The sequence below is a fragment of the Arctopsyche grandis genome, chromosome 2, assembly GCF_051622035.1.
Source record: "Arctopsyche grandis isolate Sample6627 chromosome 2, ASM5162203v2, whole genome shotgun sequence".
NCBI lineage: Eukaryota > Metazoa > Arthropoda > Insecta > Trichoptera > Hydropsychidae > Arctopsyche > Arctopsyche grandis.
Genome location: NC_135356.1, coordinates 34549635 through 34691690, shown reverse-complemented (window position 1 = coordinate 34691690; position 142056 = coordinate 34549635). Strand labels below are relative to the sequence as shown.

At 33.1% G+C, this 142056-nt stretch overlaps 2 protein-coding genes across 3 annotated transcripts; one reads left to right on the top strand and one right to left on the bottom strand.

The window, feature by feature from the left end:
• The first annotated feature begins 37621 nt into the window (after positions 1 to 37621).
• Positions 37622 to 87262, top strand: LOC143922605 (glutamine synthetase 2 cytoplasmic-like). Its single transcript, XM_077445919.1, has 7 exons — positions 37622 to 37712; positions 76006 to 76053; positions 82224 to 82418; positions 82538 to 82699; positions 84032 to 84503; positions 85355 to 85494; positions 86946 to 87262. The coding sequence occupies exons 2-7, from the start codon at positions 76044 to 76046 to the stop codon at positions 87092 to 87094; spliced, it is 1128 nt and encodes a 375-aa protein (XP_077302045.1). The 5' UTR covers positions 37622 to 37712; positions 76006 to 76043; the 3' UTR covers positions 87095 to 87262.
• On the bottom strand, positions 85570 to 108974 carry PAN3 (Poly(A) specific ribonuclease subunit PAN3). 2 transcript variants are annotated; one of them, XR_013261596.1, is made up of 14 exons: positions 108824 to 108974; positions 100868 to 100959; positions 100718 to 100792; positions 98859 to 98999; positions 98627 to 98768; positions 96649 to 96747; positions 96313 to 96573; positions 96099 to 96235; positions 94424 to 94548; positions 94038 to 94307; positions 93745 to 93939; positions 93506 to 93668; positions 91342 to 91534; positions 85570 to 85902 (listed from the first exon to the last, which is right to left on the bottom strand). XR_013261596.1 is itself a non-coding variant. In XM_077445917.1 (13 exons), exons 2-13 carry the CDS (start codon positions 100937 to 100939, stop codon positions 91418 to 91420), a joined length of 1797 nt encoding a protein of 598 aa, XP_077302043.1. In that variant the 5' UTR covers positions 100940 to 100959; positions 108824 to 108974; the 3' UTR covers positions 88047 to 91417. The 2 variants fall into 2 exon arrangements, 1 of the variants encoding a protein (XP_077302043.1); XM_077445917.1 differs by lacking the exon at positions 85570 to 85902 and having other exon boundaries at positions 88047 to 91534.
• Between the last annotated feature and the right edge of the window lie 33082 nt (positions 108975 to 142056).

Here is a 142056-nt window from a genome sequence, read left to right as displayed (position 1 = left end):
TCTCAGTTTCTCAGGTACCCTAAGTTTAAGATTACACAGAACTTCAGGAAGATGACATTCACCCCTTAGAATTTTTAGAAAAAGCTTACCAAGATGATTGTTTCTACGTGAAGCTAAGGAGTCAAAACCCAAGGAGCCCATGACAAACTTACTGGGAAATAAGTATGTTATTTTTTCTCATATACATATGTATATATGTATGAGAAAAAATAAACAAAATATACAAGATTGCCAACAATAAATACTATGGATGTCGTAAGATTTGATTGACCACCTCATTATAACTAGCATTAAAGATACCTTAATTAAATAAAAGTGGAATAAGTATTTTCAATTATATTTTTAATATATAAATACATATAAAAGTAACTTCCATCATTTTCTATAGGTTATTCAATCCAAATTGACCTTTTTCATTTAAAATTGACCGTTTATCATTTAAAATTGACCCCTCTTCAATGAAAAAGGTTTATTTTGAAATGAAAAAAGGGCCAATTTAGAATGATAAACATGCAGGCAATTATAATGAAAATCCTTTTTCCACTTTCATAATAACTGACATTTAATATGTACATATAATGAGCTCTCTATGAGCATATCGTTTATCTTTTGACAGGAAAATATGAATGTTTCTACCCCCTCATTTGTCGAAACCTTCGATTAAATATTTATATGCTAAACTAGCATACTGTCTATTCAAATATTAAATTGCCTACTCGGTACAAACTTTTCGTTGAGTTTTCTGAATTTGATTGCTTCAAATATATAATTACTTTTGATTGTTGGTGATTATATATAATACATATGTACATAGCTAGATCAGCAATGGGCGTTGAATGCGTGCAAATGATGATGGTCAATTAATTTAATATAAGATATTTCACAGTACACCATATTATGTATGTACATACTTAATATATGAAGATATTATAAACAGCTCTAATGTATAAGAAAAATCCGATAGAACACAGATATGATAAAATAATTAATTTTCAAAGTGTACTTTTTATTCACACTTTATTTATTTTATTACATTTTATACCAGGAAGGCTTTACAGGTAAACCCCAACGCACTCTCCTGGTCAATTACAAACAATACAGCATTTTTATTATACAAGTCGTTGAATTACGAGACACTGAAAACTCGCAAATTAACGAGACATCTATGAATTTTTATTGTACATTAATCATACTCAAATAGTGGTGACATAGTAGGTAGAAAGGTTATTAGCTAGTTTTTAATCGGGAACCGTTTCAACAATGAAATCAGATAAAATTGGCAAACTCCGATAGGAAACGATCGATCTGGAGTCACAAATATCCAGGTCAGACCAGCAGAACTACAGATATACTCAGAAAAATTATTTTTCAATCGAGGTAAGCGGTGGCACGACAAATCAGCGCAAACCAACCTAGCGCCGACCTTTCGGTGCAGACAACTCAGCGGATGACAATTCAGCGCATGGACTATTCAGTGCAACGGCAATTCAGCGCAAAATCAATTTTTTCAGTAAGTTTTAAATGCGTTTTCGAAAATAATTACTCTATTGAAATTGTCGACCATATCTACATGATAATTTAATAAAGTGCGAATAAATTTATTTGATACTCTTTGCGTTTTTAGCCAGTTTTTAATCGGGAACCGTTTCAACAATGAAATCAGATAAAATTGGCAAACTCCGATAGAAAACGATCGACCTGGAGCCACAAATATCCAGGTCTGACCAGCAGCACTACAGATATATTATTTTTCAATCGAGGTCAGCTCATGGGATCGAGCCCGACGCCTTTCGGTGTTAGTCAGAAGCTTAACGACCGACCTATGCTGCTGGCTGCTTATTGAAACTTGAATAACAAGAAAAGACATATTAACTTAAAAATTTAAATTTAAATTTAATTTAGTTTAAATTTAAATTTGCGACCTTCATTTAAAATAATATTGAAGGATCAGCACAAATTCAAAAGTACACTTTCAAAATAAACATACCATTCTTATTTTATCATCACTGTGTTCCATAGTATTTTTTGTGTACATTATAGACCTGTTTTTAATATTTATATTACTTGTTTTTGTATTTATTTTATTGCTTATTGTGCGATTTTGTCCCGCCCGGTCTCGCCGCTCCAGGTAGCCTAGCATGTTTATTTTCACTGTTTTATTATGAAAAATCAATTACATAACCTGCTGTATTTTCAAATTAATTTCAGGCATTTTTATTGTAAATATTTTATTGTACATACATACTAAATAAAATTATGGCACAAAAAAATATTCTACAAAAATAAAAATTCAGGACTGAAGAGGTTAAATCAATTTGTATAATATATTAATAAATATTTGCTATCTACATACATATGAAATGAAATTAAAAATCGACGAACAAATAATCTTATATTGTAAGTAAAATGAAATAAGAAAAAGTCTGACTGAAATAATGTCAAAATAGCTGTCACTTCAGATTGTGGCAAACTTTTATGGTAATATATATTGTTTTATTGATTTTTTTCATATAAAATACAAAATTTTATATACATTTTCCTCAGCAAATATTCATTTTGTTTAGCGGTACGCATTTCTATAAAGTTAGATAAAAACTAAATAAAAACGGAGGTGATAGACGGGGTCATGGTTATAAATGAAAAAAATTAAGATATCAGATTTGATTAGGCAAAATAGGAAAATTCATCAAATGACCCATTTCATTGAAAAAAAAATTGTTTAAGTTTTGCGTTCTATATTTCTAAATATTTCTTGATAAATAAAAACCATTTATCATATATTCATATCAATGTATTTAACCTACATATATTGGAATGATCCTCAATTTCTCGAAAACTATGATGTTTTCTTTCAGGATGTATAAAAAATGTGTCTTAATCTCAAGTCGCAAGTTTTGAAGAAATCTCAGAGACTTGGCGCCGTCTATTAGCCTAGAGGAAACATTGGTAGCAAACAGTATATATAGAATTTTTTCTTTTGTTATTATATTCGTACGTTTTGTTGGTAGTGTTTTAGCTGTGACGTACATATGTTTCGAATCAAAACGAATATTATAGTACGGCGGGCGTTATCTTACACAGACACACATAATAGCGATATTATACATATATGACGAGATATAATACTTAACGTATTTACAGTTATTATCAGTCAGCGGCGCTAGGATGCGCCAGCTGGAAATAAATGGGTTTCTTTTGTCAATTTCTATTGTTTACCTTTTTTTTTTGCTCTCTAGAGACCAAAAAAAAAGATTAATAGTAGAAATTAACAATAGGAACCCATTTCAGCGCATTTTCGCGCCTATCTCTGGTTATTATTAAAGGGCGGATAGGGAGCGTGCTTTTTCCAAGAATCAGGGCGTTTTGGGTCTATTCACAAAGCCAGAGTGCAATAAAAAGGTTCGGTGAACCTTTAACAAAGCGCCGCAAACAATTAACAATGAGTGGCACGCTTCCGATCCGCTCACTAGTTATTATACATCCCTAAAATAATAAAAGTAAAATATAAGATTTTCTATTTAATATTTCCATTAATATTTTTTAATAACTTTTTTATTTAATAATTTTTTTATATAAAACAAACAATTGACATATTAAAAATTGATTTAATTTTTATTAATTACACAAAAATATCTTATACGATTATTAATAAAATATTAAGTATTAAATATTTTTGTCTTATTAATAAAAATTAAATCAATTCTTTATATATCAATTGTTTGTTTTATATAAAAAAATAATACAACTTACATATACGATTATTAAAAAATATTTTCGATCGATTGATTGATTTACACACATAAGAAATAGCTTGCACTTTACCGTGATTGTGACTTATCTTTATTAATATACATACATAAAACGTCAATAGGACTCAAACGAGGGATGATTTAATTCACCCTGAACTAACATACACATACACTTTTCATTTAATAAAAATAAACAATCTTTATCACGACTGACAACACTTCACTATTCTATAAGTTTTTATTTTTTGAGATAATCTCATTCAGGTGATCATACAGCACTTTCCTGAGCATAATTTGTATACATATGTATATGCAAATTACAGTTAACAATTCTCACTTATTTTTAACCAACTACTGTAATTCACACACGAGTATATTTATAATAATATACATATTTCCAAAAGTTTTAATATTGAATTAAAACAAATTTCATCAAACTTTCACTGTGAACAAACAGTTCTTCAGATAGATTTTTTTGGTACTTTTCGAGCGCATTTTTGCCAAATGTGTGATAATATAATAAATACGACGACGATTTTCCGAGCACTGACGGCCCATCATTGCGAATTTCGATTGTGATATTTACACAATAATCGGTCCGAAATCGGTTTTAGCCGGTTCGCTGAATTTTAGCGATATAGCATGTCCGGTATTTGCAAAGCTAATGTGTCCGATAATGGTGTTAGTAGTGTCCTTTTGAACCCCGAGACTAAATTTTGAGATCAAGTGAACCGCAAAATTGGGTTGCCATGTTGGCAGAAATCTTCGTCGAATGATTTATAATAATTGTAAATCATTCGACGTTATTTATAATAATAATTGTGTTTATAAAATAATTAAAAAAAAAATCGGACTCAACTCGATATGTATGAATAAATAGTTTGTAATCATTTATATACATATGTGGTACAGTTTGTAGGGGAAATTTTTTTTTTTTTTTAAGTAAAACTTCTTTTCGGGCGGTATGGTGCACTTATTTCATATAATTGTACCTCACAAACCTAATCTATTACTTAGTGTGTAGTATAACCAGCAGCGTGGACTAGTAGTTAGGTTTTTATTACCAGCTTCGTGGTTACTGGGCATAGATCTATAAGAAAATTCATATCTGAACCAAAACTTCTTTTCGGTCGGTATGGTGCACTTATTTCATATAATTGTACGCATCTGAAACATTGCACGAAACTTAAAATATTGCACGAAAATTACCTCACACCACAAGAGGAACAGGCTTTTCCTCTTGTTCCTGTTATATCCTGCTCGCGCAAATTAAGTGAGTATGTACCGTTTACCATGCGCCCTTTTTTTTTGATCTTTCGACTTAAGATCTTTCGATTTCCGATCTTTGCCTTCTGATATTTGCGTTTTCCGGCGTTTCACATTCGGGCTCGTCACGGAGACGAGGTGTTGACAATATTTGGTCGCGTACTGTTGTGAAGTTTCGGATCGTTAGTTGACGCATAGTGCGGTCAGACCTTTATTTTATTCTCTAAACGACGTAGAATAAATAATAATTCAATTTCAATTCTGAATATGTTTATTTTATTTTCTTGTTTAAACAAATGTTAAAAAATTAAACTAACAAACTGTATATATGAATGTACATACATATGTAGACTAGCCCAGCCCAGTTCATTAAGTCAATATATTCAAGATTGAAACAATTTATTCATCAGACTCTGAAGAAATTTTTCGCTCATGATTTAGTGTCAACCACATCCTGATTATGGCATTACATATACATACATATGTATGTAGATGAGGATTACATTACCAGTCTACGTTTAAACCATGTTTTACCGATACATATGTATGTGCACTTGAGACATTGAATGACACTTTCACTCAAGACAATGGCCAAAATTTGCGCAGGTGAAGATCAAGGTCAAACAAGGTCGCACGCAGACGGACACATGCAATGCAATAATGATGATAAATTCGTTAATAGTGATTGATGATAATATAAAAATCAGCGCTAGCGAAGAGGACACCCTCGCAAATCGCTCACTTATCTAATCAGCAAAACCGTCATCATGTCCCATTGTGTCATTCAATGATCCCCGATCGTCGTCGTGTCGTTTCCGGGACGGCGGGAAAACAATTTTCACGATGGTAGTTTTTTTAATAAAAAATCTAATGCAATTCTATGTTCTATGCTCACACATGCCGGCTATGAGATCATTTTCGATACAAATTGAGGGCAAATATAAGGAATCTTACATAAGACAAAAGTTCTACTTCCGGTTGTCGGATTTTGTTCAAATTTTTTTTAAAACTTGAAATCACAATAAATATTTTACACATTAAATATCAAGAAGATTGCAGTAATTGAAAAGGTCAAAATAAAATAATGAATTATTGTTTTAAAAAAAATTACTACTTCCGGTTTACGAATTATGACCAAAACCTTATCAAATCTAAGTTAGTATATAAAAAATACAAATATAAATTTTCAGATTGATACGTTCAAGGGCGTGGAAAAAATCGTGTAGTCACGATTTTTTTTGACTATTCGAAAAGGAAAAAATCCCACTTCCAGTTTATTCAAATTAATGATTTTTTTTTTTCATCACATTGATACAAGGATTCGAAAAATATAATGGAAGAAATATCGAACAAGAGTAAACTGCCACTTTCGGTTGACGGATGCTCACCAAATTTTATATTCATATAGCTTGATATTAAACTTAGACTTCTAGATATGAAATTTTCAGTTCAATAAACCAAAAGATTTTTGAGAAAAACTTAAAAAACATCGATTTTATAGAGTAAATGTACTACTTCTGGCTTAGGTAAAAATATTCAAAAAACATTAGCGTATAAAATTTATAACTTCTACATATGTACATGTATAAATTTTCAGTCTGATTCGGTTTGGCAAATAATTGAATTCAAAAACTCAAAAGAGGACACCTATAATTGGAAGTACCATTTCCGGTCAACTTAAAATTTTGAAAAAAATTAACGTCGTATCGATAAGAATTTCAGTAACGGATAGTCAGTTTCAGTTCGATAAGACTAACAGTGTTCAAAAAATCCCCAAAATGCACACAACAACACACATTTTTTCTAAATCATGAAAACGTGATCATCAGTTATCGATTCCGAGTTTGAACCAGTCAAACTCTCGATTGCAAATTTTTGTATAATCACAAATCTTCATCTATTGTTACTACGTACATAGATAAAGTATAAATCGTACTAGTATTTTGTCATGTTTACGTTTGTGGTATTGTTATGGCAAATTGTATGTATGTATGTATGTGGTGTCGTTATTATTTCCTCGAATGAATCATCAGTGCATATTGCATCAATGCAAATGCATCCATTATTCGAATGTGTTGCATTTGTTATTTTCACAATATCGTTGTGACAACAATTGTGCTAAGGTCGATTCATCTCGTTCACAGATATACGTATATGTAATTCGAGTATTTAACACATTCGCTTCCGACTTTGCTTTAATTAAAATCATCCGCATACATACATATATACATATGCACAAGTATGAATGCGGAAATACACAAAGCGTAGCTCACTGGCGATTTCAAAATATATATATGATTTTCCAATGTTTAAAAGCACGTCTTTCTTTGACGCCCATATCTGGATTGTTATAAAATCCAAATCGCCTGTCTTCTGTTAGACTTTGCCAATTTATCTAACTTAATTGCTATCACAGTTCCAACAAAATCAGCATTCCCTTCCCTTCTATCTCAAAAAATATATTGAGATAGAAAAAACCAATCATTATGAACGTGGTGAAATAAAAAACTGGCCAAATAAATGCAAAATAACACGGAGAAAAAATATATTTTTGACTTTTAAAATTCGTTAGACAATTAATTATAAGTATTTTAAAACAATAAAAAATCACAATCAATAGAAAAAACATCTGACTATTGAATCCAGTACTCACTTTGAGCACAGCAATACTAGATTTTGAGTTAAAGACCACAAAAGCCAAAAAACTGTAAAAATCGCGCATTTTTTTAAACGCTCATATCTCGTAAACGATCATTATCATATTCGAATTTAGTGGGTCAAAGTTAGTAAAGATTGGTTAGTCTCCGCTCTGGTAATTTTTGTTGCTCAGTATTATTATTATGATTATGTTATAATTATAATGATGGTATGTTATTGTTTTGATATATTTTTTATTATTATTGTGATGGAGTGGCGTAACTATGCAGCGGGTGTTTTTGGGCAAAAAACGTGATTTTTTGTTGCTCAGTGTAATTCGTCGGAAAAACGCAGGCAGTGAATGATCATGCCATCAGGCGGCAAAAGCCGTGTCATCATAAACCAACTGGCAACATGGTTACCAACGAACACATTTCCTCGACTACAGAAAGGCGCTTCAAACTTTCGCGTCGGTAAAATCTTAATTAAGAATATTATTATTAAGAGGTTTTTTCCAGTTTTTTTTTCACAGTAAGCTTCCCGGACATGCATACAACAAATCCTGAATGATATGTAAATCGCTCCGCTACAAATGATTGCAAACCACGCGGCCGCATGCTCATTTCATACTTTTGTTTCGGCTTTTGCCATTTAAAACTTGTCAGAAAGATCCTACTCAATTTTAAGAATTGCCAATCATCAATGTACATACATCGAAATGTCATCTGCGCAACCCCATGAATATCTCATCTCGTCTTTCGTACATGCTGAATTTCAAATCGAAATGAGCATGCAGCCGCGTGTTTTGCAACCATTTGTAGCAAACCCCAATAGAAGATTGTACGTACGAAATGCTATTGGTAGAGATAGGGTGAAAGGGACAGCATGTACATTTTACTATACTAGTCATGATCTTGTATAAACATAATTGTTTATCGATGTTTATAATTGGACAGGAAAGCGCATTGAGGTTTACCTCATAGACCTTCTTGGTATATATACATATGTATATATGTTTAAAAAATATAAAAAAAAGTCAATAAAATGCGTCAAATAAGTTCATAATTTGCCAGGCTAGCATCTTTAATTCCGGAAGTACATATAATGTAAATTTCAGTTCAAGGTCAGTTGAAATAAAGATGATTGCCCCCCAAAATCTTTCCATAGTTAAGAGGGCTGTACACCCGAAACCTTAATTTTGTTGCCATTCCTTTCTTCGATATATATATTGAGTGAATGCGACAATATATATCAATATATATATATATTGAGTGAATGCGACAGTTGCGCTTCGACCAGATAAAACGTATTTTAAATTGACAAAATCGAGGTTTCGTATTCTCCTATTTTCTCCTCTGAAACTGGACCAATTTTTAAAAAACTTTCATCATCGGTATGAGAAAGATATTTTCTGTGCAACTATGCGCGTATTTTTTTTTACATCGACCGTTAAATCAGCACGCTGGACTCTTTTCGTGGGTGTAAAAAAGAGGATGTTTCGCGGCTCCTAGCTCCTATAAAAAATACCTAATCAAAAAAATAAAACAATAGATGCAACCCAATGGTGGATATCCATAGCATATTAAAAAATAATTTCTCTAGTGCCATAATTGAGGAAGGGAGAAGTCTAATGCGTTTGTATGGACAAGGCGCTGGTGTCCAGCCCTCTTAAATGATGCAAATTGACATTCGATTTTTTTTCAAAATTTATTCGATTTGTATGTTGTAATTAGTATATGTATGTATGTATGTAGTATGTACATACATATATACAATGCTCACGTATTAAATATTTTTCTATAATATATATTTACATATGTGTAGGTATATTAGATAGTATATAAAGATATGATAATTAGATATACATGGCTAAATAATTGTAGCAAGGAACACTTAATTGCGGAACAAGAAGGTAGTATTAAAAATAAATTAATAATATCATTATATTTTGTTGCCAGTTTTATAACCAGTTTGTATATGCATTTTATCTGATCTTTAATTTTAATACGTGTTATTTGTACTTTAAAACAAATTGTTGCTTGATTAAAAATCGAAATGTCACAATATCATGCCAACAGCCACTCAAATTAGCAAATTGTTCTCGGTGCACGAGAAACAAGGCCAAACTATACATATATTATACAATTAAGTTTTGAAACCTGCTTCAACTTGTATTAAACATGTACAGGGTTTCTCTTGTCCCTTTTCATATTTGCACATTTATTTCTTAGCGTTCTAAGCTCGGTTTTATGTATGTATTTTTAAGAATACCATTTTTTAACCCTCCCTCACCGAAGTGAGGTATGTATGTAAGTGCCCCATTTTTCACGTTTTTCGTAATAACTATGTGGTTTTCAAAGATATACACACCATATTTATTTTGATTTATTTCAATAGATTTTGTATGATGTAGAAAAGGGTTGCATCGTAAAAAATACATTTATATATTTCTACGTTCCAAAGTATGATTTAAAGGCGGTAGCGATAAGTCGTGTTTTTGACTGTTCGCTTGCATATTCTTGTTTATCGATGAATCAATGCGAGAGAAAGAGACAGCTATATTTTCGTAAGCTATTGTTTTTGTCGCTTTTGGCGCGTTATTATTGAGTCGTGCAGTCGCCTGTTGGCCTTACCTACATATGTGCGTTTGCGTGTTGATGCTTGTCGTTATTTTTTAATACAAAAATAGTCAAAAATATGCTATAGGACTAAAACTTTTTTATGTTGATGTATAACATGATTAATAAGATATATATTGAACCCATTTTTATTGAGAAAAGCTGTATTTTGATTAAAAAATACTGGGGTCTTACTCGACCCCGATTCGGGACACTCGTTCAATCTCGACGCTAGGGTTCTTCAAAGGTTAAGGTGACCATTCATGTGGAAATATGTCTAAAGATAAATCTGTGGCAACTTGTTAATCGTAGAAGTTGTCAAGCCACTGGCAACTTTAAACGATTGTTTACCATAGAAAAACTTCTCCCATACAAGCACCCATTGCGAGCTCAGTTCCCCTTGTATGGAGACTTTGAATATGGACGAATCGGCGACTTTGAATTCCTGTTGATCAGTCAAAAAATAAAAAAAATTAAAATTATAAACCCAAGGAAGCTCTCAACTACTTTTATTTTCAAAATAATCACGGGAACATGAAAATAACGATTGCCCCATACAAACACCCATCGCAAACGCGGCACGCTTTATATAGGGCCTTGTTGATCAAAACTTATCATAATCGACCCAAAATAAACTTCAATTGATGAATATTAAGCTTATATATATTTTTTAAATAGTAAAAAAAAATCGAAACTGATCTCGAAAAAGAGATTAAACTTACTTTTGTCGAGATAGATCGATTGGTCGGAGGCGCAGAACATTGTTTAAAATCAATGATATTTTTTATTTAAGCTTCTGTAGCATTTATATATTTGTATTCAGATTAAAATTATATACCCAAGGAAGCTCTCAACGTCTTTGATCTTCAAAACAATCACGGGAACATGAAAAAAATGACAATATTATGAAAATAACGCTTCCCCCATACAAACACCCATCGCAAATGCGGCACGCTTCCTATAGGGCCTTGTTGATCAAAACTTATCATAATCGACCCAAAATAAACTTCAATTGATGAATATTAAGCTTATATATATTTTAAATAGTAAAAAAAAATCGAAACTGTTCTCGAAAAAGAGATTAAACCTACTTTTGCGAAAAAGATCGATTGGTCGAAGGCGCAGAACATTGTTTAAAATCAATGATATTTTTTATTGAAGCTTCTGTAGCATTTATATATTTATATTCACTTTAAAACTATGTATATATCCCCAAGGAAGCTCTCAATGAGTTTAATTTTCAAAATAATCACGGGAACATGAAAAAAATTACGATTTTAAAATAACGCTTTCCCCATACAAACACCCCTATTTAAAATCTTTTTTTTTTCACTTAACGTTCCCATGATACAATGAAAATTTTCCACTAGGTCATCGATGAAAATCCAAAATTCACATTTTTCGCTACATATGTACATATGTACATACTTAGGTACATATGTATGTTGTTAGCGTAGTTTGGTTATATTAGTAAGATTTTTGGTTGTGTAAAAAATTCCATAAAAATTTCTATTGGTGTTCAGCACGTGCGCGAATCGTGAAAACGACCATTTTGTATGATAACTGGACCATTAGTCACAACAAATTATCATCTCAAGTTGCGTAATGTCCGAAATTGTGTTCTCGTAACAACTACAAAAATCCGGTTCGAAACGCGATTTCACATGAGTGAGATAATAAATTTTCTGTTTAGGCTCATAACAAAACATAACAATTCTACAACTAGCCCATTATCGGAACACGGCAATACAATTGCACTGAGATGACTACGCGTTCATATTTTTAATAATTCACCTTCTTAACCTTCCAGCGGGCGCGCTGTCGTAAAATTTACGATAAATGCGCTTTATCCCATCTCCTACTTTTACCACTTAGTGATAAGCATCGAGCTTCGAGCTATTCGAAGGACAGTGTTTCCTGAAACTGCAGGAGAATCGGTTGTGCTTAGAAGTTTTTGTAAGTCATCGATATTTGGGAATTTCCGTTGAGCGTTCCGTTGAGTCCTTTACATGCAAAAAGCATTCTGCAGTTGAGGTGGTTTGTAATAATTGTAAGGATGAAAATATTAATTCTGACTAATAGGTAATATTGATTCTGATTAATAATTCTGACTAATGATCGAATAGGTCGATAAAATATTTTGTTTTGAAATATTAGCATATTTAGAGTATAAAATATATATTTTTAAAGTATTGTTGCGTAGGGGTGGGTGAAGGATCCAAGTAAAAGGCCAACAGTCGTATCACAGCATTTATTGATGATTCAGGAGATATACGCATTGCCAGTGCTAAGTCCAGAATGACCTGATATCGCTTACGTACCGCCTTATAAGGGGTAGATCTCTCAGGACGCCTAATCTGTTTACCTACTGTATAGTCACGTATTCGGATATGTATTCCCACGGTATGAGAAGTGCAATCATTGTTTCATGCACTTAGCTTGTCGCTAATCCTTAAAACCACTTACCCCGGTCACACGGTCTCTCAGGACGCTACCCGGTCTAATCCGATCGCAATTACTCGGCGGCTCTGTTTAGTATACGTTACAGTATTATTATCAATTATCATTCTTCATAACCTTACAACATTTCCTTAACATTTACATAAAGAAATCACCATTTACATGGAGAAAATTAGATGACGTAAAATTTACGACAAGCGCCCGCTCAAAGGAAATAACTCCCCGCGCCCGCTGGAACGTTAAATACACATATGTGGTCGTTCTACATGACGCTATTTTTCCAAAGCACGTGGAAAACCTCATAGATAAATTTTATAACATGTTTCATAATTTGAATGATACTGTAGCATATGCTAAAAGGAGCCGCCGTTATAATTGGTTTTCGAGTATTATCTCCAGGCTTCAGTGCTGTTGGCTAACAATGGAGACCCCCGAATTGACTAAGTGGTCGGTAACGGCATTCGGTCGCTTCCCGCTACAGTTCTCAGAACTGACAGTGCGAGACCGTGGGACTGCGTATCTGGTACGTGACTATAACAATAGGTAATCAAACGTGTCGAGGAAGATGCAGTGAGTGATCTGCTCTTTATAAGCAGATACTTAGGCCATATGAAGGCATTCTGGGTGGAGCCCTAGCAGTGCGTGGATCTCTTTAATCACCCAATAAATGCTGTGAAGCGACTTTGGCCTTTTATTTGGATCCTCCACCCACCCCTACGCAACAATACTATGTAATTCTGAAGAGAATGAAAAGCTTAACATGGCATGTTTGTGCAATGTCATCAGTTATTATTTATTTATTTAAAATCAGCAGGCCTCAGATGTAGAAATTCATAAAAACAAAGAATAAATATAACAAAATAACATCTGAGCTTAATTATAGATTTTTACAAAATACATAATATATCTAGTACATATAGACAGACAAATTAAAAAGAAAAGAATAAAAACTAAAATATGACTAAATAGGACAATGCATAATTAAACATAAAGTGATATAATATGATTGGATATAGAATATATAATAGAAATAAAAATAGAATTAGTTAAGACTCTCCTGATGGCAGTCCTGAATTGATGTAAGGAAATACCGAATAGAAAAAACGTCATTCAGCTCCCCGTTAAGCATACGATAAACACGCTGTAGATAGGAATATTTTAAGGAATTGGTTTTGAAAGGATTGAGTGAAAAGAGTGCATCGTGTCTAGAATACCTAACTGGGATCCTGAAACCAATTTTACTCAATAAATCGGAACAATCAAGGAAACCATTTAGGAGCTTAAAAAATAATGTAGCATCGGCGAGTCGTCGCCTGACAGAAAGATTGTTAAAGGATAGGATTTTTAAAATATCGGGAACAGTAGTATGGGCGTAAGTAGGAAAACGGTAGCGTAAGGATTTAATAAATTTTTATTGAACTTTTTCAATACAATTAATATGGGATAAATAAAAAGCATTTATTACTATTTGAAGTATTTGATTAGCGTGTTCCAGAAGATGAAAAATCACGCAATAGGACATGTTATGAAATAAGAAAAAAGCTCATAGACAAACATCTTGGGTTTAGTAACTAAACCCATACATAGTTAAATGGAATGGAGGTCTTTGAAATAATAGGAAAAATGCAGCACTAAATCATCTAAGTGGTCAATAAAAACATTTTTACTTGCTTCAATATTGGCTGTGGCCCAGAAATCTTTGGAAAGTGAAAACATATCCAACTCATTCTTTTGTAAATTTGATTTCCATAACTTCAACTTTTTAATGAAAGCTTTGAAAACTTTGTCTTTTTGAAAAAGTGGACGTATTTGTGATACCCCGCATTGATTTATTTAAACCGCTCAATTTTCCAAAAATTTTAACCAAATTTAACCACAAATGTTGGTTTTCTTCGAGAAAGGTTGCTAATTAAATGTGTATATAAAAATGAAATAAATATAAACATTCATGCATTGAATTTTTACGTTAAGCTACTTTAAATTATAATGTTATCATAACTGTGTTCTATTGTATTTTTCTTATACAATCCTGTTTTTAATATATATATTACTTGTTGTTTTTTATGTATTTTCTTGTTTATATTTTTATATATGTATATGCGTTCCGCTATTTTGGTTTGCCCGATTTTATCCCCACTGTCTTGTAACGACACCCACATTTATATATTTGTGTTCAAATTAAAATTATAAACCGAAGGAAGCTCTCAACGAAATTCATTTTCAAAATAGTCACGAGAACATGAAAAAAATGACGATTTTCTGAAAATAACGCTTCCCCCATACAAAAACCCATCGCGAGCGCTGCACGCTTTGTAAAGGGCCTTGTTGATCAAAACTTATCATAATCGACCCAAATAAACTTCAATAGATGTATGTATATTAAGCGTTTATTTTTTTTAAATAGCAAAAACAAGAGATATATGAAAAAAAACTTTCTACTACGAAATTTTTATCAGATGAATTGATTGATTGGAGGCACAGGACATTGTTTAAAATCAATGAATTTTATTATCGTTCCCTTAAGAGGGCTGGACAGCAGCGCCTTGTCCATACAAACGTACTATACTTCTCCGTTCCTCAATTATGGCACTAGAGAAATTATTTTTTAATATGCTATTGATATCCACCATTGGGGTGCATTTATCGTTTTATTTTTTTGATTAATTATTTTTTATAGGAGCTAGGAGCCCCCAAACTTCTATAAAATCTCTTCACCTCTTCTATCTTCTTCTATCACCTCTTTTTTACACCCACGAAACGAGTCCAGCGTGCTTATTTAACGGTCGACTTTAAAAAAAATACGCCGATAGATGCACAGAAAGTATCTTTCTCATACCGATGATGAAATTTTTTTTAAAATTGGTCCAGTTTTGGAGGAGAAAATAGGAGAATACGAAACCTCGATTTTGTCAATTTAAAGTACTTTTTATCTGGTCGAAGCGCAACTGTCACATTCACTCAATATATATATATATATATATATATATATATATATATATATATATATATATATATATATATATATATATATATATATATATATATATATATATATATATATATATATATATATATATATATATATATATATATATATATATATATATATATATATATATATATATATATATATATATATATATATATATATATATATATATATATATATATATATATATATGATATATATTGTCGCATTCACTCAATATATACATACACTCAATATATATATCGAAGAAAGGAACGGTAACAAAATTAAGATTTTGGGTGTACAGCCCTCTTAATACGTCAAAAGTTTTCCACTAGGTCCATCTATGAAAATCAAAATTCACGTTTTTCGCTCTTGCCAAATGTACGCTACACCAAATTCGTAAATTCACTCATTTCATGAACATGACAAAAAAAAAATACAAACCTGTTACACATCGTATCCATCAGTTTTCCATTAGCTAATTGTCGAAGTCACATGTTTTCAAATTGAATACACATTCACATGCAATTATGGAGAAGGTGTGGATGCACACATTCGTACCTCAATAATGCAGGTAATCTATAATCATTACCTGGAACGTTCCGACTAATTAGAATGCATTCTTAGTGACCTCGAATGCAACAGTTGACTCACGACTATTTCTGAAACGTGTGCATTTTCAATCCTTCCATTTGTGAATATTATAATGGCTGTTTTCAATGTTTATATATTTTATTAACTATGCGTAACGTATTTCTAAATTTGATTGAATAGAATTATCGCATATACCTATTATGTACATACAAACATAAGATTTTTTTTTGACATCCAAAATTTCATTACCCTTTTTGCATAGTATTCAAAACTTGTGCTTCTCAAGACTAATCAAAACATATAACATGGTTAATAATACATCGACTCTTTAATATTATGAAGAAAAATTCAGCAAATTAGTTTAAATTCCTGCTAAATTTTTCAATTGAATTACAGCTACACAATACTTATGTTTTCTACATTTTTTTTTTTTTGATTTGTAAATGCTTTTTATTATTACTAATTTATGTTCACAATACATCTTATATCTATTTTAATAGCTACTGATCTACTGATCATTTTCTATTTTATGTATAATTTTAATTTAATTTTGTTAGTATTCATAGTAATATTATTCTAATATAAATGTACAGCATAATAGGAAAAAGAGCTCAAAAACCTATTTACAATTCTTATAAATGCTCATAATTCATCTAATACATACTAATATTAATTAAAGACTCTCTAAATTCGACGATCTAAAGCAGATTGTGTTTAGGTAATCTATGTATTATACATATACATACTACATATTATACTAATGTTCAATAGTTATTGCATGCCTGATAGTATTTCATTAGATGATAAAATAGTGGAAGTAATAAACAATTATTTATATTTAGGTCAAATAATAGAAATGTTCGGTCGTAGAGAAGAAGAAATAAAGAGACGTTTTAAATTAGGATGGAGTGCATTTGGACGAATGAATGTTGTTTTAAAATCAAAAATATGCCTGAAGAAAAAGATCTTTGATCAATGCGTTTTGCCAATGATGACGTATGGATGTGAAACTTAGATAATGAAAGTCCAATGCACTTAAAGAAGTATGGAACGTTATATGCTAGGCAGAACGAGGAAAGACAGAAAACGGAATACGTGGGTGAGAAGTATGACAAGGGTTGGATATATTTGTGAGAAGTATGACAAGGGTTGGATATATTTGTGAGAAGTATGACAAGGGTTGGATAGAGGATAAAGTGAAGAGATTGAAATGGCAATAGGTGAGCCACGTAGCTAGAAGAATGGACGAAAGTTGGACAAAAAAACTGGTAGAATGGTACCCGAGAGAATGCAAAAAGGTAAAAGTAAGACCGCAAGGAAGATGGGTAAATGAAATAAGAAAATAGGTCTGATAAAAAGATACCATGAATGCATTATTAGAATTAAATTTTAAAAATGTAGATACATTATACGGCATATGATCATACATATATCTAATTACATATATAAATCAATGTTTTCTGGCAATTTTTTTTACAGAAACCATCGCGGGCATGCCACACAATGATTCATGTAAGTTTCATCGCAATCGGTTGAATGGTATAGGAACGCATACGTGACAGACAGACAAACAAACATTGATTTTTATATATGTATGTATATATAGATTATGGTAATTGGATTATTAGTCACAATACGATCGCCTAAAAGACAATTTTTGCCATGAAAATTGCGAATATGGAATATTTGGCACTCGAGTTCTCGTTAGTATGATAGTTATCGTTAGTATGATGGACTTTTCGGCTGCCGGATTTTCCGTTATAGAGATTTTAGTGACTTTTGAGCGAGCGCTTTGTGACCAATAATAACCGAATCATAGATTATTTACTTTATTCGAATTTTGTATATTAGGTGGGCTGAAAAGTTCGTAGGCTGACACATAGATAGCGCTACTAGTATTAAATCCATATGATTTTTAGTTAGCCCTAACCTTAAAAAGACACGTGTATAAATTTGACAGCTGTCGTACTATTAGTTTGTGAGTTATAGCATTTTGAGTGAAGCAACTTTTATTAGTTTGAAAAAATGGATAAAAAGGAATTTCGTGTGTTAATAAAGCATTGTTTTTCGGCGAAAAAAATACTATTGAAGCCAAGCTTTGGCTTGATAAACATTATTCGGACCTTGCACCAATAAAATCAACCGTTGAGAAGTGGTTTGCTAAGTTTAAACGAGGCGAAATGAGAACCGAGAACGATGCACGCAGCGGACGCCCCAAAGCGGCTGTTACCGACGAAAACATCAAAAAAGTCCACAAAATAATTTTGAATAACCGTAAAGTGAAATTGATTGAGATAGCTGAGACCCTAAAGATATCAAAGGAACGTGTTGGACATATCGTGAATGAATATTTGGGTATGCGAAAGCTCTGTTCAAAGTGGGTGCCGCGCGAGCTCACAATCGACCAAAAACAATAACGAATTGATGATTCTGAGCAGTGTTTGGAGCTGTTCAATTGTAATAAACCCGAATTTTTGCGTCGATATGTGAAAATGGATGAAACATGGCTCCATCATTTCACACCGGAGTCCAATCAACAGTCAGCCGAGTGGACTGCACGTGATGAAGTGACTCCAAAGCGTGGAAAGACGCAAAAGTCGGCTGGCAAGGTTATGGCATCAGTATTTTTGGATGCGCATGGTATAATATTCATCGACTATCTTAAAAAGGGAAAAACCATAAACAGCGACTATTACGTAGCGTTATTGGAGCGTTTGAAGGACGAAATCGCGGAAAAACGGCCCCATTTGAAGAAGAAGAAAGTGCTGTTTCATCAAGACAATGCACCGTGTCACAAATCAATGAAAACGATGGCAACATTGCATGAATTGGGCTTCGAATTGCTTCTGCATCCACCGTATTCTCCAGATCTGGCCCCCAGCGACTTTTTCCTGTTCTCAGACTTCAAGAGGATGCTCGCTGGACAGAAATTTTGTGCCGATGAAGAGGTAATCGCCGAAACTGAAGCCTATTTTGAGGCTAAAGACAAATCGTACTATAAAAATGGTATCGAAAAATTGTATGACCGCTATAATCGTTGTATCGCCCTCGAAGGCAACTATATTGAATAATAAAATCAAATTCTAACAAAAAAAAAGATTTTTTCTATGCTAGCCTATGAACTTTTCAGCCCAACTGTTATATCATATTTTGCGTATTTCCTTTATTTTTATAGGCTGTAATTTTAAATCAATAAATGAAAAATTCCCGTATTGTCAGATTCAACCTTGAGTAAATAATTTAACAGCACACCCCGACTACTATTATTGTCAAATTTTGTAAATTTTCTTTCATATCGTACAAAACCATAATAAAATTCGGTGTAGTCGGTTTTTATTATTTTACTTTAAAAGTCATAGGCGAAGAGTGCGAATCGAAATGATGATTGAACCAAATCCAATAAATGTTGAGGACTTTACAATCGAACGTTCGAATTCCTTTCGCTTTTAGCACACAGGTGAGCGACTCCTCATCAATATTGCATCACTCTCTATGTAATTCCACTATTTATAATAGTATTTTCTTTCGATCTTTGATCAGTAAATAAAGGATGTTTTTTTTAAGTATAGAACTTAAAAAAGAAATAATGTAATGTAATGGCCATGGTATTAGTTTTATTGGAAGATAATTGTATGTCATTAGTATTTAAATGAACTGAACTGAACCGCGATTTTCGCAATAGATTTCCAGAATTTGCAAGCATTGTACTGGCGTAAGTCTACATACATATTTACAGTAAAATGGCAAACCAAACTAAATACAAACCAGCTGTCAATTGTCAAATTAACTATCATTAAAAAAAAGTTCTGTTAAGTTAAAAAACAAACTGCTAAAAAAAACATCCTTTACTTTCATTAGATTCATCAAAATGTCCATTTTAAAAAATTATCTCTCGCCTATTTCGGCTTTGGAGTCATAAAAAAAACCGTGACATTCTTCCAAATCTGACTTCGACCCCACAGCTCCGATAATACCACAATAGAACTTAATATATTTTACATATATACAAATATACCAGGAAGGTTTAACAGGTAAACCCCAAAATGCGCCTTCCTGGTCCACATAATTATTACATAGATACATGTAAATCTATCAGAGACATCTATGGTGAGCAATATGGCGAAACCTAAGATATAACAATAACTAAAGGTTCGCAACAGAAAATTGGGAAGGAAACGCCAATTTCACAGGAATCGTTTCAATGAAAATCAGAAAAATTGGCAAATTCTGATAAGAAACGATCGACCTTGACAAATCAAGGTCTGGCCAATAGCGAGACTTAGCGGGAATCGAACTCGTAACATCAAGTACGAGATAATTCAACATTCACCACTAGACCACGCTACTGGTTTTAAATTACAATTCGACTCTTAACATAAATTAACAATTGAATTAAAGTTTTAGCGGTTAAATATTTTATAAAATGCTGACCAATCGATTTTAGCCCATCACTTTTGTGCTCACGGGATGTTTACTTTTGTCTCTCGATTTGCAGAAGCAGTTCATCAAACCTTTCGAGGATAAATGGATAACGGACGAAATGGTACGTGGAGATTGCATCATTCGGTCGAATGCAAAAGTTGTGGGTCGATTTGGTATAGAAGTGATTTGACCTCGCCAGTTCTGTTCATACCTATAAGATGCTTGCATATTATATGGACATATGTATGTAAATGCGCATTTCATCAGATGGATAAATGAAAATTGTGGCTTTCCCACGAGTGACCCGATGGAAAATCTCCATCGCGTCAAAATGCTAAATAGAAAAATTCGTCGTTATCCTCCCTCCCCCCTTCCCTCCTCCTTCCTCTTCTCCATTGCAATTCTGAAACATTTCACGAAACCAAAGTTGGTCGTTGGGAAGATGCCGACTATTCCTCTTTCCTCTTTTCCGTTTCAACGCTGAAACATTGCACGAAACTAGTCTGAGATACTTAGAAGGTACCAACCACCCCCCTATCCATTTTTCCATTGCACGAAACGAGTCGCTCAACCCTTTGAGTGCTGACGTCTTTTCTGTTGAAAGCCCGCCACGTTGAAAATTTCGCCAACATTTCCAACTAGAATTATTTAGAAATCCAATAAAAATCAGGTATGAAAATTGTAGCTAATCCAAACAAACCCTAGATAACTACTGCCGAGGATTTTGAGTTTTGTAAAGGTGTGTTTAGACTCTCTAATATATCTTGCAACAATAAAAGATAAACAAAAGAAGTCTATTAATGAATGTATTTTTCCAAAACTAGTTCCATCTTCTTCATTGTTGTTAAACTGTAATGCTCACAATCTAAAATACTCAGCAGTTAGGTATTTCCATCGAGAAATTCTACTACGGTTATAAATTCAGAAATTCCGGTGACAATCAGTCTTTATTGTAAATATTGACACTATACAACTCATGTTCAATGCATTTTTTTTCAATGCTACCTTAGCAGATAGTATTCTTGTTTACTTTGTACATGCTCAAAATACAACAATCGGCGTTTTGGACATGTTATGAAAAAGCCGTTCGGGGTTGGTCAGCATTCAAAGGGTTAAAAGATGTTTGCTACCCCCCCCCCCTCCCTCTTCTTCGTTGCATCGCTGAAACTAGCTAGAAACGGCTCTAAATTCGTCTATGGCTTTCTCCCACCCCCTCCTCATTAATTACCTAACTAAATTTAAGTCTATAGACTCATTATAGTGATCCATGAAAATTCAATGACTTTCATTTTTTTTAAATTTCGATTCATTTGAAGAGTCGATTAAATCGGAGTGGGATGGGGACGGGAGGGGGGGAAGGGAGGTAATTTTTAAATGCATACATGGTGCACTTTTTCCTATGGAAGTGACCGCGACGAACCGGTCAGTGATTAAATTGGTGAACAACCGGTTGAAAAAGTGGACATACATAGGTCGGGCATCTTTCATTGGCGTGGACAATTAACGACGCTAATCGTTTCCGGTTTGCGGTCACCCATAAGAGGGAGTGTGCGAATCGTGGAAAATTTGCAATATCAACAAGCCTAGCACGATAAATGTGCACTCGATAAATATGGGCGAAATTAAGTTTGTGTTGCGATTAGGAAGTGTTCGCCTAACTGGGGCAATAAAAGTACACACTCGATGAGTAATCGCCACTTACATACAATAAATATGTATGTATGCTGGATTATGTCGATATTTCAAATGCTTTGTTTGTTCTACGTGTGGTTTGTTTGTGTTGTGTTTATGTTCTGAGAAGGGTTTCTCGCTACTGCGAAATTAGCAATAATCTTGAATTTACATAGTAAAAATGCAATCGAGTGATTTGATCTACATACATTATTTATTTGTTTATTTTATTTTAACATATTAGCCACAGTGACATTACTGTGAGAGCTCCAAACGCGTCACTGTGTCACCAGTCATTCAATCATAACAACATAATAATAATATAACATAAAATCATAACATCATCATAATAAGCAAAAAATCATCAGGGCCCCTCCCCCCTCGAATTTTTTAATCTAAATACCAAATTTTTGGTTTCGCAGCGCAGTATTAATATCAATATAATTATTGTTAATATGTATGTAGGTACATAATATAATTTTCTTAATTTAACTCGCCTATTTTAAAATTTCTTCTTTCGAATCTTACTGTTTGCAAAAGTTGTTTGAGGTCCATTTTGGCTGATTCCTTGTGCTCAATTGTAAGCAAATATAGTTCATTAAACTTTGAGCGGGCGCTTGTCGTAAATTTTACGTCATCAAGTTTTCTCCATGTAAATGGTGTTTTATTTATGTAAATAGTGATTTCTTTATGTAAATGTTGTAAAGTTATGAAAAATGATAAATGATAATACTTCAAAAAATATATATTTTACTTTCTAAACAAAAAACCAAAACATTACTCTAATTTGCTAACATTTCAAAACAAAATATGTTATCGACCTATTTGATCATTAGTCAGAATTATTAAACATAATCAATATTACCTATTAGTCAGAATTAATATTTTCATCCTTACGATTATTACAAAACACCTCAACTGCAGAATGCTTCTTGCATGTAAAGGACTCAACGGAACGCTCAACGGAAGTTCCCAAATATCGATGACTCACAAAAACTTAAACTAAGCACAACCGATTCGCCTGCATATTCGGGAAACACTGACCTTCGAATAGCTCGATGCTTATCACTAAAGCCCGGACCCAGAGGGTGTCGCGTATTGTTTAAATGTTGTAAATGCATTGTTAAAGGTTTGCCGAACCTTTTTTACAATGGAACAATGAGCGGCACCTTGGCTATCCTACCTCTACTTATCACTAAGTGGCAAAAGTAGGAGATGCGATAAAGCGCATTTGTCGTAAATTTTACGACAGCGCGCCCGCTGGAAGGTTAAGTCTGGTTTGACCGATCAAATTTATTTTGTATCCTTTAATTATTTTTAATTTATTGAATTTTCTTTCTACACTAGCCACAGTTACCGGAAGAGTAAAAAATAACATGAATGCGGTATATACTTCTGAAAAATCACTTTCCAAACAACTGTAATTGGTAATAAGTAATTCTGAAAATTGCCTTATGATCATTGTTCCAAAAAGATCTTTCTTTATTAATAAAAGTACATGTGTAAATTGAGATTCGAATTGATCTTAAAACTAGATATTTTTTTCTGAGATTCAAACAATGGTCTGGAATATCTTTTTCCGGTATGTTAAAAATTTTTAAGGGTTCAAGAAAACCGAGATAGTTTTTCACTACCTACTAAGGATTCCAATCCCGGGATCCCGGTGTTTTCTGGTACCGTGAATCCCGGTGCTGAAACTAGTCTGAATACCGGGATTACGGTGCTGGCAGAAATTTCTTTAAAAATATTATTTTTACAAAAATAATATGGAAAAAACAACATTATATAATGAACAATTGTGGGATGAGCAATGACAGTCATAGTCCATTTGTTTGCTCTAACCCGTTTCGACGCCGGCTTGCCGTTTCCATGAAATGGTATGAACGCCCCGTATTGTGTCACAGATATTGTGCACAACCGCAATGAAATTTGATGCATATTTTGTCTGATTCGAACTCAGAATCGATCACTGATCACCTTTTCATGATTTAGAAAACTGTGTATTGTGTGTCAGTGTATCAAAATTCTTATCGATATGACGTAATTTTTTTCAAATTTTCAAGTTAAGTGGAAATGGTACCTCCCTTTATAGGTGTTCTCTTATTTTAAGTTTTCGAATTCAATTATCTGCCAAACCGCTAATCAAATAGGACAGATTTTTTTTACTTGTAATAGAAATTATTAATATTATACCCCAAAATATTTTTTCCTAAAACAAAAGTATTACTTTTACTCTAGAGATTCAAGCATTTTTATGTTTTTCTCAGAAATCAAAAGTAGAACTTTTGTTTTGTGCAAGTTTCCCTACATTTGTGTTCAATTTGTATCGAAAATGCTCATAGCTGGTATGTGTGAACGTGTATGTACATATGTACATATGTTTGATTATCGAATTTTGTTTTTTATCCTTCTTATATTCATCAAATACATAGATTAAAGTCGTGGGTTGGTCACATCCGATTTTTTTTCATAAAGTCAATGTATGTAATTGCAATTTTTATTTTAGGTGGATTGTTTCGATGAATAATTACTAGACGGTACAATCTATCACGGCGGATTCAAAGTGATGTTTTTTAATTTATTTATTGTGTTTTATTTAATCTTAGAAATCTATGGATTCGAACCGAAAATTTAAAGAATGTAGCCAAACTCTCAAAATAAGAACGCCAATATGGGAGTATTTTTTGCGTGAAACATCGGGAGAGTTTGCAAAATTAAATTGAACGTTTTTGAAATATGAAAACATGCAAATGACCTTTTTTTTCTTATTCATTTAATCCCGGTGCTAGCACCTATAATAATAACATAATAATAAAAAAATATCAAAACAATATAAAACAAACTAAGATTGACCCATTGAATTCGAATATGATAATGTTAATAATAATTTTTGTTGGTGGAGTCTCGTTTACGAGATATGAGCGAATAAAAAAATGCGCAATTTTTACAGTTTTTTGGCTTTTGCGGTCTTTAACTCAAAATCAACTCATTGCTTTAAAAAATTAATTATCTAGCGAATTTTAAAAGTCAAAAATATATTTTTTTTCATGCTATTATGCGTTTATTTGGCCAGTTTTTTATTTCTCCACGTTTATAAGGATTTGTTTTCTATCTCAATATTTTTTTTATCTAAGCATGTCAGCCCGAGTGTGTTAAAAACTTGGGTAGAGGAATAAACTAAGTGGTCTAATATTATTATTTTTGGCAACCCAACTTAATGTTAACAATGGCCTAGCATCTCTATAGAAATTTGTAGTAAATAAGGTTTATATGTTGTTGTTTTTATGAATGTTAGGCACGATTCCAGGTTCTCGTCTATAAGACGACTTCTTAGTTTACTTTCGATAAGGTTCATGCTTGAAAAGGATTGTTCACATGAATATGTAGAACCGAAAAGGAAAATAATAGAAAAGGCTAGTTTGTTCAACTGATCATATGAGTCAAGAATACTATTCCAGGTATTAAAAATCACCGAGTCTTCGTTCTCCAGGTCTTTTAAAGCAGACCACTTTTTACTCTAATATTTCCATATCAACACAAAGACGTTCAAATTTAGAGCGCCATAATTCTTTGTTTTTTAAATCCACCAATTGTATTTAAAAGTTGCCAATGTCAACATTAAAGGGAGAAAAAAAATTATTCTGTTATAGTTGCATTAAGAGGTTTTTTATTTAACAAATGCTAGCGTTGTTGAGAACCTGAAACCTGTTGAGAAAAGCTTCCCCCATATTTAAAATTATTGTTTTGAAATATCAAATGTCAATATCAGAATTATTTTCTTGGTGATGTTTCAGCAGTTGCTCTTTCAAAATCTTGAGCAAAAAGGAATAATTTGTTTTCAAAGGAAATAATTTTTTCTAACATCGAAAAAATTGTGTTTCCTATCACCTATAGTTTACGATTAAACTGATTTAGATGAGATTGAGATTTAGATGATTTAGATTGCGCGTCTACCATGAAATAAAAATTTTGGATCCACTGATTGTACGTTAGTTCTGGATAGTGTACAACCTTCTCAAGGAAAAACCTTTTCATCTGTGGAACCAACTTATAGTTGTATTGCTGTATTTTCATTTGTAATATATTTTGACCAGTTGGAATATTTATTTATTTATAAATTAATTAATTTGTTTATGTATGTACATATGTATGTATTTATTTGTTTATTTATTTATTCATTTATTTATTCATTTATTCATTCATTCATTCATTCATTAATTCATTCATTCATTCATTCATTTATTGATTCATTCTTTATTCATTTATTCATTTATTCATTTATTCATTTATTCATTTATTCATTTATTCATTTATTCATTTATTCATTTATTCATTTATTCATTTATTCATTTATTCATTTATTCATTTATTCATTTATTCATTTATTCATTTATTCATTTATTCATTTATTCATTTATTCATTTATTCATTTATTCATTTATTCATTTATTAATTTATTAATTTATTCATTTATTCATTTATTCATTTATTCATTTATTCATTTATTCATTTATTCATTTATTCATTTATTCATTTATTCATTTATTCATTTATTCATTTATTCATTTATTCATTTATTCATTTATTCATTTATTCATTTATTCATTTATTCATTTATTCATTTATTCATTTATTCATTTATTCATTTATTCATTTATTCATTTATTCATTTATTCATTTATTCATTTATTCATTTATTCATTTATTCATTTATTCATTTATTCATTTATTCATTTATTCATTTATTCATTTATTCATTTATTCATTTATTCATTTATTCATTTATTCATTTATTCATTTATTCATTTATTCATTTATTCATTTATTCATTTATTCATTTATTCATTTATTCATTTATTCATTTATTCATTTATTCATTTATTCATTTATTCATTTATTCATTTATTCATTTATTCATTTATTCATTTATTCATTTATTCATTTATTCATTTATTCATTTATTCATTTATTCATTTATTCATTTATTCATTTATTCATTTATTCATTTATTCATTTATTCATTTATTTATTCATTTATTCATTTATTTATTTGAAGTTTGGACCATCGTATAATAGCATTACAGGAATTCCTAATACTCCACAATGGTCAAAAATATAACAGAAAAGAAACAAAACATATATGTATGTACATATGTACACAAACAACACATTTAACACAATCATAAAAGTAATAAGCTATATAATAGCGGATAATAATAATAATTAAAAATCATAATATAATTAGCCATATGAATCAACTTATGTGGGTTAGACGGAATATATTACAACTAGTCAAAATACAAAAAATACAAAATAAATACACAACTGAAAATACACTCCAACTATAACGGTAGTTGGTACCAGTTTAGATGGAATATATTTCAACTAGCCAAAATATATTACAACTGGAGAAGATACACTTCAACTGTAACATATGTATTATACATACATACAATTTCATTGCACTGAAACTAAAATACGAACTGGTAGTTTGTTAATAATCAATAATATACGAAGTACCGAGAAGAGCCGAGTACTTGTCTTGTCGTCTACTGGATACACTTAACGAGATTAAATCAATATGTTAATATAATTTGCGCGTAAAACTAACACAGTACTAACTAATTCTGCACGTGACTTCCCAAATGCGTCAGTTTGCTTTTTACAGTAGGTGCTAAAATGCAATCTCCATTTTTCAATTGCATCCAAGTTCTGCGGTAAAATGTTTGTGATCATAATGAAACAAAAGATCGCTAAAAAAATTAGTTTAATATTAGCTTATTGACGTGAAAAAAGAGTTCGACATCACGCGGATTAAAATGATGAACAAATTGGGTATTGAAAATTGACATTCTCTGACGGACCTGACATGGTCAATAATACATACTGTCAATACTGTAAGCCATCAATATTAAAAGTATATATATATATATATATATATATATATATATATATATATATATATATATATATATATATATAAATATATATATATATATATATATATATATATATATATATATATATATATATATATATATATATATATATATATATATATATATATATATATATATATATATTTATATATATATATATATATATATATATATATATATATATATATATATATATATATATATATATATATATTTATATATATATATATATATATATATACTCAAAGAAGTATGGAACGCTATATGCTTGACGTATCGAGGAAATGTGATGCATATATTGTAGTAGATAAAGTGAAGAGATTGAAATGGCAATGGGCAGGCCACGTGGCTAGAAGAATGGATGAAAGGTGGACAAAAGAAGTACAAGAATGGTACCCGAGAGAATGCAAAAGGGTAAAAGGAAGACCACCGGGAAAATGGGTAGATGAAATTAGGAAAATGGGTGGTGTGAGATGGAGGAGAGTTGGGCAAAACAAAGAAAAAGTGGAAGTGTATTGGAGAGGCCTTCATCCAGCAGTAGATGGTGAATGACTGTAAATGATGATGATACATATGTACATTTATTATTTATTTGTGAATCAATACGTATATATCATTATTTTTACAATAATAGCAAAATGAAAACTTTCATTATCAGCAATTAAATAATCTTTCAAGGAGTATGTACATATGTTATGCTGAAAATTATAGATTAAATTTGAAGATTATTTAGAGATAATGAACCGTGTGTAAATATAATTAATGTATGAACCCGATATCTCATCTTAAATTTTACGAAGCTTAGTACTTCAGAAAATATTAAAATTACCTTGAAATTGGAAAAACTCACTTATTTACATATACATATATAATATATGTACATATATTCGATAAATACGAAAAATTAGGGTGTGTATTTGTTTTTGTTATCCACTTGCATACGTAACAGGTAAACAAAGTCGTATAAATGTTTACATGTATTAAATGTATTTATAATAATTAGCACTCGAACCTTGAACTTCTACTTGGGTGTTGTAGTTTACATTTAAAACGTAAACAAACCATTACAATATCATTGTCTTACATACATATGTATGTATGTATATTAATTTAAACAAGCCGAGATTATGACTGAATTGAATTACAATTTTACAATTACATAGATAAATCCGCCGTTTAAATGCAAATTTTCAATATAAAATCGTTAATATATTTAAAATTGATCATAATTTTAATATTATAATTATACATTAATAAGTAAACTGTGTTGTTTACATACGTATATATTCTGGTAAAATTATATATACACCAAAATATGTACATATGTATGCGCATCCTATTGTTAGATTATGTGGGAAGAATTTATTGTTCTTGTGTATTTATTTTGTTTCGGAAATTTACTAAATTGATAAACAAAAAAAAAATTATTAGAAGATAAACCATTTTAAACTTTTCGCATATATGTATGTACATACATGACAAATTTAAACATTAAAAATAAAAAAAATAACAATAATACATGACCAATGACAATGGCAAGATAATAATATTAATAATAATTAAAATGATTACCTAGATTATATAATAGTTATAACAACAATAAACTAATAATAATAATTAGATTCAAATTAAGCAAATAATTAGATTCAAATTACTTTTGGCATAGCAATACTAGATTGAGTTAAAGACTGAAAAAGCCAAAAAAACTGTAAAAATTGCACATTTTTTTAAACGCTCAAATCTCAGAAACAAATAGAAACCAACAAAAATCATTTTCATATTCGAATTCAGTAGTTTAAACTCAATTAATATTGACTAATCTCCGCTTCCGTAATTTGTATTTGTTGCTTAGTGTAATCAATACAAGTTTGATAAAATTTATAAATTGCATCTTTAAATATGTTTAACTATGTAAAGCCGATATTACACAATATAGGACAAAAGGGCAATGCTAGAATATAAATAAATCTAAAGGACAAAGCAGTGAAATAAAAGACTGTCCACCACATTTTCAAAATTTGCATTTTTTCGTCATCTTCACAACAATATGTAACATTATTGCATGGTTTCATTTAACTTGACACCAATCAATTACACCACCCCAACTTTTTCATTAACACAAATACTTTCAATGAAAAAAATAAACAGTAAGCTGAGTTGACCTCCCCCCCCCCTCCGCCACCTCGGAAAATTTAGATACAAAGTATTCAAATCGTCAATAAAAATTGCGTCGGATATTTATTTCATTTAATAGCTGAACCCGGCATGAGTTGCAATGCCACAAATATGCAATTCCCGTTCTCGTTCCCGTTGCCGTTCCCGTTCTCGTTCCCATTCCCATTTGTCGGAAAAACTCAGGCAGCAAACACCTTGGTCGCGACGCGAAAAATATAGGTAGAGTTTCTTATATACAACCATTTCAATTCATCTAACATTCTTACGTTTGCTTACATTCGAAATTGCACGCATCACCCATATATACTAACCTGAAAAAACTGCATGCCATATATAATATTCCGTTTGTTACAGACATTACTAACAAACTAACCAGTAGATTCTATGACAGAATCACTAATAACCATACTAACACACTTGTGAAGAGTCTCGGTGATTACAACAAAATGTCTATACCCTTCAGGTATAACACACAGATTACATAAACACAATCTGCTTTAGGTAATCGACTTTAGAGAGTCTTTAATTAATATTATGTATTAGATGTATTATGAACATTTATAAGGATTGTAAATAGGTTTTTGAGCTCTTTTTCCTATTATGCTTTAGATTAACATTAGAATAATATAATACTGTGATTACTAACCAAATTAAATTAAATTGTAAAATAGAAAATGATCAGTAGATCAGTAGCTATTAAAATAGATATAAGATGTATTGTGAACATAATTTCGTTATAATAAAAAGCATTTAAAAATCAAAATCAAATTGCACGCATTGCTATATTCTACACTTTCTGCAGTTTATCAATACACAATACACTAAATGAAATCTGAAATCGGAAAATAATATATGCGCATATTTCGATCATTTTATACGTACATACATACATGTTCAAATCAAAAACAAGGCAATTTGTAAATTGACTTCATATGGACTTGGGCATCCGATTGCAAATGCTTACTGGTTGTGTACATACATGCATACAAACATTGATAAGTTGATAAGTGCAATTTTATTTCGATCCGGTTCTAATCTAAGTAAATGGACTGGTACATAAAAACGGTTGCATTTATGTGCATTACATAAATGCAAAACTCGCGTGATGACCCGTCTGTTTCATCACGTAAGGGTTTTAGATAGTAATTGAATTTGAAACGGTTGTATACGTACATATGCATGTATGAGAGAAAATACCTGTTTTTGACTTTGACAGATCTGTCGCGTCAATTTGAATGCAAGCTGACGTTGACAGAGAGATCTATAGCTACGAAATATTCTGTTGTGAGACGTATGATAGATTTTGCGTGACGTATTTAGAGACAAATCTCTTATTTTATTTATTTTTATTTTTATTTTTACTTAGATATATACCAGGAAAGCTTGACAGGAAGACTACGATGCGCTTTCCTGGACAATTAATTACAAACAATGCAGCATTTTATTATTACATAAATCGCTGTATTTCCAGAAGGTGAAGAATATGAAATAACAATTAATTAATTAATTAATTACAGAATTAATCCATTGAGACATTTATGGATTTAGATTTTGTAAATAATTTTTACAAATTATACACACAATAAATACAGAAGATTTGTGACAACAGGAAAGATGATTTTTTTTGCCAATTTTGAGGAACCGTTTCAACAATGATCAGATAAAATTGACAAACTCTGATGAGAAACGATCGATTTGGAGTTGCAAATAGCCCCAAATCTAACCAGCAGTATGGCGGATCAAACCCACTGATCACTTGGTGCTAAACATACACGCTACCATTAAGCCATGCTGCTGGGTGATGAATGTATGTATATACAATATATACAGAAGATTTGTGACAACAGGAAAGATGATTTTTTGCCAATTTTGAGGAACCGTTTCAACAATGATCAGATAAAATTGACAAACTCTGATAAGAAACGATCGATTTGGAGTTGCAAATAGCCCCAAATCTAACCAGCAGTATTGGCGGATCGAACCCACTGATCACTTGGTGCTAAGCATACATGCTACCATTAAGCCATACTGCTGGCTAAATATTTTATTATAAAGTTCACAAATGGTGATGATATTGAAATAGATGTGTTTGCGTAGTTCTATGTTTAAAAGTATAAAGTTATGCATGAATCTTTGCCGTAGCGAATAACACTGGTAGACTTGTCGAGAAAAAAATCTTTCGATTTCGATTCTGAGAATCTTTTGTAGTACATTGCTTCTTAATAATATGTATTTTTTTTTTTTTTTTGGAATTAGGTATATATTATATTATACTAGTGGTTTTACCCGGCTTCGCTCGGTATTTGTAATATATGTAAACCACTTTAACAAACCACAAACATGTCTAGTCTAATAGTAAACATTTTTTTTTGTACTAAATTGAACGTCATGGGTGTAAAATAATAATTGTATTCTGTTGATATTATAAACATATATGTACATACAAAAAAACACATTATTTTTTTCTGAAACGTGTAAAATAACCAGCAGCGTAGACTAGTGGCTAGCATATATGCATTCGAATATAGTGGTCACGGGTTCGAATTCCACTGGTTGCTGCTGGCCAGAACTTGGTTTGTGACTCCAGGTCGATCGTTTTCTATCGGAGTTTGGCAACCTTTACCCATTTCTTGCAATTTTCGAGTTTTCAGCATCTCCAGTGTCGCTGATTCGTATTAAAATTCTGCGAATTTGTCCACAGATGTCTCGCAAATTTCAAAATTTTCAGCATTTCGAAATTTGAAGATTTATATAAAAATGCTCCGAAAATGTAAGTTTATCAAAAATGTATCCATAGATGTCTCTATGATGCTTCGTTACAATTATTCTGAAAAAAAAACAATATTGTATATCGATGTTTGTAATTGGCCAGGAAGGTACATTGCGGTTTACCTTTTAGGCCTTCCTGGTATATATTATACATACATATGTATGTAAAAGTAAATAAATAAGAATTGTATTCTGTTGAAAATATATGTATTTATATACTAGTGGTTTTACCCGGCTTCGCTCGGTATTTGTAATATAAACCTCTAAACCGCTTAGACGCCCAGCCGACGCACTGAGCGTATAATAGATACGGCTGTTTGCGCCTTAAGGCGCTTTGGGCAGCTAAGCGGTTAAACATGACTAATCTAATATTAAACATTTTATTAAATTTGTTTGAATGGTTTTATTTCATATAAATTTATTTGAATATTTGTTTTTTTTATTAAATTGATTGTCACGAACAAACAAACATATATACTAAGTCTCTTTCGAAATTATATGTACACCAGAATTCAGCGCCTTTGCCCCCCTCCCCCCGGCGCCTTCATCCCCGGGGACTTCGAATCGAAAATAAAATTAATCGAATGTGTTGTCTATGAACCAACCAATCAAGGTTACATACATATGTATATGCAAAGTCTCTTTCGAAATTACATATTAGATTAGGTACATATATACAAACATATTTATGTGCATACAGTTATTAGATAGTGTGGGAAGAATGTATTGTTCTTGTTTATATAAAGTTAACATTATCGTATTCCAAATAATTGCATTCACCAAATTCCACTCGAATGATGATGGTTTCATATCTTAATTAAGCAAAACACGTAAAAAACGGAACGCACGTATGGTCACCTTAGCTATTAGGCTCGTAAGCAAATGGTCGGTTAAATACCTGTCGTCATTATGTAGTAACCGACCAAAAAATTTAAGTGCCATTAATTTTTGAGTTGCTAAGGCAACATCTTTGTAAATTTTGTCGGGATTTCAGAATTTTTCTAGAGATAAACGGAAAAAGTAATATCCGCCCGCTTTTGATCTTTTTGATAAAACAAAAAAAACTCGATCACGGCCAATCTCGTCAGTGGATCGTATTATTACTTATCAGACTGATAAAAAAGGCTAGAACGTACATATGTACATTTATTAGATGCAATTGTTAATCTGAATCATATGTAAGTTTATTATTGCATAATGTTTTAAAGTGTGTACTTTAGAACTGACACAGAAATGATCTCTTACCGATTTTACATATAAGAGATTGTAATTCTCTTATGATTGTTGATAACGCTATCGGCTTAAATTATCACTCATTCCTTTATATCCGTCTCGACGGAAAATCGGTCGAGAAAAACATTTCTCATGAGTCATGATACTACATACATATGTATATGTATAATGAAAATATCATAGACGTGTAAATAAATATGAAATTTTAAATATTTCCTAACGTGAAAGTTGATGTATTCAATGCTCTGTATTTGTACATGGTAAAAGTTTTCCAATGTCTTTATTGTATTGTGTTGTGACATTTTGAGAATTCGCAGGGGCTCTGTTTTGTCCAACCACTGATTCTAAACTGAATATTGTGTAAAAATAAACTCACGAGGATGTTTATACGTATTATACACATTAATACTCTATTATATAACATGTACATGAAGTAGGAAAGCTGCATTTATGTAGAACAAATGTTTCATTGGATTTAATGCATAAGACATTTGACACTTAAAAGATATGACATTGCTTATGCATTAATCCGATGATATGCAGTGGTTCTCAAAATTTGTAATCTCCGCGAATTTGTTCGTATTTGGCTGCTAGATCAAAATTATTTCCGACCTCTGGTTTAATATTATTCACTTAGTTAAAATTAATTCACACTTTTTACAAATTCGTTGCATGAATATAAAATAATTTTTTTCCACTTGATAATATACACACTCAAAATATGTCATTATACATATAATATACAAAGGGTGGGGGAGAGAGGATTCCTGATTTCCCCTTACCCTCTTCTAAAACCAAAAATTAAAAAAAAAAAATAAAAAAAAAAAAATATATATATATATATATATATATATATATATATATATATATATATATATATATATATATATTATGTATTTAAAAAAATATATAAACAAATTTATTCAAATGCTTTATAAAATATGTCATGAGTCATGACTAAAAGCCGGACCCTGAGGGGGCCGTTTATTGTTCAAATAGTGTAAATGCATTGTAAAAGGTTTGCCGAACCTTTTTTACAAAGCATTTACAACAATTGAACAATAAACGGCATTTTTCCGGTCCTACCTCTAGTCATGACATATCATTCTATTGGACGTAACGACGTAAGATAATTTCTTAATATATTTTTTTAATTATTACATATTTAACTATATAATATTATTACAATATAATTCAATGAAAGTTTTTTAATAATATTACTGTAAGTTTTGCTGTCCATAATATGACGTGGACAATTACTTTTATCGTCCAAAAAATATAAATTTCCATTAATATAAAATATATACTTATTCCATAAATAATTTAAAAATATTAACAATTTAGGTATTTTATATTAAAATTTTATTAACGTAATAATTTCAAAATACGAAATACGAACTCAAACATACAAAAAATACAAGTTAAATTCTACCGACCACGAACAATGTTGTATTTCTTAGTCAAAAAGCAATGCGAAACTGAAACGAAATGTAATTGGTCGAGTGAGGGGTGAATGCGATAGCATGTACGTAAGTATCGAATATATGTAGATACAACTCAATCATTCTTAAATTTCAAAACGGTGTTCTTATACATTAAAAGGGCGTTTGAAAGTATCGATAGAGATTTTTTTTATTTAGTTAGGAATAAGTGATGTGTATAGTTCTAGATTGGTTAAAGCGGTAAAAATAAATAAGGAATTATCTTGCGAACTAAACATTCGTTTATTTGTTCCTCCTGTGGCTCGCACAAATATTTTGGCAACATCTCCTATATTTAGGGCGATTTATCTGCTCAACCGGTTTGCTCCTGAAATTGACCTCTTCAATATAAACTATGCTAATCTGGTTGAGTGGTTGTTGAGGAACGCCAGCAGTTGTTCTTACCAATTATCAATGTGATGATAGTTTATTATTATTATTATAATGATTAGAGGTAGGACCGAAAGCGTGACATTCATTGTTAATTGTTCGCCGTGCTTTGTTCATTTTTATGCTCTAGCTTTGTAAATAGACCCAAAACGCCCTGATTCCTGGAAAATGGACGCTTCCTTTGTACCCATTAATTATTATAATGATGTTATATTATTATTATTATGATGTTATGTTATGATATATTATTTTAATTTTTTTATTTTATTTATTGAAAAATCAACAGACAACAAGATGTAGACATGCATAAAAACAAAGAGTAAATATTAAATATATGTATATATAACACCCGAGTCCAATTACAGATTTTTACAAAGATAATTAAATGAAACAGATAAATACAAGATAAAAAAAATGAAAAAGAAAAAAAATAAAAGCTATAACATGACAAAATAGCACATTGTATAACTAAACTAAAGTTTTAAAATATTGGAAATAAGTTATAAAATAGAATAGAAGAAGAAATGGAAATTCACAAAGATAAACACATGAAAAAGGTAAATACAATATAAACAAATGAAAAGGAAAAGAATGAAAGCTATAACATGACTAAATAGCACATTGCATAACTAAACTAAAGTATTAAAATATTGGAAAAAGCTTATAAAATAGAATAGAAGAAGAAATGGATCAATCGGTCAAGATTCTCTTGATGTTAGTCCTGCATTGATGCAGGAAAATAACGAACAGATCAACCTCATTCAGCTCCCTGTTAATTATATATTATATTATATTATTATTATATTTTCATAATTGAATAACAGGCCACAGTGACTCGTTGGAGCTGTCTGTAATGTCACTGTGTCTAATATGTTAAAATAAAATAAAATACCACATGAAGTACCACAAGGAACTAAATTAGGACCTTTAAATTTATTTTATATGATAATAGTTTATTTTTATAAAAAAATAATTGAAACAATATGGATATGAATGCGCCAAATTTATTATGCTTCTAAAAAAACTAAGGGGGGCTCAATTTTCAAGCTGTGCACAGGGGCCCACACTGTTGATGATACGCAACTGAATGATGACGAGATCCTGCAGGAGAGGAAATCAGAGGTGCACAATAGACACAGGGACAATGCAATGTCGAGGAGAGAAGAGGTGATTGGGGGGGCTTTTGAGAAGGAGTGGTGCGTGCGCACCACCGTTTATATACCGCTGAGCGCCACTTGGGACCACCATAGTGTGTTCGACGTTCGTTCGGTTTTGACGTGTTCTCGCTCTCTGTTCGTTGTTCGTCCCTCGCTCTCTCACCTGTCACCGAATAACAGGTACACTAATTTGCTACATATGTATTTTATATTTTCACTCGGCAATACCTTCATTCAACCCGAACCAATTCATTATGTCGAATTTTTTTTTTAATTTCAAACATACACCGAACCATTGCGATTCGAATGCAAAGTGTAAAATTTAAACACTACACTCATCATTTCACATTTTCTTTAATGTAGTTTGAAAACGGCTATTTGTTCTCTATATAATAGTTTCCAATGTACTGTCTTCTGGTTCGGATTTTTTTCGATTGCAATTTACTTATAGTTTTATATTTATATTTCCTTATTCTTTTGTCTCTATGTGTGTAGTTTAAGATCCCAGAAACTAATATTCTTCCTGGATGAGACGGTTTTCAATGCATTATCTTCTGTGTGTGGTTATCTTTGCGAATATGATATATGTATTATAATATGCAAAATTGAAACTTTAAATGCATTTTCAATGAACTTTCTTTTTTGTTTGTTTATTTGAGATCTAAAAAAATAGTATTCGTCTCTTTGATTGGGAATTTTTTCGATTATGATATCCATTATATGCAGACATTAATGAAATATACGAAAGGCTAGTAAAAATCTTTTTTGTATTGGTTTGAGATAATCTATGTACTATTCGTCCTCGATAAGTTAGTTTTCAATGCATTATCTTATCCATATGTATGCTAAATCTTTGCGATTTTGATACAATATGCAAAATTTAAACATTAAATGCAATTTCATTGATATTTCCTATTTGTTTTTTGGTTCTTTTTGAAGCTTGAAACCTTTAAACATTACTATTCGTCCTCGAAAGGACGGCTTCAAATGCACTATCTAACTTCTGTGTGGGCAAATCTTTGTGATTATATAATATGCAAGATATAAAATTTAAACTTGATTTTATTGATATTTCCTAGACCTTACAGTTTTTCTTCCGTCTAATTTAATAAAACCAGCCACAAACTGGAAAATTAGAATAAAACTTCCAAATTTCACAACAGTTTCCGATATACTTTCTATGTAATTCTTTATGCTTCTAACATACATATATACATACATATACGCTTTATATCTAATTATTATCTTTTTATCTGTTCCTTTTGGTTGTAACTTTTATGAAGTTTGATAAAGTCGTCATAAACTTTAAATATATTAATTATTATATAAAAAAACTTTTATCTCTTAAAAGTTGATCTTTCTAATTAATACATATATACTTACATAATGCTAGTTTTTAACTGTAAATCTAAAGTTACATCAGTTTTCAAAATATTCCGTGCTACATATGAGAGTAAATATTAAACTGCATCTATAATTTTTTCCTATTGTTTTTCCTCTACTGATTTCAAAAGTGATCACACTTTTATCTGAACGTGTAAATACATACATACATATGTACACATGTATGATTTTAACGTACTTTGACGGTTTCACAATTTCCACACAAATAACAACAAGATGGAGTTGACAACATCTAAACAACAAATTTACATAAATGAATCTTAAATAACACAACAACACTATAAATGTGAACAATATAAAAAAATCAATTCGTCACAATACAAACACATATTATATTATATATGTATGTATATTTATCTATGTATGTAGTTTATTTTCAGTTTTTTATCGTCACAATTTTTTTTAAAGCGCGTAAATTTGCAACATGCGAATCCGTTACGATCACGCGATATTAAATTTTACGCACGTGCTAGAAAATTATTTTGTATGCATATTTATTATAGATATGTATGTATATATACACAATCTTTTGTGAAAATTGAATACTTTTCATTTAGTGGGGTGTATAATTCATTCATTGTATACGATAGTGGCTAAAAATGTCAACCGGTCTTAGCATACGTGCAATACGTATTTTAATGCACACACATATGTTTATTTATTATTATGTGTGTTTTAGTTTATTACATAATGTATATATATTTCAAAGTTTAATTTATTGTGATTATAGTTTGCAAAAGCGGCCGAATGAAGACTGTAATTATGATACGATAACAAAACATAATAGTTGACCTAATTAGTAGTACTTTAGGGCAGTCATGTACAAAGCTATTCTTATGTGTGTAAGCAAAATGATTATATAATATTGAAAACGAAATAAAATAGTCAATAAATAAAAAAATGGTATCCTAATTTGGTTCGTAGACTGTAAAATTTTCTGAAAATGTTCCATTTTTCTATTCAACTTTCACCCGGCCGAGCAGCGCCGGTCAATTCGACTGGTAATCGACATGTTTTGTCAATCACAGTGTTTCAATATGAAATACATCAACATGATAAGATACTTAAGCCAGTTTAATCAACCCGTCACTGTTTTTATTCCTTGTCGTGGGGTGGTTTTAAATGAAAAAAATAATCATTCGTCAATTTATAAATAAATAATCGCACATTTATAAATTAAACTATGCATATATTAAATGCACACATGGATAGTTGTATGTATGTGTGTCTGTTCGGTATGAAAATTTACAATTTTCGACTTAATATTAACGAAAAAAATTGTTTTATGATTTCAAGTTAGTAGGGCTCGGGATAGAAGGGCTCTCATGCAAAAACGCCCGGGTGACGCCGGGTCACCTTAAGTCGACAGTTTTCAATTGTATATAGAATTGCTAAATTTCGTATATTATACTGTGGTAACTTAACCAGCAGCGTGGACGAGTGGTTATCATATATGCTTTCGAACAAAGTAGTCACGGGTTTGAATCCCACTGTTTGCTGCTGGTTTGTGACTCCAGGTCGATCGTTTCCTATCAGATTTTGCCAAATTATCTGATTTTCATTGAAACGGTTCCAACAAATTGGCAACATTTATCCATTTCTCGCAATTTTCGAGTTTTCAGCATCTTAAATTTCGCTGATTCGTATAAAAATGCTGCAAATTTATCCGTAAATGTCTCGAAAATTTCTAAGCATCTCGAAATTTGACGATTTATATATGAATAAAAAATAAATGCAAGTTTATCAAAAATTTATCCATAGATGTTTCTATGATGCTTTGTTAGAAATATTCTCAAAATTGTACATCGATGTTTGTAATTGGCCAGGAAGTCGAATTGGGGTTTACCTGTTAGGCCTTCCTGGTATATATACATACGTATATAAAAGTAAAATAAAAAAATTACACCATATACCGGTTTTGGAAGGGCTCGATGTACGGGTATTGGAAGGGCTTGAAGTACGGGTTCGCAAGGTTAATAAAAAAAAACACCTGGGTGACGCCGGGCAAGTGTGTTTGTTCACAATTAACTTCCATATAGCTCAATATAAATATGTGGAACCGCCAATCTGTCATACTAATTAGATGTGTATTGAAAAGGGCTGTAGTTCTTTGAAGATTTTTTCAACTATCATACATCCGAGCAACGCCTAGTATATATTATATTAATAATTCGCCTTCGGGCCTATAATTTCCCTATCACTAATTATGTACAACATTACCGGAAGTCATTATAGTGCACTACCCATCGGCATTTACAAACAATGTGCAATAATTTCTAGTATTTTATCTTTCGCACATTTTGATATGTGATCAATTCTCGACAAACGTTTGACATTTCGATATTTTGCCACTTGACGTAATTTCCGCCACAATATCATTAGTTGATGCAATTTTCCTTGAAAGTGCACGCGGCGTACACGTGTTAAGGATTATCGTCATTTATAATGATTATACTATCACTATATGCATATGTCCATATAATAATATAAAGTTATGCATATAGTTTTCAGCTATTTTTACTATTGACGTACATACATATATGTATGTATGTGTGTATGTTCAAACACACACGTATATTTTATATGCGTATGTACTATCTATGTACATATGTATATGGTTTGTTACTAAGTCGGCTGCATTATGCAGTTGCATCGGGATTTTTTCACACTTGCCTAAACAAATATGTATGAATGCATAATCGTTGTATATATCAAACCAAACTGTGATCATTTTAAAAGCAATTAAATGAACTTGGTTTCGATTGCATTATTATTTACACGTTTTCCAAGTTCCGCATACAAATGTATGCATGTATGTATTGTGATCGAACAAGAATTGTATGCAAAAAAAACGCTTGCCAAAATGTGCGCCGCGCAAAAAACGGGAACGGTTAACCCTTTAACAAGTTTATATTACATACATATTGAGGTTTTTTTTATATACGTAATTTTTACTACCTATATAATAATAAAGTATTGAGTATATTCATGATTATGATTGCATTTACTGAGTATATTATGTTTAATTCAGTCAAGGATAACAATTCTGAACAATTTTTGTGAAAGAGATTTATTTTAGAATTTCAAAAATATTTCTAAAAAAAATTGCAATGTTCTCATATCTATGACCCATTGAATGTTTTTAGATTTAGAATGTTTTTTAAATATACAAAATTCTTTTAATAATTTTCTCCATAGTCAGAGTCCTTCAAAAAGCACGGGATTTGGAAATTTGTCCCCCCCTCCCTCAACCATAACCTTTTTCGATGTATAACATATCAATATTAAGCATACATACGTATGTATATACATACATACATATAATAGATACATAAAAAAGTTAAACTTTTAGTTTGTCTTGGTATTAAGAGTGAGTCAGTTTCTTTAGTATGCATATACAGCTGTGGAAAAATGTATTAGACCACTTGTAAAACTTTTGAACGATTTGCTAAGAGTTTTTTTTATTTTTATTCCCTTTTCTCTTCTCCAGCTAGCTCAGAAGGTCCGTTTTTGGGATTTTGAAAGTCACTGTCGTTAAGATCTTGACACAGTATTCTTTTCCTTATTCTAACCGTATTTGGTCGATTTTTTATAAGACCAATTTCACTGTATCCTTTTAATGTCGTTTGGACCGCACGTTGCGATAATTTCAGTTCCTTGGAAATTTTTATCTATTCCGAACCTTTAAAATGTATTAAAATAATATGAGCTGTGTGCCCTTTACTTGATATCTATATTTTTGAAATTTTTCAAACCACTATTCTCAAAACAGTGATTTGCGTAAAAAGGACAACTTCATATTTTTTTAAATAATAAGCAACCCAAGAAAGAGAAAATTCGGAATAATAGTACAGGAATTTATATTAAGATGCGATGCAGGTAGTGGCTGCTTCAAATACCCGAGGATTTTCGGTCAAACGCGTTTATTACAAGTGACCTAATACATTTGACCCACCGCTTTATATGGTATATTTATTTACTATCTATTGATTAAATTACGACGATTCAGAAATTGGATTGAACTTAAAAAATAAGATAAAATAAGAGCTTAAAAAATATATATGCAGAATATTATATGAGATAAAAAAAACAAAATTTTTCCTCATTGTACTTACATACATATATTCTGCATCGAATTTTTGTAGATAAATAGAGGAAATCAACCAAAGTAAGATTCAATTTCCTCGTCAATTTAAAACTCAAACACCAGCTGATTACCAATTACGCGTCCTGATTGATATTTGATATTCCCAAGGAAGTGTATACATACTTATCCAGTTGCCTTCTGGATTCTTCTATTTATCAGCACAGGCTCTACAGACTGGTTCACCACTTATGTAATATTTTGATTTTGATTTTTAAATGCTTTTTATTATTACGAAATTATGTTCACAATATATCTTACATCTATTTTAATAGCTACTGATCTACTGATCATTTTCTATTTTACAATTTTAATTTAATTTCGTTAGTAATCATAGTATTATATTATTCTAATGTTAATGTACAGCACAATAGGAAAACGAGCTCAAAAACCTATTTACAATTCTTATTATGTAATAATAATATACATAACAAGTGAGGTTTATAAAATGTTGACTGAAGATCCGTTCAACGATTCGACCTTATCAGGTTCGCAAATTGAATCAACATTTAAAAGTTGAGACGTTCGAATAATTTTATCGCAATTTGACATACATATTTTGTTGATTTAAAATACAAATATGTATGTGTGAGAGGTCTAATTTCACGGTCTTATCTCGTCCGTGTATTTTTGACCTGAAAATGGTCGCCGAGCTTTAGAGGGTTAACGTTTCCCAAGAAACGTCTTGCGAGAAGTCAAGTTGCCATATCGGTCAGACACCGGTTTGCTTTCCACAATTACCTCGGATCTCGGAATCGCCGTGTAAACTGCCGTTTAATGTGATCGATCGATTATTTTTTGTAATGTAATCACCGATGAATAATCGCTCGGACAGTCTCACTATAAACACAGCGTACATATTATATAATATCGATTGAAATTATGTATGCAATGCGTATTTCATTTATAATTTATGCTTAAGTTTGTTTGATTTGGGTTTGATTTTATCTAGCGTGAAAATTTGCGAAATTTCTTCGATTTTCTATTTTTGTGCCTGTTGCGAATTTATATATGTATGTATGCATGTCTTTTAAATAGCAAGTTGTGTTCGAGTCTGAAGCGTTTGCTCACGTCACAAATCATGTACATAGAACGGATGTAGTTAATGTAATCTTTGTAAATCGGATTCTGAATCCGACTACGATTGTGATCGATCGATAATCGGATGTCTGCAATTTTTTTCAGTTGTACTTTGAAATTACAATTATTTGGAATCGCAGTGGCTGCTAGGGCTTCCAACACCGGTTACGCCAGAACCGGTTAGCCGGTTTTTAATTGTTTTTTGACATCACCAAAAACCGGTGAAATTCGCTCAGTTAACCGGTTAGCTAATAATTATTTATTTATTTTTTACATATATATCAGGAAGACCTTACAGGTTACCCCAATGCGCCTTCCTGGCCAATTACAAACATTGCAGCATTTTTTTTTATTATACATTACGAGACACTGAAACACTCGCAAATTAACGACACATCTATGAATTGTACATACATTTTTTATCGTACATTAATCAATTTCAAATAGTGGTGACATAGTAGGTAGGAAGGGTATTTAGAAAATTTTACCGGGAGCCGTTTCAACAATGAAATCAGAGAAAATTGGCAAACTCTGATAGGAAACGATCGACCTGGAGTCACAAATTTCCAGGTCTGACCAACAGCACTACAGATATACTCAAAATTCTTTTCAATCGAGGTCAGCTCATGGGATCGAACCCGGCGCCTCTCGACGCTAAGCAGAAGTTTAACGACCGAGCTATGCTGCTGGCTTTTAAAAATGTATATGTGTATGTACATACACATATACATAAATTCTTATCTATTGCTATTGCGTGGTAATACGTCATGCCCGTTGTTGCTGGAACAGTTGGGACTTTATGTCCCTAATAATTATGTGCGTGGTAGACATCATCATTTGATGGTTGTTCCTGCTGCTCGCACAGTTCTTTTTCGAATGGCTCCTATTCCAAGAGCTATTCGACTTCTCAATGAAATCGTTGCTGCCGTCACTGAATGTGATATTTTCCACCTTGGGGAGCGTAGATTATCCGATGTTATTTTAACATATTTATCTGGTTACCTGCGCTCATCATTACTTTCTTAATTTGAATGTGATGAATGAGTGGAATCTTAATCTATTCTCTTCCATTTGGGCCTCGCTGTGATTTTATTTTTCATATTTTGTTGATTTATTTTACTTTTTCTTTCTCCTTTGTACATTTTATGTACTATTTTATTTGTATTATTATTTTCCTTTTGTTACTTTTTATTTTTTTATTCTGCTTTCTAATTTTTCTGTTTTTTTTTACTTGTATTATCTTTTTTAAATGTAGGCCATTGTGGCGTATTAGGTTCTTCGTGTAATGCCACAATGGTCCAAAACTATTAATAAATAAATAATAAATAAATAATGCTACCAATGTTTCCTCTTGGCAGAGAATTAACCGCCATCTATTATTATTTAATTAATCAATTTTTCTGTTGGCGTTTTATATTGTTTACATGTAGGTAAGTAGGTTGTTTTTTACCATTTTTTTCATATTAAACAATTAAATATAAATATTAAATTAAAAATCTATTTAAAAGGTATTCGACCGCGTGGAGATCGAACACATGATCGACGATACATTTTTTTTAATTTTTTTTCTATTTAATAACTTAATATGACAACACCCATGCGATGATATGTCATCGGGTACAAAACTAGCTATAATATACGTAAATATGCTAGCCATTATGCCACTTTCAAATATAACCGCAAATATAGTCATCATTTTCTTCAACTAAAAAAAAACGGACCAGTAGATGACAATCTGTGAAATCAATTGTATTTTTTTTTATAAGTTGTGCTTTATATGTATGTACATATATTATAAATAAAATGACATAATGTGACACGCATTAATATACGCATACGTAACGGAAAGAATGTTTAGTCGGTTAACACATTCACCGCCGACCTTGAAATTTTGGTTATCGCCCGGTGGCTAACCTGTTAGTCAATCGTGCCAATTAAAAGAGTACATATAATAAATATGCATATATGTATGTATATTATTACAACACACGCGTACTATAATAGTAGATATGAAATGACTACGACGGCGTTTAACGCTTTTATTGATAACAATAACGTGTCAACGTGATAAATGCCAATTGCCCTAGAAAGCGATCTACAACCTTTTATTATAACCATCACGCTAGTAATAATAATAAAAATAATGGCAACGGCAACAAATTTGCTAAAATCACTTCCGGTCGCGATTTTGAAATCGATGCCAAATTATGGGGTAGCCAAATCGCCAGACCAATTTAATTTTCACTAGAGAAAGTCGATATTGTAGTACAAACAGTGGTGTCCCGACAAAACCGCGCGGGACAAAATCACTCGGACGAAACCGCGCGGCTACAAAATCGCGCAATGCATATATAAACAAATATGAGCAAGAAGATAAATACAAAAAAAAGTAATATAGATATTGAAAACAGGTCTAATGTAGGTAAAAGTCGGGTTTCTATACGAGGTGGACCCGCTCCTTCCTGTTTTTGGCTGCTTTTTGCGAGTACTCAAGTATTGCCGTGCCGTGAATAAACTCGACTTTTACCTGATGAAATACTCCGACATATACTGCCTGATTCGCATATAATTTCGGACGGTTGGGCAGCGTACGGAAATATTCCACATATTTCGAATGAAATATACACGCATTCGTTTGTGGTTCAATACAAATTCATCTAAATATGAATCAAAACGGGCACGCGTTGTGCCAAATTGACACTTCGTCTTTCTTTACACACGCATCCACATATTTTCCACATTTTGCGTATGTATTTCACTATCATTTGGATTCATGGATCCAAATGATAGTGAAATTATCCTGGTGAATCACTTTTACCGGAATTTGGAACTACATACATTTATGCATATTGAATTACTAAAGAATGTACATATATTAAGATAAGAGTGATTCACCCACATGTTGCGATAACAGTGATTCATCAATATGCAGACATGAGAAGCAGCTTTTTCTCATCACTGACATTAGAGAAGAGGTACATATATATGTATATGAAACTAAGAGATTAACTGAAATTCTAATAAAAGTGATCGAAAATGCATTTTAACGTATATTCATACTGTATAGAAGCTCACGTAAACTACAGCTTCTATTCATGCTATACAGCAACGCACGTTTCGGTGCGTTCAGACAAATTTTCATCGAATGCAAGGCAAAATCAGCTTATATATACATTAAAGAGCGCGACGATATTGCTTGCGTCATATTAATATTGTGACGATATGAATTTTGGTCAAGAAATACAACATTGTTCGTGCGTATAGTTGGTAGAATTTGACTTTTAATTTTTGTTAGTTTTGAGTTCGTGTTTCGTATTTTGAAATATTTACGTTAATAAAATTTTAATTCAAAATACGTAAGTTGTTAATATTATTAATTTATTGTAATTTAATGGAAATTTATATTTTTTAGACGACAAAAGTAATTGTCAACGTCATGTTATGGACAGCAAAGCTTAAAGTAACATTATTCAACACCTTGCATTGAATTATATTGTAATTATATTATATAATTAAAACATAAATAATTAAAATAATAATAATAATAATTTTACGTCCTTACCAGTGCCGGCCTTACACCCGATGGCACCCCCGGGCATTTTTTTCTAAACACCGTTAGAAAAAACTTTCGCCTTTGGCGCTCTAATCTAAAATTTTTAACGGCTTTTGGCGCTCTTATTTTAAATTTTAAAGCGCCTTTGGTGCATCGTGCGGCGCCCTAACTTATTTGGCGCCCTCGGGCCCCGCCTGACCCAACCCCCCCCCCTAAAACCGGCACTGGTCCTTACAACGGTTACTCGGATCTATAATATATATATGTACATATATATATATATATATATATATATATATATATATATATATATATATATATATGTATCTAGGAGGATGGACGAAAGGTGGACAAAAGAAGTGCTTGAATGGTACCCGAGAGAATGCAATAGAGTAAAAGGAAGACCGCAAGGAAGATGGGTGAACGAAATTAGAAAAATGTGCGGAATGAAATGGATGAGTGTTGCGCAAAACAGAGACGAGTGGAAGCGTGTTGGAGAGGCCTTCATCCAGCAGTGGATGGCGAATGGCTGTAAATGATGATGATGATGATGATGATATATATAATAATTGTTTATAACCGTCACATATGTATGTATGTATATAAGCCTCCACAATGATTTTGATTTGTTCTGGACAACATTCTAATATGGGATTAAATATCTTTGCGCGGATTATCGAATTCACTGTAAGATGTCATCAAGATTTGAATATAAATCAAGTTCCTCTCTTACGTGCGGTTTACGGAAGCGTGCAAATTCAAATTGCACGATATGCTCTTTTTATTTTTACGTAAATAAACTTCTTATGCGTAGTATTTTAGATGGCAGAACGTTTTATAATTCGTAATATATGGCCGCGCCACCCCATTTTATGTATATTTTACAAATTGAACTTGAATCGATTCGTTGTGCATACCACTTAGTGATTTGTATAATTAAAATGGGGAAAAAATCGCTTATTTTCCATTTATCCGATCGTCATCACTATTTTCGAGACGAGCAAGGCAAGCCAGAGGCAAGACAACGGCAAGATAGAACAAAAAATATATATAAATGATCTGAAAATTGTCTCGATGTAATTACGTACATACGTCGGCGAATTCCCCGAGGGCAAAAAACGCACGGTGAAATTTCGGTTCCGTTCATTTAATATACCTACATACATATGTAATATTTTTTGCGCGTTTTTCAACATGGTATGAGATTTTAATAATTTGTATTTTAATCGAGGTATACGAAGGATATGAAAAAATATTAATTTCAATATTCGGTAACCTGCAAAGTACATTCTACCTACCTACAAAGAATATTCTAGATTTTTCGCAGTTGAATATTTTTATTTTATTATATTTTATACATGTGTATATACCAGGAAGGCCCAACAGGTAAACCCCAATGCGCCTTCCTTGTCAATTATAAAAAATGCAGCATTTTTACTACAAAAGTTGCCGAATTACGAGAACGCTGAAATCTCGTAATTAACGAAACATCTATGAATTTTATTGTGCAATAATCATATTCAAATAGTGGTGACACAGTAGGATACGAAGTTATTTAGCCAATTTAATCGAGGAACCATTTCAACAATGAAATCAGAAAAATTGACAAATTCTGATAGGAAACGATCGACCTGGAGCCACAAATAGCCAAGTCTGACCAGTAGCATTACAGATATAGTCACAATAAATTCTTTTCAATTGAGGTCAACTCACGGGATCGAACACGGTGCCTCTCGGTGTTAGGCAAAAGCCCAACTAACGAGCCAAGCTGCTGGTTATATTTTATTTTTATTTATTTCAATTTACCATGCAACAGATTGCTCCAAAGCGGCGTGTGTGCTAAACGGATTAAGACTCGAGAAATTATATATTACATATATTAAATACATAATTATTACATAATATGGTCAGACATTACAAACATCGTAAACAATACGATCAATAACATTTTTCATGTAATAATACGAATTTTTACATTCAATAATCATTCACTGGAAATCTGGCAAAACCTGATATATAACAATAACTCAAGGTTTTACAATAGAAAATTGGATAGGAAAAGCCAATTTTACAGGAACCGTTTTAATGAAAATCAGAAAAATTGGCGAATTCTGATAAGAAACGATCGACTTTGACAAACCAAGGTCTGGCCAACAACGATACTCTTAGTGGGAATCGAACCCGTGACATCAAGCATGAAATAATTCAACACTCACCACTAGACCACGCTGCTGGTTAAATACAAATAGTAATAAATAAATTTTCAACCCATGATTTTGCCTTCGACCAATGAGCGAGTACCATTTTACTATCTAATGACAGAGTGTATATATTAGTACTTTTCAAAAGGAATTTGTAATTTATTCATATGGACAAGGCTGATGGATATATATATATATATATATATATATATATATATATATATATATATATATATATATATATATACTATTTGCTACCAATGTTTCCTCTAGGATAATAGATGGCGCTAAGTCTCTGGGCATTTAGCGACATCTATAGAAAATTTATTTATTTTTTCTATAGTTTTTACCAATTTTTTCTCATATCAAACAATTACATATAAATATTAAATTAAATATGTATATTTAAAAGGTATTTGAAAAAAATACAACCGCGTGCGGATAGAAACACAGGACCGACACATTTCTTTTAATTTTTTTTTATTTAATATCTTAATATGCCAACATCTATGCGATGATATTTCATCGCTGTTAGTTTTCTAAAATAACATATTGATGGTGTCACTTGTTCTTGCGCGTTCGATGAAAATCGTAATAAAGGCTCGCGTCAACAGCAAACACTTGACGAATCAATCAATTTGACGTCACGTCAGACCCTTTGCGGCGTTTTTTTAAAAATAGATTAGAAAAATAAAAATCTGCGTTGAGTCACGCGATCGACTGAAAGTGAAATTAGCAACGTACGACACACCGAAAATAAAAATCATTAATACGAAAATTCAAACAAGTGCCCGAAGTGCGCAATCCCTGACCCGCTCGTCTCGTTTCCTACTAATCTGATGCAATTCATTTTTCATACGGTTCATGAACCTTCCATAGAGTGTTCCAAAACGAACGACATCTCAATTTCAATGTTTAATGTCTTTTTTCCGTTCGAAATTTCGATGATTTATGTATACCGCATTAATATTGGGACACGAATAACGACATATCCGAACTATTCACTTTTCACTTTTCATTCTACTATTTTTTTCGACTCTTTATATATGTACACCTTTCACGAAAAAAATACGGTATAATTATTGTATCATTTTGATGAAAATAAAAAAAATCATCAAATTTAATAAACCGGAAGTGGAATTTTTTCCTCATAGAAAAGTCAAAAGTGTAGTGAACACTCGATTTTTTTCACACCAGTAAACGTATCAAGCTGAAAATTTATATCTCCTAACTTAGTAGCGTGGTCTAGTGGTGAATGTTGAATTATCTCGTACTTGATGTTACGAGTTCGATTCCCACTAAGATTATCGCTATTGGCCAGACCTTGATTTGCCAAGGTCGATCGTTTCTTATCAGAATTTGCCAATTTTTCTGATTTTCATTGAAACGATTCCTGTAAAATTGGCGTTTCCTTCCCAATTTTCTGTTGCGAACCTTTAGTTATTGTTATATCTTAGGTTCCGCCATATTGCTCACCATAGATGTCTCTGTGGTTGTTTATCGAATATAAAATTCGTATTGTAACATGAAAGTTATTCATCGTTATTTATCGTATTAATACGATATTTGTAATATCTGACGATAGATGTCAGAAATATATGTATGTAAAAATAAATAATAATAAATAACTTAGAGTTGATGAGGATTTGGATAGAATTCTTAAGCCAGGAGTAGCATTTTTTAAATATATTTCATTATTTTATTTTGACCTTTAAAATTATTCTTATCTTCTTGTTATTTTAATATCAAGAAGATAAAAATAACATGTGACCCCCCCCCCCCCTCCCCCATTTCCCCGCGTCTTCTCGCCCACTTGACTCTAATTGGCTGTGTGTCCACGGTTCGGCACATACCCACATACATTGCGTCCGTTTTTATACATATTACTAGTTGTTTTACTCGGCTTCGCTCAGTATTTAAAATATGAACAGCTTAAACATGGCGAATCTAATAGTTCATTTGTTTGTTTTTTTTTTATTAAATTTATTTTAATCGAAAAAAATATAATATTCAACCAATTGAATTCCAATCGTCATAGAAACTAGGATTTGTTTTCAATGCTCCCACCCAAACTTTTAAACGTTACCAAATACAGAGTCTCTTCCGAAATTATATGTACTATATTAGATGATCTATTCAATAGTTTCGTTTCGGATTGATATATTATGGAAGGAATCGTATGCTATTCCGCAGAGGCGCATAACATTTGGCACGGTGGAGAGCCACGTGTATATTTATTTATGAGCCGTGTGGATCCTCCTTTGTCGTCAAAATTTAACCATGTCTGGGGATTCAAAAAGGTTAACGACGCCTGGAATATAACCCATGTACGCTCCGAATACGAATCGTAAAAATGCGGCATGTGAAAATAATCAATAATTTCTCAAATTGAATTGGACATATGTACATATACATATATGTATGTATACATATATAGATATATTTATTGCTTGATGTCTTCTTTATGTATTTATAGACGAAGATTACTTGCCTAGCAACACATATCATTTTAACGCATTTACGGAATTACTTTTAAAACCCTTACTTTTTTAACCGCTCTGTTTTCGAAATGATTACATCGTTTTCTTTGTGTGTAGTTTTGATTTTGGGAAATATGTTAGATGTTGCTGATTGTAAAATCAGTCTGTGATATTTCGGCCATAAACTCTAAACAGAAATTTGAATATATTACCGGAATGCTTTATAGTTCATCTAGATTAGAAATGGCCCTCACTTTGGTGATTTTTTTTAAATTAGTACAGTGTTTTTATCTCACCTTGAAAAAATATCTATCAATATACCGAATATGCTCGATTTTTTTTTAAATTATTCGTCACTAGTACAGTTTCGATGTACATACATACATACGTTTGTTTTCTATATATTTAAAATATGTTCAAGTATAATTTATCAAAAATGTATCCATATATGTGTCTATGATGCTCTTCAAAATTACTCGTAACTACAGGTAGGATAGTCACAGTGCTATCCATTGTTCGGCAAACTTTTAACAATGCATTTACAACCTTTGAACAATACACGGCTCCCTCAGGCTCCGGTGACTACTCATAACTAATGCCCGGACCCAGAAGGTGCCGCGTATTGTTCAAACGTTGTAAATGCATTGTTAAGGGTTTGCTGAACCTTTTTTACAAAGGATTTACACCAATAGAACAAAGAGCTGCCCCTTGGCTATCCTACCTCTACTCATAACATTGGGCTATACCTGTTAGGCCTTCCAAGTATATATACATACATTCATAACCCAGTAGTATGGCTTAATGGTAGCGTGTATGTTTAGCACCAAGTGATCAGTGGGTTCGATCCGCCATACTGCTAGTTAGATTTCGGGGGTTTTTGTGACTCCAAATCGATCGTTTCTTATCTGAGTTTGCCAATTTTACCTGATTACTGCTGAAACGGCTCCTCAAAATTGACAAAAAAATCATCCTTCCTGTTGTCACAAATCTTCTGTATTTATTGTGTGTATAATTAGTAAAAAATATGTACAAAATCTCAATCCATTGATGTCTCAATGGATTAATTATGTAATTAATTAATTAATCAATCGTTATTTCATGTTATCAACTTCTGGAAATATAGTGAATTAAGTGATAATAAAATACTGCATTGTTTGTAATTAATTGTCCATGAAGGCGCATTGGGGTCTTCCTGTCAAGCCTTCCTGGTATCTGTGTAAAATAAAATAAAATATACATTTCCAAAGCTTGTGAAAACTCCTTTATATATAATAGCAAATTTTTTGCCCACGTATAAAAATAATTTGAATGCCCGCTGCAATCGAAGCTCATACAATTATTCAACAAATGATTTAATGGCCCATTCTTTTTGACAGTATATAATAACAGATATAATGACAATACAGTTATTACTACCATATTATCTACAAGCGATGAAAAGATACGATCTTAAAAGGCCTCATTTAATATTTACAATTCGCTACAATAGTGCAATATAATAGCTCATATCTGAAAACGTCAAAGAAATACTTTATTGCTTTATGTATGCAAGTGCTAACAAGTCTTGTAAATTTTAAGATAGGATATAAATTTTAGTTGTATAATATAATATGAAAATATACGTTATATTAATTCACATTAATCTAGTATTTTACGAGGCTATCTCCACATATACGTTTACGAAACACAATCATACAATAGTAGCAATTAAAATCGAATTAACTGCTGCCATTTCAGACGTCATCGATGTTTAGTTGATACATACACACTAAGAATACGTATAGTGATTCTTAGCTTGAAACCTATAAATCTATTTCAACAACGAGTAGTATCAATTTTAATAAATTGGATAAATGGCAGACAAAATTTTTATTATATAGTTCATAAGTTTTTATGTAAAAATATTTTTAGGGGAGACTTTAGCCCCAAAGCAGCGTCCACAGGAGGAAAATATCACAAACTTTGGGAAACAGTGGCTTAGATCAGGCTTTCCCAAACCGTGTTCCGCGTTAAGTGTGCAAGTGTTAGGTTAAAATTAAATACAAAAGACAAAACTGCATATTTTGACGAAAAATCTCAATTTCCTCAGGGATATTCAATTTTTTTTTTCACGCAGCGTGAAACATTTTTTTACAATTAAGCATATTGAATGAGGATAATATTTCGACTCTGAATATAGAATATTTCTACTCTTATTTCATTTAATAAGTTTTAATCAATATTACCCCCCCCCCCCTCGCCCACCTCACTTTCTAAGGAGAAATCATTTGCCTGAAATGCCCAAAAGTTGCTTTTCCCAGTGATCCAAATAGGATAAACTATTTTTACTAGCTTCATTTCGCCAATCGGTCTGATGAAATTCCTACATTCTTCCGATCGCTTTGAAACGTTGCCATTTTGCGAGGTTTAACCACCGATAGAGATTTCAATTGCTTGCGCTAGTTTGATGGTGAAGTATAATCTCAATAAACACTTCTAAGAATCTAAATATTTTCCCACTAGCCTTATATGTATGTATGTTTGACTTTCAGCACCCCGCTCGTTTTGTCTGATTTTAATTGTTTAAACGCCTATAACTTTTTATTTTTCACTTTATATCTTAAAATTTGCATTATAGGCTCTCAATATCTCTCATATATATTTATATATATTTTTTTTTTACTTCACTAATAGTAATGATTAAAGGCACAGAACAAAATACATATATATTTTAGATAAGTTTGCATACGTGAAAAAAATGTTAGCACGCTTGATCTATGCCAAAAATCCCCCCCAGAATGTTTTTGCATATTTGAAGAAATATAGGAGAAATTTGTCGAAATAATAAGATCGTACAATATAACAATGACATGACAAAACGCCCTTCCCAACTGAAAACCATTCGCGTACCATTCAGTGAATGATTTTTGAAATAAATGTTTTTTGCTTAGATTTCTATATTGTACATAAATTAACCTATGTAGGTCGAAATTTCGAAATTCGCTAAGTGTGCCGTCCCAGAAAAAGTTTGAGAATGCCCGGTTTAGATAATTCAGTATTTCTGAAATAGATATACCCAAGACTAACGCTAAATTTCAAAATATTTTGATTTTTATGCTAATGTTTGTATAATATAATATATTAATATATCTATATATACATACATACATATATAAAAATGAATGTCTGTTTGTCTATCTGTCTCGTATAGGCTACTAAACTACTCAACCGATTACGATGTAACTTTCAGGATTTGTTGTATACATGTTCGGGAAACTCACTGTAAAAAAAATCAACGGGAATCGGGAAAAACGAGAATGAGTGGCATTGCAACTCAATAATTTCAAATGTTTTCGCGTCGCGACCTGCGTTGTTAGGGTAAAATAAACAAAAAATTGAAAAATTTTATATGTGTTCGCTGCCTCCATTTTTCCGATAAATTGGAACGAGAACGAGATATATATATATATATATATATATATATATATATATATATATATATATATATATATATATATATATATATATATATATATGTATATTAGTAATAGAGCCGCAATTAAATGATAGTATCTGAGAACATATGTACATACGTATGTACGTATAACACACCTATATAATATAAGCTTACGGGCGTACACCCACTACCGAAAGCGAACGATCAATACTCCGTTTTTCCCTCAACAGTTCATAACAGTTTTGTTGTGCTTTTGAGCGGCACTTAATCGGTTAACTTTTCGTTTGTGTACGTGGGTTTTGAATATCGAAAGATTTGTTTGCGATCGAATCGGTTCGGACATTCTAATCGTGCTTACATACAATATATTGTCGTAATCGATCGGCAGAACGGTCGGTGATCGCTGTTTAACCCCGACCTGTGTGTGTAGGGGCATGGCCCTAATATCGATTGTTTCGCTCCCCTTAAACTTCCTACCTAGCGGTGAAACATTACTTTTGACCTACTGAGGGAAAATTCTCAACTCTTTGATGATCCTTGTACTTTTAAAAATCAACTTCTTGCTGCGGTCACTGTCCACCTTCAATGTGTTTTCTTCACTCTCTTGTAGGACACAAAGAGCGAAAAAAGGTTGACAATAGTACATAATTAACAATTCGATACGGTACAATTCAAAGGTTGACAATAGTAATTAACAACCATCATAATCGGTTGAGTGGCTTAGGAGCCTATACGAGACATACAAACAGACAGACAGACATTCAGTTCTATATATGTATATATATATATATATATATATATATATATATATATATATATATATATATACATATATATTGGAAACTGAACGCGCCAAGATGCTACATAAAATCCAATGCACTCAAAGAAGTATGGAACGCTGTATGCTTGGCATAACGAGCAAAGACAGAAAGTGGAACACGTGGGTGAGAAGTATGACAAGAGTAGTGGACATAGTGGATAGAGTGAAGATATTGAAATGGCAATGGGCGGGTCACGTAGCTAAGGGGGATTGACGAAAGGTGGACAAAAGAAGTGCTTGAATGGTACCCGAGAGAATGCAAAAGGGTAAAAGGAAGACCGCAAGGAAGATGGGTGAACGAAATTAGAAAAATGTGCGGGGTGAGATGGATGAGTGTTGCGCAAAACAGAGACGAGTGGAAGCGTGTTGGAGAGGCCTTCATCCAGCAGTGGATGGCGATTGGCTGTAAATGTTGATGATGATGATATATATATATATATATATATATATATATATATATATATATATATATATATATATATATATATATTTTTTTTTTTTTTTTTTATTTCATACCAGGAAGGCATTACAGGTAAACCCCAATGCGCCTTCCTGGCCAAATTACAAACAATACAGCATTTTTTATTATATAAGTCGCTAAATTACGAGACACTGACTTAAACTCGACAATTAACGAGACATCTATGAATTGTACATACATTTTTATTGTAATATTTACATTAATCATACTCAAATAGTGGTGACATAGTGGGTAGGAAGGATTTTTAGCCAATTTTTAATCGGGAATCGTTTCAACAATTAAATCAGAGAAAATTGGCAAACTCTGATAGGAAACGATCAACCAGGAGTCACAAATCCTGGTCTGGCCAGCAGCATTACAGATATACTCAGAAAAATTCTTTTCAATCGAGGTCAGCTCAAGGGATCGAACTCGGCGCCTCTCAGTGTTAAGCAGAAGCTTAACGACCGAGCCACGCTGCTGGCTGTATATCCAGTGGCGGACTGGCCATACAAGCGAACATGCCCGATGGCATGGGGGCCCCACTATCTTTTAGAAAATATGGGCCCTCAGTAAAATTAAATAACTTTTTAACTACTTCACGTGTGTAAAAATTTATAGGATATTGCACTTTGGGACATAAAGTTTGGGTATTTCAACAAAACAAATGTCTTACGACATACACAAACAACTAATACCAGCTTTAACAGCGCAAGGATCGGTTAACTTTTTTTATTAGGCTCGAAATGTAAGTTTCAACATTTACGTGGGCCCTTTTGCCGGGCCCATTTCCAACCTCAAGATTATGTATATACCAATATCTATGTAACGACTACCTACTGAAATAAAAATGGGAATAAACGAATTTCTGTGAATAATATAAACTGAATTGCTTAAATCAATTTTGATAGGACAATTCATTATCAACCAGCGATTTAAATTTACTTCATACTTTCAAAATAACATTTGATTATACATACTTCGACGATATAGTAAGATTTAAATACACAATTTTAAATAGTGGAAGAAAAATCCGGTAAACTGCCAACAGGAGTAAAATGTCACTTTCAGTCAACGGGTGTTCACGAAATTTTATATATCAAGCATTAGGTTTATAATTATAGATATGAAATGTCAGTTCAATACGTCGAAAAGTTTCCGAGAAAAAAATAAAAATACCTCGATCTTATAGGGTAAAAGTACTACTTCCGGTTGAGATAAAAATAATTTTATATATACGAATACATATATAAAATAATAAAAAGATACAGAAACACACATTCAGACACACAGAGCCGCATTTTTCTATATTATGTAAACGTGATCAGTAGAGGTAGGATAGTCACAGTGCTATCCATTGTTCCATTGTTGTAAATCCTTTGTAAAAAAGGTTCGGCAAACCTTTAACCAAACTCGACCATGTCGTATAAGCGAGCCGCCACAGCATTTACAACCTTTGAACAATACGCCGCACCTTCTGGCTCCGGTGACTAGTGATCAGTGATCGATTCTGAGTTCGAATTTTCGCTTGTTGTTATTACGTACATATGTACATAGGTAAAGTGAAAAGACAATCGGTAGAAATTAAGTTAATTGATAGTTTTTTAGTGACTCAGTTTGATGGTCTATTTATTTTGTTGACCATGTGAAGATTTTTGTAACCCCGGGGGCCCCCTTTGACTCCTGGCATGCACTGATTTCAGTCCCAGTCCGCCACTGTGTATATCTATATATATATATATATATATATATATATATATATATATATATATATATATATATATATATATATATATATATATATATATATATATATATATATATATATATATATGTATATAGCTGTATTACCCGGCTTCGCTCGGTATTTGTAATATAATCCGCTCAAACATGACTAATCTAATAGTAAACATTTTATTAAATTTATTTGAATAGTTTTATTTTATATAAATTTATTTAAATACTCATTTGTTTTTTTTATTAAATTGATGCGAACAAACAATCATATACAGTAAGTCTCTTATAAAAAAATATATGTACGCCCCCGACGTGTCCACTCCCTAGGGTTTCGCCCTCGACGCCTACGCCCCCGGGAACTTCGAATCCTTTGAATCGGAAAAAAGCGAATTATTTGTTCGATGACGTCACGGATTTCTACGACCCAACGAACGAAGCATACATACATACATACATACAAAGTCTCTTTCAAAATTATATATTTGATAAAACTGAAAGTATTCACCACATTTACAAATTGCCTTTCAATTGTAAGTTCTGTTTGTTATTTGCTACTAGTACATACATTACCCTTTGATATTTCAACGAGTGGTTTTTGAAATGAATTGATTGAAGTTTAAGTTAAAACATATTACCTACATAAGTGCTCTGATACAATATGCAAACACGATCAACTCAATTTAGCCAAATCGTAGCGGTATCACCTTCCGTTCTAAATATGCAACATATCGGAAAATAATCAAGGTAATGTAGATCGAGTATTTTCCCTGGGTTCAGCTATTTCTCTGATATATAGTACATATTCTCTCTGGTATATACGTAGTATATATATAAAATAATACTAAATGTTGGCCGTTGACCCAGTGGCCTGTTGTTAGCTCATTGGATGCAACTCGATCTTCAGACGCTATTAACCCGTTCTTCACCTGTTATTTGAAAAAAATTGCCTTTAAAATGAACCTGTCCGACCTTGAAGAGTGCTAATTTTCGGCGAAAGTCTATATTTCACTTTGTGAAACTGGACTGAAATATACAATACATTTAGACATCACGTGTTGCAAGCTTAGCAATTATTTAGCTCTACCTTTAATTATTTATGATAACGAATTATTTTAAGGCGAACCCTTTTCTTTCTACCTATCTTACTGTGACAAAATATCCGATTTCTTAATCTTTTCGAAACGGTTTATATCACAATTGGGTTTAGTATAATAGATAAGTAGTAAAAGACTCGCCTTCAAACACATACACATATAGAAGTGACTCAGTGACAGCAAGTTCAAGTCGTAGCAGCAAATTTTCTGTCAACAGGATCTCATCCATCGGGTGATACTAGTTGTGTTCACGGTGGTCTTTCAAGGACTCAAATTATTATTAAATAACAAATTGGACTTTATAATCACGATATTTTTTATGTATGTATGCATTTTACAAAATAAATTCTTATTCGAAAAAAGATTGTTGAGAGATTCGTCTGTTGTCTTATCTGTCGTAGTGTTTCTACCTAAGGTAAATGCTATAAGAGAGATTTCCATCTTAATTTATCTGTCAAAGCATTTCTAGCTTGGATAAATGTCATAATCACAGACTCACTATTAACAACTATCTAAATAATCATCAACATTTAGTGAAAGTTTAGTATTCAATTATGTACTCATACTACTGTAAGTGTGAAATATCTCTAGCTACGGCAAATATCGTAGCTAGAGACTCAAATCTCAGAAAGAACAGGTCGTATTGTTTTCCATTCAAAATATACAGTTTTAAAATCTTTGGGATTCAATTCTGTACTCATACTACCCTCAGTGTGTATCATATCTAGATGTGTAGCTACAGCAAACATCATAGCTAGAGACTCATTTCAAAATGAAAAGTCACATTTATAAGCAATCGTATTGTTTTCTATTGGAAATATATAGTTTCAAAATATTTGGGATTCAATACTGTACTCATACTATTGTAAGTTTCTAGCGTCTCTAACTATGGTAAACATCGTAGCTAGAGACTCATTTCAAAATGAACAGTCACATTTATAAGCAATTGTATCGTTTTCTATTGAAAATATACAGTTCCAAAATCTTTGGTATTCTGTACTGATACTACCGCGTATGTGTAGCTTCTCTAGTTACGGTAAACATCGTAGCTAGAGACTCATTTAAAAACTAACAGTCACATTTATAAGCAATTTTATTGTTTTCTATTGAAAATATACAGTTTCAAAATCTTTGTGATGCTGTCCAAATACTACCGCGTGTGTGTAGCCTCTCTAGCTACGGCAAATATTGTAGCTAGAGAGTCATCTCAGAATGAACAGTCACATTTATAAGTAATCGTTTTGTTTTCTATACATAATATACAGTTTCAAAATCTTTAGGATTCAATTCCGCATCTATACTATCGTAAGTGTATCAAAATTTAACTTTACCTCGACAGTTCGTTGTAATGACTATGAAGGGTATTATATGTAACTTAGACGTGGGGTCTAATCATCGGTCTATATCATAGTCGGGATGTTCCTCAGTGTCCTCAATTTTGAATTCGGACCGTTTTTTGGCCAAAAGCATAGACCCGGAGCGTTTTTGAACTTGATGCATCGCCACAAAAACGGACGACCTCGCATCTAATGCTAAATTTATGCCAAAACGCGCAAATAACTCCGTGCGCATCTTTTGTCAACACGTTGTTGACGTGTCAATGTGTCGTTTTGGACCAGGCTCAAACCGAGTGATTTTCCAGCGTCATTCTGACGTCAGACGATGACTGCAGCCGTGAACAAAGCCGATCATGTCATAGGTTGAAACCCTTTGTTATTCAACACTCTCCATATTATGTATGTGATCCATTTCTAATTTGCACGGATTTATTTTTAAATACAAAACATATTTTATGAGTGGGCTTTGACAATCTGACAGTTTGATCTATGACAATTATACATACATATATCAAAAGATATATTGATCATATGGCTTTGTTTACAGACAAAATTTCGACCCAAAAGTGCATCTAAGGCAGCTCGAATGTTGTCTTTCAAGTGCCGAAGTGTTTTCTGATAATTGGCATTCACTTTAAATTTAAATTGAAGTTGATTTACTTTGTCATTTCTGGATATGATGCAATCATTGAACTTGTTTGACTCCGTTTCGTTGAAACTAGATTTATTTCAATTTCATGCAAAATAACAATGAAATTCAATTATTGTATTGATTGACTCTTAATTTTGTGTTTATATGAACGTATAATTGTAAACTGGTCCGTGGAATGTTTCACATCGAAAATCTCATTTCAGTATTTTCACTCTAAGAGGATATATGTACATATAAACTGATATATGTATATTTATATGACTAAGCCAACAAGTAAGCTAGAACGTAGTTCACTAGTTGATAGTTTGAGACCGGTTGAGAGGTCATTGGTTCAAACCAATGATTCAGTTGATTCATTCAATGATTAAAAGTAGGTCTATGGTCGATAGCAAAATATGGATGCTAATGTAAATAAATCCTAATCGACCATTGAGACGTTTCTATTCAAAAATTGCTCAGTTAATATCCTCCAAATAAGTAATAATCTTATGTAAATCTGTTTAGTAGATTAATAGGTACTGACGAGAAGAATTGAATGTCCAAAGTTTTATTTAGATTAATCAAAAGTACTGAAAACAATTCATATAAAATATTTAATCTTTTTATTTTTGTCTTAGCAACAATTACAGAACTGTGTATAAATCATTCAACTATACTTACATACATACGATACATGAAAATGACTAGAAGAGAATGCGATAAATCATTTACGATAAAATATATTGTATATGCTATACTATATAATCAAGGTTGAAGGTTAATAATAAAATAAATTGAAATCAGACAGAAATTTCAATGGAAAGTCAATTTTATCAGTCAATATTTAAATAATTCAAGGCAAATATTTCGCAATCATTATACAAAAGTGTCGCAATTAGATTACTTGTATGCTTATTGATTAGCCACCCAATACATACATATCATCAAATCATTCTGTGCACGAGCAGGACCACTGATATCACAACTGTCGTATCCAAGGCATTATTTTCATAGCAACCAAACATAAATTCGATGTTTACACTAAACGTGTATAATATTATAAAATAATTAAATTACATCATAGATATTAATACATTTCGAGCTAGTAGCTATCTCCTTCTTGTTTTTTTCTAAAAGCAGACATTTTGTTATTATTTTTGTTGTCAAAATTGAGATAGTTAAAACGCAGACGATGACACTCGTGTCGATTTATCAAGAGCGACCCAGTTTTCGGGTCGAGATAACGAATTTCAGAATGAAATCAAAATTATTTTTCAAATCGAACGCTCTCAACCTTTTGAGAAACATTATCACGATAAAAAAACGCGTCTCAAAATATTTAAAAAAATGTATATATTATATACATATATGAACAGATAAAAGTTTGTATGTAGATAGTCGGTTCGATATGAATAGTAGGTATCGCAATTGTACACAGTGTCGCGTTATAAAAGTGTACGATGTGACAATAATTCACAAACAAAAAAAGAGAAGACAAATGGATTAGAACACAAAGACTAGTGTCAATATTGGATAGAGGAATCGAGGTAATCGAGCTCGTTGTGTAATCGGTACTTGTGTCATACGTATGTAGACATCACATTGTACATATTTTACCATTGTTCGACAATCGACCTCGAAAATATTTCTTCGTATTTTTTTAATAGAAACTAATTTCTCGGACGGTAGAGTGTTAATCTGAACGAAATTTTTGTGTACTACGTACATATGTAAGACACTCACAAGTATTACGAATTGTTTTCTTAACAACTTTTAAACCGTTTACTCAAAACTAAAAATTTAAATTGTGAAATATAGTATAAACCTTTGATGTTCATTCAGCAATCACTCATGAACATATATTGTTCGCAAGTGACCTCCACGCAACTCTTTCTATGGTACGACGACGGGCGAAATTTAGCACATACGACCAGAATTGTCTTTTCAAATATGTATGTAGAATGATAAATATTGAAGATTTTTAATGTTTTATGACTATCTTTTGAAAATTCGTATAACTCTTTGTACCTATGTGTGTATGTATGTACATATATTCTATTAGACAAGTGCTTAATTGAAGGATCAATTGTATCAATATAGAAATATTAATACACCATTAGTACCAATTGCTACGAATAACTGCTACTACACTTATGTTACATTTTGAAATTAAATACAAAAAAAAGAATCGAAAAATGATCGAGATAATAAATTTTAATGATACTCGACTGTAAATATCGCAATCCAACAATATAAAACTGCTTATGCAATCTTAGAACGAGTGCTACGCTCTTTGTATATGTAAACGTCAGTATCTGGATGCATACACATAAATAATACTTTAAATTTGTAGATTGCGACTTTCATTTTACATTTTGACGGTGAGGTGGTTGAAGAAATTCCTGGCCCTACAGACCTTTACTTCGGTTTATAGACGCAGACAAATCTCTACGTAAACGGCCAACGTCTTTGCGCTTGTTTTCGGAATCTCGTAATAATACACAAAGAATTCAACTGGGGCCACAAATACGAACTCGAAATAAATGCAAGTGAGATGCACTAGGTGACATGCACTTTCGATGCACATGACGCATGTGCGCGGATCAAAGGACAGTGTGCTCTTTCGTAGTGGCATTGAACCGTTGCCAAAACAACGAATCTTTGAAAACGATGAATATATTCAGATTTTCATGCACGCGGAAGTGCATCGCACTATTGACAGACCGTCAATGCACTGACCCTGGCTCGCTGACCAAAATATCCATCGAATGCAACCGATTCGATAACACTTGTCCAAGGCGCGAAAATTTTTTGACATTTTTTTTCCAACGACTTCTAAAACATCGATCCGATGCTTCTGCTTTGAACCAACTTACTAAGTGTCAATTTATATTAAAGTGGTTCTCGCTGTGTCTTAAAAAAAGGCCTTAAGCCTGTGTATTTATAAGAGGAAGTACTACATCCAGTCAACTTAAAATTTTGAAAAAAAACGATAAAAATTTCAGTAACTGATGCTATAGTTGAACCAATCTAGCCTGAGACGGGACATGCTAAATAAAATAAAATGGCCAATAAGATGTCCAATTACATTTCGTTTCAGTTTCAGTTTATGTCTATTTTAATAGCTACTGATCTACTGATCATTTTCTATTTTACAATTTTAATTTAATTGTGTTAGTAATCATAGTATTATATTATTCTAATGTTAATGTACAGCATAATGGGAAAAAGAGCTCAAAAACCTATTTACAATTCTTATAAATGCTCATAATTCATCTAATACATAATATTAATTAAAGACTCTGTAAACTCGATGACCTAAAGCAAATTGTGTTTAGGTAATCTGTGTGTTATACCTGAAGGGTATAGACATTTTGTTGTAATCATTGAGACTCTTCACAAGTGTGTTAGTATGATTATTAGTGATTCTGTCATAGAATCTACTGGTTAGTTTGTTAGTAATGTCTATAACTAACGGAATGTTATTTATGGCATGCAGTTTTCTCAAGTTAATATATATGGGTGTGTTATAGATTATTTTTAGGGATTTATTTTGTATTATTTGGAGCTTGGAAAGGCTAGTATTCGAGGCGTTATTCCATACAGGTGAAGCATAGATATTACAAAAGAATGAACGGAAACGACAAAGCTTATGGCCAATTGTGCAATGAATCAAATGCCAGTATAAGAACAGTCGAGCTTTCATTTTCAAACCTAACCTAACTAATCGATGAAATGAAAATGGACGAGGAAAGCGTGAGTCTGCTTAGAAATATGTCAGGGAGAAAATGCAATAAATATATCGACTTTTATCTTGATCCGATCGAACGATGCGGAATCAAATTTGAAGTTTGCGACCTTGGAATTGGCGGCGTGGCGAACGACCTGACCTGTCCCAACGCAACAGCTGATCGGGCCAATAATGGCGTAAAATAATTAGCAATGGCAGCCAAAAGCGATCGAAGCTCCACCTTGCGGATCCAATTGTGAACCACGAACCCTTATATGTATGCACTTAATACAAATAACAATTTTTTTTTTCCAATGCACACTCAACTGAAGTGCATGCTGATTCATGCAGTTGAACACTCGTGAAGTTGTCTCGGAAAAGGTTTCTATATCCAGCGGTTTCTCGTTGCCTTCTGGAGATGAAAGAATTAAAAACTATGATTTCGGTAGTGTTTATTTAATCTATTTGCATATAAAATTTCTGTCACATTCAGATGAAGGTCGCTGATTGTTTTAGCAACTTTCACTTTTTATACTGCTCTCTTGCTTTTTCCGAGCCAATCGCGTCCTTCTTCTTCTTCGAGGTTCATCTTCCGCATATGCTTTCTTATTTTTGTTTTTTTTTTCAATTAAGATCATATGTATTATACATATATCCGATTTTTCATTCTTCAAATAATAATATTTAAATATATAATACTAGTGGTTTTATACGGCTTTGCTCGGTATTTGTAATATAAACCGCTTAAACATGACTAATCTAATAGTAAACATTTTATAAAATTTATTTGAATAGTTTTATTTTATATAAATTCATTTGAATACTCACTTGTTATTAAATTGAATGTCACGAACAAACAAACATATATATATATATATATATATATACTGTCTCTTTCGAAATTATATGTATACCAGAATCCGGCGCCTGCGCCCTCTAGAGCTTAGCCCCCTGCGCCTTCGCCCCCGGTGATTTCAATTTGGTTCGTTGGTTCGTAGACGAATTTGTCGTCTACGAACCAACGAACGAAGGCTATATACATACATACATATATACATATATACAAAGTCTCTTGCCAAATTATATATAAGATAAGCAGTTATATTCGATGTAGCGTGAGATTTACAAGAGCCGAGCATGCTGCCGCATTCGTGCAATGTGTTGTGACATTTTAAGGGCGTAAAATAATTTCTTTATTTTTTTTTAATTATTCCTTTTTGAACTTTATAATATTATTACAATACAATTCAATGTAAGGTCTTTAATAATATTACTGTAAGTTTTGTTGTTGACAATTACTTTCATCGTTTAAAAAATATAAATTTCCATTGATATAAAATATATACGTATTCCATAAATAAATGAATAATATCAACAACTTACGTATTTTATATTAAAATTTTATTAATATAAATATTTCTAAATACTAAAAACAAACTCAAAACTAACAAGTCAAATTCTACCGAGCAATTTTGTATTTCTTGACCAAACTGTAATGCGACACTGAAACGAAATGTAATTGGCCATGGGGGGGGGTGAATGCGATAATATGTACATACATTCTACGTAAGTCACGTAATACGTAATAGATCAGTAGTATCTTAAGAGTAAGTGAACATTTTAATTTAAAAGCTAAATAAAACCTAACTACATACGTACATAATATGAGTTGTTATATTTAAAAGTAGCATAAGTCCACTTTTCTTAATTTTCTTCAATATTTCGCAAAACATTAAATATAATGTTTTACATTTATCAATATTTAAAAATAAAGGTAGCCTGTAATATGTTTATTCTGCTTTTCCGAGATTCTGAACGTATTGAATTAAAAGAGGTTATAACAATTTGTGAATTAAAACAAACAGAAATAGTGTTTTTGGAACTGAAAATTTGACTTCTGCTACTTTCAAATATAACGGCTCATATAGCATTATGGCACAAATCTGGCATAGCTTAGACATCTCAGTCGTTGTCTATCACTTTCCTTAGCATAATTTCTGACATAATCTTGGCATCATGTTATTTGGTTGGCTATTAAATTAAAGCGAATTCATTTTCAAAATACTAATCGTCTAGTAATCTTTTGGCAACACAAAATTTTAAACGTCCTTTTATATTATGCTTGAAACGATCCATGCATAAAACCACTCAAATGGGTTAGTTTCAATTAATACTTGTTTTACGTGAATTTTAGCCAGTCGAAATATACTATTAGATTTTACATCTAAAAAATAAGAAACCTGTTATTACTGAGAATATTTTGTGTCCCGGTTGATGCTCTCGTATACTTCTAAATAATAGAAATACATATATTATTAGTGTGTTGTTTCAAAGAGGCCATCTACGTAGAGATTTGTCTGAAAGCAAATCGGCAGGCAAGCAATTTACCTGATGTAGTGATCTCAGAGACTAGAAACTTGTGTGCCAATAGATAGGTCTAATAAAATACCACAACCAGAAAGCCCATGAGATACTTGTCTGTCGGAATTTATTGGCTATATAATTTCCCACCTTTGATTCAAATGGCTAATAAGTAATAACTTCGCACGCCAACACCTGTAACTTTTCCTTTGATCAATTTTAAGATATATAATTTGACATTTTAGACATTGACCTTTACGAGACATTATACACTTTTGTAGAAACCATTACTCATTAGCTCAAACTTAGATCTGAAAGGAATGAGATCTTCTCTTCGGCTCGAATCGTGCAATAGGTGAAACTCGAAAAACCTGATTGCCATTCATCGTCCGACCAAAATTATAATTTAATGAATAAAACAAAAAAGAAGAACAAAAAAAAGGTCAATCTATACAGGTTATGTTGCTAGGTTATTTAATCGAAGATACGAATCTACTCCGGTCCCAGAAATCGTATGCGTAGTAAATATATAATACATATGTATGTACATACATCAAGTGGAATTTGTGTTAAACCAGGAAGAGGAAACCTGAAGTGAAGTCGAACGAAGGATATCAGAAGGTTACTCGTTCATTTCTAAACGAAAGTGGTACAACACGTGTTTTGGTTACCGGTTGTTGCACACAGAAACCAACTTGCGACTTCTTGTGAAATTATCGCAACTAAATCTATAATACGTGTGGTAAAAAATATACGGTGAATTTACATGCAAACGTATTTACATGCATGTGCATGTACTACATTTCAAAATCAATTATTCCTTAATAGAAAACGATACATTTTTAGCCAAATATATAGTATTTACATATTTTCCAACCCTTTCCACTCGTACATATTAACCGTCATATTTGAAAGCGGTTGAAGTCAAACAGAAGTTTGACTTAATTCACAAATTGTTATCACTTCTTTTAATTGGATACGTTTTTTCTATCCTTCAAATATATGTATGTATGCTCGTCGTGAGAAAATTGCAATATTATCCTTGTATATAAATAAATTAATATATTTTGTGGATGTAGAATGTTTTAAAAATTAAGCAATATATAAATAATCCTTAAGCATTGCAACACAAAAGTTTGATTTTATGCTTTTTCTATGAACTTGAGACTATCTACATACATATATCCATATAGGAGCCACTATATTTGAAAGTGGCGGAAGTCCAATTTTCAGTTCCAAAAAAACTATTTCTGTTTGACTTCATTCACAAATTGTTATCACTTATTTTAATTTGATACGTTTTTTCTATCCTTCAAATATGTATATGTATGCTCGTCGCGAGAAAATTGTAGTATTATCCTTGTATCAATATCTTGCAAATAGAATAATATCTTTTGGGGATGAAGAATATTTTTTAAATTAAGCAATATATAAATAATCCTTTCGAAGAATCCTTTAGAAGAATAGACGTATTTAAACACCCAAAAACTGATTTTATGCTTTTTCTATGAACTTATGATCTTATGATAGTCGTAAGTTATGACTATCTACATACATATGTATATCCATATATGTACATATGAGCCGTTATATTTAAAAGTGGCGGAAGTCCAATTTTCAGATCCAAAAACGTTATTTCTGCTTGAATTAATTCACAAATTATTATCACTTCTTTTAATTCGATGCGTTCAGAATCTTAGAAAAGCAGAATAAACGTATTACATGGCACCAGAATTTTTTAATACTGTTAAATGCAAAATGTTATATTTAATGTTCTTGAAAAATGGACTTATGCCATTTTGAGTTATAACGGATCATATATCGATATATGTATGTATGTATGTATGTATAAGTTCTTGTATATTTATATTTATAAAATATTGAAAAATTATCTCACATACATTTTTATAAGATAAATCTAGAAAAAAATGTTGTATTTTATATTTTAAAATAAACATAAGAATTTGAAATTTATTGAAAAAAATACGAGCTCAAAGGCATAGTATATTAAATATTTAGAAAAAAACGAGCATCTCTCGGTAAACGGCTTCAAAATTAATTTATTATTTCATCTCATCTTATTATATTCAATCTGCTTGTTCAGATCTTTTTTTTAATTTAATATTAATTCAATAGCAACCATTTGGCATATGTAAGACTTGATTCAATTTAATGATTTATTTCTAAAATGACTTTTTTCAAAATCTATGCCTATTTACATCACTTTTTCGTGTCAGTAGGTTCGTCTAATTTCTTCAAAATATTAACGCTTCTTTTCAAGATAAAATTAAATAAATGACAATAATTGCTCGTTTAAAACTATAAAATACTATTCTTTGTACGTGATATATTTCGTAATAGGCTGAATTTAAATGTAACCTATTCAAATTTTGATCTGCATGAATAAAATATCAAATACTCGAAATTTTCCATACCGAGTGTAAAAAAGCCAGGAATTTAGGTTAGGTTTTTTATAATATTGACCGTATGAATAAATTGATTTAAAAAAAATTGACTTGCTGATTTTTTAGAAACGCATGATGCTCTTTTTAGTTTGGTCGGTTACGTTGACATGTCAACCGATTTTTTTGCCATAAATGCCGTTGCTAAAAATAAAAGTTGATTGTCATGGTATCGAAAATGACACATGCATTATATTTTAAAGGGCATCATGACAAGCTTGATTCATGCTTACAATGATTCTAACAAAATTTAATCCAAACTTAACCTAACCTAATACGCCTAATCACAATCCTAACCTAACCTAATACGTTTCATATTTATTTATTTTTTTTACAATTTCGCCATAGTGACATTACAGATTAGCTCCAGGTCGCCACTATGGCTAATTTATTACAAGACATTGAAAACTCGTAATTAACGAGACATCTAAATACATAATTATTACATACATACTCATGTAAATCGAAACAATACCTGACATCTATGATCAGACATTACGAACATCGTATAAATACGATTAATAACATTTTTCATGTAACAATACGAATTTTTACATTCGATAAACAACCACAGAGACATCTATGGTGAGAAATCTGGTGAACGTTGAGATATAACAATAACTCTGATAAGAAACGATCGACCTCGACGAACCAAGGTCTGACCAACAACGAGACTCTTACTGGTAATCGAACCCGTGACGTCAAGCACGAAATAATTCAATACTCACCACTAGACTACGCTTCTGGTTAAATATAAATAGTAATACAGAAATTTTCAACCCATGATTTTGCCATCGACCAATGAGCGAGTACCATTTTACTATCTAATGACAAAGTGTATATATTAGTACTTTTCAAAAGGAATTCGTAATTTATTCATATGGACAAGGTTGATACAAATATGAATGTATGCTCGTTCATATCGCTGCACAAATCTACAGTTTTCGATTTAAAACCACCAAACTTAGTATATCATGGTACCTTAACATCCAAGGAATTCTTATGTGTATACAGTGCCGCTATGCAAATCTACAGTTTTCAATTCAGAGCCATCAAATTCATAATAATCCACTTTGACTAAGACAACGGACGGTTTTGCCATAGTGACTTTGGCATACACGAACAAAAAAAAAATTGAACGATTGAATCTTTGTCTTAAATAGGCCATGTTTGAAAAAAATGATGACTAAAGGAAATAATTCATGACTTCTTCGAGGTCTAGGTCGCTTACAGTAAGTTTCACAGCAGAGAGCACATCGATTTGTATTTGACGAGAGTTGCGGCAAGTCAAGCGCGTAATATCACTCGCCTGTCCTACTTTCACTTTCTTGTTTAATTTACCGACTAAATTACACGATCTGCTGGCCAATTTTCAAGAATGTGTGATAATAGGCTTCCACCATTCGATAACGGTCTTTATTGAAAATGCCACGACCAAAAAAAAAAAAAAAAGAATGTATAATAAGGAAATGACGTGAACGTCGTCGCGATACTAGCTAGTAAAAAATGGCAAATTTTTTATGAACACATTGCAACATGTATTATGCATTTATTAATAAGATAATATTTTACAGCGACATTGAATTTTTATGAAATAGCCATAAAAAATATTATATTTATGTAAGTATTCGGTGGTAAAACATGTACGCTTCGAAATTGGAATTGATTGGAAGTCATTGCAATATTTTCAAGGGGGGGAGCAAAATTTGGCTTTACGAAAGGTTTGATTTTAATAGATATAGTCGATCTGATTAGCGTGAGACTTTCGAGAATTAAGTTTATTTTTAATTATATCTTATTTAACTACATATATTATTACAGTATAATTCAATGCATGGTCTTAGTAACAATAATACTGTAAGCTTTGCTGTCCACAACATGACGTTGACAATTATTTTTATCATCTAAATAATACGAATTTCCATTAATATAAAATCTATACGTATTCCAATAATAAACGAATAATATCAACAACTTACGTATTTTATTGTTAAAATTTTATTAATGTAAATATTTAAAAATACTAAGCACGAATTCAAAACTAACAAAAAATAAAAGTCAAATTCTACCGACCGTTAATAAACGAATAATATTGTTGCGTCGGGGTGGGTGGAGGATCCATGTAAAAGGCCAAAAGTCGTTTCACAGCATTTATTGATGATTAAGGAGATACACGCACTGGCAGTGCTCAGTCCAGAATGATCTGATATCGCCTAAGTATCGCCTTAAAAGTGATAGATCTCTCAGGACATCTTCGACGTCTAATTTGTTTACCTATTGTTATGGTCACGTACGGGTATGTCTTCCCCCGACATTCGCTCCCACGGTACAGGTCAATTCTGCGAAAGGACCAATACCAGCCAACTCGGTCGCCATTGTTTAGCCTACATGCACTTAGCTTATCGCTAATCCTTAAAACCACTTACACCGGTCACACGGTCTCTCAGGACGCTACCCGGCCTAATCCGATCGCAATTACTCGGCGGCTCTTTTTAATATACGTAACAATATCAACAACTTACGTATTTTAAATTAAAATTTTATTAATGTAAATATTTCAAAATACGAAATACGAACTCAAAACTAACAAAAAATAAAAGTCAATAGTATAGACACACGAACAATTTTGTATTTCTTTACAAAAATGCAATGCGAAACTGAAACGAAATGTAATTGGCCAGGGGAGGTGAATGCGATAGCATGTACATTTTTCGTAAATCTCATGCTAGATTGGTTCGACTAGATATTATGTCAAATAATATCATGTTTATTTATTTATTTAATAAACAGAGAGAAACTTACAGCTAAAATCAAGATAAAAAAATAAATAGTTCAACATAAGCCAGTTAAAAGTTTCTTCAAATAGCATAAAAATTAAAAATGGAACTTGCTATGAAGGCCAATAAAAAAGAAAAAAAATAACAATACAAAAAGAAAATAGTGACAAATTTGTAAATAATAGTAGAAAGTAATAATAGATTATGGTGTATAATAGTAGAAAATTAATCAAAAAGGATTAAGGTAAAAAATAAATAACGGGTTAAAAAAAAATCTTGCAAATAAGTTCCTAATAGTAATTGAACTATCGTGAAATAGGTCAATATTCACATCTATTATCATAGATATTATGATATTATATATAGATATTATATCAAATGATGTCATATTTCTGACCTAACCAAATTTGGGGGGGGGGGGGCTAATTCTAGATTAGTTAAATGGTGCTTAACAAAATATTTTTGCAATCTATGGGGGTGAAAGAAATGCAATGACAGTGCAGTTTAATGTAACGGTCGGGAAGGAAGCAAAGTAGTAGCCTCCTAAGTAGGCCCCTATAGTACTTTCCCATAGTGATAGTGGATAAAGTCTAGATATGGATGTGAAAATAATGAATTGACAGTATTGTTGTAAACACGACTGTTTAATATGACGGGTGGGCAGGAAGTAAAGTAGTAGCTACCAATATGGTCGAATCGGTTCAATCTCAACCATGTACTAGGGCACCTATGTATAGGGCTCCCCCCTGGTGATAATTGATGAAGAAGGGAAAGGAATGAATAACGAACCAAACTCGACCATGCCCAACAAATCTTTTGTTCAAAAATGTTTAATTCGGCAGATATAACACGCTTTCATAAACTACGCATTTTTTGATAATTTCGTTAGTGAGCAATTTCACGAACTGTCTGCCTACAAATCGTTCCTTCGGTGGGATATACCTATACATACTACCATATTATCTCTACTACCATTTCTGATTTTAAAAGACAGTTAGGGCGAAATCACACAGGGAAGAACGGCACGTCATATGCTTGGCACGTCTTATCTTTTTCAAATACAAACACACTGTTCACATAAATCCTCATATTGATAATTATAATTAACAAATCGCACGGTTAGAAATTGACATTGCATCGAATCGAGGGGGCAAAGAGGTTAGATGACACATTTAACGTAACTCGTTTAATCCCCCTGCTTGATTAACCACTTACTATAAAAGAGCACAATTCATTTTCCTATGCAAATTCTTATGTATCGTTCTAATTTGACTTTTTCCAGAGGCTTTCAAGCAGCTACCGTGGATCGTTTGCCTTCCTCGGCGAAAACAGGAGGAACGGTAAAGCGCAGATTTGCACATTTCCCGCCATTTTGAGAGACGACGGCGACCATTTTGCACGCCATTTCCTCTACCCATTCCTTTTCGAATATTAAATGGCGAACCCTTTGTAATATTCAAGACGCGACGTCGTTTCGGCCCAAAACGACATTAAACTTGCAGCGCATAGCTCCAACCAGAGCTTGTCAAAAGCAAACTCAAAACGAGGGATTTTACATCCCTATGTAATATACCTGAAGCTCATTTCATACCAAAAAACCTCACTGACCAACACTCACTGCCACTTAATAACAGACCGTGTATAAATACATATTTCATATATACATAAATACTTTATCATACACTAGCAATCTCCACTAAAGAACATATGAACCATTAGATGATACCATTTAACATTTTACTATTAAAATGCGAATAAACTTATTTGCCTACATTTTCTATTTAAATTTTATGTCAAATATCAAACCTTAAGCTTTTAAACCTTCATTTCTAAACTTGCAATATTGTAATATCTAGTGTGTAGTGGGGGTAATTTCCATTTGAAGTTGCAAAAACAAAAATGTTTTCTACGACTCTACTTGCTGGTGCATTGCAGTTTATTTAGAAATAAATCTCGGAAGCTTAAACGTTGATATTTGAATCAATTTTAAATTAAAGTTAATAATATCATTCACAATTTTCACTAATAAGCAAATAAATTTATATATTTTTCAAATTATTTCACACATCAAATATTGGGTCGTGGGTCTTAACATACATATGTAACCTTAAAACCGAATATTTTACAAAAAAATAATTAAATCATGCTTGAGAATCATCTTCTCAGCTAAAATCGTAATAGAAAGACGTAGATTTTAATTCGGTTCGACATATACTTTGCAAGTTTAATACGCGTATTTGTTATCGTTGCATAAATCAAGTTCAAATGTTGATCGGCTGCGAAATTACGTTCAAAATAGCTAATTCTAACAAAGTTTGACAACCTGTGGGGACAGACTGATGCAATCTTAGCCGCAGAACAATTTCCTTCGAACGAAATTAAGCATGATTTGCAATCGTATATCTAAACGTCGCAAGACTTGTCTTAAGGTGGAGCACGGAACTACGTATATATATGTATATATCTAACCTGCACATACATACATACATACATAAACACATAATTATTCACATAGTAAATTATGCTGTTGTTTTGATGCGTACTAATTTAATGACTTCTTTAGTGTTATCATCGTGCAAGATAGCGTTGTGTTGTTAGCGAGATATTTTTGCGTTTATGCAATGTTTATTGTGTATTATTTATGTCATATTTTCGTCTATTCGCCTGTTTGTTGATGTGTTTGCTCACGTTTGTGCGATTGTTGATTTTTTCTGCGACGCTATTGTTTGGTATCGTATTTATGTTTGTCTATTTCGTTTGTTGCAGAAACTTGAGCCGAACGCTTCTTCAATCCACTGTTCGAAATGGGTGATGGTGAGTATCTCGAAAGTTATTCTCGTTTATATTTAAAATAAGTCAAGTATGATGACACCCTCTGATCTCATGCTAGAATCATTTAAATATTGGAATTGCTTTTTTGAAAAGATTCAATCATTCATAACTGGCACTATTTACCTTGTGAGAATTATTGTAATGAACTGAGGTTTCAATTGCGGAACATTTCATACATTTTTTGTTCAACTTTAGTTCAATACTGCAGGCTGACTGTAAGTCGCCAGGTTAACTTATAATTCTGGATACAAAAAGCATGCTTTCTCCATTCAGTATACCAAATGTTTTGATTCTAAATTGAAAAAAATCATGTTAATGACGCAAAAATACCGGCTATGAAAGCATTTTATATATATGTAAGTTTGAGCGCTAATGTAGGGAAACTTAAACAAGACAAAAGTTCTACTTCCGGTTGGCGGATTTTGTTCAAATTTTTTTTTTTATTTAACATTACTATTAATATTTTATACATAAAATATCAAGAAGATAGAAATAATTTTAGAGGTCAAAATAAAATAATGAAATATTGTTTTGAAAAAAATTACTACTTCCGGTTTACAAATTTGAGCCAAAACCTTATCAACTCTAAGTTAGTATCTAAAAAATACAAATATAACGTGATAAATTTAGTGGTGTGGAAAAAATGGTGTCGTCACAGCATTTTAGACTATTCTAAGAGGAAAAAATCTCACTTCCTGTTTATAAAATTTGATTTTCATCACATTGATTCAAAGATTATACTTGAATTTTCTCATGAAGAGCACACAGTCGAAAAAAATCGAACAAGAGTAAACTACCACTTCCGGTTGACGGGTCTTCACTTAACTTTATATATTGCTTGGAGTTAAGCTTTAACTTCTAGATATAAAATTTCAGCTCAATGCGCCGAAAGGTTTCTGAAAAATATATAAAAAGCCTCGATTCTCTAGAGTAAAATTACTACTTCCGGTTGATTTAAAAATGTTAGTGTATGAAATTTATCATTTTTATTACAAAAAATGTATATATGTACATGTGAATATCAGAACATCAAGCAAACATTCATAACATACTAGACGGAAATGCCCGGCGTTGCTAAGGCAAACGAAAATTGAAAAAAATCTTAAAATGACCTTTTATCATGATCTACCAAATTTGACACACACACACATATGTGTATGATAGAAATTTCTCTCGAAAACAATACTCAATACTTCAATACTTTATGTACATAAAAAAAATAAACAACTCCACAAGGCAAAGATCCCATATATTTAATTCAATTTTTAACAGCGACCTCTAATTTTCGGCCATCTTTAAAATGACCGACATTGACCGGACAAAATATTAGCATTTTTTCATTGCAAACCGAACCACGATTAGATATGCGCTATATGTTTTGGTCTCGCCTTTTGATACGAGATTATTCAAATAATAATATAAATAATAACAAAATGGTGAAGTTCGAGTGTGTGTGAATTAATGTTAATGTCATTTGTTTATTTGAATAAACAGTTTCGATTTTGTTGAGAGTTGCAATAACATGTAATTTCAATCCAGGAACATTTCGATCGCGGCAAAGGTTATCTCGTCACAGGAATTCTAACGATTCTTAAATTTGTTTATCGAAACGATATGTCGGCCAATGTCAAACGATGTCGGCTTATTAATAAACCGAATGTTTGTTTATACACTAAATTAAATATAAATACACCAAAATAAAAATGTAAGACACACATATGTATGTATAAAGACGGCGACAGAAGCAAGGACATGTTTGCTTTTTTTTGATTTTATTTTAAACTCAATAATATCATTTATATACGAAAGGTTTCATTTTACTAGATATGAATACTCGATCCGATGTAGCGTGAAACTACGTGAACCGATCATGCTGTCGCATTCGTGTAACGTGTTGTAAGACTTTCTTTATTTTTATTAACCCTTTGAGTGCTGACGTCTTTTCTGTTGAAAGTCCGCCACGCTGAAAATTTCGCCAACATTTCCAACTAGAATTATTTTGAAATCCAATAGAAAGCAGGTATAAAAGTGTAGCTAATCCAAAACAAACCCTACATAAGTACCACCGAGGATTTCGAGTTTTGTAAAGGTGTGTTTAGACTCTCTAATATATCTTGCAACAATATAAAATAAACAACATAAGTCTATAAATGAATGTATTTTTTCAAAACTAGTTCCATCTTCTTCATTGTTGTTAAAATGTAATGCTCACAATCTAAATGCCAAGCCATAATCTAAAATACTCAGCAGTTGGAGATTTCCATCGGGAAATTCTGCTATGGTTATAAATTCACAAATTCCGGTGTAAACCAGTCTTTATAAACATTGACACAGATTATCCATGTTCAATGCATTTTTTTCAATGGTAACTGGAAAGGCTTAACGGGTAGTATTCTTGTTTATTTTTTACATGCTCAAAATACAACGCCTATCGGCGTATTTCAGGCTCATGGAGTTATTGGCAAAACGCAGATCGGCATTGGTCAGCATTCAAAGGGTTAAGTTATTTATTATTTAACTATTTAATATTATTACAATATAATACAATGCAAGTTCTTAAATAATATTACTGTAAGTTTTGCTGTCCATAACATAACGTTGACAATTACTTTTATCGTCTAAAAAATATATATTTCCATTAATATAAAATATATACATACGTATTCCATGCATAAATTAATAATATCAACAACTTACGTATTTTATATTAAAATTTTACTAATGTAAATATTTCAAAATACAAAACACGAACTCAAATCTAATAAAAAAATTAAGTCAAATTCTACCGACCGCTATACGCACGAACAATGTTGTATTACATACTCGTACTTCACTAAAATTCAATGCGAAACTGAAACGAAATGTAACGGGTCGAGTGGGGGGTGAATGCGATAGCATATACATTTTACGTGTGTCTTCATACAGCGAATGGACTATAATCAGGATAATTTAAAGGTATATTCACACTTGCACGTAACCAGCAGTACGAAAAGTATTCTTTTGGTACGGTTAATATGAACACATTCATATTTAACGTAGCGTAGACGTAACAGCAAGTAACAGCAGTAGCCGACAAAATCTATTCATACTATACATGAGCACATGTCACCGTAACGTATCAAGCAAACCCGGTATTTTTAGCCATGCGCATATTAATATTTTCGAAAACGTCATATTGTGACAATATTAATATAACCAGGGGCGTCATAGGGGCAAAATATTTCACCAGTAAGGAATGACTTTCTAGGTGGGGGGGGGGGGTTATTATATTAAAAACTAAGTGTATATGAATTTTAACTATTTATTTTAATCATTTTTTTTATTTATATATTTTTAACACTAAAATTAATAGTAAAATTATTTTAAAAAATCTATTAGGAGATTTGGTTTGTTGGTATAGTATATAAATTAATGTTATTGGTAAATTTGGATACATGAAAAAAATCGTAATAGTGTTTTATATGCGCTTTCAAACTTTTAATTTTTCTTCTTTTTGTTTGAAAATTTTGTGTTTCATTTTTACTCAAAAACTTAATACAATAATCCAATAACTATGATAATAATCATAACAAATACATTCAAAAGTTATTCTTTGAACAGATTACATTTTACTTTAGAACTTGTCTACTTGTTTCCAATTGATTTGGCTTAATTCTGATTATATTGATGACAAATAATAATTAATCGATAACACTTCGGCTTCGTCACATTGAATAAAGCCATGACAAAACAACTCGTCAGTGACTTACGAATCACCATGTATGTACATATATATCCATATATATTGGACTGTATACAGCCCAATTCAACAGTCATATTATATTATATTAAACATGAATTGATATTTGTGTAACACGTTCATAGAATGATTGACAAGCCAATATAAAAGGACTTGGTATTAGATAAGTGTCATTGTCGCGTCATAGGTACATATTAGATATATGTACATATATGCATATGTTATGTATGTATTAAAAGGCCAGAAAATTCAATGCTTTCATCCAATCTACATACATAATGTAATGTACGTGTGTATTAATAAATTATTCCACATCGAGATTAAATCCTTCACATTCAAATGACGAATGGCGAAACTTCGCCGAGAAATGTCACATTGAAAATTCGATATGTAAATGTCAGAGCTTCATACGATCGCCAATAAAAAATCACAATAATCTAAGATTTTTTGTAATTATACAATATCATATGAACTCGAACAGAACTGGATACAAGGGGCGAAATCACACAGGGAAGAATGGCGCGTCGTGTGCTTGGCTGCCCGCTGTTGGGGATCTCCTACATGTCGTCAAATATGGGATACACCGTTATCGATAACTGTCGAGCAAGGATAAATACAAGGATAAAATTTTACCGAAAACAATCCAGGGGGTGATTTTTGGACTGTGTGTGCCGTGAATACGTACTATGAAGGCATGCCACATTTTATTCGATTGTTTAAAATTATCTAAAAAAACCATGTGAAGAGGATCCTTCAGTGTGATTTCGCCCTTATGCTCGTTTACTATAACGATTTATTATTTATCAACAAAAAATATACTATATATTTTTAGATTACTAAAAAAAATTTTTTTTTCCTTTTTGTATAATTTATTATAATATATTATATTAAAAAAATATATTATACAATTCCTACCAAATTGGCCACCTAGCCTCATTTGTCACCATTATTTGAATTTAAATTCAAATTTATAATAATATTGTACAAAGTTGACCATAGGTGTCACCTTGGTAAAAATAAATTTAAATTATAAAATATTTTAATAAATCTATTTAAATAATAAATTTAATAATTTATATTTAATATATTTTAATATACATATTTTTTATATAATATATGTATGTCAGTTTTTTAAAGTTGGTTCATAATTTAATATAGCGAAGTTCTATTGTGATATTACATACATACATATAATGAAAATTAGTAAGATAGTTTATTAGCATTCAAAAGTTCGCAATTAGCAAATACCTGATCCATTACCTGAATAATCACATCTTTAGAGAGTAATACACCACATTTTTGGCTAAATTGAGTTAATTACACTAAGCAACAAAAAAATTTTGTTCTGTTTTCATATTTCATATCAATTATTTATCAATTCCTTTCCAAAACTTGAAGTTGAAATGTCAACGGGCAAAATACTAATAGAAAATAAAAGCAAAAAGAACTGGCATTTAGCTGGAGTTTTATTTATATAATCAATCTATCTAATTTAAGATAATTATGTATACTTATGGAGCATAGACTATTAAGAGGGCTGTACACCCAAAACCTTAATTTTGTTACCGTTCCTTTCTTCGATATATATATTGAGTGTATGTATATATTGAGTGAATGCGACAATATATATCAATATATATATTGAGTGAATGCGACAGTTGCGCTTCGACCAGATAAAACGTATTTTAAATTGACAAAATCGAGGTTTCGTATTCAACTATTTTCTCCTCCAAAACTGGACCAATTTTTAAAAAAATTTCATCATCGGTATGAGAAAGATACTTTCTGTGCATCTATCGGCATATTTTTTTTAAAATCGACCGTTAAATAAGCACGCTGGACTCGTTTCGTGGGTGTAAAAAAGAGGCGATTTTATAGATGTTTGGCGGCTCCTAGTTCCTATAAAAAATAATTAATCAAAAAAATAAAACGATAGATGCACCCCAATGGTGGATATCCATAGCATATTAAAAAATACTTTCTCTAGTGCCATAATTGAGGAAGGGAGAAGTATAGTACGTTTGTATGGACAAGGCGCTGCTGTCCAGCCCTCTTAACAACAGTTGCAATAAATGTCCCTCGATTTATTGCAGAATTTTTCGATTTCTAGAGCAATTGATTGCTTGTAACGACGAAAAACCTCAATTCACAATAGATTATACTACGATTCTGAAAAATGGAATGATCATTTCAAACTAATGACGTTTGCTTGAAAGTTTAGTCAATTCATTCGACAAAAGACACTTTACCCAGCAATTTGTCGCTCGATAAATTCCTCGCAGCATCGCTTGCTATGAAAAATTTCGTAGTGAGCAACTGATTACGCAATAAATTGCTTCTGTATCTCATTTGATCACCGATAACGACACGTCACCAACTTCACAATCTAAATGAATCTCTTGTAAAATTCCAGATAGAAGACCAAGAGGAGGTCATTACCTCTCGGACTCGCCGAATGCAGTCCTCAACAAAACCATCGTGACCAAGTACATGGACTTGCCGATTCCGAACGACAAGCTCCAGGCCACTTACATCTGGATCGATGGAACGGGAGAACATTTGAGATGCAAGGATCGCACCATTGACTTCATTCCAAAGGAACCCAAAGGTAACATATCACAGACCACAACATCACCATGGCAAAAATGCTCGGCGACTCATTCTTACCTTTTCGCATTAGATGTGTTCATTGAATTGTTCGTGTATGTATGCTTTGTGACTTTTCAGACTTGCCCAAGTGGAACTACGATGGCAGCTCCACAGACCAGGCTACCGGTCAAAACTCTGACACTTTCCTATATCCTCAAGCCATTTACAGGGATCCATTCCGACGAGGCAACAGCATCCTTGTCATGTGCGACACTTACAAGTACAACTATGAACCGACTGGTAATTTTCCTATCTATTATATAATCACTAATTATACTATAAACTCATTTAAAACATAATCTGAAGAGTCCACTGTTCATATCCCGATATAATCGTGTTTCGCTTTACCCAAGAGATTCACCTCTGAAAAGTTGTCCATGACAGGTCAGCTAAGTTAGTAAGCCAGGTCAACTAAGCAATTAAGTTAGATCGGCGATCGACGGTCGATCTGGATTAAATAACAATCCAGATCTTGTCTGGCAAAGGTAGACGTATATTAATATATAATATTTTATATAGAAAATAAAATACAAAATAAAAATACGTCCGTTTTGAATCGAAGAATATGCCAAACTGAGGGATGCGGTGCATCCGCTCTAAAATCGCCAGACAAATTGAACGACAGATTAACGGACGGCTGCTTTAAATGCAATTCTCGTCTTCTCGAATGATAGATTGCACATCAGATGACGAGTAACCTTTCGATGTGCACAGATGCAATTATTAAAATAGTAATTATTAAAATTGAGTTGGATCTTTCAGGCGAGTTTAATAAGGCAAGATCCAACTCAATTTTAATAATTGCAAATGTGCATATCGAAAGGTTACTCGTCATCTGATGTGCAATCTATCATTCGAGAAAACGAGAATTACGTTTAAAACTGCCGTTCTGTTAATCTGTCATTTATTTGTCTGGCGATTTTAGAGCGGATGCACCAAACCCCAAACTGAAAAATGCAGAAATGTCGAGTATTCGGTTTCCTTTGGATATTTCTAGTTCTCGGCAATAAAATTTATGACTTTTTACATGGAAGGATATCGAGTGCAGCTGTGCAGTTCACATTCAATGGCTAACAGTTAATTTTACTAGTGCATAACGGAAAATAAGGGTCTTTCTTATACCTGCTATGTATTTGACTACGAATAAAACAATATTTTCCAAAGTGTTTGAACATTTGTATAATTTTTTACAAAAATGATATGAATTTTTCGATTTCAAACGACGGGTTTGCGGAAACTTTTGATTTTGAGCAGAATCTTTACTAGATTTTTTCCGGAAAGCAAGTTTTAGATATTTTTTTCTAAATTCCGCTAACAAAGGTTCCATAGAAAGAGGGATTAATTTATTTGACTAGCTAAATTAATACACATGTATAACTGTCAAAAAGTGGTTCATTTGGAATGATCCTATTTTATCCGGCTTCATTATTTAGATGATTCATACGACCACTGGTGAAATACAATTCTGCAAATATATTGTAAAAATATGTATTTATATGTTTCATGCTCATCCATAGTGTAATTTAAACCACAGTCATCTTTGATTTGATCTAATCCAAGTGTGCTTTACAGAGACCAACAAGAGGAAGGGTTGCGACGAAGCATTCCAAAAGTGCGCAAACGAGCAACCGTGGTTCGGTATCGAGCAAGAGTACACTCTCTTGGACTCGGATCTGAGACCATTCGGCTGGCCGCAAGGTGGTGTCCCACCACCGCAAGGACCCTACTATTGTGGAGTAGGAGCCAACAAGGTGTTTGCTCGCGATCTGGTCGAGGCTCACTACAGGTGCTGCTTGTACGCCGGGGTTGCCATTTGCGGCACCAATGCAGAGGTCATGCCCTCTCAATGGGAGTTCCAAGTGGGACCAGCTCTTGGCACCAAGGTGGCTGACGATCTCTGGATCGCTCGTTTCATCCTCCACAGACTGGCTGAGGAGTTCGGCATCATCGTCACGTTGGACCCGAAGCCTGTCGAGAACTGGAACGGATCTGGTGCCCACACCAACTTCTCCACTTTGAAAATGCGAGAAGACAATGGAATCATGTAATTAAACTTATTATTCATTGCTTCCCAAATCAAAACAGCCGTCCAAAACCTGCGGTTGTCGAATTATTTACTAGTTGAAAGGATGTGGGTTCCAATCGCAACTGAAATGTGTATGTATGTTAAGGTGACCGGTCATTCGTGCTGGTTTTACCAGTACAATACTGGTTTATTAGTTATCTGCCCTGGCAGAATCCTTGGAATGGGCATGTTTATAAATATAGAAACTATTCTTTTTTTTTCATAAATGTGCATCCAAGATTTTCTAATGTTCATGAATGTGTGGCAACTGCTTACCGGCAAAACACTGGCCAACCAATGGTTTTATGGTCAGTACCTCGGGGTTGCCACAACACTCGCAAAAATGTTTTTTATTTTGTAATAATTTTTGTATCGTTGATGCTAAGGGGGGAGTGATGTGGCAACCCCGAGGTACTGACTGTAAAACCATCGGTTAGCCAGTCTGGCTTCACCGATAAGCATTCACTGCCTCCCCGGCTGTTAAATAAACAGTTGTGCATTACCAACACAGTCGTCTCACTCGCCCTACCCCCCATAAATGTTTTTAATAATTCAAGTATTTACAAACATTCTTTTGATAACAAATGTCCTGGTTTAACAACTAATTGAATCTGTAGAATTAACTTAAGATGATTGATTCAATATTAATTTATGAAACGACAATTGTTAGATTGGATGAGTATGGTGGGTGCGGAAGTAATTTTTAAGGCAAAAAATTTTTGTATACAAAAACTATGTATATATGTACATATGTACGTACATATATTTAGCAAAAATTTCATAATCTAATAATCTTTTGACTTACACATTTATCTTTTGACTTATTCCAGTGAAATTGAGAAAGCCATCGACAAGTTGTCCAAGGTTCATATGAGACATATCAAGGTGTACGATCCTCGGGGTGGAAAGGACAATGAGAAGCGTTTGACTGGAAACTTTGAGACTTCAAGTATTAACGACTTTAGTGCAGGTGAGCCAAAAGATACATATAACTATAACCAGCTTCAAAATGTTGACTTTTTTCAAATAGTAAGACTCAAAGTGTTGATTTATTGTTATCATATATTTAATGTTGAATATAGATAGGGTTGTCATATTATGACCACATTGGGACACTTTTCTGAAGAAAGCGTCCGGTTATCTTATTATTATGGTTAACATTATAGCTCACCAAAATGTTAATGTAGACATCGCTGAAATAGCATTTTCTTTTTGGTAGAGCCATGATTCTTAATATTAATTCCAAACGGTTTATAATTTCGTATCAGGAGATTTTCTGGGTCGTCAAATCATCACTGCAAATAGCGATGACATTTTCCAACATATCGTAATCAATAGCAACTCTGTATATGCAACGTATCGAGAGGAATCCCGGACCCTGGAAAAATAATTCCTTACCTTATGACAAACCAAAAAAAAAATCTTATAGATATGTTTTTAATATGCGATATATCTATCAGAACTATTAGAAAAATACCTATATAAAACATAGATGCGCCCTTACGGACATTTTTGGTCGGAGATGTTGTCGCCATTAACTGAGGGGTGCAGGGGGTTAAACTAGCGGGGAAGTGGTGAAAAAAAAGGAAGGACGCAGCGGTCGGCAACCAATTTTTATACAGTTTATGTATATGTACATGCACTGAAGTTTTATTTTATTTATAACTTTATTTTATTGAACATTCCGCGTGAGAGTAAACCAAACTAATAAAGCCATATTAAGAAGAAAAAAAAAAGAGGGCGTATCTATGTATTATACATCTATGGTTACATGCTATTTTTTTTAAATAATCGAATAAGAAAGTATGATATAACAGGTACGATTCACATGGACACAAAGAATGCACGGATCGAAAAATAATAAACATTTAGCATTAAAGAAATATATGTATTTTGATGTAGAATAATATAAAATATCAATATCGACCAGTCGAACGTCCCAACACGGGGTCCCTCAAGTAGTCTGGGCCCTGGAACTTTAGTCCCAGCTCCCCCCCCCCCCCCCTCCGTCTCGGTGGCCCTGTGTCCATGGATGGGGAGTTGTTTTTTATGAAAGTTGACAAAAAACCTTCATAAGGCTTCAAAAACACAATTCTCCAGTACTATATCATAAATACCCAGCATTGCTCAAGTGTTTTTGTATGAAAGCCTTTCAATCCCGAGCTCTGAGCCCTTGCAAAACATATATATATAAGATTCAAGATAGGGTACCATAAAATAGTATGCCAATAATTTGCTGTTCTATATTGATATCTGTCGAATTGCATGGTGAACAAAATACTTAAATGTTGTTTTTATATGGAAGTCTTTGGATGCCGAGCTCCGAACCCTTCAAAAACTCACCTAATGTAATGGGTACTAAGCTGTGGATTTGCATAACAGACAAGCATTCATTTAAAAAATCTCAATCATTAATTTCAGGTGTTGCAAATCGCGGATGCAGCGTGCGAATTCCTCGCAACGTGGCCGAAGACAAGAAGGGCTATCTGGAAGACAGAAGACCGTCGTCCAACTGTGACCCGTACGCAGTCGTCGAAGCCATTCTCAGAACCGTCTGCCTCAACGAGTAAAAGCTCAAACCACCGATAAGCGTTATTTTAAACATGTTCTTTCGTTATTTACTATTACTATTATTATTATACAATTATATTATTTAGTATTGTTACTTTAAAAAGCAAATGTATTAACATATTCCATTATTTCGAGTATTTTGTGAAATTCCACAAATATATTATATATATATATATATATACATAATAAATATACTATAAAAAATGTGTATACATATATGAAATACAACATACAAAATGCGATCCAAAAGTAAAAAGATATAAAATTTGTATTCGGATGAATCTCTTTCCTGGCAAAAACTTGCAGACAAAACTTTTCGGTCGCATCTTTGTAAAGGATTGATTGATATTAAATATAAGATTCGTTAGAAATTGAATGAGATTCGAAACAAAAGTATTTTTATATTGCAAAATGATTGTAGATATAAAAATTATATTACATTTATTATTGTAATAATTATTATTATCACTATGGCAGATTAAATCTATATACATATAACATAATGTATGTTAAGAACGGGAACGAAAATGCGTACAATTCGAATGTTCTATTTTGCACAAAGATGCAGTTAGTCAAAAAAAAAAAAAAAAAGAAGAGCATGCTCGTCATATCCTAAGAGAAATAATACATTGAAACTATTTTACTTGACTGAATGTGGTCCATTTAATCTATATATTATATTATGAATTTCTAGCATTTAGGGCACCACAATCTATGTATATTATATAAATATATATGTAGATGTGTATTATAATCTAATTAATTACCTGGATGTATTCAGTTGGATATTCTTATTATGCGGAAGTGTGCATATGTTGATCGCACACATTCCAATTTGAAACTATTTTTCCATTAATAAAATGTTGAATATATATATCATGAATATACATACATATATATAAACAATTGTGTTTTTATTTTAGTACACAAATGAAAAAGATTTTTCATTGAAAGAATAACTTTATTTTTCGCCAAAATAATCTTATCATTAAAGTCTATAATAATACGTTTACTTACATGTGTAGCTAATAAGGTTATATATTTCAGAAAAAAATACTAAAAGTCTACGTTTCACATTAATTTTTTACTGAATTCTATCGTAATATCTAAACATGGAATAATTCAGAACTCTTATTTGGTACGAAGGGCTTGCACATGATGCCAAGTGTCAAATTGAATGTGGAAATAGACAGCTTCTCAATTTGCACATATTATGTAGGGAACGAATTGTCCCCATACTTACCGTTACAGTTGCGATGTGCAATGTTTCTATTTCATTTCCACTTGTAAAACAGGCATATACATATATGTTGCATCTTCCAGTTGTAATATATTCCACCTAACCTGGTGCCAACTACCGTCACAGTTGAAGTATATTTTCAGTTGTAATATACTTTGCCTAGTTGGAATCCACTCCGTCTAACCCAGGTAAGTTGGAAAAATAGATTTTAAAAATACAGTACTCTAATAATTAGTGTTGGTTCTTACAACAACATATAACTTACATATAACTTAGCCTAAAGCCGTTTTCTCTTACGCATGCCCTTTACTTTGGAGCGATTTTTATACTACATTAGTTGTTTTACCCTTCTCCGCTCAGTATTTTAATATTAAAAGCTTAAACATGGATTTATTTGAAGCGAAAAACACATATATATTGAATCATTCTCATACCTTACATACATACATAAACATACATACAAAATATCTATTGAAATTACACATATATTAGATGATTATTAATAATAATATACTTAGTGTAATAGCATATTTAAAACAAAATTACCATGTAAAAAGGAAAATAACCAATAAAAATAAAAATAAAATAAATGAAACATTTCGAAATATTTATTTTAAAAAATAAGTTTATTGTTGTACAGTTGTTTCCTTTATGAAACACTTTACATCAATGCATAAAAGTTATTACAATAATATATTATAATAAATTATACATTATTGCAATGAATCATAAAGTACCGTACATACACATAGACATGCAATACAAAAAAAATAATAAACAAAAAATAATTAAAACAAAAATAGGAGGGGTGCAAAAATCAATACCACCTCCATCTTGAGATTAAATCTTCTTTGAACTATTATATAACGATAAAATATTGTAATTAAAAACTAATCGAATCGTAACACCCGTAAAGAAAGACATACATATTTATATTATGGAATAATCCAGGATGATTTTGGGCTTTTAAGCTAGAGTCTAAGCAGACTAACATAGACTCCTCTATTTGGTTTATAACTTTTATAATGTATTGATTGTATGTATCGGGAGATTGAAAATATCAATTTTACACTTAAAAACATGAATTATATGTTGGTGATTTTTAACGATCACGGCTTACGAAAAAATACGTCTGAACAAAAGAGAGCAGTATCTAGAGAATTATATCTAAAACATTTTTGGTCCACTACAGAAAGGAACGGCCTAAAATAAAACTCACTTAAATACGAAACCAGAGATTCGCAGAACGTCCCTTCGGACGCTTCGAGAGTCTCTCTCTCACTGTCATGAAATCAATCTATAATAATATTAAATCAAAATCTTAACTCGGTCTTGCGCTATCATCTTTTGCGATTTAAAAATTGCAAAGAATACGTATCGACAGTTTAAAATATATTCAGGAAAATTATTAAGAACTAGCAAACACACGTCTACATGATCGTGCCTCAAAAACATTAAAAATAATTCAGTTCACATTTCAATCTTATATGTAGTTAATAGCTAACAATATTACGACAACAAAAAAAATGTAGATAAAAAGTTACGACACATATAAATATTTGTTTGGAGATAATTGTTAAAAATTTTGAATCTCGAACGATACAAAATTTCAAACCGGAGCTTTTTATTATAACATTTTGGATTATTGGATTGAATATTGTGTACTTGGGGCCAAGATTTCTTTTTGTCTATTCAAACTGAACGGTTGATAAGTGATTCTAGACTGATTAGAATCCTGAAAAGTGTTCATCATCAATCACTGTTATATGTATGGAAAAGAAAATTCAGTAGAAATATGAAAGTACTATAAGATACCCGGAAGGTTTAGAAGTCTTTACTCATTGTAGATTTATTGGAACAAGCATTGTGAAGTATCTTGAGAAAGGAAACTACTCAGAGAACGGATGAAAAGTGATTCTAAACTGATTAGAATCCTGAAAAGAGTTACCACATCACTGTTGTGTGTATGGAAAAGAAAATTCAGTAGAAATATGAAAGAACTAGAAGGTTTAGAAGTCTTTAGTCGTTGTAGATTTATTAGAACAAGCATTGTGTAGTATCTCAAGAAAGGAAACTACTCAGAAGTTGATAGGAATAAAATGAATGATGACATTTGGCGAAGCCTAAACTTTCCTCGGAACGGAACAGTCATTAAAACCAATTAAAAGATCCATCTTGAAACTTGTTGAGATCGTTATATAATTCCACAGGGTCCATTTTCCACTTGGAATGTTTAGAACCAGTGCAATTATTAAAAAAACCCCGGCAGCCGAAGAGTTGAATATCGTTCGAGGTCCAAACGCACCGATTTGGCGATGCTTTATGAATATATTATAATTTTATATACATAAGTGTATATTATATAAAAAAAAAAAATCTCACCAAAAATACCAGCAGTTCAAATCAAAATTTGATTGCGTTAAAAAAAACATTTAAATTATAAAAAAAACAATACACAATTGAATATCAAAACAGTTTTAATATACTAAGTCTATGTACGTGTTTTTACATGTACATAGACTTAGTACATTTAAATATTTAATTTTGATAGAAAATTGGCAAAAAATCAAAGTGTCCGACCGTACATATATACCCAGTTATATTGTACTACACAAATTAAATGTACCGGAAAGTTCTTTTATATAATATTAGATAGAGATCTCAGGGAATTCTATCCTAAATTCAAAACGTCGGATCGAATCACACAATTGAGTTTGTAGGATTCATAAAAATTATATAAGACTTAAAAATGTTGGTGTGAACTTCACAACACAATAGAACCTTCCAGCACACCGAACATAATATAATAATTTTATTAATTTCTTTTACATGCACATGTTCATATACATATATATACTCATCACCGTGTTCTCGTCATAAAATTGCATTTTTTTAAAAGCAGCTCACCCTTTTTTTCAAGACATTTGAGTACGGTAAAACATAAAACTCATCGAACATTCCCATCACATGTTTAAAATGAAAAAAATAAAAAAGTAATAAACACACTTATTTTTGTTTACTCGAAGTATGCAGATAAATTAGGCATTTGATACGGAGCCATTGGATGGGGAATCATGTAGGGTCATTGGGGCGTATCGGTTGCTTCCACGATTTCCATAAAAGCACGCTCCAAACAGAGATTCAACTCATTGTACGAAACGATTAAGACGCTATGCTCGTTGCGCGACACCAACTGTATCTGAAATTCATCATACAAACATGTGTTTTTAGATCCACTCCAACGACGTGAAACATTAAGCATTGAAAAACACCCGTCGAACCTTCAACGCCATCGCAAAGGGAAACCAGGCTGATTTCACACGCTATACCCGATACTTTCAACATGCTTCTCACTAATGCATTCCTATTCTAGACCTTTCATATACTTTTGAACACCATTTCAGCACTTTATTTTATACACCCGCCATCTATTCGTTCCACTAAACTATATACATACAACAACAACACTTTCCTGAAGAAAAGGATATTCTAAAATCTTCGAGCAATGAAGAATTGATGTGAAACTTAAGACATTGAGACGCAAAGACGTGACACAAAACCCAATGCACTCAAAGAAGTATGCTCGGAATAGCAAGGAGAGATAGGAAACGAAATATGTGGCCGAGAAGTATGGTAAGGGAAGTAAGTAGACACAGTAAAAAAAAAAGAGTGAAGAGATTAAATTACAAAGGTGGGTCACGCAGCTAGAAGAATCGACGAAAGATGAACAAAAGAAAGGCTAGAATGGTACCAGTAAAGAAAGGTCGCAAGGAAGATGGGTAGACGAAATTAGAAAAATGGTGTGAGATATGATGGATGAGAGTTGCGCAAAACAGACAAGTGGAAGCATGGATGGCGAATGACTATGGATGATGATACAACACTTTGAACATACCTCTCACTAATACATTCCTATTCTAGACCTACCATATACATACTTTTAGCACTATTCCAACATCAATATGTGGGTGAAAAGAATGACAAGTGAATATAGTAGAGAGCGTGAAGAGATTGCAATTGTAATGCTACGTAGGGTCACGCAGCTATAATAATTAACGAAAGATGGACAAAAGAAGGACTAGAATAGTACCAGAGAGAATGTAAAAGGATAAAAGGAAGGTCGCAAGGAAGATGCGTAGGCAATATAAGAAAAATGTGTGGGATGAGATGAATGAGAGTTGCGCAAAACAAACAAATGGAAGCATGGATGGGGAATTACTATACACTTTTGAGTACCATTTCAGCACTTTATTTTATAAACCTGCCATCTATTCGTTCCACTTAACTGTATAGAACACTTTCCTGAAGAAAAAGATAGTCTGAAATCTTCGAGCAATGAAGTATTAATGTGAAACTTGGACATTGAGACACCAAGGCGTGATACAATGTCCAATGCACTCAAAGAAGTATGCTCAGAACAACGAGAAGAGGTGGGACACGGAATACGTGTATGAGAAGTATGACGAGTGAATATAGTAGAGAGAGTGAAGAAATTGAAATGGCAAAGAGTGGGTCACGTGGGTGACTAGAAGAATCGGCGAAAGGTGGACAAAATAAGTGCTAGAATGGTACCAGAGAGAATGTAAAAGATTAAAAGGAAGGTCGCAAGGAAGATGGGCATACAGAGATGAGATGGATGAGAGTTGCGCAAAACAGAGAAGAATAGAAGGGTGGATGGTGAATGACTGCAAATGTATCAACAACATTTTGAACATGCTTCTCACTAATACATTCCTCTTCTCATAGTTCTAGGCCTTCCACACTTTCTATATATGTACCTTCGGATACTATTTTACCACTTTTATTCATAAATGTACGTCATATATTCATCTTTATACTTACATACCCACCACATTCAAATTCTCATCATACTGTTTCAATCATAAGCAATATTCTTTCACCGTGTTGGTGAGAAGCTTAATGTTTCGAACATACATAGTATATAAATCAGAACACATTAAATTTCGCCGCAAATAAAGCGAGAGAATCCCAAGACAAACGAACACTGTGTGAAGCTGAACCAAATAAAAAAAAAGTACAAAGTGTCCGTTTGCAGAACTACCTCGTAAATCCAAATATTATAAAGAAAAAATCATATAATACAATCGCTATGTGAAAAATGAGAGATGTGTCAAAATCGCCAGCGGGAAAATGTGATGACTTTTTATACCTTGATATTTGTACCACTGTCCAGTTGATTCAAGCAATGAACAATGTGAGCATTGTCAAGCCATGGTCGTCCATCAGGGGTCACGGGATGAAACACAAAATCGCGGAACAGCTTCAAGATGTACCGATCGCCGGTTTCCGCCCACGAGTGATCCATGTTGAGTCTAGATATAGACAATATAACAATGAAAAAAATCCAAAACAAAATGCAATCTGACAAAACAAGCTGAATGCACTCACTCTGGGCGATCGACAACCGTGTTCAACTTCACGAGAAGTCGATACAGTCTACCGTTGTCCAATTCCAAGGAGAGCTGGTCTTCCAACGCGTCAACATGACGCTGCAGCGATTCCGTGAAGGAATAGAAACGAGCTCCGATCATCGGCATCAGATCGATCAGACTGCGTGGCTTCGACGGCGAAGATAGCAAATACCTACAAGTACATAATAGAATAAAATTAATTCATATCGAATCTTATCGAAGTAAAAATGAAAAGAATTCTTTAAGTAAGTATGCTCTTTCAGCTCTTACATAACCAGGTTCTTCAAATCGGTGGAATAGTCCCGTGTCACAGTTTGCATGTAGATGTTGATGACGCGTGGATCGAGCGGAAGACTCGACTGGCATACCAGACCCAAAACCATTCGACCCAAAGAGTTCAGATCCTCCTGTTTCGCTTCTTCCGTAGTGACGGACAGACCAGCAGAGCCGCAGCTGGCCACCTTTATGATTTCGCTAACCCCACCCCATGCTATGCGAACTGTCGATCCGCTGACGATGATTTTAGTTGGATCCAAATACCTGGAATGACAAACGTACCATGATGTTACTTGCAAAATGCTTTGACGCACCCTCTATTGAGAGATGAAACAATAACGGCTTTCAGGATACTCGTGCAAACTGAATGCAATACGAACCAACAGGATAGTCCCGCGTTGTGAACTATACGCAAAGCTGAAGTTATCTGCACCAAAATGTTCCATATTGTGTTCTCAGCCATGAAGGTGCCTCCGTGAGCGGCGGCTCGCAAAATCGTATTTTTCTAAAATCATATGTAAATACGTATATGTTATACAAATGATACAGTCCAAGTGTATTTTCAGTTGCAATATATTCCAACTGGCGCTTTAGGTCATTCATATTCGAATACAGTTCAACTAGTAAATTAGAACAGATGAGTTTTGACAGCTCTGATGTTTTTAAAAATGCTTTAGAATTCAACAATGCGTTAATATTTGCTGAATATTACGAATAAAGGTAGTGAGTGCCATATTAGGATAGCTCTAAGAATGTGTTCAAAACAAAAATGTGACTTTCCAATTCAATCTACTAGTCGAGTGACGTTTTCACGAGAACCTAAGCTCTCCATTTAACGTGATACCAACTTATAGTTGAACTGTATTTTCAATTGTAATATATTTCGACCAGTTGAAATGCAATTCGCCGTATATAAAATACATATAGTCAAGTTCATGCGTAATCAATCAGTACGCCAGACTTGACTGATGGAACGGTACATGGATCGAAGAGGCTGCGCTCTGCAGCTTGTCCTTTAAAAAGAGGTATAGTCTTTACCACATAGCTTGACAAAATACATAAGTCAAATACTGTAGATGCACAAGATTGGTGCATTATTTAGTTAGTATCAAATTGGACAGGAAGCGGAACGGTCAGAAAGCTACACGGTATTCGCAAAGTTTAGTTACATATATGTAAGTGATGTCAAATATGCATATAAAAAACCAAAGAAGTGATTTTAAATGTATATATGCATATTTGAAAAATATACAAGAAACCACAAATTCGGTAATTATTTCCAAAATATGTTATTAACTAGATTTTTATTACAAAATGATAATATAGGAATCTGCGTATTTTAGGTAGACTCGTTGCCACAAAGAGCTAACTTTCTAGAGGTCCTTGTGAAGCAGGTAGCCGAAGCAACAAAAGTGTCGGTATCAAAAATAAGAACGATCGTTCAGGATTTTAATAATAACGGGATAAAGATACACAAAAATTATCCGATAAAAACTAGGAATCATAAAAGGAAGTTTACTGTTGATGGCGTTAAATATATTATAGTTAATGATATTACCGTGGACAGGATTACTGACGATAATAATTAAGTGTTTAAGCTTGCCATAATGACTCTGACTCGGATTATTCCTATTCTGAATAATTTTATGTCAAAACGTATTATTAAAATTTGTATTATTTATTTTATATTTTGTATGTTTGTTGTACGCGTTTTTATATAATTATCAACTCAATTATATTTACCAAACTTGAATAGTATTTTTAAACTATATATTTCTTTTACTGAAAATAGATTAAATAAAAAATTAATTTTTATTAAATAAACAAACAATAATTAAATATTAAAAAACTTTTAAGCAAACGGTACGCGTTTGACAAATTTATGTGGCAAGGACTATACACACGTAGATCAGATATTTGATATTGTGGACCTCCTGAATCGTTGAATAAATGCTGTGAAGCGACTTCTGCCTTTCATTTGGATCCTGACCCCACCCTGTCGCAGTAGTGTTGATAGTAATTCATTATTTACGGATAACTCAAATCAAATCTCACTTGGTGGGTGTATGGACGAGGAGCGTCTGGATCGGAATTGAAAGGATCAGAATCGTCGAGTCCAACTCGGTTAACCATCATGTACTTTTCCAACAAGGTGGTACTTCCAGGATAGTAGTCGTATATGAAGACAAGTGCTAGAACAAAAAAAAATCATAATATGATTAAATAAATCAATACAAACATACGCTTATGTAATAAACATTGTACGTACATTGGTCGCCAAACACTTTGGTCGAGAAAACTTCTCGCAGCTGCACAAGATTGGGATGGCTCAGCTTCTTCCATTGGTCTATGATCAACGGCAATTTCGTGAAGGCGAAATTGAAATCGTGAATGCGCCTGAGCGCGAAGAGTTGGCCGGTCTGACGACTAGTCACCCGGTATGTTGTAGCACCGGTGACGGCTCCCTCGTCGTTCATAATATTCTCCAATGGAATTAAATCCACATACTGTTCCACGGCCAACGGCAAATCTATAAAAAAAAAAGTCACAATTTATAATACAACTTACACTTACAAATATATTTACACGTCGTGTCCGCACTCACTCAAAAGCTCAGGATAAATCGGCTGTGCGTGCGTTAGCTGATTCTTCATAATTAGTTCCGACATCAAATTGTCACGTAATCTAAAAGAAGACGTCAATCCTGAAAACAAAGAAAAAATCAACACATTACAAATTTACAGTATCCGGATTAATCCGCACAACCAAGATCGATTCGAAAAATTGAATTACAATTGAATTAGGTTGGTTTACAACATTTAAAATTCACACTCAAAGCACCGAGCACATATAGGGCACATTGAAGAGCAACACATTATTATTTGAAATCATATTTGAGTGAATTCATTTGAAAACAGAAAGGTAGAATCAGTTTTTTCTTTGATTTTTGGGTACTTATTGGTTATACGATAATGAGAAAGCCTTCGGACGCAATTAGTCATAACGAAGTATTTAACGCTCTACAAACACAGGGAGTGCCAGAACCTTATATGAGGCAGTTATCTGCAATATATAAGAATGCCACAGCTTCGGTTAAACTTTTTTCAGATACAGATAGATTTAGCATAGGAAAAGGAGTAAGGCAAGGAGACACCATATCTCCTAAACTCTTCAATGCGGTGCTTGAGAGGGTTTTCAGGAACCTGGAACGGGACACAGCAGAAGTAAGCATCAAAGGTCGCTTCTTGAGTCGTCTTTGATTCGCAGACAATATAGTTTTAATAGCTCGCGATCCAGCTGACCTACTTAGCAAACTAACACAGCTGGACAGGAAAAGTAGGATTAAAAATTAACACAGATATTGCATGCCTGATAGAATTTCATTAGATGATAAAATAGTAGAAGTAGTAAATAATTATTTATATTTAGGTCAAATAATAGACATGTCTGGTAATAAAGGGATGTATGAAATTAGGATGGAGTGCATTTGGACGAATGAATGTTGTTTTTAAATCAAAAATGCCACTGTTTGAAGAAAAAGATCTTCGATCAATGCGTTTTGCCAGTGATGTCGTATGGATGTGAAACTTGGACATTGAACGCCAAGATGCGATAAAAAGTCCAATTCACTCAAAGTATGGAACGCTGTATGCTCAAAACGAGGAAAGACAGGAAGCGGAACACGTGGGTCAAAAGTTTGACAAGGGTTGTGGACATAGTGGATAGAATAAAGAGATTGAAATGGCAACGGGCGGGCTATGTGAAGGAAAAGTAGACAAAAGAAGTGCTAGAATGGTACCCGAGAGAATGCAAAAGGGTAAAAGGAAGACTGCAGGGGAGATGAGTAGACGAAATTAGGAAAATGTGTGGGGTGAGATGGATGAGAGTTGCGCAAAACAGATACGAGAGAGACCTTCATCCAGCAGAGGATGGTGAACGACTGTAGATGATTGGTTATACGGGCGCATTCGAGCATCGAGTATACACTACAAATACACACATACAAATACACGGAAGTTACACGAATGAACTCTAGGTGTATATATGTTAATATGTACCGATAAGATCCATTTTGAAGAGATTTTAATCAATATTGTTCGGTTGCGTACTGTCACTATACCAAAACTGTTTGCGACCATTCATGTAACCGCCGTGTATTGGTTTGGGTAAATGTATTACCAATAAGTACCGATTTTTACATTATTTTGTATGCAATCGAAATTTTCCCACCCCCACAGAATTCAAATTATAATTAAAATGATCAATCTTGGTTGATTCGATCGGTCATTGTATCCAAATTTACCCTTTGTTCATGATAGCTAGTAATAAAAATACACGATAGTACAAAAGACACCTGGAACATATAATAGACCGCAGCTTTCGGACAATCAAAATAAAAAAAAGTCATAAATATATATAATAATACATATGTAACATATTGCGCATTAGATTACAAATTTGTCAATAATTGACTGTTGGTAAAATCATATGCAAATTAGATGACAAAAATCGTCAACCAGAATCGAGATGCACATTTCGCCTACTGCTCAGTAATACGGAATGAATTGTTTAAGCATTATTACCAGATTTTGGACCGACTGTTATAATAGGCTTCATCGGTACTCCTGTATACATATGAGGATGTTGAACGGGCATTCCTTGGGGTACGTTAGGCACTGCCTCAGTATTCGTCGAGAAAAAATATGTCGTGCCCCCGACGTTTTCCTGTTGATTTGCAGCACACATTAATTAAGTACAATTTAAATACATATACGATTTTTTTTTTGCATATACAAATAAAACTGAAAGAAATACCTGATGCACCTGAACAACATTGGGCGGAGGAATGCAGTTTTCGGGTGGTGGAAACATATTAATTATCGGAGATTTGGGCGGAGACGATTGCAAAGCTTCGTTTCCTGTATAGTATATTCCGGGAATAAACTCATTCTCCTCCTATGTAAATATCAAAATATTAAACATAAGTATTGAATAGTACAAGTATTGTCACGTATCAATGACCAAAATGTTAATAAATGATTATAAATTTTCATTTATTAGTGTGGGAAAGGTTTCATGTTTTAAATACAATCATGTAAAACATCTACAATTCAATTATTGATATTATTCATTTGAATAAACGAAGTTCAGAAACTGGATTAAGCCCTAATTGAGGAAGTGGTAGAGGATTGTTATAGTACTGTAGTCCCTTCTGTTTTGTAATTGTGTTCCCTTTGCGTTACTGGCAAATTGTTAAGTGTAGGCTTCCGTCGAAGACAAAACATTGTTTTAATCAACGGACTCCGACTCCTTTTTATTATTTTATTAATAGTATTACGGTCAACTAAATTCTCCAATTTTATTGAATTAAATCCTCTTATAAACTTAATTTAATAATTTCTTTTAAAAAATTATGATTTTGAATTACATTATAAATAAAACCGCGTGTATTTCATTACCAATAATTCAATAAATTGGGTTACATGTCAATTATTAGTGATTTTTCAATACTTAAATTTTTTTATATGTTGAAAATCACTATTATTTTTATTACTAAGAATTTTATACGTTGGCAAGAAAAATCGATGTCACTAAAATCGCTCAAGTTAGAGTCGGAATCGGAGTTGAAGTCGAATCATAAGCTAAATTCTGAGTCGGTAAATTTTGAAGTGGCTCCACATCCCTGGTATTCTTTAATAGGCTTCATTCATACACTAATTTCAGGTTAATTGGATATTTTACGTTTTAAATAAAATTTCATTCATACAGCTTGTGTTTTAAAATCCTCAAAACTTCATACAAAAAAAGTATTATTTAAAAGATTTAATTTTAAACTTCCATTCATACATATCTATGTATTTATCAAAAATATCGGTAAATATTTCTATGGTTTAAAGCTTGACTATGTTTTTCTAAAGAATAATATTTAAAAATGGACCAACAAAGCTGTCCTCAGCATGATGGGGAGAAGCAGGGAACTTGTTTCTGTCATCAAGCGGAGAAAGATGAAGTACCTCGGATGATACAGAGTCCGAAATACGAATTTCTCAGTTTGATAACCATGGGAAAAATAGATGGTAGAAAATGGATTAGAAGGAAGAATTAGTTGGCTTCAAAACATGTGCATGTGGACCGATATGAACGCTGAAGATCTGTTCCGAGCCGCTGAATACCTATGCAAATAATCGACGAGGTGGTCGCCAACGTTCGGATGCGGACCAAGGCATTAAGAAGTAGAAGAATATTCAAATAAGGATTTCGAATCCCCAGATATTGAAACTGAAAGGTTTTTTCTCGCGTACCATACATAAATTCTCAAATTGAATCTTTTATGCAAATGAATAAGACAATGATCTATAAGATAGATAATTGAAATGCATATAAATCTCTCAACACAGTTTGATAAATACAGATTGGACAATTCATACGGGCGAAGACAACTGTAAAAAAAGATGTATTCAAGATTTTAATTTAATCGATAGAAAGGTTTAGGAGTTATGTTTAATTTACAAAACCATTATTTTTTCCGTTACTTTACAAACTCTCATAGTTTTCGGAAAATTCAGGCTATCTATAACGAGTTTATATGCAAGTTATGTTACCAACGGACTAGCTGCTATGTCAACAGTGTTGTCAAGATGTGTACTTTTAATAATAATAGTAAATCATTTAACCTTTCTTTGTAATTCCGGAGAAGTATGCAAATCTCTGGCATCGACGCTTTGCGGACATGGTAGCTTGGGTAAATTCTGCAAAACATTTGTCAAAATTCAGTCGAAGCAATTCAATTAATTTCAATATTTACACAAACAAACAAAACATACCATATACGTAGCCAGTTTAGATTGTTGCAAACGTAAATTCGGAGGCGTAAAAGAAAATAGAGATGGATCCATTTTGATATGTTCCGAGTTTTCTGAAAGAAAAAAAAAAACAAATTGAATTATTAATACTTTACAAATCTTTCAATCAACTCTAAATGTGCTGCTTTCAGTCAACTATAAATGTGCTGCAGCAATGCTACAGTCAATGTTTCTTACAATTTTTAAACTTCAACTGGATTGAATCTTTAACGATTACAATCATACAAGTTCGACAACAATTCATATTAGTTGGTGGGGTTTGGTGCATCCGCTCTAAAATCGCCAGATTAACAGAACGGCAGCTTTAAACGTAATTCTCGTTTTCTCGAATGATAGATTGCACATCAGATGACGGGTAAACCTTTCGATGTGCACAGATGCAATTATTAAAATTGAGTTGGATCTTTCTGGCGAGTTTAATAAGGCAAGATTCGGAACTTGCCTTATTAAAGTCGCCTGAAAGATTCAACTCAATTTTAATAATTGCATCTGTGCACATCGAAAGGTTACCCGTCATCTGATGTGCTATCCATCATTCGAGAAGATGAGAATTGCATATAAAGCAGCCATCCGTTAATCTGTCGTTCAATTTGTCTGGCGAATTTAGAGCGGATGCACCGCATCCTAGTTGGTGATATCAATACAAAATTAAACGATAATAAACAATATGTGGTGCTGGTTTGGCGTGCATTCTACCGTAATAGAACTTGACAATAATATCTATCTGACATCTCCTCAGGAATATTAGAGTAGAAAATTTTATAATTTCTATTACATGTAAAAAAAATTCAGTCTGATTCATTGAATTCAAAACCTTTAAAAAAAAGAAGACACCTATAAGGGGAGGTACTATTTTTAAAATTTGAAAAAAATTTATGTCGTATCGATAATAATTTCAGTAACTGATACTAAGTTTCAGTTCGATAGGACTAACGGTGTTCAAAAAATCCCCAAAATACACAGGCACATTTTTTTCTAGATCATTAAAACATGATCATTTCGATTCGCTATTTGAATTTTAAGCATGAACGAAAGACGAGATATTCATTGGGTCGCGCAGTTGACATTTCGATGTGCATTGATGATTGGCAACTATTAATATTGAGTTGGATCTTTCTGGCAAGTTTAAAAGTGAAAAAGTCGAGACAAAAGACGAGTGGAGAGGTATATTTGGGATCTGACATAGACGTCAAATACCGAAATCGAAATGAAAATGCTTGTTTGTTTGCTTTTTGAATTAGAAAATGCAATTGAAGAAATATTCTTATTTATCCGGTTGACGACAGTTTAAATATTATTTCATTTTTCATCATAGAAAATTCGAATTTATTTAAATTTGAGTAATTAATTGAGTGAGCGAGCTCTGTGCGGACGTGTTATAATAATATTTTCATATTTACATACATAATTATATAATTTCGATCACATTTGATAATAATTTATTATTAACGTCGATTGAGTTATTAATGATAGTATTGATAATCTTTAACGTTGAATTATTTATTATTTGATAATTTAATATTGAGTGTTGAATGAATGTTTTAATATTCAATGTTGGAATTATTTCATAATTGATTGATAATTCGATATTGGATACTTGTACTCAACATTAATGTTAATGTTTGGTACTAATTTCATAAATATTATGATTGTGAATAAACTGTCAATATATGTATGTAAATATGTATATCATAAACGGAAACACACATCCGTCCGCACGGAGTAATTAAGGTCAGAGCAGAGATCCATGCAACCGCTCAGGTCCCCAGGTTGCAGATAGGGGAACGACTCTTGTAGTCAACTGCCATGGCGACATGGTGGTGCTGGACAAGGGGCGCTGAGATAAGAGTGGTGATGAGTGAATCTGTTGTAAGTTTTACTCTATAAAATGTCACACAACACTATGACGGTCTCAGGTCAGTGGCGAGTAAGTGCCACCGCTTAACAAAAGCAAAACCCGGTTTTGAAAGGTACCGTACCACCTTTCCCAGAGAAGGAAACTCCATAATAAATTCCCTGGCAGTGGGCAGCAGCTCTGTCAGTACCATCCACTGCGGAAGTATGTATATACAATATACTAAAACGGCAAAAGAGGAAAGATTCAAAGCGACGTGGCAGCCACTCAATCGGTTTGAATTCTGCGGAGCAGAAGGCTTGGGGGAAACTACTGTGCTCTCATATCCCTAGTATAACCACCATGAAGAGAAAACCTAAAACTGCGGCCCCGAGTTTCCGGCGTCCCTTCAATGGGACAGGGGTGCTAAGAATCCCCGGACTCAAAGTAGCGAACATACGAAAAATTGGTACATGGAACGTAAAGCATGAAGCAGGTAAAATAGAAAATCTGCAACTAGAAATGAAAAAAAATCAAATACAGATGCTCGGCATAAGCGAAGCTAGATGGCCTGGAGCAGGAAAAACGATGCATTGCAATGGATATACGACTTACTACTCGGGATCGCTTGACGGCACTCATAAGAATGGTGTTGCTGTGATTCTGGAAGACGACATAAGTACAAGTGTGAGAAACTTTATTCCGTTATCTGAATGTGTCATGATGATACAATTAGTAGGAAAACCTATAAATGTTAACATAATACAAGTGTACGCCCCCACTTGTATTGAGATTGTAATGAGATTGAAGAATTTTATCCACATATTGGATAATTGATTGGAGATTTCAATGACAAAGTTGGAGACAAAGAAACGATGGGTATAACTAGTCGCTTTGGATTTGGAGAAATAAATGAGAGAGGAGACAGAATTGTTCAGTTTTGCCAGGAAGAGCAGTATGTTATCATGAATACTTTCTTTAAGCTACCTAAAAGAAGATTATACACATGGAAATCCCCAATGGACTGTCATGATATTATTGTGCGAAACCAAATAGACTTTATTTTGATTTAAAAATAGTATAAGTTCGGTGAAAACCTACCCTGGTGCAGACATGGTATCCGATCAAAATCTACTTTGTGGGAAATTGAAGATAAGACTGAAAAATATTTCAAGAACAACAAACCCTAAACCAAGATTAAATTTAGAGCTGCTTAAAAATCTTACGATCCACGAACAATTTACAAAAGATCCGAATAAAAATTTAAACAAAAATGTATTGAAGAAAATAGTTATGTAAACTTAAAGTGGGAAGGTATAAAATCAGCAATGACCCAATCTGGGATAAAGTTTCTTGAATCAAATTAAATAATCAATAAAAAACAACCTTGGATGACGGATGAAATTATACATTTAATATAAGAACGTAGAAAACAAAAAAAATAATCCAACACAATATATAAATATTCACCACCAAATTCAAAGGAAAATTAATGAAATCAAAGAAAAATGGATGGAAAATAAATGTGACGAACTTGAAAAATTACAAGAAAAACATGATGAATTACATAAGTATATAAAAAATTAAAAGAAGCAACAGGATCATTCAGAAAAAAAGATTTCATACTCCTAAGGAATAAAAATGAAAAAAAAAAAATTTAAATATGGATGAGAAAAAATCAGAATGGGCTGAGTACACAAATTTCCCCTAAAAGACAATGGAGAAACCAGAGGGCATATTGAAGATCCAGAAATGGGACCATATATACAGAAATCTGAAGTGGAACAAGCTATAAAACTAGCAAAGAGTCGGAAAGCTACTGGACCGGATCTGATTCCTGCCAAATTTCTCAAGTTATTGGACGACGATAACATAGAAGACCTAACAAAACTCTTCAATAAAATATATTTATCAGGCGAAGTACCTAGCGATTGGTTACAATCCATATTTATCCCGTTGCCAAAAAAGAGTAACGCGAGAACGTGTAGCGACTTCAGAATAATTAGCCTAATGAGTCACACATTGAAGATCCTACTAAGGATAATACAGGGCAGAATTTACTCACGGTGTGAAGAGGCGATTGGCAAAGAGCAGTTTAGGTTCAGACGAGGCTTGGGTACCTGAGAAGGCTTTTTCTGCATGAAAACACTACTCCAAAGATGCAGAGAAGTCCGTAAACCTGTGTATATCTTTTTCATAGACTTTGACCGTGTCAAACACGCTCGCCTGAAACTTTAAAAAATATTGGCCTGGATGTCAGATTGCTACGAAATATTTATTGGAATCAGACTGCGGTAGTGCGCGTCGATGATCAATTCACTGATGAGATTCCTATAGAGGGGGCGTCAAGCAAGGATGCATCCTATCACCTACTCTTTTTAACACCTACACCGAATCCATCTTCCACGATGCTCTCCAAGAGGCGGAGGGCATCAAGGTGGGCGGCGAGACGATCACCAATTAAGATATGCTGATGACACGGCACTAGTCGCTGAAAATTTAGCAGACCTGCAAAGATCTCTAGACCGTGTACATTAAGAAAGCAATCTAAGAAGTCTGCGCATAAATCTAAAGAAAAAAATTAGATATTGAACTAATGACTATGATAGCGATACAAATTGAGCGCAAATATATGCAAATCCTTGCACAAGACAAAAGTTTTACTTCCGGTTGTCGGATTTTGTTCAAATTTTTTTTATTATTTAATATCAGTATAATTATTATAAACATTAAATATCAAGAGGATAAAAATAATTTAAAAGGTCAAAATAAAATAATGAAATATTGTTTTAAAACTATATACTACTTCCGGTTTACAAATTCTGCTAAAACGTTAGCAGCTCTAAGTTAGTACATAAAGAATACAAATATAAATTTTCAGCTAAATACGTTCAGGGGTGTGGACAGGATCCGGGCGACAACATTTTTGACCTATCTAAGAGGAGAAAATCCCTCTTCCGGTTCATTAAATTTGGTGATTTTATTTTTTATTTTTACTTAAAATCACTATCTTTATTATACACAATAAATATCAAGACGCTTAAAATAATTTAAAAGGTCAAAATAAAATAATAAAAAATAATGAAATATTGTTTTAAAAAAAAATACTACTTCCGGTTTACAAATTCTGACCAAAACGTTAGCAGCTCTAAGTTAGTACATAAAGAATACAAATATAAATTTTCAGCTTAATACGTTCAAGGGTGTGGACAGGATCCAGGCTACAATATTTTTGACCTTTCTAAGAGGAGAAAAACCCACTTCCGGTTTATTAAATTTAGTGATTTTTTTTTATTTTCATCAAATTAATACAAAAATTATACTTGAATTTTTTCGTGAAGATCACACATGTTTAAGGGGTCGAAAAAAATAGTGGATGATAAATCGAACAAGAGTAAACTGCCACTTCCGGTTGAGGTATGCTTACCAAATTTTATCCATAGCTTGCTATTACGCTTAAACTTCTAGATATAAAATTTCGGTTCAATAAACCAAAAGGTTTCTGAGAAAAACATAAAAAACCTCGATTCTCTAGAGTAAAACTACTACTTCCGGTTCAGATAAAAATATTTAAAAAATATTATTGTATTATTGTACTGTAGGTTATAGATATTATTATTTCTATTACATGTAAAAAAAATTTAATCCGATTCAGTCAGCGGTTTGGGAGATAATTGAATTCAAAAACTTAAAAAAAAGAGGACACCTATAAGGGGAGGTACCATTTCCAGTCAACTTAAAAATTTGAAAAAAATTTTCGTCATGTCTATAAGAATTTTAGTACCCGATACCAAGTTTTGGTTCGATAGAACTAGCGGTGTTCAAAAAATCCCCAAAACACACAGTAACACACACACACACACACACACACAGACACACACACACAGACACACACACAGACACACACACACACAGACACACACACACACAGACACACACACACAGACACACACACACAGACACACACACACAGACACACACACACAGACACACACACACACACAGACACACACACACACACACACACACACACACACACACACACACACACACACACACACACACACACACAGACAGACACACACACAGACAGACAGACACACACACACAGACAGACAGACACACACACAGACAGACAGACACACACACACACACAGACACACACACACACAGACACACACACACACACAGACACACACACACACACAGACACACACACACACAGACACACACACACACAGAGACACACACACACAGACACACACACACACACAGACAGACACACACACACAGACAGACACACACACACAGACAGACACACACACACAGACAGACACACACACACAGACAGACAGACAGACACACACACACAGACAGACAGACACACACACACAGACAGACAGACACACACACAGACAGACACATACACACACAGACACACACACAGACAGACACACACACAGACAGACAGACACACACACACAGACAGACACACACACAGACAGACACACACACACAGACAGACACACACACACAGACAGACACACACACACAGACAGACACACACACACAGACAGACACACACACAGACAGACACACACACACAGACAGACACACACACACAGACAGACACACACACACAGACAGACACACACACACAGACAGACACACACACACAGACAGACACACACACACAGACAGACACACACACACAGACAGACACACACACACAGACAGACACACACACACAGACAGACACACACACACAGACAGACACACACACACACAGACAGATTTGCGAAGAGCTACGTCTGGACAGTATAACTACACGGATGTGAGACGTGGACTCTGAAAACCAAGATGATCAGCCGCATTGAAGCTTTTGAGATGTGGGTCTATAGGCGTATGCTGAAGATTCCGTGGACCAAAAAGATATCAAACGAAGCTGTCCTCGGCATGATGGGGAGAGGCAGGGAACTTGTTTCTGTCATCAAGCGGAGAAAGATGGAGTACCTCGGACACATGATACGGGGTCCAAAATACGAATTTCTCCGTTTGATAACCATGGGGAAAATAGAAGGAAAAAAATCGATTGGCAGAAAAAAGTCATCTTGGCTTCGAAACATGCGCATGTGGACCGATATGAGCGCCGAAGATTTGCTCCGAGCCGCTGAAGACCGATGCAGATATCTTCAAATAATCGACGAGGTGGTCGCCAACGTCCGGATGCGGACAAGGCATTAACAAGAAGAAGATTTTGCGGAACATCTGATTAATCAATAACTGCCATTAATCAATAACTGCCATTAATCAATAACTGCCATTGCAAGAACGATTATTTATTTTAATAAAATACATATTAATAACGTATGAACCTGTTAATAAACTTCCTTCCACACCTTTAAACATATATATATATATATATATATAGGTAGACTGCACGCTAAAACAGTTACCCATATGGTAGAATGCACCCAATATGTTATTTCCGTCGTTGTCGCCTGATAATTTTGACTTGATATTGCACCGTAAGAATTGGCTCCGTCAAGAAAAACTACATTCATATACAGTGGCATCATACAAATATGTAACGTTCTTTTATCCGACAATATTTTGGACCAACATTGAATTGCGTCGTAATTATATGTGTGAGCATATGGACAATCTGGATCGTGTTGCTTGTATCCTGGAGCGGGCTCCCGGGTCAGGATTTTAGACGGGGCTCGCTACCTACCTGGTCTAGAGCAATGGGAACATGATATACTGTACTGAAAATGATAGATTACATGTTGAAATAATGTACATATAGCGAACGTTCAAAATGCAAATGTCCCCCATTGAAAATGCGTATTGATCAGTGTATGCGTTGTTGAAAAATATTCCATTTTCGACGATTCAAACGAAAGGTAAGCATGTGAGAGTTTCTTTGTGAAGAATTTGACGACGGGTTCAAATTGAATGCATAGGTTTCGCTTGAATCGTCGTATGCGATATGATATTGCGTAGGTTTCATTGAGGTTATGTGTTCAAGTCTTTGTCTTGAACACATCATTTGATAGATGGGGCTTGTTGATTGAGCGTACCTGATGAGTGTTGTGACGAGATGCTGGGGGTAGCGGTCCGGGGGGAGGGGTCTCACGAGAGATGCCTCAGATGACTGCCGAGTGAAAAACAATGGCGCGAGAGAAAAAACTGCTACTAGATGTGAAGCGAGCAATACGCGTCACCCGACTGACATATGTACACTTATTTATGGCTTTCGTTCATTTCATTTCCAGCCGTGGCGATATAAAATAAAAAAAATAATAAAATGAAGGATTATATATTGAATAACCAACCATTGATTTATAATACATTAGATCCGCCCTCACGTCTTATACTGGTCTCCCTTTTGGCGCATGCAAAATACATGGCGCATGCACAGTTTTACAACTTACAAATTATAATAATTGGATTATTACGCACATTGCGATCGCCCAAAAGACAATTTTTGCTATGAAAATCGTGAATACGGAATATTTGGCCCTCGATTTCTTGTTCGTATGATGGACTTTTCGGCTACCAGATGTTCTGTTATAGAGATTTTGGTGACTTTTGGGCGAGCGCTTTGTGGGCAATAATTATCGAACCACAAATTATTATTATTGTCTGCAATACGTTTATAAGCCAAGAATAAATTAAATTAATATCTATTTTACATAGTATTTTAAAATAGTACTGTAACGCTATGTCTTCCTCATCGTCCCTTCAGTTGGCAACAGTGCCAAAGGTTAGGTTGGCTATATAAAATCAATGATAAGCTCTATTTTAATTGTTGCCACCCGATGCGATTCCCTACTTGTATGTAAATAGAGTCAATTCCCAATTTATTTTATTAAAATACATGTAATATTTTACAATGAAAACCCCTGTCAGCTGCATAGAAAAAAAAGTCCAATAGGATAAGACTACAAAAAGGTTATGAGAGCGTTTCCAATACATATTTAGTGCAAATGTAGGGAAACTTATACAAGATAAAAGTTCTACTTCCGGTGGTTGGATTTTGTTTTTAGGAATTTTTTTATTACTTAAAATCACTACAATTATTATACACATTAAATATCAAGAAAATAAAAATAATTTAAAAGGTCATTTTTTGTATGTAAATAGAGGCAATCGCAAATTTATTTTATTAAAATACATGTAATATTTTACAATGAAAACCCCTGTCAGCTGCATCTATAGAATAAAAAGTCCAATAGGATAAGACTACAAAAAGGAGGTATGTAAAAATGAACTACGCCCAAATGTAGATCGCGTGGCGAACACTACTGTTCGTTGATTCAAACAACCTCTGTTGAGCAAGAATATTTAACACGTGTACAGTCAATTGTACGCATTTATGCATGTGTGAATTCACCGAACCATCGTTCGTAGCTTCTGGGCGTGCAAGCACAGATGTGCTCTCTTCTTTATAAGACTGCTTTCGGAGAAGATCGAGCTCCGGTCAGACTTTCTTTTTACCTGAGGCATTCGCCAGATCACATCTGCTGCCCCAGCCTTCAACTACGTGCGGTCGATCCAGTAGTTGTACAGTTCCTCGATATACGCCGGGGAATATATAAGATCACTAATTTTAATTAGGGAGAGCATACGTAAGCTGTTTTTTTTCGATTATTTTTTTTTTATTATTAGTTTTGCGCATAAAAATTGGCTATAGTTTAAATATTATAAAATATGACCAGGCTCTGGTTATTACCATCGGCTGATACTCCCCTCCATGGGCACCCGCGGGGGGGGGCAAGGGGGGGCATTTGCCTCCCCCTGGATTGATTGAAAATAGTCAAATATTTAGTTGTATGAGCTACATAAATACATCTTCCAGAAATCCAACTGCAAGTTCAAAACCTGCTCAGTGTAGTTAAACTTCACCGAGGTGATTCCGATAACTATTTCAGGGATATTTTTGAGAAAAAAGTACAACTCACACAGAAAGTGGATATTGAACTGATTATTCCAAGACAATGTGGAAGACAAAAGCATCGAAGTAATCCGGGAACTATAAGTGTTGAAGAGTACTTCAGACAAACAGTTTACATTCTATACTTAGATTCTCTAATTAACTCAATGGAGAGTCGATTTTGTGAAGCCAACAGTGCACTATTTAACTTAGCGTTGCTACATCCTTCGAAATTGTGCAAACTGAATCGTCAACAGTTTAAGGATATAATGTCTACTATTAATCAGGTATACCACATTGATAATTTTGAAACTGAATTTAAAGCCCAGATTTGGTTTGATTTTTGGAAAAAAACGCGAGAATACAAAAGTAGCCAAGATTTCATCGACTTGTTACCTTTTACAAAGTTTTATCCGAGTGTCAGGTATGCCTTACTAGTTTTTACGTTACGTTCACCATACAAATACGCTACAGTAAATTAAAACTACATAAAAACATTACTAAAAATATTTTGCCCCCCTCCCCCGCTTAAGAAAATTTTCTGCGGGTGCCCATGCCCCCCTCTCATCAGGCCTAGACGTAACACCTTTGGTTAGGCTTTTTCAGATATAGACAGGTTCAACATAAGTAAGGAGATACCGTATATTTATGATGACAATACGTCTGTAGGGTCTCTACAACATGGTCGAGTTTGGGTTGCCTTTCTGTGAATTGGGACCGATTCGACCATGTTGGTGGCTCCCACTGTACTTCCATCCCGACCATAATATAATTTAAATTTTTGATAATTCATATTTATTATTATTATGAACGGTTTCATTTTAATTTTTGTTTAATAGATTTTTATTTGAAAATCATTGCATGCCGTCGATATTGTAATATTTTAATATTTTTGTATAAGAGTGAATGGTCGAAGTTCATGGTGTTGGGCTCAGTGTTTACCTTATGTCAATAGCCAACATCTGTTAGTTGTCAGAAATCAATCGTTGTGTATGTATAGTTGCTCTGTGAATCTGCGAATCAGTGAATCAGTGAATCGATTGCATATTTCGCAAACATGATGAGCATGAAAGAATACATTCAGGGCCAGATTCGTCTCGAAATGGATAAAAATACGAAACTTATGCAAACATTGTATGACAAAGAGATCGCATTCTCGGTGTCGGGAGAAGAAAAACCAGGCGAGGACCGTAAACGGAAGTTGATGGAGAAGAGGATGCGACTGGTTCTGAGAAACCGAGAACTAGCCAGGACGCAATCGCGTCTGCGTCGCCCCGTTTCCGATCGCTTTTTGAACAAAGCCCTGGAGATGGTCTATTACCCCGAGGGTAAACACAAGTTGACATCGGAGCCAAATCCAATGTCCGAGTCCAAACCAGCCAAACGTCGACGGATTCACGACGGCGACGATAGCGACATCAAAGAAGCCGAAGCCGAGTGCAGCGACGCAGACTATCGCTATTGCTTCTGCGGAAGCTCCGAGTCCAACAACACCGTGCAATGCAGCAGTATCGATTGTGAAATCGAGTTTTTTCACTGGCAGTGCGTCGGTCTCTCCGGTCCACCAGAGCAAAACTGGTACTGCCGAAGGTGTGTCACCGAGCTCAATTATGAGGGTTCGTTCAAATTGATAACGAAGGCCCAAATACACGCCGTAAACGTGTCTGACGACTCATCTGATTAAATCAAGACTTATTTGGAAAGTTCCGGCTACATGTGTTTATAGAAATATCGAAACAAGACTGAAATATACCCTCGTATATGATCTTTTGTCATTTATATATATGTATATGTACAGGCCCAGCCCGAGGATATATTAGTTTTACCCCCCCCCCCCCCCCCCCCAATTTCATATTAAAGAAAAATAAATTTAAAATTGAATAAAATCTGGATAACTATGAATAAATTCGGTAATGAAGACATTAATTTATATTCAACAATTAACTGCTGAATTTTATATAGTGACATTTCTTCTTTCGAATGTGTATATAAAATTGAAATCTTTATTCTTGTTCGTTTACCATGCATACATATGAAGAGCGAGTAGCATATGTATATATCAGTGGCGTGCGGTGAAATTCTCTCTTTTTTTGTCGTACTGCCTTACTTAATGTGCCCGAGCAGGTATCCTCTTGTATCCTGCCCGTGCACATTAAGTACGGCTGTACGACAAAAAGGGAGAGAATTTCACCGCACGCCACTGATACATATTATATATACATAGTACCATTTACCATGCACACATTCTTTTCGATCTTTCGACTTAAGATTTTTCGATTTTCGATCTTTGCTTTCAGATATTTGCTTTTAGATCTTCGACTTTCGATGCAGAGAACCAGACCCGTATATACATATGTTTCATCCGGGTCTACGTGACGAGCCAGAATGTGAGATTACAGAAAACACAAATATCGGAAGGCAAAGATCGAAAATCGAAACATCTTAAGTCGAAAGATCAAAAAAAAAGGGTGCATGGTAAACGGTACATACTCACTTAATTTGCGCGAGCAGGGTACAACAGGAACAAGAGGAACAGGCTTTTCCTCCCGTATTCTGCGTGCGCACATTAATACGGGAGGAAAAGCCTGTTTCTCTTGTTCCTGTTGTGCCCTGCTCGCGCAAATTAAGTGAGTATGTACCGTTTACCATGCACCCTTTTTTTTTGATCTTTCGACTTAAGATCTTTCGATTTTCGATATTTGCCTTCCGATATTTGCGTTTTCTGTAATTTAACATTCTGGCTCGTCACGGAGACCAGTTTTATCCCTAATTTTATTTTATTTTTTATTGTTTTATTTAATTTACACCAAGAAGGCCTAACAGGTAAACCCAATGCGCCTTCCTGGCCAAAGACAATTATATAAACATATATGTACACCATTCAAATATACACAAATACTTCCACATATACACAAGTACACATTCATACATACATAAATATAAAAATACACATATATACATATACATACATACACACCTACACATATATATATATTCACATATACATACATATACATATACACATACACATACAATACACACATCCATATACATACAAACATTATACATGCATATACACATAAACACATAAATCATTACAATTAGTTATTGAGTTCAATTGACTCATATTAAATAGTTCTGACATAAAAATTAATTCATTAGGAACAAAAATATATGTATATGTATGTACATGTGTTTCAGCGGTATTTTATATAAAATACAATTCCAAATTACCATTTGAACCGACGACAGTTTGCTGTTTTACAAGTTTTTTTTGTGAGTCGTTGATATTTGAGAGCCAACTTCCTGCGTTCCTCGTAAATTATGATATTTTACAATCAGTATTGTCACTTCGAGTAGAAAAATTAAGTTGAATATAGAATTTTTTATTAGTTAGAAGAGAACCAAATTATTTTTTCAATTTAATAATCAAAAAAATAAAAATGGGGGTGCCTTTCAGCGCCCCTTGTCTATGACGACCTAGGCATGTGCCTAGTCCGCTGCACCTTTGAGCTGGCCCTGTACATGTATATTAAATATGAAACTGCTCTTTTGAGTTACTTCTATATGCTTTGCGTAAATATTTTTTTATTGAACTAGTCTGTTTATTGAATTTTGTTTAACATAAGTTAGTTTATTATTTGCCAATGATACTCGAATAAAGTTACTGGTGAAAACCATGTGATATTTAACAAGACTGTAACGGTGAGATTAAAATATCTATAGTTTCCTATTATCTTTAATTATTTACATTTATTCAATTACATATCTGCTATTTTTTTTATATTATTTTATTGGCTATTTTGGGCATATATTATACATATTTTTTTTTACATTTTTGTGATATTAACAAATATCAGTTATTTCGTTTGCAAATTGTTAGTGAAAATTATTATATTCAATGTGATATTTATGGATGTATTTTTCGTTCATACATGCATGCATGTTTAGTATTAAGATATATGTACATGTATGTATACTCTTTTGTGTTTATCGATGAATTATTCTATCGCAATGTGATATCAAAAAGATGAAATTTATCAGTTTTATTCATATATATGTATATATTATATGGAAATTGTATTATGTAGTTCATGAATATAATGAGTTTTTAAAAGATTTCACTAAATATTGAACGTAGTGTGATGTTTAAAGGTTCGATATTTGGTGATATATTTTATTGAATCTGAATTATTCTCGTTGATGTTATAAATGTTGATTAAATGTGAATTAAAAAGTCCCAGTGTTGTAGTTTGTAAGTTATCGGTGATTGTTATTCCAGTACAATTGCCGAGCAATTCAATGTGATACCTGTATATTTTTTGTTCATCCATGCATGTGTTTATTATTTAGTCTTAAGATACTCTTTTGAGTTTATCAAAACTATCAATATGTTAGTATGTCTATCTCAGTGTGATATTTTAAAGGTACACTTAATTTTCTTTATGTATTTATTGTTAATATATTTCATATTGAAATACTATCGGATGTATCAACGGGCTGTTGCCATGTGTCTTGATAACTAATGTGATAATAAAAAGGCTGAAAATGCAAAATATATAAAAAAGAGATTGCTTATATTTGATTGAAAGTTTTGTTGAATCTAAATTCTCTTTGAGTATATTTAAAAACGTAAAGGAGGTATGTAATGAAACGTAAAGGAGGTATGTAAAAATGAACTTATATTGATATTATTATTGAGACTTCTAAATTTTCTATATATACATATAAATATATATATATATATATATATATATATATATATATATATATATATATATATATATATATATATATATATATATATATATATATATATATGTATGTACAAAGTATTTAAATTATCTAATGTTTTCCAAATTTATGTTATGAATATTCACCTGTGTGTACTTTACACGTGTACTGTTTCTATTCTGAAAATATATTTTTTGTATCAATTTTTTTTATTTGATACTAATGAAAATTCAGATTTGTCCAACCCATGACTGTCTATTGTAAAAGAAATTAAAAATATATGTATACCAATTTACACAAGCATTTCGTTCTTATTTTCCTCACACTTAAACGATTTTTAAATATAAAGAAAATACATATAAGCTAAAGGGTAAATTTTAAGAAATACACATGTACATTCAAATTTATTTTATTTAATTATTTATTTATTTATTTATTCTAAACAGACCATTGTGGCATAACAGGGATTCCTAAAGCGCCACAATGGTCAAAAAATATAACACAAAAAAAAATAACAATTAAACATAAACATAAATACATCCATACATAAACATAAAAAATAGCATTTAATAATAACAGATAAAGTAAAAATATCAAATAAAATATAGCATAAGGAATGCCTTGCACCTACAGCCAGTTTCAATAAATATGTAAGAAACAACTACAAATACAAAACATCCCTGTAAGGCCCAAATGGAAGAGAGTTAATCAAAATTTCACTCATAAATCACAATCAATCATGAAAACAATGATGAGCGCAGACTACCAGATAAATGGGTTAGAGTAATTTCCGACAATTTACGCTCACTAAGGTGGAAAATATCACATTCAGTCTCGGCAGCAACGATTTCATTAAGAAGTCGAATAGCTCTTGGAATAGGAGCCATTCGAAAAAGGACTGTGCGGGCAGGAGGTACATCATCATCATTTACAGCCAGCAAATGATGATGTCTACCACGCACATAGTGATTATGGACATAAAGTCCCAACTGCTCCAGCAACAACGGGCATGACGTATTACCACGTAAGAGCAGGAGAACGAAACGAATTAATGAGAAGTTTCTCCGAAGTTCAAGGGAATTATACCCAAGCATGCCCAAAAGGAAAGGAGTGGGGTAGAGATATGGGTAATACCCATATTCTTTCCTATATAGGAAACGAAGAAATGCTTTTTGCACTTTCTCAATTATCAGAGAGTAATTTGCTTCATGCGGATTCCACACAATCGCATTATACTCTAGCTTACTTCTCACAAGCGAATTAAAAAGCAAGCGAGAAGACAAAGGATTGGAGAATAATCTTGCATATCTCAAAACAAATCCAAGTCGACGAAAGGAAACGTCAGCGACTTTCTTGATATGGTTGTGAAAGGTGAGCTGAGGATCAAAAGTGATACCCAAATCGACAATAGATTCCACACGCTTCAACAAGACGGATCAAATGGAATATCCGTGACAATAGAGTGAATGTGCACGTCCATAGCTCATAATTGCACATTTGTTTAAATTAAGTTCAAGGCCTAAACTAGAGCTGAATTCCAAGACAGCGTTAATATCAGCTTGAAGGAGAGAGGCTTGCCTCTCATTCTTGACAGCAAAAAATAATTTAACGTCGTCAGCAAACAAGAGACATGATGAATTACATAAAACTCTAGGGAGGTTATTAATAAGAATTGTAAATAGTAATGGGCCTAAAGTGGACCCCTGAGTAACACCAGATCGAGTAAAAAATGAAGGAGATTCATAAAGACCATATCTAAGAAATTGCTTCCTATCACTAAGATAAGAAGCAAAGAGTTTAAGAAGACGCGTTGAAAAACCCACTTCAGCTAACCTGATCAAAAGAGCGTCATTATTGACTTGATCAAAGGCTTTACGAAAGTCAAAGTAGGCTACATCAACTTGCTGACCAACGTCAACTTTAGACATGATCAAATGTGTGAAGCAGGCGAGATTAGTGGTAGTGGAACGACATGGTGTAAAACCATGTTGCTCATCACACAATAATCTTTTAAACTGCGCAAGAATCAAACGGTGAAGGATGATGTCAAAACTTTTGGAATTATAATTCACATACAGTCATAAACATAACAGTGCATCGACATTAAAATTCGAAAATAAGCATGGCTGTGGAGTCGGAGAATTTCAAACGGGGTTGGGGTCGTAATAAAAATCAAATGACTACGACTCCTTTTTTAACATGATTTGTATTATTTTATTTATTCAATGGTATTACGGTATGTGTCAACAAGAATCTCAAATTTAATTGAAGTAAATCCATTAATAAATTGAAATTGATTAATTTCTATATAAAAATCATAAATTAAAATTACATCATCATATACATTTATCTAATCAAATAGATAATTTCGAAAGAGACTTTGTAACTATTGTTGGTTCGAATATCTGTGACGACATCGAACAAATGAATATTCTAATAAATTTAAATGGAATAAAACTCTTCAAATAAATTAAAAAAAATGTGTACTAGTAGATTGGCCATGTTTAAACAGTTTACATTAGAAATACCGAGCGAAGCTGGGTAAAAAGATATTAGAAAAAAGATAAAGAGATTTTCTCTTCGTATCGGCAATGAGAGTTGAGAGCTCATCAAGTAAAAACAGAAGATTTGGGAAACGCCACTCCCACAAATGCATCAACTATCAAAAGAGAATGGTTTTCAAAGAATTAAATTTATCAATTCTCAAAAGGCAAATATCAATATATCTAATGTGGAAACACATTTACTCTCGTTAATATTCCGAACGAGAGAGAACTGAATTGCCAAAATTGGCATCCTTACAACTCGTGAGGTAGGTGAAAAAACTTTACTCCAGAGATGCAAATTTAGCGCAATCTTTCTAATATCATTAAGAAAGAGTAAAGAAAATCAACGATTAAAACTTGTTGCCGACGGTTTTGTTGATAAAAAAATTGCAATCATTCTTTTTAATAACACATTAAAGACAACTGCGTAGAGATTTTCTCTTCGTTCGGCAATGAGAGTTGAGAGCTCATCAAGTAAAAACAGAAGATTTGGGAAACGCCACTCCCACAAATGCATCAACTATCAAAATTGAATGGTTTTCAAAGAATTAAATTTATCAATTCTCAAAAGGCAAATATCAATATATCTAATGTGGAAACACATTTACTCTCGTTAATATTCCGAACGAGAGAGAACTGAATTGCCAAAATTGGCATCCTTACAACTCGTGAGGTAGGTGAAAAAACTTTACTCCAGAGATGCAAATTTAGCGCAATCTTTCTAATATCATTAAGAAAGAGTAAAGAAAATCAACGATTAAAACTTGTTGCCGACGGTTTTGTTGATAAAAAAATTGCAATCATTCTTTTTAATAACACATTAAAGACAACTGCGTAGAGATTTTCTCTTCGTTCGGCAATGAGAGTTGAGAGCTCATCAAGTAAAAACAGAAGATTTGGGAAACGCCACTCCCACAAATGCATCAACTATCAAAATTGAATGGTTTTCAAAGAATTAAATTTATCAATTCTCAAAAGGCAAATATCAATATATCTAATGTGGAAACACATTTACTCTCGTTAATATTCCGAACGAGAGAGAACTGAATTGCCAAAATTGGCATCCTTACAACTCGTGAGGTAGGTGAAAAAACTTTACTCCAGAGATGCAAATTTAGCGCAATCTTTCTAATATCATTAAGAAAGAGTAAAGAAAATCAACGATTAAAACTTGTTGCCGACGGTTTTGTTGATAAAAAAATTGCAATCATTCTTTTTAATAACACATTAAAGACAACTGCGTAGAGATTTTCTCTTCGTTCGGCAATGAGAGTTGAGAGCTCATCAAGTAAAAACAGAAGATTTGGGAAACGCCACTCCCACAAATGCATCAACTATCAAAATTGAATGGTTTTCAAAGAATTAAATTTATCAATTCTCAAAAGGCAAATATCAATATATCTAATGTGGAAACACATTTACTCTCGTTAATATTCCGAACGAGAGAGAACTGAATTGCCAAAATTGGCATCCTTACAACTCGTGAGGTAGGTGAAAAAACTTTACTCCAGAGATGCAAATTTAGCGCAATCTTTCTAATATCATTAAGAAAGAGTAAAGAAAATCAACGATTAAAACTTGTTGCCGACGGTTTTGTTGATAAAAAAATTGCAATCATTCTTTTTAATAACACATTAAAGACAACTGCGTAGAGATTTTCTCTTCGTTCGGCAATGAGAGTTGAGAGCTCATCAAGTAAAAACAGAAGATTTGGGAAACGCCACTCCCACAAATGCATCAACTATCAAAATTGAATGGTTTTCAAAGAATTAAATTTATCAATTCTCAAAAGGCAAATATCAATATATCTAATGTGGAAACACATTTACTCTCGTTAATATTCCGAACGAGAGAGAACTGAATTGCCAAAATTGGCATCCTTACAACTCGTGAGGTAGGTGAAAAAACTTTACTCCAGAGATGCAAATTTAGCGCAATCTTTCTAATATCATTAAGAAAGAGTAAAGAAAATCAACGATTAAAACTTGTTGCCGACGGTTTTGTTGATAAAAAAATTGCAATCATTCTTTTTAATAACACATTAAAGACAACTGCGTAGAGATTTTCTCTTCGTTCGGCAATGAGAGTTGAGAGCTCATCAAGTAAAAACAGAAGATTTGGGAAACGCCACTCCCACAAATGCATCAACTATCAAAAGAGAATGGTTTTCAAAGAATTAAATTTATCAATTCTCAAAAGGCAAATATCAATATATCTAATGTGGAAACACATTTACTCTCGTTAATATTCCGAACGAGAGAGAACTGAATTGCCAAAATTGGAATCCTTACAACTCGTGAGGTAGGTGAAAAAACTTTACTCCAGAGATGCGAATTTAGCGCAATCTTTCTAATATCATTCTTTTTAATAACACTATAAAGACAACTGCGTGGAGATTTTCTCTTCGTATCGGCATTAAGAGTTAAGAGCTCATCAAGTAAAAACAGAAGATTTGGGAAAAGCCACTCCCACAAATGCATCAACTATCAAAATAGAATGGTTTTCAAAGAAGTAAATTTATGAATTCTCAAAAGGCAAATATCAATATATCTAATGTGGAAACACATTTACTCTCGTTAATATTCCGAACGAGAGAGAACTGAATTGCCAAAATTGGAATCCTTACAACTCGTGAGGTAGGTGAAAAAACTTTACTCCAGAGATGCAAATTTAGCGCAATCTTTCTAATATCATTAAGAAAGAGTAAAGAAAATCAACGATTAAAACTTGTTGCCGACGGTTTTGTTGATAAAAAAATTGCAATCATTCTTTTTAATAACACATTAAAGACAACTGCGTAGAGATTTTCTCTTCGTTCGGCAATGAGAGTTGAGAGCTCATCAAGTAAAAACAGAAGATTTGGGAAACGCCACTCCCACAAATGCATCAACTATCAAAAGAGAATGGTTTTCAAAGAATTAAATTTATGAATTCTCAAAAGGCAAATATCAATATATCTAATGTGGAAACACATTTACTCTCGTTAATATTCCGAACGAGAGAGAACTGAATTGCCAAAATTGGCATCCTTACAACTCGTGAGGTAGGTGAAAAAACTCTACTCCAGAGATGCGAATTTAGCGCAATCTTTCTCATATCATTCTTTTTAATAACACTATAAAGACAACTGCGTGGAGATTTTCTCTTCGTATCGGCAAGAAATACCGAGCGAAGCTGGGTAAAAAGATAAAGAAAAAGAGAAAGAGATTTTCTCTTCGTATCGGCATTGAGAGTTGAGAGCTCATCAAGTAAAAACAGAAGATTTGGGAAACGCCACTCCCACAAATGCATCAACTATCAAAAGAGAATGGTTTTCAAAGAATTAAATTTATCAATTCTCAAAAGGCAAATATCAATATATCTAATGTGGAAACACATTTACTCTCGTTAATATTCCGAACGAGAGAGAACTGAATTGCCAAAATTGGCATCCTTACAACTCGTGAGGTAGGTGAAAAAACTTTACTCCAGAGATGCAAATTTAGCGCAATCTTTCTAATATCATTAAGAAAGAGTAAAGAAAATCAACGATTAAAACTTGTTGCCGACGGTTTTGTTGATAAAAAAATTGCAATCATTCTTATTAATAACACATTAAAGACAACTGCGTAGAGATTTTCTCTTCGTTCGGCAATGAGAGTTGAGAGCTCATCAAGTAAAAACAGAAGATTTGGGAAACGCCACTCCCACAAATGCATCAACTATCAAAAGAGAATGGTTTTCAAAGAATTAAATTTATCAATTCTCAAAAGGCAAATATCAATATATCTAATGTGGAAACACATTTACTCTCGTTAATATTCCGAACGAGAGAGAACTGAATTGCCAAAATTGGCATCCTTACAACTCGTGAGGTAGGTGAAAAAACTTTACTCCAGAGATGCGAATTTAGCGCAATCTTTCTAATATCATTCTTTTTAATAACACTATAAAGACAACTGCGTGGAGATTTTCTCTTCGTATCGGCAAGAAATACCGAGCGAAGCTGGGTAAAAAGATAAAGAAAAAGAGAAAGAGATTTTCTCTTCGTATCGGCATTGAGAGTTGAGAGCTCATCAAGTAAAAACAGAAGATTTGGGAAACGCCACTCCCACAAATGCATCAACTATTAAAATAGAATGGTTTTCAAAGAATTAAATTTATCAATTCTCAAAAGGCAAATATCAATATATCTAATGTGGAAACACATTTACTCTCCTTAATATTCCGAACGAGAGAGAACTGAATTGCCAAAATTGGCATCCTTACAACTCGTGAGGTAGGTGAAAAAACTTTACTCCAGAGATGCAAATTTAGCGCAATCTTTCTAATATCATTAAGAAAGAGTAAAGAAAATCAACGATTAAAACTTATTGCCGACGGTTTTGTTGATAAAAAAATTGCAATCATTCTTTTTAATAACACATTAAAGACAACTGCGTAGAGATTTTCTCTTCGTTCGGCAATGAGAGTTGAGAGCTCATCAAGTAAAAACAGAAGATTTGGGAAACGCCACTCCCACAAATGCATCAACTATCAAAAGAGAATGGTTTTCAAAGAATTAAATTTATCAATTCTCAAAAGGCAAATATCAATATATCTAATGTGGAAACACATTTACTCTCGTTAATATTCCGAACGAGAGAGAACTGAATTGCCAAAATTGGCATCCTTACAACTCGTGAGGTAGGTGAAAAAACTTAACTCCAGAGATGCAAATTTAGCGCAATCTTTCTAATATCATTAAGAAAGAGTAAAGAAAATCAACGATTAAAACTTATTGCCGACGGTTTTGTTGATAAAAAAATTGCAATCATTCTTTTTAATAACACATTAAAGACAACTGCGTAGAGATTTTCTCTTCGTTCGGCAATGAGAGTTGAGAGCTCATCAAGTTAAAACAGAAGATTTGGGAAACGCCACTCCCACAAATGCATCAACTATCAAAATTGAATGGTTTTCAAAGAATTAAATTTATCAATTCTCAAAAGGCAAATATCAATATATCTAATGTGGAAACACATTTACTCTCGTTAATATTCCGAACGAGAGAGAACTGAATTGCCAAAATTGGAATCCTTACAACTCGTGAGGTAGGTGAAAAAACTTTACTCCAGAGATGCGAATTTAGCGCAATCTTTCTAATATCATTCTTTTTAATAACACTATAAAGACAACTGCGTGGAGATTTTCTCTTCGTATCGGCATTAAGAGTTAAGAGCTCATCAAGTAAAAACAGAAGATTTGGGAAAAGCCACTCCCACAAATGCATCAACTATCAAAATAGAATGGTTTTCAAAGAAGTAAATTTATGAATTCTCAAAAGGCAAATATCAATATATCTAATGTGGAAACACATTTACTCTCGTTAATATTCCGAACGAGAGAGAACTGAATTGCCAAAATTGGAATCCTTACAACTCGTGAGGTAGGTGAAAAAACTTTACTCCAGAGATGCAAATTTAGCGCAATCTTTCTAATATCATTAAGAAAGAGTAAAGAAAATCAACGATTAAAACTTGTTGCCGACGGTTTTGTTGATAAAAAAATTGCAATCATTCTTTTTAATAACACATTAAAGACAACTGCGTAGAGATTTTCTCTTCGTTCGGCAATGAGAGTTGAGAGCTCATCAAGTAAAAACAGAAGATTTGGGAAACGCCACTCCCACAAATGCATCAACTATCAAAAGAGAATGGTTTTCAAAGAATTAAATTTATGAATTCTCAAAAGGCAAATATCAATATATCTAATGTGGAAACACATTTACTCTCGTTAATATTCCGAACGAGAGAGAACTGAATTGCCAAAATTGGCATCCTTACAACTCGTGAGGTAGGTGAAAAAACTCTACTCCAGAGATGCGAATTTAGCGCAATCTTTCTCATATCATTCTTTTTAATAACACTATAAAGACAACTGCGTGGAGATTTTCTCTTCGTATCGGCAAGAAATACCGAGCGAAGCTGGGTAAAAAGATAAAGAAAAAGAGAAAGAGATTTTCTCTTCGTATCGGCATTAAGAGTTAAGAGCTCATCAAGTAAAAACAGAAGATTTGGGAAAAGCCACTCCCACAAATGCATCAACTATCAAAATAGAATGGTTTTCAAAGAAGTAAATTTATGAATTCTCAAAAGGCAAATATCAATATATCTAATGTGGAAACACATTTACTCTCGTTAATATTCCGAACGAGAGAGAACTGAATTGCCAAAATTGGCATCCTTACAACTCGTGAGGTAGGTGAAAAAACTCTACTCCAGAGATGCGAATTTAGCGCAATCTTTCTCATATCATTCTTTTTAATAACACTATAAAGACAACTGCGTGGAGATTTTCTCTTCGTATCGGCAAGAAATACCGAGCGAAGCTGGGTAAAAAGATAAAGAAAAAGAGAAAGAGATTTTCTCTTCGTATCGGCATTGAGAGTTGAGAGCTCATCAAGTAAAAACAGAAGATTTGGGAAACGCCACTCCCACAAATGCATCAACTATCAAAAGAGAATGGTTTTCAAAGAATTAAATTTATGAATTCTCAAAAGGCAAATATCAATATATCTAATGTGGAAACACATTTACTCTCGTTAATATTCCGAACGAGAGAGAACTGAATTGCCAAAATTGGCATCCTTACAACTCGTGAGGTAGGTGAAAAAACTCTACTCCAGAGATGCGAATTTAGCGCAATCTTTCTCATATCATTCTTTTTAATAACACTATAAAGACAACTGCGTGGAGATTTTCTCTTCGTATCGGCAAGAAATACCGAGCGAAGCTGGGTAAAAAGATAAAGAAAAAGAGAAAGAGATTTTCTCTTCGTATCGGCATTAAGAGTTAAGAGCTCATCAAGTAAAAACAGAAGATTTGGGAAAAGCCACTCCCACAAATGCATCAACTATCAAAATAGAATGGTTTTCAAAGAAGTAAATTTATGAATTCTCAAAAGGCAAATATCAATATATCTAATGTGGAAACACATTTACTCTCGTTAATATTCCGAACGAGAGAGAACTGAATTGCCAAAATTGGCATCCTTACAACTCGTGAGGTAGGTGAAAAAACTCTACTCCAGAGATGCGAATTTAGCGCAATCTTTCTCATATCATTCTTTTTAATAACACTATAAAGACAACTGCGTGGAGATTTTCTCTTCGTATCGGCAAGAAATACCGAGCGAAGCTGGGTAAAAAGATAAAGAAAAAGAGAAAGAGATTTTCTCTTCGTATCGGCATTGAGAGTTGAGAGCTCATCAAGTAAAAACAGAAGATTTGGGAAACGCCACTCCCACAAATGCATCAACTATCAAAAGAGAATGGTTTTCAAAGAATTAAATTTATCAATTCTCAAAAGGCAAATATCAATATATCTAATGTGGAAACACATTTACTCTCGTTAATATTCCGAACTAGAGAGAACTGAATTGCCAAAATTGGCATCCTTACAACTTGTGAGGTAGGTGAAAAAACTTTACTCCAGAGATGCAAATTTAGCGCAATCTTTCTAATATCAATAAGAAAGAGTAAAGAAAATCAACGATTAAAACTTGTTGCCGACGGTTTTGTTGATAAAAAAATTGCAATCATTCTTTTTAATAACACATTAAAGACAACTGCGTAGAAATTTTCTCTTCGTTCGGCAATGAGAGTTGAGAGCTCATCAAGTAAAAACAGAAGATTTGGGAAACGCCACTCCCACAAAGGCATCAACTATCAAAAGATAATGGTTTTCAAAGAATTAAATTTATCAATTCTCAAAAGGCAAATATCAATATATCTAATGTGGAAACACATTTACTCTCGTTAATATTCCGAACGAGAGAGAACTGAATTGCCAAAATTGGCATCCTTACAACTCGTGAGGTAGGTGAAAAAACTTTACTCCAGAGATGCGAATTTAGCGCAATCTTTCTAATATCATTCTTTTTAATAACACTATAAAGACAACTGCGTGGAGATTTTCTCTTCGTATCGGCAAGAAATACCGAGCGAAGCTGGGTAAAAAGATAAAGAAAAAGAGAAAGAGATTTTCTTTTCGTATCGGCATTGAGAGTTGAGAGCTCATCAAGTAAAAACAGAAGATTTGGGAAACGCCACTCCCACAAATGCATCAACTATCAAAATAGAATGGTTTTCGAAGAATTAAATTTATCAATTCTCAAAAGGCAAATATCAATATATCTAATGTGGAAACACATTTACTCTCGTTAATATTCCGAACGAGAGAGAACTGAATTGCCAAAATTGGCATCCTTACAACTCGTGAGGTAGGTGAAAAAACTTTACTCCAGAGATGCAAATTTAGCGCAATCTTTCTAATATCATTAAGAAAGAGTAAAGAAAATCAACGATTAAAACTTGTTGCCGACGGTTTTGTTGATAAAAAAATTGCAATCATTCTTTTTAATAACACATTAAAGACAACTGCGTAGAGATTTTCTCTTCGTTCGGCAATGAGAGTTGAGAGCTCATCAAGTAAAAACAGAAGATTTGGGAAACGCCACTCCCACAAATGCATCAACTATCAAAAGAGAATGGTTTTCAAAGAATTAAATTTATCAATTCTCAAAAGGCAAATATCAATATATCTAATGTGGAAACACATTTACTCTCGTTAATATTCCGAACGAGAGAGAACTGAATTGCCAAAATTGGCATCCTTACAACTCGTGAGGTAGGTGAAAAAACTTAACTCCAGAGATGCAAATTTAGCGCAATCTTTCTAATATCATTAAGAAAGAGTAAAGAAAATCAACGATTAAAACTTATTGCCGACGGTTTTGTTGATAAAAAAATTGCAATCATTCTTTTTAATAACACATTAAAGACAACTGCGTAGAGATTTTCTCTTCGTTCGGCAATGAGAGTTGAGAGCTCATCAAGTAAAAACAGAAGATTTGGGAAACGCCACTCCCACAAATGCATCAACTATCAAAATAGAATGGTTTTCAAAGAATTAAATTTATCAATTCTCAAAAGGCAAATATCAATATATCTAATGTGGAAACACATTTACTCTCCTTAATATTCCGAACGAGAGAGAACTGAATTGCCAAAATTGGCATCCTTACAACTCGTGAGGTAGGTGAAAAAACTTTACTCCAGAGATGCAAATTTAGCGCAATCTTTCTAATATCATTAAGAAAGAGTAAAGAAAATCAACGATTAAAACTTGTTGCCGACGGTTTTGTTGATAAAAAAATTGCAATCATTCTTTTTAATAACACATTAAAGACAACTGCGTAGAGATTTTCTCTTCGTTCGGCAATGAGAGTTGAGAGCTCATCAAGTAAAAACAGAAGATTTGGGAAACGCCACTCCCACAAATGCATCAACTATCAAAAGATAATGGTTTTCAAAGAATTAAATTTATCAATTCTCAAAAGGCAAATATCAATATATCTAATGTGGAAACACATTTACTCTCGTTAATATTCCCAACGAGAGAGAACTGAATTGCCAAAATTGGCATCCTTACAACTCGTGAGGTAGGTGAAAAAACTTTACTCCAGAGATGCGAATTTAGCGCAATCTTTCTAATATCATTCTTTTTAATAACACTATAAAGACAACTGCGTTGACATTTTCTCTTCGTATCGGCATGAAATACCGAGCGAAGCTGGGTAAAAAGATAAAGAAAAAGAGAAAGAGATTTTCTCTTCGTATCGGCATTGAGAGTTGAGAGCTCATCAAGTAAAAACAGAAGATTTGGGAAACGCCACTCCCACAAATGCATCAACTATCAAAAGAGAATGGTTTTCAAAGAATTAAATTTATCAATTCTCAAAAGGCAAATATCAATATATCTAATGTGGAAACACATTTACTCTCGTTAATATTCCGAACTAGAGAGAACTGAATTGCCAAAATTGGCATCCTTACAACTCGTGAGGTAGGTGAAAAAACTTTACTCCAGAGATGCAAATTTAGCGCAATCTTTCTAATATCATTAAGAAAGAGTAAAGAAAATCAACGATTAAAACTTGTTGCCGACGGTTTTGTTGATAAAAAAATTGCAATCATTCTTTTTAATAACACATTAAAGACAACTGCGTAGAGATTTTCTCTTCGTTCGGCAATGAGAGTTGAGAGCTCATCAAGTAAAAACAGAAGATTTGGGAAACGCCACTCCCACAAATGCATCAACTATCAAAAGATAATGGTTTTCAAAGAATTAAATTTATCAATTCTCAAAAGGCAAATATCAATATATCTAATGTGGAAACACATTTACTCTCGTTAATATTCCGAACGAGAGAGAACTGAATTGCCAAAATTGGCATCCTTACAACTCGTGAGGTAGGTGAAAAAACTTTACTCCAGAGATGCAAATTTAGCGCAATCTTTCTAATATCATTAAGAAAGAGTAAAGAAAATCAACGATTAAAACTTGTTGCCGACGGTTTTGTTGATAAAAAAATTGCAATCATTCTTTTTAATAACACATTAAAGACAACTGCGTAGAGATTTTCTCTTCGTTCGGCAATGAGAGTTGAGAGCTCATCAAGTAAAAACAGAAGATTTGGGAAACGCCACTCCCACAAATGCATCAACTATCAAAAGATAATGGTTTTCAAAGAATTAAATTTATCAATTCTCAAAAGGCAAATATCAATATATCTAATGTGGAAACACATTTACTCTCGTTAATATTCCCAACGAGAGAGAACTGAATTGCCAAAATTGGCATCCTTACAACTCGTGAGGTAGGTGAAAAAACTTTACTCCAGAGATGCGAATTTAGCGCAATCTTTCTAATATCATTCTTTTTAATAACACTATAAAGACAACTGCGTTGACATTTTCTCTTCGTATCGGCATGAAATACCGAGCGAAGCTGGGTAAAAAGATAAAGAAAAAGAGAAAGAGATTTTCTCTTCGTATCGGCATTGAGAGTTGAGAGCTCATCAAGTAAAAACAGAAGATTTGGGAAACGCCACTCCCACAAATGCATCAACTATCAAAAGAGAATGGTTTTCAAAGAATTAAATTTATCAATTCTCAAAAGGCAAATATCAATATATCTAATGTGGAAACACATTTACTCTCGTTAATATTCCGAACTAGAGAGAACTGAATTGCCAAAATTGGCATCCTTACAACTCGTGAGGTAGGTGAAAAAACTTTACTCCAGAGATGCAAATTTAGCGCAATCTTTCTAATATCATTAAGAAAGAGTAAAGAAAATCAACGATTAAAACTTGTTGCCGACGGTTTTGTTGATAAAAAAATTGCAATCATTCTTTTTAATAACACATTAAAGACAACTGCGTAGAGATTTTCTCTTCGTTCGGCAATGAGAGTTGAGAGCTCATCAAGTAAAAACAGAAGATTTGGGAAACGCCACTCCCACAAATGCATCAACTATCAAAAGATAATGGTTTTCAAAGAATTAAATTTATCAATTCTCAAAAGGCAAATATCAATATATCTAATGTGGAAACACATTTACTCTCGTTAATATTCCGAACGAGAGAGAACTGAATTGCCAAAATTGGCATCCTTACAACTCGTGAGGTAGGTGAAAAAACTTTACTCCAGAGATGCAAATTTAGCGCAATCTTTCTAATATCATTCTTTTTAATAACACTATAAAGACAACTGCGTGGAGATTTTCTCTTCGTATCGGCAAGAAATACCGAGCGAAGCTGGGTAAAAAGATAAAGAAAAAGAGAAAGAGATTTTCTCTTCGTATCGGCATTGAGAGTTGAGAGCTCATCAAGTAAAAACAGAAGATTTGGGAAACGCCACTCCCACAAATGCATCAACTATCAAAAGAGAATGGTTTTCAAAGAATTAAATTTATCAATTCTCAAAAGGCAAATATCAATATATCTAATGTGGAAACACATTTACTCTCGTTAATATTCCGAACGAGAGATAACTGAATTGCCAAAATTGGCATCCTTACAACTCGTGAGGTAGGTGAAATAACTTTACTCCAGAGATGCAAATTTAGCGCAATCTTTCTAATATCATTAAGAAAGAGTAAAGAAAATCAACGATTAAAACTTGTTGCCGACGGTTTTGTTGATAAAAAAATTGCAATCATTCTTTTTAATAACACATTAAAGACAACTGCGTAGAGATTTTCTCTTCGTTCGGCAATGAGAGTTGAGAGCTCATCAAGTAAAAACAGAAGATTTGGGAAACGCCACTCCCACAAATGCATCAACTATCAAAATAGAATGGTTTTCAAAGAATTAAATTTATCAATTCTCAAAAGGCAAATATCAATATATCTAATGTTGAAACACATTTACTCCCGTTAATATTCCGAACGAGAGAGAACTGAATTGCCAAAATTTGCATCCTCACAACTCGTGAGGTAGGTGAAAAAACTTTACTCCAGAGGTGCAAATTATGCGCAATCTTTCTAATATCACATAGAACGAGTTTAGAAAATCAAGGATCAAAAGTTGTTGCCGACTTCGATGTTGTTAAAAAAAATTCAATATTCCTTTTATATAACACATTAAAGATAATTGTTTCGAAATTTTTTCCATTTTGTCTTTAAAATATAGCTGGGATTGAAAATAAAATATATCACTCTGGTGAGTGGGTGCGGCGCCTCGAAGATGTCAAATGCTGAAATATGAGATGAATGCAGCAAATTCTCTTGAGGGTCTGATGAAACGATGCAGCTTCTTTTTCAGGAAAAGACCACGTTCTTTCTAGACTCTGTCTGGTATCAGCAACAATCTGAAATAGTAACATCAGTCAAATTAGTATGAAGCCAAAGTCGAACTAAAACACATACAAAGGTAAGTGCCGCTCTGGATTTTCGAATATACCTGATTAATTAATATATTTGGACACAACTTCAGCTAATTGGATCAGCAGTTCCGGATCGGCTGGAAGTCCAGCTTCATTTTCGTTCTTTCTAGACTCTGTCTGGTATCAGCAACAATCTGAAATAGAAACATCAGTCAAATGAGTACAAAGCCAAATTCGAACTTCTATATATCCATAGGTAAGTGTCTCTCTGGATTTTCGAAGATACCTGATGATATTTCGACACATTTTCAGCAAATCTCCACACTTTCATGGGTCCAACGGCACCATCAAAGGCTGGCTGGGATCCACTTTGCATTTGGTCGATCCGGACCATTTAAAAAGTGGGCTGTCCTTCGGCATAAAAGAGCCCCGCAGATTGGCAGGCCTAAATCGGAATGGCTGGAAGGGATGTTCGCTCAATCGTGGGATGGACTCATTGAATTGAACGCTGCTCCAGGTAGAATTGACCCATTCCGGGTAATGGCGCCGATGTAGAAGAGCTTCCTTTACCTGCTCTGAAATTGGTGTTTAAATGGCATTATATATTGTGCATATGAATTTTTTCTACATGTTATTGTATAACATATAGGTAAGTAATGTTTTGTTTTACTTTACTTTAATTCCGGATTCTGATTATATCTATATAATATCGAAAGAGACTTGGTATGTACGAAACATTGGTTTGGGAACTTCGTAAAAAAGTCAAGATTCGCCATAAATACTGAGCGAAGCCGGGTAAAACAACTAGTATTAAATATACATATGTACAACATGAATTTCCGGGAACGCAATGCTGGTTGAAATCTAATCGAAAATTTTAATATGTCAATATGTGTGTTGGTTACAAATAATAATGATAATGGTTGAATACGAAATTGGCATAGCTGAAATTGGAACCTGTTAGGATAAAAATCCGGGTAAAAGTGAGAACGCTCGACAGGAAAAGCGGGGCTAGATGTTGGTCGCCATTATGCCGGTGCCAGACATGAGTGGGAGGAGGGGGGGCTCAAGCAGCGCCGGGTGAGGCGACGTGCGCTCACTGCAAGAGCCGCACGGCTACTGATGAGCAGAAACACATGTCCATGCACACGCATACCAACACACATTAGTTGTGATTTCGGTCGGAGATCTTGTCTTCACTAACTGAGGGGTGCGGGGGGTTTAACTAGCGGGGAAGTTGGGTTTTTTCCCCTACGACGCAGCGGTACCTACCTACCTATTGAGAGAAAGTGTGCATGCGCCATGTATTTTGCATGCGCCAAAAGGGAGACCAGTATAAAGCGTGAGGGCGGATCTATGTTTATTATATATCTATGTTTCGAACTCAAAATTGATTACTGATCACGTTTTCATAATCTAGAAAAAATGTGTGTGTGTGTGTGTGTGTGTGTCTGTGTATTTTGGGGATTTTTTGAACACCGTTAGTCCTATCGAACTGAAACCTACTATCGGTTACTGAAATTCTTATCGACACGAGGTAAATAATTTTTTTTCAAATTTCTAAGTTGACCAAAAATGGTACCTCCCCTAATAGGTGTCTTCTTTTTTTAAAGTTTTTGAATTAAATTATCTCCCAAGCCGCTAACTGAATTGGACTGAAACTTTTTTACATGTAATAGAAATTGTAAATTTTATAACCATATATGTTTTGAATATTTTTATCTGAACCGGAACGAGTACTTTTACTCTAGAGAATCGAGGTGGCAAAAGTGAGAATTCTCGACGGGGCGGACCCTCTAGGCTCGGAAGCGAGGCTCGGTCGACCCGCTCCTTCCTGTCATTGGTTGCTCTTTGTGACTACTCTAGTATTTCCATGCCCTGAATTAACTTGACTTTTAGGGCCTCAGCACACTTGCCGGATTGAGGGGGGAACCGAAATCCGCCTCGATCGTAACAATTTTTAAAATTTCGTCCCATGCTCGTTTCTTTGCGGTCCTATCACTGTTGCTTTTGTCTTTCGAGTCCCAAAGGCATACTCTACTTTGGACTTCAAAAATGAATCGACCGGTGTTGAAAATCGCGTAGTACTCGAGCTATACACGAATGCGCGCGCCGACGACCGACTCACAACCGCATGCGGAATTGAAACATCCGCAGGTTCGCACAACGGGCTTGCGGGCGGTCCGCATAGTGTGGCGGCTATCGATCATTTGTATGAAAACGGACGTACTGGCGTACGCAACGGGAGAACCGCACCGGACGGTCCGGTAAGTGTGCTGAGGCCCTTACCTGATGAAATACTCCGACTAGACACCGGATATTCACAGTGATATCCATTGTACCATTGTTGTAAATCATTTGTAAAAAAGGTTCGGCAAACGTTTAACAGTGCATTTACAACATTTGAACAATACACGGCACCTTCTGAATCCGGTGACTAACTCCGACGTATACTGCCTGGTTCGCATATAATTTCGGACGGTTTTTGTATAACATAGATATGGGTAATACCTGGGTCATGTGATGAGAAATCCGAAATATGAAATCATACACCTCATATTGCAGGGGAAAGTACAAGGGAAAAGAAGCGTTGGTAGAAGACGCATCTCATGGATGGGCAATCTCCGTGGATGGTACCAATGTGACTCCACAACACTTTTCAGGGCAACCATGGATAGAGAGAAGATATATGTCATGATTAGTCACCGGAGCCTGAGGGGGCCGTGTATTGTTCAAAGGTTGTAAATGCATTGTTAAAGGTTTGCCGAACAATAGATAGCACTGTGACTATCCTACCTCTAGTCATGATATCCAACCTCCTACGAGGAGAGGAATAAAAAAGAAGAAGAAGAAGATATGGGTCAGTAATGTTTTGTTTTAATTCTACTTTAATATCGGTTTCTGGTTAAATATAATTTCGAAAGAGACTTGATATGTAAGCAACATTGGTTGGGAACTTTCTAAACATGTCAAAATTTCTATGAGTCGATTTTTTTTCGATTCAAATAAATTTAATAAATAAATAAATGAATATTTACTATTAGATTCGCCATCTTTAAGCTGTTTATATTATAAATACTGAGCGTAGCCGGGTAAAACAACTAGTATTAAATATACATATCTACATACATATGTTCAGCATGAATTTCTTCTCCAGGTAGAAATGACCCATTACAGGTAATGGCACCGATGTAGAGGATGTTAACCCCAGCTTCCTTTACCTGCTCTGCAATTGGTGTTTAAATGGCATTATAAATTGTGCATATGAATTTTTTCTACAAGTTTTTGTATAACATACATATAGAGAAGTAATGTTTTGTTTTAATTCTACTTTAATATCGGTTTCTGGTTAAATATATAATAATTTCGAAAGAGAATTTCCTGGAACGCAATGCTGGTCGAAATCTTATCGTAAATTTTAACAATGTCAATATGTGTGTTGGTTACAAATAATAATGATTATGGTTGAATACAAAATTGGCATAGCTGCAATTGGAACCTGTTAGAGATAAAAACCCGTCTGGAGAAAACTTGACCGCAAACACTCCAAATTCATATTGAGGGAAGGTCCAGGGATCAGAATCGGGCAGCAATTAATACAACCAACTAATTGAAAAGGCTAATTAGTTCACGTACCTGTGGGCGGAAGGCGGGGGGGGGGGGAGGCTCAAGCAGCGCCGGGTGAGGTGACGTGCGCTCACCGCAAGAGCCGGACAACTACTGATTTGCAGAAACCCATGTACATGCACACGCATACAAACACACATTAGTTCATGTGGAATCAACCGAGGGCCGCGACTGCTTTGTACAAACGTGTGCAAAGCCTGTAGTGTTGCCCTGCCCTGAATTAAATCGACATTTACCTGATGAAATATTGGGCAGCGTACGGAAATATCCCGAACTCCGGTAAAAGTGGTCATAATTTCGTGGATCCAAATGATAGTGAAATACATACGCAAAATGTGGAAAATATGTGGATGCGTGTGAAAAGAAAGATGAGGCACAACGCGTGCCCGTTTTGATTCATATTTAGATGAATTCGTATTAAACCACAAACGACTGCGTGTATATTCCATTAGCAATATGTGGATTATTTCCGTACGCTGCCCAACCGTCCGAAATTATATGCGAACCAGGCAGTATATGTCGGGGTATTTCATCAGGTAAAAGTCGAGTTAATTCAGGGCACGGCAATACTATTGGCATCGCAAAGAGTAGTCAATGAGAGGAAGGAGCGGGTCTACCGACCCTCGCTTCCGAGCCTAGAGGGTCCACCCTGTCGAGAATTCTCACTTTTGCCTATTTAGTTATATGATCAATTACAAATAAGGCGTCTAGCCGTTCGAGTACGAAAATATTGCAAAAACGATATCTAACTTTAGACAAAGCCACTTTGGTGTCAAATCGTATATGAGAATGTTAGTAAATTACGTGGGGAAGTGGGGCTCAAATGATGATTTTGAAAACAAACGTCAAAATATCATTAAACGTCATTCTGATGAGTTTAATGATCCGATTACAGATTCAACAGTGGATAACTATTCAGACTAAATGTATTTTATAACATTATTAACTAGGTAAACGGTCAACTTAAAAGTCGCTTTCAAGGAATACAGTCAGTGAAAAACTATTTTAATTTTCTTGAACCTCGGAATATTATGAATTCATCATAATTAAAATATTTCAGAAAATTGTTTAATATTAAGGAAAAAAATATCCAGAAGTTTTCTCAGATCAATTTTATGAATAGTTCATTCAAGTAATTTCATTGTTGAAAAACGATTTCACTGAAAACATGACCATAAAACAATTTTCATAATTACATAGAGGGTCCCCCCTGTCGAGAATTCTGACTTTTACCAATTTTCATACGTGCCTCCTTTGGCACGCGTGCGTAGGTTTGCCTTTCCTGAGCGATGCGATTTTCAACCGACCTTTGTCCTCAGTTATCGCATAGTGTGGCGGCTAGTGGGCTCGCTCTATCTTCGTCTCTGTCTTCGCTGGCTCCATCAAATGAGTGCGAGCAGCGCTTCCGATGAGTGGGAGTACTGCTCGCATTCCATACCTCGGACGCACCGCTTGCACGCACCCACATAAAGCTAACGCAGACAGAGACAGCGATAGCTTTGTTCGAATATTTATCAACGCAGCTAAATTCGCCTGTAGCACAAATCGACATATCTGCACGTAGGTCTACGTGACGAGCCAGAATTTTAAATTACAGAAAACACAAATATCGGAGGGCAAAGATCGAAAATCGAAAGATCTTAAGTCAAAAGATCAAAAAAAAAGGGTGCATGGTAAACGGTACATACTCACTTAATTTGCGCGACCAGGGTACAACAGGAACAAGAGGAATAGACTTTTCATCCCGTATTCTGCGCGCGCACATTAATACGGGAGGAAAAGCCTGTTCCTCTTGTTCCTGTTGTATCCTGCTCGCGCAAATTAAGTGAGTATGTACCGTTTACCATGCACCATTTTTTTTTTTTTTTGATCTTTCGACTTAAGATCTTTCGATTTTCGATCTTTGCCTTCCGATATTTGCGTTTTCTGTAATTTAACATTCTGGCTCGTCACGGAGACCGTAAAACGGCACATATTGGTATTGTTTTTGAATAAAATGAACCTTGCTGCTGGCGGCTACCTAAATAATGTCTTGCTTAGACAATGGTGAAAAAATGAGTCCATTTACATATCACTGCAAAGTATTTTTATTCACTTTGATTGGTCATCTTCTATTTGTTTAGTAATGCATATTTTATTTAAAAAGGCTCACGAACAAAGCACATATGTATGTACATTACACAATATATTATTTACATATTTATGATTCTGGTACATATGTACATCACTTATAGGTGTGCACAACATATCCATATGCATATGTTCAGTCTAGGTTTATTTTCAGATGTAATATATTCCAATTGTCGGCTTAAGTAAATTATATCTCATATAATTTACTTAAGCCGATATAAGGGCAAATATGTTTCAACAATGTGCGCCAGTTGTAACGTAACAGTTGAGTTCTGACATCTCTGATGTTTTAACGAATGCTTTGGAAATTCAATAATGCGTTAATATTTGCCAGGTATTAGGAATAAAGGTAATGAGTAGTCACCGGAGCCTGAGGGGGCCGTGTATTGATCAAAGGTTGTAAATGCATTGTTAAAGGTTTGCCGAACAATGGATAGCACTGTGACTATCCTACCTCTAGTAATGAGTACCGTCTTTGTGAATGTGACTTTCCAACTCATTCAAAAAATGTGACTTTCCAACTCAATTTACTAGTTGAGTAACGTTTTCACAAAAACCTTACTTCTCCATTTAGCCTGTTAGTAACTTATAGTCGAGATGTCTTTTCAGTTTTAATTCTATTGGAATTTGATTCGCCATATGAATCAAATTGAATATGTACATAGGTTAGAGCAGTGGTTCTCATGTGCAGCCACCATGGTTTATAAATTTGTTTTATAAACGAAGTTGGGTTTATAACGAAGACTGTGAAAATGAAATATTCCCATGTTGTGCATCCAGAAGTGCGAGTTAGCAAAACTGGAATTAAATTTATGGAAGATGTGGAATTAACAGTAAGAAAAGTATTAAATGCAATTAATACCAATAATAAGTTGTCGAACTTGTTAAAGTATATAGGTATGTGAAATCAACAACGAAAATTATATATTATTGCTCAATTACAACCCCATTAGATGGCTAAGCTTCGACAGTAGTGTTCAACGTCTTTGTGAATTAATTGATTATATTATATCCGTTTTGGGCGTAAACCATAAATATTTAAGTGAAAAGTTTCAAAGTGATTGTATAAAATAATTAATTTTATACCATTTATAACATTAGTTTGATAAATAAAACAACCACAAAAAACTAAACTAACAATAATAGAAACGGTGTTCATCATAGATAAATTAAAAACATAATGAAAAGCCTCGTGTCAGAAGTTGAAATTGACAATTTTTCTATTTTACCTTCTTTTAGTGATAGTATAGATAAAATTACGGACACAATTTCCAAATTAAAATTAACGCTTCAAACAAAAGAGTGTGTTCTATATCTATATTTCTAACTTGATAAAAGGTTCAAAGAATTAAGTTTTTTTAAAACTCTTTCTTTCGTAACTTTCCTGTTCAGATGATGACAAATGAAAATTTCATAGGACCTAGAAACGAGATTAACATCATTTCAATATTCAATTTAATTAACTGGGCTAACGTTAAATATGCGTTATTGGAAATGAGTCATGACTAGTCACCGGAGCCTGAGGGGGCCGTGTATTGTTCAGATGTTGTAAATGCATTGTTAAAGGTTTGCTGAACAATGGATAGCACTGTGACTATCCTACCTCTAGTCATGACTAGAGTACGGACCCAAGGCACGCCTAAAAAAGGTTCGGCAAACCTTTAACAATGCATTTACAACATTTGAACAATGAACGGCGCGCTCTGGGTCCGGCCTTTAGTCATGACTAGTCACCGGAGCCTGAGGGGGCCGTGTATTGTTCAAAGGTTGTAAATGCATTGTTAAAGGTTTGCCGAACAATGGACAGCACTGTGACTATCCTACCTCTAGTCATGACTAAGAACATTTTATTAATATCACGGTTGAAAAATTTAGATTGAAGTTATACGTTGACCAATAATCAAGTCAATTCAAAATACGCAGATTACCTAAACACAATCTGCTTTAGGTCATCGACTTTAGAGAGTCTTTTATTAATATTAGATGTATCATGAGCATTTATAAGAATTGTAAATAGGTTTTTGAGCTCTTTTTCCTATTATGCTGTACATTAAGATTAGAATAATATAATACTATGATTACTAACAAAATTAAATTAAAATTGTAAAATAGAAAATGATCAATAGATCAGTAGCTATTAAAATAGATATAAGATGTATTGTGAACATAATTTCATAATAATAAAAATATTTAAAAATCAAAATAAAGTCAATTCAAAGAATCGACAACAATTGCTTTATTATTATTGTCTATTTTTCCTACAACTGTATACTGTGAAAGATCATTTAGTATAATGCACTTCATAAAAAATAAATATCAAAACAAACTGACAGGTGTAAACTGACAGGTAAGAAAGATATTGAGGACTTGAGGAATTTCCATTTGTATTTAATTTGCAATTTACATTAGCGAAGTAAGAAGAGGCTAGTAAAAAGTAGGTATGAACCTTCCCAACACAGATAAAAAGGAAACGATCTAAAATATTATAATTAACACGAAAATATTTAAACTTTTATTGATTTATTTTATTGCAGTACAAATATTATTATGATTTATTTTATTGAAATACTTAATACATTTGGTGTCGGTTTAGCGTGCGGTCTACCTGCAATTTTCTGGTTTAACATGCGGTCTACCTACCTACTTACATATATTGATAGCCCTGTCTACTGCATCTATAGAAAAAATAGGCTTATAGGCTTTTTTTGCAGTATTATCTTTTAGTAATTGGATTATATTGTAAAAAAGAGCCTTGTAAAAATGAACTACGCCCAAAAAAAGCCCATCTGGCCACCTCTGGTGTATGTAGATGAATATTCACTCCGAAACACAAACGTCTTTAGCACTATTTAAAATGCAAACATGCTTAAAAAGAAGCAATTAGAATGCGTTCGCCTAGATCGAATGACAATATTGGAAATTGACGGTCTGTGACTTTTATCTCTAGAGGTCGGAATCTGAAGGGGCCGGAAACGTGCCGCCTATTGTTCCATTGTTGTAAATCCTTTGTAAAAAAGGTTCGGCAAACCTTTAACAATGCATTTACAATCTTTGAACAATAAACAGCCCCTTCAGATTCCGGGCTCTAATTATCACAAATCAATGTACAATAAATTATTATTTTATCACATTTCTCACAAACAAAAATAAGAGTCGATGTCAAAAAAAATTATTACCTACAAACGAACGAATTGTCACTTATAGTTATGTCATTTCATGAATTGATTTTAAAGGTTCAAACTGAAGTACTCAGTTTTCCTCGATTACTTAAAAAGTAATAACATGTAATCAAATTTGACGATATAAAGATCGTTAGTTGGGTATGATGACATAAAGAATTAATTTAATTAATTCTTTATGTCATCTTAACTTAATTTTGAATATATAATATTAAATGAAAGTGCAAGCCTAAATACAAAAACAAAAATAAACCTCCCCCTATTGAATACGAAAATATTGATATTGTTATTGATTTATTTTAGTACAATACTATTTATTTTATTGTGATTTATTTTATAAAAATACATATAATTTTTTTATTGAAACCCCCGTCAACTGCATCTATAGAAAAAAATCGGATGTCACCAACCCATGACTTTATCTATGTATTTGAGGAATATATGGAGGTCACAAAACAAAATTCAATAATTAAACATATCTATGTATGTATGTACATACACGTTAACACATGCCGGTTATGAGAGCATTTTATATACAAATTGAGCGCAAATGTATGGAAACTTGCACAAGACAAAACTTCTACTAAATATATAAATATATAAGATTATATTATAAATTTATATTATAAATATATAAGATATTTATTGTATATAATACTTACTGTCAGTATTATATACAATAAATATCAAGACGATTCAAATAATTTAAAAGGTCAAAATAAAATAACAAAATATTGTTTAAAAAAAGAATACTACTTCCGGCTTACGAATTCTGACCAAAACCTTATCAGCTCTAGGTATAAATATAAATATAAATATAAATATAAATTTTCAGCTTGATACGTTCAGCGGTATGGACAAAATCGTGGTCACAACATTTTTGACCCATTCTAAGAGGAAAAAATCCCACTTCCAGTCAATAAAATTTAGTGATTTTTTTTTTATTTTCATAAAATTTATTTCAGAATTATACTTGATTTTTTTCGTGAAGAGCACACATGTTTAAGGGGTCGAAAAAAATAGTGGAAGAAAAATTGAACAAGAGTAAACTGCCACTTTCGGTTGACGGACGCTTACCAAATTCTATATATAAACTTCTAGACATGAAATTTCAGTTCAATAAATTAAAAGGTTTCTGAGGAAAACATAAAAGTACTATGTACTTTCGGTTCAGATAAAAATATTTAAAAAATATAAGGTTATTAAGATTATTATTTCTATTGCTTATAAAAAAATTTCAGTCCGATTTAGTTAGCGGTTTGGGAGATAATTAAATTCAAAAACTTTAAAAAAAAAAGGGGACACCTATAAGGGGAGGTACCATTTCCGATCAACTTAAAAATTTGAAAAAATAATTACGTCGTGTAGATAAGAATTTCAGTATCCGATACCAAGTTTAAGTGCAATAGGACTAACGGTGTAAGTAAAAATAGGCCAACAGTAAAATCCTTTCTCGAGGATTACAAGTGGTCCTCTTGACCACTTGTACCAGTCTTCGAAACGTTGCACGCACTAGTAATGATACTAGTGTAGGGCTGCCATAATTGTCGGAGCACCGACGGGGACAACCCCCTTAAAAAAAAACAAAAACAAAACAAAACATTTTTATCGATATTCATAGCTGTATTATAAAAAAAATATACAACATTTCAACACAAGTAATTGGAACTAAACAAAAATTGAATTGAAAGAAAAATGTAAAGATTGATAATAGGTTTTTTTGTGGAAGCGTCTGTACCAAATCTAAAATAAATAAATATAGATAATTGGACGATTCAAATAAATTTAACTAAATGAAACCTTACATTAATATTTTATTTCATATTCTTCTATCGCCTTCTCTGATTTCCGTGACTTCATTATCATCGCTCTTCTTTGCCCAATCATATTTTTCCGATGTTTTCGTTTTTGGAAGTAACTCTTTTTCCCCTTTTATATCATTATAGAATTCAATGCATGACATTTTATAATTTAAAGTACATTGAATTATGCTTTTTACTGTGTCAATAGAAAGCGAATTGCGCTCATCTGTCCATTGATTTTTAATTATTGACAACACACGTTCAACATGTGCATTGTGCGGTGGGATGGCGAACAAGTATTGGCAGATTTTCAGTAGATTAGCTTTTCTTTCTGTCTCTTCAGTTTTTTTGAAATAGTATAACCATTTATCATGCACATCTTTCGTTTTCCATTCTTCTGCTTTTTTATTTTCGATAAATGACTTCATATACTTTACTTCCTCATAGATTGAATCCGTGAACAATATTCCCATTTCACTTAAATAAGCAATAGTTTTTTCAACATGTTCCCATTCGGGTACTTCATGGAGAAGCATCCATGAAAAAACATCATATTTCGCCAGTGGAACTGACCACTTTGCCAAATAATTAATTCTAACGTTGTAAAAATTCTCTACGTCTTTTTCAAATGCTGCTACTTGTGTCGTCGTAATGTCCATGTGTTTTTT

Excerpts from the sequence above, each read along its gene's own strand:
- LOC143922605 (XM_077445919.1), top strand. Across the intron at positions 82,419-82,537 it reads CATTCCAAAGGAACCCAAAG|ACTTGCCCAAGTGGAACTAC; the intron begins GTAACATATCAC and ends GTGACTTTTCAG. Across the intron at positions 85,495-86,945 it reads TATTAACGACTTTAGTGCAG|GTGTTGCAAATCGCGGATGC; the intron begins GTGAGCCAAAAG and ends CATTAATTTCAG.
- PAN3 (XM_077445917.1), bottom strand. The coding sequence starts at position 100,939 with ATGGATCCATCTCTATTTTCTTTTACGCCTCCGAATTTACGTTTGCAA. Across the intron at positions 98,769-98,858 it reads ATGTTGTTCAGGTGCATCAG|GAAAACGTCGGGGGCACGAC; the intron begins GTATTTCTTTCA and ends GCAAATCAACAG. Across the intron at positions 96,748-98,626 it reads AACAGTCGGTCCAAAATCTG|GATTGACGTCTTCTTTTAGA; the intron begins GTAATAATGCTT and ends CTTTGTTTTCAG.